This window comes from Somniosus microcephalus, chromosome 17 (assembly GCF_052327205.1).
Source record: "Somniosus microcephalus isolate GS21.2 chromosome 17, FLI_Smic_1.0, whole genome shotgun sequence".
NCBI lineage: Eukaryota > Metazoa > Chordata > Chondrichthyes > Squaliformes > Somniosidae > Somniosus > Somniosus microcephalus.
Window position 1 is genome coordinate 82,726,052 of NC_141003.1, and position 144,179 is coordinate 82,870,230.

A 144,179-nucleotide genomic window follows, 5' to 3' on the forward strand; every position below is an offset into this window, starting at 1 on the left:
CGAAAAAGAGCTCTCCAGCCTAATCCCACTTTCCAGCTCTTGGTCCGTAGCCCTGTAGGTTACGGCACTTCAAGTGCATATCCAAGTACTTTATAAACGTGATGAGGGTTTCTGCCTCTACCAGGCAGTGAGATCCAGACCCCCACCACAAGAATTTCTCCTCAACTCTCCTCTAATCATTTTACCAATTACTTTAAATCTAGGCCCCCTGGTTATTGACCCCTCTGCTAAGGGAAATAGGTCCTTCCTATCCACTCTATCTAGGCCCCTCATAATTTTATACACCTCAATTAAGTCTCCCCTCAGCCTCCTCTGTTCCAAAGAAAACAACCCCAGCCTATCCAATCTTTCCTCATAGCCAAAATTCTCCAGTCCCGGCAACATCCTCGTAAATCTCCTTTGTGCCCTCTCTAGTGCAATCACATCCTTCCTGTAATGTGGTGACCAGGACTGTACGCAGTACTCTAGCTGTGGTCTAACTAGTATTTTATACAGTTCTAGCATAACCTCCCTGCTCTTATATTCTATGCCTCAGCTAATAAAGGAAAGTATCCTGTATGACTTCTGAACCATGGATCATTCCCCGGGGGTAGGTTTGTTGATAACCTCTTTAGGTTAATGTGCACATTTCTTTAAGGCCAGGTCACTAATTCTGCAGCGTTTATACTCTTATACTTCTCAGGCAGTGCACGTATTCCTGATCTGGTTTAAATCTAATTGAAAACAACTGGCAAACATATAAAGGGACACTTTCCTGAATGTCCCTTGTTGTTTCTTGACCAGATCTTAAGCTTGCAAATGGAGACTTGTCTTAAAGTGGATGATAACATAATTAAAATAAATTAGGATGGGGATGGGGCTCGGGTTCTTCAAAGTAACTTCCAGATCTCTAAAATTTACAGTTAAGTGAAGCATTATGGATACTCAGTAGGAAACTATTACATCCAGAATTTATTCCATGATTGAGGAAATGCTGGCAATGTGTGAGTAATAAAACACCAATGAGTTTTTGTTTGTTACACAGAAGCAATTTGAACTGGCAGCGCGATTATGAGTCAATTGAGATACTAATGAGGGAGTGTAAGGGTGTCAAATGTAACCTCGAGCAATTTTCTGTGACAATTTCCACTGTTAATCAATGCCAGTTTTTATATTGAGTTCAAACTGGTCTACGGACTGTATACAAATACTCACAGAGGCACATCCCACTCACTGAACTGCATGGAAAACCTTAGTGTGGCCACATGGCAAAACAAAGTTTTATATCTTTATACAATGAATGGATAGTCGCCCCCTCGTGACACGTTGTCGCACTGTAACCCATGTCTTGCCAGGAGCTGAAAACTATTGCATAGGATTACATAAGATATACAGCACAGAAACAGGCCATTCGGCCCAACCAGTCCATGCCGGTGTTTATGCTCCACTCGAGCCACCTCCCGTCTTTCCTCATCTAAATCTATCAGCATAACCCTGTATTCCCTTCTCCCTCATATGCTTGTCTAGCCTCCCCTTAAATGCATCTATGGAACCCTCTACCTTCCTCTTCGAAAGTGTAGGATTTTATAAAGCCAAATTTGCTAACGTTAATTCCTAATTTGTCTCATCTTCTCTCCTGCTCTTTTCAATCTATGAGCCATGGCCCTTCAACTAGGTTTGTCAAAAAGAAATGCTCTTGGGCCAGATTTTGCTGTAGCAGGTCATTTAACGGCGTCGGCCATTAGTTAGACTTGCCCCCGCACTCTTCAGCTCAAAGCGTACGTTTTGCCCACAAAGTTGCTGAAAGTCCAAGTTGATAACGGCGCAGCAAAGGAAACAGGGCATCTGGGTATCTCCGTGACCAATCAGATTGAAGGATTGGGAAATAAACAGCGGAAGCACGGATGAGGAGGGTGAATTAAAGGGGGCGAATTCAATGTCAAATCAGGTACAGAAAGAGAAATAAAGGCCGGAATTGTCCTTACCTGGGCGGGTCCAGTGCGGGCAGCGTCCGTGGCGGGTCGCGACCCCACTGCTGGCTCCATCCCGCTGCTGAAAATGAACTTACCTTAATGGGGCCTATTAAGCCCCGCCCAGCACGTTACCCAGCCCAATGACACGTTTTCAGCCGGGATCCTTAAAGGGACCCTGGCCACATTGCATTTGACGTTTAATCTAACAAAGTGGTTGTTGAATCTTTACTCTACAATAATTTAATAAATGTTATATATGAGTGACAAAGAAATACTTAACTAATATTATCATTAAGTAATATGATGCCATCTACAAATAATACATAAAATTAAGCAGATTTTAAATGTAATTGTGAAGGGGTGGATTTACAATCTTATGCAAGTTCAGCGGAAGTGCTGTGGAATCCCTGACAAACAGCGTAAGTGGTGCGTACAATGTGTTTCTGGGATTTCTGCAGCTCTGCCGTTGAAGTTAACAATGGACAAGTGAGAGAACCTCTGCAGAAATTCACCCTGATGTCTCAGAATGAAAAATTTAATTAGTTTTGTTCAGGGACTAAAAGCAAATTGAACCAGTGGAATGAGTGATAAGAATGAAATTGTTACAGTTGATGACTTGATTTAATGTGTAACTAGACAATCACAGTATACTGTGAGAAAAATCTGACCAGAAACAACACAAAAATTTAATGGTATATGTCATTTTTTATAGTGCAGATCAATTCACTGCAATTACTGTTGAGTTGGAAGGCAACAGCCGAGAATGGCCAGTGAAAAATGTATTTCCCTCACCATCCAGGGACCCTTCAGCACTCACATCCCTACTGGAGGAGGCGGACCTGTGTGGGAGCGGCAGCGGGACCTGAGAGAAGGCGGAGCGGCCATAAAGGAACGCGGCAGAGGAGGCCCGACACCGGAGTGCTGCGAGTTGGGAAAGAGTCCGAGAGCGGGAGCAGTCAAACAACAACAACTGCGAAACCGCTAAAGTGACGTCACAACCAGGGAAGGAGCTGATTGGTAAGTGGGACCTGGTGAGTATTTCTACAGTCCAGTCGTTGAAGTAAAAGTAAGGTCTCTAGTTTAGAGTAAGTAGTGTTTAAAGGGAAGTAAGGTCCTTAGTGTGTTTAATATTCTTTAATTTAAAGGAAGTAAAGGGAGTAAGTTAAGGGTAGGACATGACAGGGCAGCTTGGCAGCATGGAGTGCTCCTCCTGTGCTATGTGGGATGTCAGGGACACTTTCGATGTCCAGGGCTAACACATGTGCAGGAAGTGTCTCCAGCTGCAGCTACTCAAAATCCGCGTTTCGGAGCTGGAGCTGCGGCTGGAGTCACTGTGGAGAATCCGTGAAGCTGAGATCTTCGTGGATAACATGTTTAACGAGGTGGTCACACCGCAGGTAAAGAGTGCACAGGCAGACAGGGAATGGGTGACCGCCAGACAGAGTAAAAGAACTAGGAAGGTAGTGCAGGAGTCCCCTGGGTCCATTTCCTTCTCCATCAGATTTTCTGTTTTGGATACTGCTGGGGGAGATGGTTTCTCAGGGGAATGCAGCAAGAGCCAAGTCTGTGGCACTACGAGTGGCTCAGCTGCACAGGAGGGGAGGAAAAAGAGTGGGAGAGCAATAGTGATAGGGGATTCTATCGTAAGGGGAATAGATAGACGTGTCTGTGGCTGCAGACGTGACTCCAGGATGGTATGTTGCCTCCCTGGTGCCAGGGTCAAGGATGTCACTGAACGGCTGCAGGGCATTCTGAAGGGGGAGGGCGAACAGTCAGAGGTCGTGGTTCGCATTGGTACCAATGACATAGGTAGAAAGAGGGATGAGGTCCTGCAGCAAGAATTTAGGGAGCTAGGTAGCAGATTAAATAGTAGAACCTCAAAAGTTGTAATCTCTGGATTACTCCCGGTGCCACGTGCTAGTGAGTATAGCAATAGGAGGATAGAGCAGATGAATGCATGGCTAAAGAGTTGGTGCAGGAGGGAGGGTTTTAGTTTCCTGGATCACTGGGTCTGCTTTTCATAGAGTCATAGGGCTGGATTTTCATTGGGCCGTGGAGGCGGGATTGGAGGCGTGTGGGGGTTTAAAATCCCGAAATCGGGGGTCCCGACCCCATCCCGCCCCCAACCCGCCTCCATGCCAGTTTCAAAGGAGGCGGGTACCCGCCCCGCACTGGGACCCGCCTCCCCGAGGCGGGAAGGGGATTAGTGCCAATTAACTGCCTGTTAACAGGTAGTTAACAGGCAGTTTTTAGCCTGTTGAAATGTGGGATTCCCGACGGCTCCAAACCACGCCAAGTTAGCGAGGCGGGCCGTCGGGATGAAGGGCTTGGAGGGGTCGAGATGTCCAGTGTTCAGGTGAGTGATGGGTGCATGAGTGCAGAGGTAAGTGTGTTTGGTCTGTGTAAAGTGTTTAAAGAAGTTCTACTAACCTTTACTTACCTTTACAGCCTTCCTTCCTTCAGGTCTCGGGAGTCCCTCATCTCACCGGCACAGAAAGCAGAATGGCCGCCAGCTGTCAAAATCTGCAGCCTCTGCTTTCTGTTCCGGGGAGATCTCTAAATCATCCTGAGAGGAAGGAATTAACCTGGAGTACACATTGTCAGTGTTTGACAGCTTCAAACAGCTGTGAAACGCTGACATTTCATCTGTCAATAGGTCTTGACAGATGACATTTCAATCTGTGACATCACCTGTTGCCGGGTGGCCCTTAATTGGCCTGCTGAGCCTGCTGGGTGGGCTCAACAAGGTCAATCAAGTCAAAATCGCATGGGTTGGCTAGAACTCGTTGTAGTCCCGCCTCCTAACGACGACTCAATGAAAATCCAGCCCATAGAGACAGCACAGAAAGAGGCAATTCGACCCATCATGTCCACACTGGTCATCAAGCCCTATCTATTCTAATCCCATTTTCCAGCACTTGGTCCGTAGCCTTGTATGCTATGGCATTTCAAGTGCTTATCTAAATGCTTCTTGAATGTTGTGAGGGTTCCTGCCTCTACCACCCTTTCAGGCAGTGAGTTCCAGATTCCAACCACCCTCTAGGTGAAAAAGTTTTTCCTCAAATCCCCCCTAAACCTCCTGCCCCTTACCTTGAAACTATGCCCCCTGGTTATTGGCCCCTCTACTAAGGGGAAAAGATCCTTTCTATCTACCCTATCTATGCCCCTCATAACTTTGTACACCTCAATCAGGTCCCCCCTCAGCCTTCTCTGCTCTAAGGAAAACAACCCCAGCCTGTCCAGTCTCTCTTCATAGCTGAAGCGCTCCAGCCCAGGTAATATCCTGGTGAATCACTTCTGCACTCTCTCCAATGCAATCACATCCTTCCTGTAGTGTGATGACCAGAACTGCACACAGTATTCCAGCTGTGGCCTAACTAGCGTTTTGTACAGCTTCATCATAACCTCCCTGCTCTTATATTCTATGCCTCAGCTAATGAAGGCAAGTATCACATATGTCTTTTTAACCACCTTATCTACCTGTCCTGCTGCCTTCAGGGATCTATGTACATGCACACCAAGGTCTCTCTGATCCTCTGTCCTTCCTAGGGTCCTACCATTCATTGTGTATTCCCTTGCCTTGTTAGTCCTCCCAAACTGCATCACCTCACACTTTTCAGCGTTAAATTCCATTTGCCACTGTTCTGCCCATCTGGCCAACCCGTCGATATCGTCCTGTAGCCTGAGGCTTCCCTCCTCACTATTTACCACTCCACCAATTTCCGTGTCATCTGCGAACTTACTGATCATACCTCCTACATTCATATCTAAATCATTAATGTACACTACAAACAGCAAAGGACACAGCACCGATCCCTGTGGACTTTGTCAAAAGCCTTACTGAAGTCCATGTAGACTACATCAACTGCACTATCCTCCTCCACACACCCTCAAAAAATTCAATCAAATTGGTTGACATGATCTCCCCCTGACAAAGCCATGCTGACTATCTCTGATTAATTCTTGCCTCTCCAAGTGGAGACTAATTCTGTCCCTCAGAATTTTTTCCAATAATTTCCCTACCACTGATGTTAGGCTCAATGGCCTGTATTTCCCTGGTTTATCCCTACTACCCTTCTTGAATAATGGTACTACGTTAGCTGTCCTCCAGTCCTCTGGCACCTCCCCTGTGGTCAGAGAGGATCTGAAAATTTGTGTCAGAGCCCCTGCAATCTCCTCCCTTGCCTCACACAGCAGCCTGGGATACATCTCATCTGGGCCTGGGGATTTATCCACTTTTAAGCGTCTGGGGAAGGTGGGACCTGTACAAGTCAGACAGGTTGCACCTGAACCGGAACAGGACCAACATCCTTGCGGGGAGGTTTGCTAGTACTGTTGGGGGGGGTTTAAACTAACTTGGCAGGGGGATGGGATACGGAGTGGAGCTATAGAAGGGGGTGATGCACAGCCAAATATAGAGGAAAAAACAAGTCAGCCAAGAAGGCAGAGCAAATATGTAACGGCACAAGGGAGTACGGCAAGGCTAGATGGCATTTATTTTAATGCAAGGAGTCTTGCGAGTAAGACAGATGAATTGAAGGTGTTGATGAACACATGGGATGTATGTAAGAAGTCACACAACACCAGGTTATAGTCCAACAGTTTTATTTGAAATCACAAGCTTTTGGAGCGCTGCTCCTTCGTCAGGTGAAGTGGAGAGATGCATAAAGACACAGCTTATATAGTCAGAGAATAATGCCAGATGATTACAGGTAATCTTTCTAACTGCCATTTATCACACCTCGGCAGAGAGATAATCACAGCAATCAAAGGTGTGAATGGTGTCCAAACAGGTTAGTCAGGAAAACGTTACATCAAAGAACAATGAGGTGGGGTCACAAGGGGTCAAATGTTGCAGATGCTGGGGTCTGTATAAAAAACAAAAAACAGACAAAAAAACATTTTTTTTGCTGGAAATCACAGCCGGTCCGGCCGCATCTGTGTAGAGAGAACAGGCCAACGACGACTCGGAGTCTGGTGGGGTTACATGTAGCGTGACATGAACCCAAGATCCCAGTTGAGGCCGTCCTCATGAGTGCGGAACTTGGCTATCAGTTTCTGCTCTACGATTTTGCGTTGTCGTGTGTCTCGAAGGCCGCCTTGGAGAGTGCTTACCCGAAGATCGGAGGCTGAATGTCCTTGACTGCTGAAGTGTTCCCCGACTGGGAGGGAACACTCCTGCCTGGCGATTGTTGCGCGGTGTCCGTTCATCCATTGTCGCAGTGTCTGCATGAGGTTGCCGTGGCAGGGTTGTGTGGTGTCATGGTCGCTGTTCTCTTGAAAGCTGGGTAATTTGCTGCGAACGATGGTCTGTTTGCGGTTAGGCGGCTGTTTGAAGGCGAGTAGTGGAGGCGTGGGGATGGCCTTAGCGAGGTGTTTGTCGTCATTGATGACATGTTGAAGGCTGCGAAGAACATGGCGTAGTTTCTCCGCTCCGGGGAAGTACTGGATGACGAAGGGTACTCTGTTGGTTGTGTCCTGTGTTTGTCTTCTGAGGAGGTCTATGCAATTTTTTGCTGTGGCCCGTTGGAACTGTCGATCGACGAGTCGAGCATCATATCCCGTTCTTACGAGGGCACCTTTCAGCGTCTGTAGGTGTCCATCGCGTTCCTCCTCGTCTGAGCAGATCCTGTGTATTCGCAGGGCTTGTCCATAGGGGATGGCTTCTTTAATGTGGTTAGGGTGGAAGCTGGAGAAGTGGAGCATCCTGAGGTTGTCCGTGAGCTTGTGGTAGGGTGAAGTGCTGAGGTGTCCGTCTTTGATGGAGATTCGTGTGTCCAAGAATGAAACCGATTCTGAGGAGTAGTCCATGGTGAGTTTGATGGTTGTTTTTTTTTGTCTGTTTTTTGTTTTTCATACAGACCCCAGCATCTGCAACATTTGACCCCTTGTGACCCCACCTCATTGTTCTTTGATGTAATGTTTTCCTGTTTGGACACCATTCACACCTTTGATTGCTGTGATTATCTCTCTGCCGAGCTGTGATAAATGGCAGTTAGAAAGATTACCTGTTATCATCTGGCATTATTCTCTGACTATATAAGCTGTGTCTTTATGCATCTCTCCACTTCACCTGACAAAGGAGCAGCGCTCCGAAAGCTTGTGATTTCAAATAAAACTGTTGGACTATAACCTGGTGTTGTGTGACTTCTTACATTTGTCCACCCTGGTCCAACACCGGCAGCTCCACAACATGGGAGTATGATATTGTTGCTATCACAGAGACATGGTTGAGGGAGGGGCAGCTCAATATTCTGAGGTATAGAATCTTCAGGCGAGACGGAGGGGTGTAAAAGAGGAGGGGGTGTTGCAATATTAATCAAGGAGTCAATTACTGCTGTAAGGAGGGATGATATCTTAGCAGGTACCTCTAATGAGGCCATTTGGGTCGAACTTAAAAACAAAAAGGGGGCAAGCACTTTGCTGGGAGTGTACTATAGGCCCCCAAACAGTCAGGGGGAGATAGAGGAACAGATATGTAGGCAAATCTCAGAGATGTGTAGAAATAATAGGGTAATAATAGTAGGGGATTTCAACTTCCCCAATATTAACTGGGATAGTCAGAGTGTGAAAGGCTTAGAGGGTGCAGAATTCTTAAAGTGCATCCAGGAGAGCTTTTTGAGCCAGCATGTAGAAAGTCCTACAAGAGAGGGGGCGGTACTGGACCTAATTCTAGGGAATGTAGCTGGGCAAGTGGTAGAAGTGTCAGTAGGAGAGCATTTTGATGACATAGAAACATAGAAACATAGAAGATAGGAGCAGGAGTAGGCCATTCGGCCCCTCGAGCCTGCTCTGCCATTCAATGAGATCATGGCTGATCATCCAAACTCAGTACCCTGTTCCTGCCTTCTCCCCATATCTCTTGATCCCTTTAGCTTTAAGAAATATATCTAACGGTGACGGTGACCATAATTCGGTGAGATTTAAGGTAGTCATGGAAAAGGACAAAGGTGGACCGGAAATAAAGGTTCTAAATTGGGGGAAGGCCGATTTTAATATGATACACGCACATATTTTATTTGCACCAGTTACTGATACAGAAGTCTGTAGATTTGTGACTAAAGCACCAATAACTTCCCTATTAATGTACTTTTTTAGTTAAGTTTAATTTGTATCTCTTATCCAGGGTTGACCATTGTTTTGTTCCCAAAAGGCCAGCCACTCGGAGCCACCCATTCTTCTGTTTCAATAAGGTTATTTATTCAGGGTCAACAACTTGTCCTGTTTCAATAGCCAGAATTCTTTCATAGCTATTTCATAGTTAGGTTTCTAAATTTCCAAACCCAGTTTGTCATGTCTTATCTCAACGAGGCCAGAATTTTTTCATAAGATAGTGTATTTTTCTAAAAAGGCTATATAGTGTATTTTTCTAAAATGGTTATATAGCATATTCCTTCACACAGTTAACCTGGTCATTGGCTTCCAAAAAGACCAGTGACATTGCTGGAAAACTTACTTGACCAGAAACTTAACTTGACCAGCCACACACATACTGTGGCCACAAGAGCAGGTCAGGGGCTGGGTATTCTGCGGCGAGTGTCTCACCTCCTGACTCCCCAAAGCCTTTCCACCATCTACAAGGCACAAGTCAGGAGTGTGATGGAATACTCTCCACTTGCCTGGATGAGTGCAGCCCCCACAACACTCAAGAAGCTCGACACCATCCAGGACAAAGCAGTCCGCTTGATTGGCACCCCATCTACCACCTTAAACATTCACTCCCTCCATCACCGGCATTCCGTGGCTGCAGTGTGGACCATCTATAAGACGCACAGCAGCAACTCGCCAAGGCTTCTTCAGCAGCACCTCCCAAACCCGCGACCTCTACCACCTAGAAGGACAAGGGCAGCAGGCGCATGGGAACACCATCACCTCCAAGTTCCCCTCCAAATCACACACCATCCTGACTTAGAAATATATCAGCCGTTCCTTCATCGTCGCTGGGTCAAAATCCTGGAACTCCCTCCCTAACAGCGCTGTGGGAGTACCTTCATCACACGGACTGCAGCAGTTCAAGAAGGCGGCTCACCACCATCTTCTCGAGAGCAATTAGGGATGGGCAATAAATGCTGGCCTTGCCAGCGACGCCCACATCCCAGGAACGAATATAAAAAAATGTTTTGCAACTGATGCTCAAACTGCTCCATCAATGCACAAGTAGATAAAGCCCATATACAGCTTCTGCCACTGCAAACCTTCTCAGTTCGTGTCTACGGTGAGGCCTCAATGGGTTGAAGCTGCTTGTTACTATAACCATTATCACGATGTTGAATGTCAGTGCACTGGTGAATGTACTGTGCTTCAGCCAATAAATCAGCAACTCTGCCACCAGTGACTATTCCTACAGTTCACTGCAGACAGTTGTCTGTATGCGGCCCTTGTCAGCACAGTCGTTACCAGAGAGAACTGTCAGCACTGAGGCAGAGAATATATTCTTCAGAACAATTACTGGATGAGCCATGGAACATTCCCATTTCATCTATACATTGTAGAGGTTCTTTCAAAAACATTCAGCATTGTGTGCTTCTAATATTTGTCAACAGGCGTGCCGGCACTTCACCTTTAAGAGGAAGCTGTTGCTTTTCTTTGGCTTATGTGTCCAAGCAATGATGATGCTGGACTTAGTTTAAAGGTGTGGAGATGCCGGTGTTGGACTGGGGTGGACAAATGTAAGAAATCACACAACACCAGGTTATAGTCCAACAGCTTTATTTGAAATCACAAGCTTTCGGAGCGCTGCTCCTTCGTCAGGTGAAGTGGAGAGATGCATAAAAACACAGCTTATATAGTCAGAGAATAATGTCAGATGTTTACAGGCAATCTTTCTAACTGCCATTTATCACACCTTGGCAGACACTTCAGCAGTCGGGGAACACTTCAGCAGTCAAGGACATTCAGCCTCCGATCTTCGGGTAAGCATTCTCCAAGGCGGCCTTCGAGACACACGACAACGCAAAATCATCGAGCAGAAACTGATAGCCAAGTTCCGCACCCATGAGGATGGCCTGAACCGGGATCTTGGGTTCATGTCACGCTACATGTAACCCCACCTGACATAGGGTCATCCAGACTCGAGTCGTCGTTGGCTTGTTCTCTCCACACAGATGCGGCCGGACCTGCTGTGATTTCCAGCAAAAAAAAAGGTTTTTTGTCTTTTTTTGTTTTTCATACAGACCCCAGCATCTGCAACATTTGACCCCTTGTGACCCCACCTCATTGCTCTTTGATGTAATGTTTTCCTGACTGACCTGTTTGGACACCATTTACACCTTTGATTGCTGTGATTATCTCTCTGCCGAGGTGTGATAAATGGCAGTTAGAAAGATTACCTGTAAACATCTGACATTATTCTCTGACTATATAAGCTGTGTCTTTATGCATCTCTCCACTTCACCTGACGAAGGAGCAGCGCTCCGAAAGCTTGTGATTTCAAATAAAGCTGTTGGACTATAACCTGGTGTTGTGTGATTTCTTACTTTAGCTTAAAGGGTCAGATGAGCAAATTGGCAACAACGCCTCCCAAACCCGTGACCTCAACAACAACTACAACTTCTATTTATATAGTGCCTTTAACGTAGTAAAATGTCCCAAGGTGCTTCACAGGAGCGTTTTAAAACAAAATTTGACACAGAGCCACATAAGGAGAAATTAGAAATAACAACAGAAAATGCTGGAAAAACTCAGCAGGCCAGGCAACATCCGTGGAGAGAAATTAGAGTCGACGTTTCGGGTCGAAACCCTTTTTCAAAACTGGAAAGGAAATGAAATAGATCGAAAGGCAGGGCTGGGAGAGAACATTCTATTTCATTTCCTATCCAGTTTTGAAAAAGGGTTAGACCCGAAACGTCGACTCTAATTTCTCTCCACGGATGTTGTCTGGCCTGCTGAGTTTTTTCAGCATTTTCTGTTGTTATTTCGGATTTCCAGCATCTGCAGTATTTTGCTAAGGAGAAATTAGGGCAGATGACCAAATGCTTGGTCAAAGAGGTAGGTTTTAAGGAGCGTCTTAAAGAAGGAGAGAGGTAGAGAGGCGGAGAGGTTTAGGGAGGGAATTCCAGAGTTTAGGGCCTCGGCAGCTGAAGGCACGGCCACCAATGGTTGAGCGATCATAATCAGGGATGCTCAAGAGGGCAGAATTGGAGGAGCGCAGATATGTCGGGGGGGAGTTGTGGGGCTGGAGGAGATTACATAGATAGGGAGGGGCGAGGCCGTGGAGGGATTTGAAAACAAAGGTGAGAATTTTAAAATCGAGGCGTTGTTTAACGGGGAGCCAATGTAGGTCAGTGAGCACAGGGGTGATGGGTGAACGGGACTTGGTGCGAGTTAGGACACCAGCAGCCGAGTTTTGGATGACCTCAAGTTTACGTAGGGTAGAACATGGGAGGCCAGCCAGGAGTGCGATGGGATAGTCAAGTCTTGAGGTAAGAAAGGCATGAATGAGGGTTTCAGTAGCAGATGAGCTGAGGCAAGGGCGGAGACAGGCGATGTTGCGGAGGTGGAAGTAGGCGGTCTTATTTATGGCATGGATATGTGGTTGGAAGCTCACTTCAGGGTCAAATATGATACCAAGGTTGTGAAAATGCTGGATCTGCCTCAGGTAGATGCTAGGGAATGGAGTTTGTGACAGGGACCGAAACTAATGGCTTCGGTCGTCCCAATATTTAACAGGAGGAAATTTACGCTCTACCATCTAGAAGGACAAGGGTAGCAGACACATGGGAACACCACCACCCCGAAGTTCCCCTCCAAGTCACACACCATCCCGACTTTGAAATATATCGCTGTTCCTTCATTGTCACTCTTGGAACTCACTGTGGGGGGAACTTCACCACACGGACTGCAGTGGTTCAAGAAGAAGGCCCACCACCACCTTCTCAAGGGCAATCAGGGATGGGCAATAAATGTCAGCCTTGCCAGTGACACCCAGATCCCGAGAATGAATTAAAATAAAGCTCTCTTTCACTGCCTCATTTACATTATTTGAAATTCAGGGGTTAAAAGAAAACACAAACTTCTTCTTCATTTTAAAATTTCCACTACGTGGGATATTCAGTGAGTGATTTTCCCCCCAGTTTTCCTGAAAGTGTTTTAGTGACTGGATCTGCGGTTAATATTTCTTTGTTGAAACTGTTCAACATGCTTTGTATACTGACTCATCATTGTGGGCAGGACATCATGCTGTCACTAGAGTGGGCCACACCATGGTGGGATACAACAGAGATTCAGTCCCACAGCTCCCTGCTGGGGCAGTTCCTAAATTTCTGAAGCACACCCAGCAGGATGAGAGCATGGAAAAAGTGTCTTCCTTCGGGTGACCATATTTTCTAAGCTGAATCCGGGGACACATAGGGTGGGAGCACGGCAAAGCAGTCAGGACGGAGAATGTAGGCTGCACTGTGTATTGAGGCAACATTTTTTAGCAGCCTATATTTTAACAGTTGCACATCCACACTACAAATGCAAAACAAATGTGCATATAATTACCGTGAATGTGACGTCGCTCTATTGAAGCGCATTCAGTCACCGGTTATAAATAATACAATAACACTGTTCAATCCCTTGACCTGAAACTATGGGGGGAATTTTTCAGTGTGGAGGGGGCGGGGGCGGGGGCTGGGGGGGCGGTCAGTGATGTAAGAAAAAGGAGACTTACCATCAAGTAACTTTAAAGTAAGCTTTAAGTAACTTATAAACACACTATATACAAGAGAGGTCTTTACCATGCCTCTGGTAGAAGCCTCTTACAATACTGAACAGACCAGTATTTATACCAGTCCAACAGGAAGTGACATTTACAGGAAGTGAGGTATGTACACAGTTCATAGTTCATAGTTCACAGGAAGTGATGACATAACTTCCCGGATGTTATCATTTTTATCACATTCTTCCCTCCTGCAGGATTAGGAGGCTGTGGTCTACCTTTTGGTCCGCAGCCGCCGAACAAGGAAGAGTCGCACCCGTTTGGATTCCCGTCGTAGAGGGTCGCTGGTCCGCTTACATGCGGTTGGCCATTGGTCAGAGTCTGTGTGGCCTCGATTGCCCTGTGAAGGGTCGGGGAGATCATGGCTTCGAGTACGAGCCCCAATAGGTTCAAAGTCGGACTGCCTCTGTTCAGAGGGAGGTGCAGAGCTGGTCTGTGGCGGATCAGTACTTTCATGCGCGGTACTGGGAGGGTCGCAACCTTGAGCACGGGGTTCTACCGGCACCAAGCTAGTTGGTGTCCGATCAGGATCCTGGAGAGGGGTACCCGATAGGTCCCAAGAGTTTCCTGGTGAAATGCCATCACCCGATGTCCCACTAGGTCCTGGTGGGCAGGGAGCCAGATCCCGTAATGATACGGTAGATTCTCGGCCGTCGGAATATCGTATGTTTGCATAGGTGGGGTTGGCATCGGTTAGTTCGACCTCATCTACAAGAGGGTCATTTTTAGACGTCCGAACGTATCTTCGGAGTAATACAGGTCCAGGAGTAGTTAGCCATGACGGGAGTGATGTCCCATGAGATGAGCGACGCTGGAATCCAAAGAACCGCTCATGAGGTGTAGTATTTGTGGCTGTAGAAAGCAGGGACCGTATAGAGTGCAATGCATCCGGAAGCACTGTTTCCCATTGCTGGTCTGGTAGGCCCCGAGATCTTAAAGCGAGACGTACGGAATTCCAGATGATACCGTTATACCTCTCTACCTGCCCATTTCCGATGGGATGGTATGGTGTTGTTTTGCTTGTAGCAATTCCCCGTTCTGAGAGGTAGTCCTTGAGTTCCCTTGACATAAAGGATGGACCCCGATCTGAGTGAATATAAGCCGGCATGCCACAGAGAGAAAATACCTGCTCAAGGCAGCAGATTACTGTGGACGCCAGCATATTGGAGCAGGGGAAGGCAAACGGAAAACGTGAATATTCGTCGATCATGGTGAGCAAATATGTGTTCCGAGTTGAAGAGGGCACTGGGCCCTTAAAATCGATGCTAAGTCGTTGCATCGGTTGGGTTGCATGTATGAGTATACCATCTGAGGGGCGGAAGAACTGAGGTTTTAATTCCGCACAAAGCCGGCATTCTGAGCATATTTTCTTTACATCTCCAGTGGAAAAAGGGAGATTCCGTGATCGTACGAAATGTAGCATGTGCGTAACGCCAGGATGACACAAACCATTGTGGACATCCATGAGAGTGGAGGATGACATAGTGGAGCAGAATGCCCGTGTGAGGGTGTCCGGGGCCACATTCTCCTTGCCAGGCCGATAGAGAATGGTATAACCAAAAGAGGCCAGTTCCATCCTCCAAAGTTGTATTTTATTATTCTTAATTTTGGTTCGTTTTCGATTATTGAGCATGAAGGCGACTGATCGTTGGTCCGTGATCAACGTAAAGTGCTGGCGAGCGAGAAAATGGTTCCACTTCCGTACTGCCTCTATGATGGCTGTGGCTTCTTTCTCAACCGGAGGATAATGTAGCTCGGCACCTTGTAAGGTCCTGGACATAAATGCTACAGGACGACCTTCCTGATTCAGAGTAGCCGAGATCGCCACCTCCGAGGCATCACATTCAACCACGAAAGGGAGATTCTCATCAATGGAGTGAAGAGCCGCTTTCTCCAACTGTTTTTTGAGAAGGTTAAAGGCTGCAACAGCCGCTGTTCCCAGTGGAAATGATCTAGCATGCAGCAAGGGTTGGATTTTGTCCGAAAAATGAGGAATCCATTTAGCGTAGTATGCAAACAGACCGAGAGCCCGACGTAAAGAAGCCGGATTCTTAGGTGACGGGAGCTCTTGGAGCGGGCGAAGTCTTTCTGGGTCTGGCTTAATGATACCATTGCCTACGCAGTAGCCAAGGATGTTGATGGTCGGTTGCGACTCAACAGATTTGGATTCATTCAGGGTCAAATTACGGCGATGGAGGGCATCCCGAAATTTTTGGAGGTTGGAGTCGTGTTCCTGTTGATCGTGACCTGCAATGGTAATGTTATCAAGATAGGGAAAAGTGTCCCTTAGGTTTTCCTGCTTAACCAGGCCATCCATTGCCCGTTGAAAGACAGCCACTCCATTAGTAACCCCGAATGGGAGGCGACGAAATTGGTACAGCCGTCCATTAGCCTCAAAGGCTGTGTACTGCTTATCTGAGACCTTCAAGGGTAACTGATGATAGGCACTTTTTAAATCGTAAGTTGAGAACACTTTGTATTCGGCCAGTTTATTAACCATATCATCAATGCGTGGCAATGGGTAGGCGTCCAAGTCGGTATATTGATTGATGGTTTGCGAATAATCGATGCATAGTCGCTGTTTGTGAGGTTTTAGAGGGTTCTTGACAATGACGACTTGAGCCCGCCAGGGCGACGAACATGGTTCAATGATATCCTCTGCTAGAAGTCGAGAGATTTCAGCCGCAATAAAAGATTGGTCTTCCTGATTAAAGCGCCGCGATTTCGTTATTATCGGTTGGCATTGAGGCGGAATACTGGCAAATAATGAGGGTTCATTAAGTGAAGCTGCTGATAATGCACAAAATGGTAATTTAGATGGTATATTAGAAATAGTAAGTCCGGGTTTGGATCCACCAAACTCAATGGTGAGTTTCTTATGCTGTTTTTGGAAGTCCAGCCCTAAGAGGAGATCACTACATAAGTCTTTGAGCACCGAAAGTCGGGTGGAGGGATACATACGACCATGAAGTGTCATATCAACAACACAAAAGCCGGAGATTCTGGTATTAAGTGATGACTGGGCCATCGCAATTGCCTGGTCCGATGGGAAGACATGTAGTTTCAATTTCGCAACAATCTGTTCCTTAATGAAACTATCAGTACTTCCTGAGTCAATTAAGGCATCTAAGGTATGCCCTTTAATTGAAATTTTTGTGGCTGCCTGAGACAGGTTCTGTGGGCAAGCAGCTGTAATTGGTGTCGTTGCACAGAGAGTGGCTAAAACTCTTGGTGTGCTTCTTCGGGAGAGAGCTCGAGAGGAAGCTTGATAGGTCCTAGCTGGAGCATCTTGATAGGCCCTAATTGGGGCAGTTCGGTAGGCCTTAGCTGGATTGGCCCTCGTAGAGGCCCTTGATAGGCAAACTTTAGCAAAGTGTCCTTTTTTCCCGCAATAACTGCAGATTGCATTGCGAGCAGGGCAGGTTTTCCTAGGGTGAAAAGCATCTCCACAAAAGAAGCATTCCTTCCTAGATTGCCAAGAGGCTGCTAAAGTGGGGTCGTCCTCCTCTTCTTCATCAGAATTATCAGAATTAGATTCCCCCATGATAGGGTTCACCTGAGACCGCTTGAATTGTCTGGTTGCAGCTACAGCAGCAGATCGAGATCTGGGCAGCTGATAGAGGTCTGCATTTCTCTTTGCCAAATCCAGTGAACAAGCTAGGTCAAAAGCTTTTTGTAGCTCAAGTGTTTTACTTTCTAGTAGACGCTGGCGTATAAATGGAGAGGCAATCCCGCAGATGAAAGCATCACGAATCATTTCTTGGCGGTACAGTTCAGCTGAGGCTGCCTGAAAGTTACAATCTACGCTGAGCCTGCGAAGTTCTTGCAGGAATTCGTCAATTGATTCCCCTGGCCCTTGTCGGGCTGTGGCCAGTAGATGTCTAGCATAGACCTCATTTGGGGTCTTCGCATACAGTTTCTTAAGTGCCCGAATCACCTCTTCGTAACTATCCCAGTCATCAACATATTCGAACACTTTTGGGGTCACATAATTGACAAGTATCTTCAATTTAGCAGGAGCATCCACTTTACATTCATCCAGAAAATTCTCAAAAGTACGATACCAATGCTTCCATACCCTGCCAGCTGCTGGTGTATTCGGGTCCAAGTCCAGACGAATAGGTCTAAGGATTTTCTCCATGATGGGTGGTTCCCTGGATCCTTAACTTCCGAGTTTGTCTGAAGGTCTAGTATTTGTCAGTGTAAATACTAAGTTACTTAAATTGATGTAAGAAAAAGGAGACTTACCATCAAGTAACTTTAAAGTAAGCTTTAAGTAACTTATAAACACACTATATACAAGAGAGGTCTTTACCATGCCTCTGGTAGAAGCCTCTTACAATACTGAACAGACCAGTATTTATACCAGTCCAACAGGAAGTGACATTTACAGGAAGTGAGGTATGTACACAGTTCATAGTTCATAGTTCACAGGAAGTGATGACATAACTTCCCGGATGTTATCATTTTTATCACAGTCAGCAGGTGCGTTCTGTGGTGGGTCGGGTGGGAAAATTTATTTTTTGACAGCGGGTCGGGAACCCGTTTTCAACCCGCCGCCACACGACTTTCCCAGATGTCGGGTCTGTCAGTGCTGAACAGACCCGACACGCAGTGGCGGGGGAGGCAGTTTAGGTGATTATGACCTTGTTAAGAGCCACTTATAAAGTATTTTGAGCTCATCTTTAAATTTTACCAGGTTGCCCACGGGGTCCACGCTGCTCGGGATCATGTCAGGTCAGCAGGTTAGGAGTTGTGTTACCATGAATCATCTCATTACTTGACAGCTGCAAATGTGCTATAAAAGCTCCCATCTCACAGCTGTTCACTTTCCCAGCTCAGAAGCTGTTGCTTACTACATTTGGAAGATAGGCTGAGCTTTATGCAGGTTGCAAGTGTTTGGAGTAAACTCTCTATCCAGTGTCACCTCATTGGAACAACCTCTCTCACCATTGATAGATCGCTTCTGTCATCTCAACTTCACCTGCCATCTATTACATCAGCTATCTCACCTTGGTCCTGAGAATCCTATTACGTCCGTGAATGATTGAGACACGGACAGCAGGAGTGGAACAAAATAAGCCTTTACTGATGGAAGTCAATAGTGAAACTGAAACAACAGAGGCTCACTAGCGCCTTTTATACAGGGGTGGTCACTGCCGGTACTGCAGTCTGAGACCAGTTATTCTCTTAAAGGTACATACACAACAAATCCCACCACGATCAGCCCCAACACCAGCAGCACCAGGCACACCAGCAGCACCAACAACAACACCAACCTTCTCCACAATCACCTGGTGCTGCACAGGACACAGGGCATCAGCACCCAACCATATTGCTGCCCTGGACGCCAGGGATGGCCTCACCATGGCCAGATTTACTTCACTTGATGCTGCACACCCTGGCTGCCACATGATGTGCCAGGTTGGCACCACCCCACAACAACAACATAAATCATCCCTACAATGCCCAAGCTATTCCTTTCACACTCATCACCATTTTGGGGGGGGGGATGGTACCGTTATGTCTCACCATTCACTGCAACTCACTAAGCCACTTCCAAAGGTGCACACAAATCTGTCCAGGAACGCAAAGTGTTGAAAATAAAGATTTCAATGTTTGACAGCACATTAACAGAAACTTTACATGAACATTGGCTGAAACACCCAAGTGCCTACCTTTGTGTGTTGTTAGTTGGTATGATTGGACTAGGATGAGGGTGAGCGTGGGGGTGGCTAGTGAGATGGGGAAGTGATAATGTAGATAGAGAGGAATGGGTGGAGGGGCAAGGTAAGTTGGTGTGAGTAAGGATGTGCAGGAGTAGGTTAGGGAAGGCAGAATGATGGGGATGTGATGAGTGGCACAGCAAGATGAGGTTGAGTGTGGCTTTGTAGTAACATTTCATGATCTACTGAGTTCATTGAAACATTTGCGCCACTGCAGCCAGGTCCTCCTGACAACATCACTGCTTGTGTCCTCCTGTGCAATGTGCAACCAGGCTGCGTTGGTCTCCTGGGGAGGTCCCTTCTGCCCATTGGAAGGGAAGAGGACGTCCCTGTGTGCTGTGACTCACTCCATAAGCATAAGGAGGGAGTCAGGGGAGAGCCTGGGTGCAGCCGTGCACCTCTTGTGCAGTGCTTCTCAGTTTTTGCAGCACCTCAGTGCTGTAGAACACTGACAGTACAAATGTCAAAATCAATTTGCGCATGGTCCCTTTTTAGGAAACCGGTTGATGACGCGTCATCAAGTGACATCATCAGACCCGCTCCCTTCAATTGTCCGGCGAACGCGCTGGGCGGGCTTAACAAGCCCAATCAGGGTAAAATCATTCTACAGAGCGGGCTGGAGTCAGCAGCGAGATCGGGACCCTCCACAGACCCCGGCCGCTCCGGACCCGCTGAGGTAGGGGAAATCGCAGCCTGTGATTCTGTCTAACGGTACGGTATGCATATATTCCAATGACTACGGCGCCAGTCTATTTGGGGATGAGTTTTGTGAACCGGGGACTCTTCCAGGGACATTGTTTTGCCCGAGGACGGGACACAGTCTCACATCCGGGGACTGTCCCCGGAAAACGGGGAGGCAGGGTCACCCTAGTCTTCCTGGCTATGGGCTGGGGCACAGTGCGTGGTTTGGCGGTGGTGAGGGGGGAGGGGAGCCAGAAAGGAAAGAATCACTAAGAATGCAGTAAGAATGGCTGACAAGGAGCTTGCATTAAATCACTGCTGTGAAGTTGCCTGGAAGATGCAGTCAGGCCGTAGCATTGAAGGCTTGCACGCTGACTAGGGATGTGCATCTGTAGTAGATTGGAGTGTTTGTGTTTGGTGCGAGCATTACTGTACAATTTCTACTGCACATTTTAACAGAAGCAGGAAAAAAACCAGGTGTGACGAGTGCTGACACATGTTTTTTTTAATACAGTAACGCTAATCATACTTACTGGCTGAAAATGTGCAAACAGAGTGTATTCTGGCAACTCTCGGGCAGGAACTGTTCTCACATCAGTACATCACGATAAATAATCAAAATGGGTTCTTGATCTCAGCGGTGCAATTAGGGGGAAGAACACAGAAATGTTTCGCCACCTCAATGTCAGCACAAAGCAATTTTTCTTCCAAATTCTTCATCCTCTCCTCTCCTCGCCTGAAGATGCTAATTCATGCTGGGGGATTGATTTCCACCGGTCATTTAATCAGTAACAAGGGGGCATAAATTTAGTGTCAGTACTAAAAGGAGATTAGAAATTATTTTCGTCCCCAAAAAAAGTCATTAGAATAATGGAATGCATTATCACAAGCGGCTATTGAAGCACAGTCAAATCACAGTATCGAAGAGGGAATTAGCTAAACACTCAAAGAGGAAAATTATTGAAGGGTACAGGAAAAGAGCAGGAAAACGGAATTGGATTAAATGGCTCCGAATTTCCTTGGGATGCCTGTGTTGTGCCCTTCAGTGCACTCGGAGTTTGCGGCGTCAGAGAGTGGGCGCCTAATTTTCGTGAGGCAGGTGGGCACAAGTGCCACCATGGGTGCATCTTCAGTGCCCACCCTCCCCATCTGGCTGGTAACTTGGGTGCCCACCTGCCACTGGGGAGTGGATTTCCCAGGCCGTCCAGGGACACGGGCCATGTCCTCCTCGGCTCCCTGTGTTAATGGGTCAAATCTTTTTTTAACAAAATGGGGTACTTCTTTGGGGTGGGTGGGAGGGGGGTCAAGCTGCTTTCCTGGTTCGGCCCCCTTGATGAAATTTGCTTTCTAAGGGCCGGGTGGAGGTTCAGCCCCTTACAAGACGAGCCCACAACTCCCAGAAACACCAGAGGCACGGCACACCTGGCAGAACCCCCCAAAGAATACCGAGCTCATTATCGTCAATTTGGCATGATGGGCTGAATGGCCATCTACTGTGCTAATGTTTTTATAATTCTAATGGGTTGAATTCCCTTGAAGGTTTGATTAAAATTTTGAGAGGTCAGCTAGGCTAGGACAGTCACCGAGTATTCTGTTTTGAAGGTCCCAGGAGAGAAGTGAAGAGCTTGGTATAGCTGTAGCGGTAACGGGGCACTTGGAAAATCATATTGGGCCTGAATTTGAGGTCAGAAGCTTCCTGCGGGTGGATGCCACCGAACCGCAGTAATAGTACGCGCCTACCTGCTGGTCCTGCATCCACGGAGACTCGCAGTCCTGGGCCTGCGGGCGTAGGCCTGTGTAAAGGCCCGCGTATCCCGGGGGGTGCAGGTGGTTCGCGAGCGTCGCTGGGATCACGTGGGCCGGCCCAACCAATCACAAAGGGGGATTCCCATTATGCTTATGGGTGATTCCACTTATCTACGGAATCCCCATACGCAGGAATAGGCATCACCCAAAAAACACATGTAAACAACACTGAAATAAAAAAAAATCATTACAAGTTTAAAATGAATTAAAAAAACAATTTAATTAAACATTTAGAACAAAATTTTAAAAAATAAATAAATTTTAACATTTTTCAAGGAACAAAAAATAACACAAAGGTTTTTGAAAGTTAAAATGATTTAAAACATTTTATTTTAATATTTATTTTCACCCTTACGCTGGTAAAATGCCCTACGCCTGCTTTGACCAGGCGTAAGAGTTTCACGGGCATTCGCTGGGCAAGAGATGGACAAATAGTAAATAGACCAACTCTCAGCCCGCGGATGTCCATTTCCCGGGGATGCGGAGGATCTGATCGCCAGTTCTGGGTTTTTGCGCATGTGCAGCCTTTGTGTAAACCCAGAACTTGCGAGGCACTTACGGCCGCGTACGGGTCATAGGCCCCGGAAATTCTAGGCCAATATGATTAGGCATCGTCAACATGGAAGGGAAATCGTGATTAACAAATTTATTAGAGGTTTTTGGGGATGTAACTAGCAGGGTAAAGGGGAACCAGTGGATGTAGTATATTTGGATTTCCAAAAGGCATTTGATAAGGTGCCACATAAAAGGTTGCGATGTAAGATAAGGGCTCATGGGGTTGGGGGTAAGGTATTAGCATGAATAGAGGGTTGGTTACTGGACAGAAAACAGAGAATAGGGATAAACGGGTCATTTTCCGGTTGGCAGGCTGTAGCTAGTGGGGTGCCGCAAGGATCAGTGTTGGGGCCTCAGCTATTTACTATCTATATTAATGACTTAGGTGAAGGGACCGAGTGCAATGTATCCAGGTTTGCTGACGATACAAAGCTAGGTGGGAAAGTAAGCTGTGAGGAGGACACAAAAAGCCTGCAAAGGGATATAGACAGGTTAAGTGAGTGGGCAATAAGATGGCAGATGGAATATAATCTGAGGAAACTTTGGTAGGAAGAGTAGAAAAACAGAATTTTTTTAAATGGTGAGGAACTATTAAAAGTTGCTGTTCAGAGAGATTTAGGTGTCCTTGTAAAGGAAATACAGAAAGCTAGCATGCAGGTACAGCAAGCAATTAGGAAGGCAAATGGCATGTTGGCCTTTATTGTAAGGGGGTTAGAGTACAAGGGTAAGGAATTCTTACTACAATTGTACAGGGCTTTGATGAGACCACACCCACAGTACTGTGCACAGTTTTGGTCTCCTTATCTGAGAAAGGACACACATGCCTTAGAGACGGTGCAACGAAGGTTCACTAGATTGATTCCTGGGATGAGAGGGCTGTCCTATGAGGAGAGATTGTGTAGAATGGGCCGATACTCTCTGGAGTTTAGAAGAATGAGAGGTGATCTCATTGAAACATATAAGATTCTGAGGAGGATTGACAGAGTAGATTCTGAGAGGTTGTTCCCCCTGGCTGGAGAGTCTAGAACTAGGGGTCACAGTCTCAGGATAAGGGGTCGGCCATTTAAGACTGACATGAGGAGGAATTTCTTCACTCACAGGGTTGTGAATCTTTGGAATTCTCTACCCCAAAGGGCTATGGAAGCTGAGTCGTTGAGTATATTCAAGGCTGAGATCGATAGATTTTTGGACTCTAGGGGAATCAAGGGATATGGAGATTGAGCGGGAAAGTAGAGTTGAGGTTAAAGATCTTATTGAATGGCGGAGCAGGCTCAAGGGGCCGAATGGCCGACACCTGCTCCTAATTCTTATGTTCTTATGTATTGAATCAAGTTATCGCCCAGTGACCAACATGACATCAACACATTGTAACGCCCCCAAAAGAATCTTACCATTGCTCCACGCTGGCTGCACTCTTGTGTGCTGTTCGGGACTAAAATCATTCAAAATGTGCAGTTGAGATTTTTTTTTCTCCTGGTCTGGTCTGGTCTGGAGCTGTGGAACTTTCAGCATTCCGTCATTAAGAACAGAAAAAATGCCTCGACATCTGTTCACTGTGAATCTCTCAGCGGAGCTGCACTGAGAGGAAGACACAGGGAGGACACTGTTAATCACATCCAGGTGCAGGCTGGCTACAGAGCATACCTGCACGTCTTACACATTCAGCAAGGAGCAGCCCGAGCCCACCAGCCACTTATTCTGGTTAGTGTCGGAATCCTAATTTATTTTCCAGTGAGCGGCTGATGGAGCACGCACAATGGTAAAGGTGAAATGTTACTGGAGCAAGCTTCAATGATAACCTTGCAATATGAAGCACACGGGAATTTCTGCCTATTCAGTACTAACACCGTCATCCATTCGAATAAATTCTTGCTCTTACTTTTTTGTGCGTGAAATCTTTTGGCTTAAAAGTCAGCGATGTTAGTACGGAGGGGAACACAACACTTTCCATCTCAATCACCCAAAGAGCACTCCCAGGGCAGGTCCACCATGGTTCGATCCAGAATAAACCTCCTTTTCTCTTTGCCCCAGTAACAAGCCTCAGCTTCAGCTTCAGAATATTGTGGCTGGGTGGCATTTTTTTCCATTTCCCTCGGTGGCCAATCCTGTGACTTGTCTGAGGGAGATTGCCAATTTAGTGCCAAATTAAGGTAGGGTGACCGCACGTCCCCATTTTCCCGGGGACGTTCCCCGGATGAGGGACTGTGTCCCCGGGCATAGAGTGTCCTCGGTTCAGGATAGCAAAATACTGCGGATGTTGGAAATCCGAAATAACAACAGAAAATGCTGGAAAAACTCAGCAGGCCAGGCAACATCCGTGGAGAGAAAATAGAGTCAACGTTTCGGTCGCCTGTCATTTTAATTCACCGCCCCATTCCCATTCAGACCTCACTGTACTCGGGCTCTTGCATTGTTCCACGGAAGCTCAGCGTAAGCTCGAGGAACAGCACCTCATCTTCCGATTAGGCACTTTACAGCCTTCCGGACTCAATATCGAGTTCAACAATTTCAGATCATAACCTCGGCCCCTATTACATTTTTACTTATTTTTTATCCACACCTTTGTTTTGGCCCTTTTCCCCCTCCCCTTTTTTTCTCTCCCACATGGCAGCTGTCTCCCATTCTGCCAGTACATTTCACACCTAATCTAGAGCCGTCTTTTGTCTCCACTACTCCTATCACCATCTCGTCTCGTTTTGAATACCTCTTATTGTCTCTTCACTTCTCTTTTGTTCTCTCCCAGCCTGGCCTTCAGTCTTGACAAAGGGTTTGACCCGAAACATTGACTATTTTCTCTCCACGGATGTTGCCTGGCCTGCTGAGTTTTTCCAGCATTTTCTGTTGTCCTCGGTTCAGGAAGCGGGTCCCCGAATACGCGCGGGTTCAAATCAGGAGCCATGTGACCCCCCGAGCTGCCCTGCGGCCGGTCAATGAAGTGGGCGGGGCTGCGCGGTGGGGCGGCTATCCGATTGGTGGGAGGGCTGTCAATCACCTGTTTTCAACCAGTAGAAGGGGCGGACTCGCTCAGGGACTTTAATTTATGCAGAGTACGCGTGCTCCGCCTCCCCACCACCGCCCCACCAACCCCAGGCCGTGTGGATGCCCCGGGAGCCGGATCAATGTGTGCTCCGCGGCCTCGGGTGGCGCGGGTGAGCGTCGGGCTGTGAGGAGGGGGAAGCAGCCGGTGATTGCGGCCGACAGACGCTGTGAGCAGAGGTCGCACTATTCAGGCGGAAAGTTCTGCCGCTGCTTTTTGCAGACTCAGTGTGTATCGAAATAACAAAAAATGTTTGCCTCGCTGCCCTGCGCAACCTACATTCTCCACCCTGACCGCTTTGTGGTGCTTCCCTTGCTGTGTGTCCCCGGATTTAGTTTGGAAAATACGGCCACCCTAAATTAAGGGGCAGTTTCGTGTTGTAGTTCCCCCGTTCACTAGGAACTGGGTTGAGGCTGTCAGAACTCATTTCATGGTGAACCCTTACAGATAACAGACGAAGGAGACTGTTGTCTCATCAGCCTGGGCGGCATATGAAGCCAGGCTGAAAGGTCAATGGTGAACATTCTCCCTGCTTGTCCTGAAACAAATGATCATTCTCTCCCACAACTTACATAAGGATAGTTTTACTTTTTCCGCGAATCACTCAATTTGCCTCAGCAAATGAACGGCAGCTTATCGGGATTTGGCAAAGTCGATTCAGGAAGGAGGGGAGAAGAGCAGGCTAGCAACACAAAGGAAAAATATGTTTCCTGCCTGATATTTATTTCCACTGAATACGGCGCGAATGAATCATAGGTTTCTTGTGGTATGGAGGATGCAGTCCACATACGGTGTGGAGCGAATGTTCTACGAGATGGCAGAAGGGTCGGTAGCCAGAGTCACACACCGTCCTGACTTAGGAATACATCGGCCGTTCCTTCATCGTCGCTGGGTCAAAATCCTGGAGCTCCCTCCCTAACAGCACTGTGGGAGCACCTTCACCACACGGACTGCAGCGGTTCAAGAAGGCGGCTCGCCACCACCTTCTCGAGGCCAGTTAGGGATGAGCAATAAATGCTGGGCCTTGCCAGCGACGCCCACATCCCATGAAAGAATTTTTAAAAATACAGATTTAAGGTAATTGGCAAAAGAACCAGAGGGGACATGGGGGGAAAAAATAAACGCAACGAGTTTTTATGACCTGGAATGCACTGCCTGATAGGGTGGTGGAAGCAGATTCAATAGTAAATTTCAAAAGGAAATTGGATAAATATGTAAAGAGGGAAAAAGTTGCTGGGCTATGGGGAAAGAGCAGGGGGGAGTGGGAGTAATTGGACAGCTCTTGCAAAGAGCCAGCACGGGCCCGATGGGCCGAATGGCCTCCTTCTGTGCTGTATTATTCTACAATTCTATATTCCATGCTGCAGCAAGACCCATGTGATGAAGCCGCCTCCTTGGAAATAGGAGTGAGTCAGCTCACCCGGGAGGCTGGAATTTAAAATGTGGCACTTTGCATGCTGAGTCATTCGAACAAATTGAAGCCTTCGAGCAAGTGTTTATTTAAGAAGAAAAAAAAGGTCAGAAAAATCCGAGATTGCACCAAAAGTCCTGGGGGTGAGGTGAGCGAATTAAAACATGCTCGCACTGGCCTCAAGTACAGGCGAGGCAACTCGAGGAAACGATTAAGAGATAAGCTGAGGCATGAAATATGGGCAGCTGCCTTGCCTCCTTTCCTGTAAAGCTGGTGCCTTCAGCTTCTTCGACCGTTGCTTCTGCTGTGTCGTAATGATCAATTACGCTGCACTGCTCGGGAAAAAGGGGGAGACGACGATCAAGAGACAAAGACATCTCTCGCCAGGTGAAGCATCTTCAGATCTCGATAGGCGACCAGCTCACCCCGAGGTTACTGAACAGCAGGAATGGCGACGCGCCGGGCTGTTAGCACTGTGGCTGCATTGGCTTTATTTAGAGTGTCAGCCGTGACTCAGTGGGTAGCACCCTCGAGGTTGTGGGTTCAAGTCCCCACTCCAGGGACTTGAGCACATAAAGCTAGGCTGACACTCCCAGTGCAGTGCTGAGGGAGTGCTGCACTGTCAGAGGTGCCGTCTTTCGGATGAGATGTTAAACCGAGGCCCCGTCTGCTCTCTCAGGTGGACATAAAAGATCCCTTGGCACTATTGCAAAGAAGAGCAGAGGAGTTATCCCCGGTGTCCTGGCCAATATTTATCACTAAAACTGATTATCTGGTTATTATCACATTGCTATTTGTGGGAGCTTGCTGTGCGCAAATTGGCTGCCGCATTTCCCACAATACAACAATGACTACACTTCAAAAATACTTCATTGGCTGTAAAGTGCTTTGAGACGTTCCGAGGTCATGAAAGGCGCTATAGAAATGCAAGTCTTTCTTCCTTTAGATCTAGCTAACATCATAGTTCTTGCACCACACAGAGTTAGGCCTTGATACATATAAAGTGCCTTTAAAGAGCAGAAACGTATTGCAATATATAACATGTAAACTCTTAAGTGTCCCTCGGTTACGTGTATATTTTTCCCGTATAGAAAGCTGGTCCATGTATAATAATATTTGCCTCTCTCTGTATATGAAGGTGTTGACTCGCGTGGGATATAGTTCCATTGGAGCTAATAGCACCCCAATCCCCCCCAACACAACGCCTCAACCACGTCGACATTCTTAGTTGTGAAGAAATGCTTAAAAAATTGGAGCTTGTTCACATAGTATTTACAGCACAGAAACAAACCATTCAGACCAACAGGTCCAAGCCAGTGTTTATGCTCTACACAAGCCTCCTTCCACCCCTCTTCATCTCACCCCATCAACATTTCCTTCTCTTCCTTTCTCCTTCATGTGTTTACCCAGCTTCGCCTTAAATGCATCTATGCTAATCGCCTCAACCACTCCCTGTGGTAGCGAGTTCCACATTCTCACCGCTCTCTGGGTAAAGAAGTTTCTCCTGAATTCCCTATTGGATTTATTAGTGACTATCTTATATTTATGGCCCCCAGGTCTGGTCTCCCTCCCTCAAGTGGATACATCTACGTCTACCCTATCAAACATTTTCACTGGGACAGAGAAAATTAAGGGGGGGGGGGGTTACATAGAGATTATCAAAATGATGAATGATTTAAAAAAAACATTGTCTTCACTGGTTGGTAAATCAGTAACAAGCGACGTAGAATCGGACGGGGGGAGATTTTGCGGCCTCCTGCCCAGTAGAAACACTGTCGACCCCACCATCCCCAGGGCCTGTCACTGGACAGCCAGAACAGCTGCCTGGGTCAGGTCATGAAACCAATTAACATGCAAATCAGGTTCCTAGGATGAACATAGGACCCCGATTGCCATATTAGGGCAGTGCTGGGTGCAGCCTGGGGCTCACGCGCTCCGCACAGTGTCAGCGGAGCCCAGGTGGTCAGTTTTACTTTTACCGCAGGGTGCATCACATCGAGCTCTGCCCTAGTGTTACCCAATGAGCACGTGCGTCCACCTTCCAGCAGATCACCCGGAAATCAGAAGCAGGAACTCGACCTGATTCATTCTTCTCCATCTAGCCAAGAGGTACTGAAAGCAACAGCAGTGGCTCTCGGCTGCGATCGAGTGACTCAACACAGGCTGGGGGTGGAACCTGGAACTTCTGTGGTCTGTATAAGCTTACATAGAATTACATAGGATTACATTGGATATTCAGCACAGAAACAGGACATTCAGCCCAACCAGCCCATGCTCCACTCGAGTCCCCTCCCATCTTTCCTCATCAGCGTAACCCTCTACTCCCTTCTCCCTCATATGCTTATCCAGCCTCCCCTTAAATGCATCTATACTATTCGCTTCAACCACTCCCTGTGACAGCGAGTTCCACATTCTCACCACTCTCTGGGTAAAGAAGTTTCTTCTGAATTCCCTATTTGATTTCTTGGTGACTATCTTATATTGATGGCCTCTAGTTTTGCTCTTCCCCACAAGTGGAAACACTCTCTTTGTGTCTAGTCTATCAAAATCTTTCATAATTTTAAAGACCTCTATTAGGTCACCCCTCAGCCTTCTCTTTTCAAGGGAAAAGAGACCCAGCCTGTTCATCCTTTCCCGATAGGTATACCCTCGCATTTCTGGTATCATCCTTGTAAATCTTCTCTGCACCCTCTCCAGTGCCTCGACATCCTTTTTATAATATGGTGATCAGAATTGTACACAGTACTCCAGGCGTGGTTTAACCAAGGTTCTATACAAGTTTAGCGTATCTTTTCTACTTTTCAATTCTATCTCCCTAGAAATGAACCCTAGAGCCTGGTTTGCTGGCTACACTCTGGGAAGTGCACCTGCTATTTGAGCTAGTTGGGGAATCTCAGGAGGAATATTTTTGTGCTCATCTAACATGTTTACCATTTCTGATCTGTAAGACGGGCCGTGTTTGTAAAAGAATGAAAGAAAGACTTGCATTTCGATAGCGCCTTTCACCACCTCAGGACGTCCGAAAGCGCTCTACAGCCAATGAAGTACTTTTTGAAGTGGAGTCACTGTTGTAATGTAGGAAATGCGGCAGCCAATTTGCGCACAGCAAGCTCCCACAAACAACAATGTGTTAATGACCAGATAATCTGTTTTAGTGATGTTGATTGAGGGATAAATATTGGCCCCAGGACACCGGGGAGAACTCCCCTGCTCTTCTTCAAAATAGTGCCGTGGGATCTTTTACGTCCACCTGAGAGAGCAGAAGTATTGAAGTTTCATATCCTCTATATAGGATAAAGGAGAATATTTTATATTTACTCGTTGCTTTTGGTGTCCCTTTGTTACTGATCCTTTGCTGTAACACTGCTGATTACTGGAGGCATGGGAATGTACATTGTGTGTAAAAATCCCCCTGTGGTGGTGTCGTGAAGTCTGCCCTGATCACATCATGGTGTGATCTCATTGTAGGCTTGCACCCACATCCCTGGAAACTCTCACATGTGTGGGGGTAGATTTATACCAGCCTTTCTCTGCCAGCACTCTTAACAACACTTGTGAGTCACTCAAAGGCCAGTTGACCTGGCACCGCAGTGGAGCTGAGGTAGGCTTTTTCCTGACTCACTCGGCTCTGCCTCACCCTTGGCACTTCTGTTTGGGCATTATGTTGATAACCGGGTGGATCGGCAAATCTCGGAGTGCCAGCCTGGCAGCACGCTCCCAGCACTGGCCCTAGGCCTGAGAGCTCCCCACCCCCGTTCCCTACCTGGCCCCGGCCCCGCAGCTTTTGGCAATGGGACCCTTCCAAAATTCGGGGTGCCCCCTTGTCTCACTGAATCAGAACTACAAGAAGGAGTTCTCTAAAAAATACCCGCTCCTAGGCTGTCTTCAAGGAGCATTTTGAAATGTTTAACACAGCAACATAGGAGAAACAAAAGCCAAGGGAGAATTTTACGCATGGAAAACTGTGGCTTAGTGGGCAGCACTCTCGCCTCTGAGTCAGAAGGTCGAGGGTTCAAATCCCCCTCCAGAGACTTGAGTGCAGAAATCTAGGCTGACGCTCCCAGTGCAGTGCTGAGGGAGTGCTGCACTGTCGGAGGTGCCGTTTTTGGATGAGATGTTAAACCGAGGCCCCGTCTGCTCTCAGGCGGATGTAAAAAATTCCATGGCACTATTTCGAAGAAGAGCAGGGGCGTTCTCCCTGGAGTCCTGGGGCCAATATTTATTCCCCAACCAACATCACTAAAACAGATTATCTGGACATTATCACATTGCTGTTTGTGGGAGCTTGCTGTGTGCAAATTGGCTGCCACGTTTCCTACATTACAACAGTGACCACACTTCGAAAAGTACTTCATTGGCTGTAAAGCGCTTTGGGATGTCCGGTGGTCGTGAAAGGCGCTATAGAAATGCAAGTCTTTCTTTTCTTTTTTCTTTATGATTTCCCAATAGGCGCTCAGTACGGGTGAGGCTCCTTGAGGGGGGTGTGCAGTCAGAAAATCGGTTCTTAAGTGTACAGAAAGCTCCCTCTGCAATGGTTCAGCTTTAAGTATTTTCCTCTCCACACCAGTTGATGCGCTGAACCTTTCAAGCAGTCAAGAGCTGCATAATTCCACATTTATTTTTGTACTGCTGCATGAATAATATTTATTCCTGATTCAGTGGGAGAGATTTATGGATAATTAGTTATACACTTAATCAAAATACACTATATGAATATTAAAGCCAGAATTACAGCAGTAGCAACAGTATTTTCTGTTAGTGCATTGGTTGAAAGGTACACCGTAGAGATAATACGACTAGGAGCAGATAACTGACCCAGCAAAGGCTTATAAATGACCTCCACTATTTGCTGTGTTAACATGCACAGAATACTGAGTGACACAGGCTTTCAAAACACTCATCCATCAACGTAATAACTTCCATATAATGTAATGAAAATGCACATCCGTCAATATAATTTCAATATATATCTCAAAATTTCCATCCATCAGTATTATCATTTTAATATTATACTCGTGGATCTCCCAAGGTGTTGCTCACAAGTGACTATATTTTGTAAAATAAATAAATTAAAAGAAAATGCCGCCTTTATATAGAGCTTCATCATGTTACTAAAATATTCCAAAGCACTTCACAGAGTGAATTACTTATTTTTAAGTGCAGTGATTGTTGTTCTGGAGGCAAACTGCAGGTAGGTGAATAAAGAAATAAATTTCTGTCACTCAAATATTAATAAATAAATGTGTGCTTGTAACTAAAACAACTGGCACTTATATAAATGTTGGCACCCTCGCCTCTGAGTCAGAAGGTCGTGGGTTCAAGTCCCACTCCAGAGACTTGAGCACAAAAATCTAGGCTGATACTCCAGTGCGGTGCTGAGGGAGTGCTGCACTGTCAGAGGTGCCGTCTTTCAGATGAGACATTAAACCGAGGCCCCGCCTGCTCTCTCAGGTGGATGTAAAAGATCGCAGGGCACTATTTCGAAGAAGAGCGGGGGAGTTATCCCCGGCGTCCTGGACAATATTTATCCCTCAATCAACATCACTAAAACAGATTATCTGGTCATTATCACATTGCTGTTTGTGGGAGCTTGCTGTGCACAAATTGGCTGCTGCGTTTCCTGCATTACAACAGTGACTACGCTTCAAAAAGTACTTCATTGGCTGTACAGCGCTTCGGGACGTCCGGTGGTCGTGAAAGGCGCTATCGAAATGCAAGTCTTTCTTTTTTTTTATAATAACATTAATGTAGTAAAAATGTCCCAAGTAGCGTCACAGGAGAGTAATCAGATAAAAAATTGACACCGAGTCAAAGAAGGAGGCATTAGGACAGGTGACCAAATGCTTGGGCAAAGAGATCGTTTTTAAGCAGTATCGTAAAGAAGGAGGGAGGTGTGGAGAGGTGAGAAGGTTTGGGGAGGGAACTCCAGAGCCTAGGGCCTAGATGCCTGAAAGCACTGCCGCTAATGGTGGGGCGAAGGAAGTGGGGGAATCACAATAGGCCTGAGTTGGAGGAACTTCGAGTTCTCGGAGAGTTGTGGAGCTGGAGGAGGTTACAGAGATAGGGAGGGGTGAGGCCATGGAGGGATTTAAACACTTTATTTAATGTGCTACAGTTAATTTTTTTTAAAAATTGCACTCAGAACATGCTGCAGGTACATAAGCAACTGAATGTGAGCACATTGGGCTCGAATTTCCAAGCCCCGAGGAGGCGGGTTTGGAGGCGGGAGTGGTGGGAAAATTGCAGAATCGGGGGGCAGGAGCCCATCCCGCCCCCAACCCGCCTCCGTGCCAATGTCCCGGGAGGCGGATACCCGACCTGTGTTGGGAGCCGCCTCCCCGAGGCGGGAAGGGGATTAGTGCCAATTAACTGCCTGTTAACAGGTAGTTAACAGGCAGTTTTTTGCCTAATCCCTATTTTTAGCCCTGAAGTGTGAGCTGTCCGACGGCTCCGAACCACTCCAAGTTAGCGAGGCGGACCGTGAGTCTGCAGGGGTTGGAGGGGTCGAGATGTCCGGTGTGCAGGTGAGTGATGGGTGCATGTGTGCAGAGGTAAGTGTGTGAGGTAAGTGTAAAGTGTTTTGATACTTACCTTTACTTTCTCCTGCAGGCTTCCTTCCTTCAGTTCTCGGGAGTCCCTCAGCTCACCGGCACAGAAAGCAGAATGGCCGCTGAACTGTCAAAATCTGCAGCCTCTGCTTTCTGGTCTGGAGAGATCTCTAACTGAGTCTGAGTAGAAGGACTCAAGTTAGAAGACAGATTGTCAGTGTTTGACAGCTTCACAGAGCTGTCAAACACTGATTTTTCATCTGTCAAAAGCTCTTGACAGATGAAATGTCAATCGCTGACGTCACCAGTAACCAGGTGTCCATTATACAATAGCAAAATACTGCGGATGCTGGAAATCTGAAATAACAACAGAAAATGCTGGAAATACTCAGCAGGCCAGGCAGCATCTGTGGAGAGAGAAACAGAGTTAACGTTTCAGGTCTGGGATCCTTCATCAGAACTGGAAAAAGCTGGAAATGTAACAGATATTAAGCAGGTGCAGAGACGGGGGGGGGGGGGTTTAGGAGGGGAAGAAGGAATTGAAAGAACATGCTGTGAAAATGTTGCAAATGGGAATGGCAAAATCATACAGCATGAAAAATGGGGGCAGAGATTATTATCTGAAATTGTTGAACTCAATGTTGAGTCCGGCAGGCTGTAAAGTGCCTAATCGAAAGATGAGGTGCTGTTCCTCGAGCTTACGTTGAGTTTCATTGGAACAATGTAATAGGCCGAGGACAGAGAGATCAGAGTGGGAGTGAAGTGGAGAATTAAAGTGACAGGCGACCGGAAGCTCAGGGTCACCCCCACGGACTGAACGGAGGTGTTCCGCAAAGCGGTCGCCCAATCTGCGTTTGGTCTCCCCAGTGTAGAGGAGACCGCATCATGAGCAGCGAATACAGTATATTAAATTGCAAGAAGTACAAGTAAATCTCTGTTTCACCTGGAAGGGGTGTTTGGGGCCCTGGACAGTGGAAAGGGAGGAGGTGAAAGGGCAGGTGTTACATCTCCTGCGCTTGCACGGGAAGGTGCCAGGTGAAGGAGAAGGGCTGTTGGGGGTGATTGAGGAGCGGACCAGGGTGTCGCGGAGGGAGCGGTCTCTTCGGAATGCTGAAAGGGGAGGTGAGGGGAAGATGTGTTTGGTGGTGGGATCACGTTGGAGGTAGCGGAAATGGCGGAGGATAATCCGTTGAATGTGGAGGCCGGTGGGGTGAAAGGTGAGGACAAGGGGAACCCTATTGTGGTTCTGGGAGGGAGGGGAAGGGGTGAGAGCAGAAGTGCGGGAAATAGAACGGACACGGTCAAGGGCCGTGTCAACCACAGTAGAGCGGAATCCTCGGTTGAGGAAAAAGGAAGACATGTTGGAAGCACTGGTATGGAAGGTGGCATCGTCAGAACAGACGCAGCGGAGACAGAGAAACTGGGAGAATGGAATAGAGTCCTTACAGGAAGCGGGGTGGAAGGAAGTGCAGTCCAGGTAGCTGTGGGAGTCAGTGGGCTTGTAGTGGATGTTTGTCGAAAGCCGATCGCCAGAAATGGAGATGGAGAAGTCAAGGAAGGGAAGGGAAGAGTCGGAGATGGACCATGTGAAGGTGAGGGAAGGGTGGAAATTGGAAGTAAAGTGAATGAACTTATCTAGTTCAGGGCGAGAGCAGGAAACGGAGCCTATACAAGTCGTCGATGTACCAGAAAAAGAGGTGAGGGAGGGGACCTGAGTAGGACTGGAACAAAGAGTGTTCCACATATCCCATGAACAGGCAGGCATAGCTAGGACCCATGCGGGTTCCCATAGCAACACCTTTAATTTGGAGGAAGTGAGTGGAGTCAAAGGAGAAGTTGTTCAATGTGAGAACAAGTTCAGCCAGGCGGAGGAAGGTGGTGGTGGATGGGGACTGGTTGGGCCTCTGTTCAAGGAAGAAACGGAGCGCCTGAAAGCCGTCCTGGTGGGGGATGGAGGTGTAGAGGGATTGGACGTCCATAGTGAAAAGGAGACGGTTGGGGCCAGGAAACTGGAAACTGTTAAAGTGACGGAGGGCGTCGGAAGAGTCGCAAATGTAGGTGGGAAGAGACTGGACAAGGGGAGAAAAAATAGAGTCGAGATAGGAAGAGGTAAGTTCTGTGGGGCAAGAAAGGCTGAAACGATGGGTCTACCAGGGCAGTCCTGTTTGTGGATCTTGGGAAGGAGGTAGAAGCGGGCTGTGCGGGGTTGGGGAACTATGAGGTTGGCGGCCATGAAGGGAAGATCTCCAGCGGAGATGAGGTCAGTGACACACTTGGAAACAATGGCTTGATGTTTGCTAGTGGGGTCATGGTCCAGGTGGAGGTAGGAGGAGGTGTTGGAGAGTTGGCGTTCAGCTTCCGCACGGTAGAGGTCAGTTCGCCAAACAACAACAGCACCACCCTTATCAGCAGGTTTAATGACAATGTCAGGGTTGGATTGGAAAGAACGGAGTGCTGCAAGTTCAGAGGGAGGTAGGTTGGAGTGAGAGAGGGGAGCAGAGAAATGGAGACGGCCGATGTCACGTCGGCAGTTAGCAATGAAAAGATCTAGAGCGGGCAAGAGGCCAGAGGGAGGCGTCCAATTAGAACGAGAATTTAGAAAGCGGGAGAAAGGATCAGCCGTGTGGCGGGAAGACTCCTGGCCAGAGAAGTGGGCACGGAGACGAAGGCGACGGAAGAGCTCAGCATCGTGCCGAGCTCGAAATTCATTCAGATGGGGGCGTAAGGGGATGAAGCTCAGGCCTTTGCTGAGGACTGATCGTTCAGGGTCAGAGAGGGGAAGGTCAGAGGGGATAGTGAAAACATGGCAGTGGGTGAGATTGGAAGAAGGGATGGGATCAGAGGAAAGTAACAGGGAAGAAGGTTCTGGAGGGATGTTAGTGTCCAAGAGTTGATGAAGCTTTTTCCAGTTCTGATGAAGGGTCCCAGACCTGAAACGTTAGCTCTGTTTCTCTCTCCACAGATGCTGCCTGGCCTGCTGAGTATTTCCAGCATTTTCTGTTGTTATACCAGGTGTCCCTTCATTGGCCTGCTGAGCTTGCTTGGCAGGCTTAACAAGGTCAATCAAGGGAAAATAGCGTGGGTTGGCCACAAGTCGATGGAGGCGGGACTACAACCCAAAAAGTGGGAGTCCCGCCTCCAAAAGCTCCCCATTGACAAAATTGAGCCCCATGTATTGAAGTTATAGAAATAAAGTCTTGTAGTTAACCTGCTAGAGTTATATATAAAATTTGGTCTCTGACATGCCACTAATTGTATAATAATTGATAATGGAGCCGATGACTGTGAGAAATTAATACAATATAAATAAATATTAGAAATACATGTAATAATTCCATAACTATAAAGAAATATACATATAAATCTGCATTCAAATCAAGTTGTTGCCACGTTTCTTGCTCAAAACCGTGAGACTACTTGCCTTCCCTTCCTGCTGCAAGCAGATTTCTGCAGCACAAGTTGGCTAACTATTGTTTCTTTGCGTAGTAATCTTGTCGTCCACTCTTCCCAAATTTCAAGTCTTGAAGGTGGGCCTCAGCTCTTCATTTAGGATTCTCAGCCTGTGAGTACTTGTGTAACACGGCATTAACTAGCTAAAAAACAGCAATGACAATAGCCACGACATCAGAACTGGAGTGGATCCGAGTGGTTCGTTACACATAGTATTGGTTTCCCCTAACCACTATTTCAACATTACAGCAGTGGGCTACACCTCAAAAGTACTTCATTGGCTGTAAAGCACTTTGGGACATCCTGAGGTGGTGAAAGGCGCTATGGAAATGCAAGTCTTTCTTTCTTCATTTTCTCAATTTCTCTTCTGCTTGATTGGCTGCCCCCTTACTCCAAACTGCACAGCTCCTTGCCTCCCACAGTCTTCCCTTCTTGATTTATCAATCTTTACCTCTACTCTCCTCAATCTTGATGTCCTTGATGATAATCTGCACTGTGAGCCTTAGAACCTTCACTTAAGGTCCTCAACCTGTGAGTCACAGTGCAACATGACCGTAATTAGCTGAAAACACCCTTGACGTCAAAGCTGGAGTGGATCAGAGTGATTGGTTAATAGTGTCAGACCTCACCATTCTCTAACCATAAATAATACCGGATGGCTGTGATCTCAGAGCTCAGGTCATGGGCATTTAACTAAAGTAGTCTCAACAAAATGCCTTGATTGGATTAATACTACCAAGTAATTCACTGACAGACAGTCTCACTGTGATCAAATCAAGACCCATTGCATCATTTTCGAATATAATTGATTCTTTCCGAGGATCCCAAAACTAGGAAAGGTCTGGTTTAATCATCAATACTTAATAATATAAATATGAAATAACTTGCTCTGATTTGAAGTAAAAGCAGAATAATGCTGGAAATGCACAGAGGGTGTATCTACATACGGACAATGACAGACAGGCAAAGACCCTCTGGTCCGTCGAGCCCATCTCACACAATCGCGATACCTTGTGTATCACAATATCTACACTCCACCTCACCCGAAACCATGTGATCTCCTGGGAGAGGCAAAAAAAAAACCCAGATAAAAAACCCAGACCAAATTGGGGGAAAAAATCTGGGAAATTCCTCTCCGACCCATCTCGGCGATCGAAACTAGTCGAGGAGACCACTCCGGCCCTGAATTCCCCGCAGTATCTACCTTCCATAAGAGGTGATCTCCGCCCCAGCCAGAAACAGGTCGCGCTCACACTTGAAGGAAAGGGGTAGGCTACCGTTTCGGGTGGGAGCTTTCATCAGAGTTGACTTGAAGCAATGCCCCACTCCAATGTTAACCTGCTTTCTCTTTCAGTTGCTGACTGACTTTCTACTTTTATTTCACCTCATTTCTATTTTTACTTCAGATTTTCAGCATTGGTTGATCTTTCGATTTATGATAGCTCCAACTTGATACCTTTATAGGTTTGCAGAATTTATGCTGACGAATGTGTCGATACCACAAAAAATGCCGCAGTCAGTAGAAACTGAGAAGCTTGAGTGCATTTTTTGGGGTTAATGCTAAAAAAAAGCAAGTCTTGCATAGAATGTGGAACTCGCTGCCACAGGGAGTGGTTGAAGCGAAAAGTATAGGTGCATTTAAAGGGAGGCTAGAGAAGCATATGAGGGAGAAGAGAATAGAGGGTTATGCTGATAGAGTTAGATGAAGAAAGACGGGAGGAGGCTCGAGTGGAGCATAAACGCCGGCATGGACTGGTTGGGCCGAATGGCCTGTTTCTGTGCCGTATATCCTATGTAATCCTATGTAATATAGCGCTTTTCACAATCGCAGGATGTCCCAAAGCGCTTTACAGCCAATTAAGTACTTTTTGAAGGGTAGTCACTGATGTAATGTAGGAAACACGGCAGCCAATTTACGCACAGCAAGCCCCCACAAACAGCAATGTGATAAATGACCAGGTCTTCTGTTTCAGTGATGTTGATTGAGGGATAAATATTGGCCCCAGGACACCGGGGATAACTCCCCTGCTCTTCTTCAAAATAGTGCTGTGGGATCTTTTACATCCACCTGAGAGAGCAGATGGGGCCTCGGTTTAACGTCTCATCTGAATGACGGCATCTCCGACAGTGCAGCACTCCACAGGAGTGTCAGCCTAGATTTTGTGCTCAAAGTCTCATGGAGTGGGACTTGAACCCACAACCTTCTGATGCAGAAGTGAGAGTGTGCGGCCCACTGAGACACAGCCACTGAAATGTGTAAATGTGTTAAGTAGTTTAGTAATTTACCAGCTAACCAATGAAATCCAACGAATGTGTTTCTTATTTGCTCTTTTAAATCAATAACAGCAGTATTGATACGGCTTCGGGCCTGTGCTGAAATTGTTCAGGGGGGTGTGCCTATGGAGGGAGAGTGTATACTCTGCAAGAGGCAGATGGCAACTACTTGAGGTAGAATTTCCTGTGTATTTGCACCCAGAGACACACGTGATCGGGGCTTAAAGTAAACACCCGGTGTAAAAGGTCCAGGAAACCTGGACACAAGTGTGTTACACACATAATTATGCCACGCTCAACTTTCCTCGATCTTTTACGCCCGATTCCTGTGCCTGAATGCATCGCAGCTCATTATAATGTCTCCTCCCTCAGGCTAAAGAGCCATACCCGCACAATTCCTGCAATTGCGCTGGTTCAAAGCAGGCGTAAAATTAAGTTCAAAATTTTAGACGCAGCGGGGAACAAAGTCACTTTTACTGTTGTTTTATTGTGATGCTTTGAGTGATTTTCTTTTTATCCTCAGGGAGTCCAGTCTCTGGCCCCGATTGTTTACATTAATTTCTGCTTCTTTACACCCATTTTTACGTTTCGGCATACGCCACTGAGATTGGCAGGAAATTTGGGCGTGAATAGACCTTGACAAAATGGCTTCACTAATGGGTGTAAATTTGAGTTTAAATTTCCAATTTCACCCCCACTGGAAATTCCATCCCCCTTTATCTGGATTTTTTTTCAATAATTTGCTCTGGAGACATTTAAGCAAGTTGAAATTCAGCATTGCCGCACGTGCCCAGCTCTTTGCTAGCCAGAAAAAAATCCGGGCATGCTGCGACTATGTGTTTATATGAGAAATAATGATCCATGTACTACCGTGTGAATTTTCAGGTGAATTTTCAGGTGAATCTTTCTAATATTAAGGGAGGCGGAACAAGGCAGTTTTAAAACAGGATGAATGACAAAAATAACAGCAGAAAATGCTGGAAACACTCAGCAGGTCAGGCAGCATCGAGGAGAGAGAAACAGAGCCAACGTTTCAGGTCCGGGACCCTTCGTCAGAACTCATTGCTATTGTGAATGACATAAAAGTGAGTTGGTGTTTGGCCTTGATATATTCTGATTCAGAAATATTCAATCCATATCGGACAAACTGAAGACTTTTCAGCGCGCACCTGGATCTCCCTGCATGCCAGTCACATGGCTCACCGAAGAAAGGTGTAAAGAAAAGGTCTGTGCTGTTTTTTGTGATTTTCAGACATGTGATAAGACTTGTCAATTTACCAAAAAAAAACACCACAGCGGCACAGCCCACCAGTACAGGGGCTTGAATGAGTTACTCTGGCTCACCCATTCACTGGTTCGATCTTAAGGAAAACCCTGAGACTCATTTTGCAACTTGATTGCACTGTCTAACAGGGTCAAGAGGAATTTAGAGCATCTTGAGTAAATCTGCTGTCCTCACCACGAGTGGTGACCTGACAGACGCGATTGCCCGCCCGTTATAGTCCGAATTTCATTCCACAGAAATCAATCAGGAGGGTCCTATAACGGGTGGCCTATCAATTATATCAATGTATCTTCTCCGTGTATTAACACATTTTACAAGAGTACAATTCGTCTTCGAGTTAACCCTTAGCGACATAAACCCAGACCGAAGAAAAGCAAACATGCATTGATAGATCCATTTCAGGGGACGCTAAAGCACATGAGGGAGAAAGGAAGAGGAGGATATGCTTATAGTGTTAGATGAAGAGGGGTGGGAGGAGGCTCGTGTGGAGCATAAATGGACAAGGGCAGCAGGCGCATGGGAACACCACCACCTCTAAGTTCCCCTCCAAGTCACACACCGTCCCGACTTGGAAATATATCGGCCGTTCCTTCATCGTCGCTGGGTCAAAATCCTGGAACTCCCTCCCTAACAGCACTGTGGGAGCACCTTCACCACACGGACTGCAGCGGTTCAAGAAGGTGGCTCACCACCACCTTCTCAAGGGCAATTAGGGATGGGCAATAAATGCTGGCCTTGCCAGCGACGCCCACATCCTAAGAATGAATAAAAAATATGTAGGTTTACAATTTTTCTTGCTCATTCTCACTCACAGGTCTTTATTCCATTGCTGTACACTGGGTCAGCCTCTCCTCATTTATTTTCATATACTTTGTTCCATCTCTGTCCTCCTCCATTGTGTTTCGTTAGAGCGGTAGCTGCTTGAACCCTGTAAGGTCGATTCCAGCGAGGCAGCACCTGCAGGGAGTGCAGGCCAGGAAATCGTGGGCCTGCTGGCTGTGATTTCTCAATCCAGGCTACCTGCGAGCACTGCTTTTCACTGGCTGCGACAAAACCCCAGCATCAGTCCTTTTTTCTTTCTGGCTGTCATAAATGTGTTTTGACAGATTGTGGGTTTTAAAAATGTATTTCTTCCCTTCTTTTCTGCTGAAGGTAATGTCTCCTGGTGATGTATGGTTCCTCGGGCATTGACTGTGCAGCCAGGCCTGATCCTGATCCTGTCCCAACATCCACACATGGGCATGTTCCAGCAGGAGTCACTGGACATCCATCACAATCAAAAAACCCCGGTTTATTTTTATTATTTCTTTTTTTTACTTTCCCTTCTCCAGCCCACAGGCACTGAAGCCAGTTGTGCTACTCCAGCAGAAATGAGATAAATCAGTGCAGGTTGGGGTTTGAAACCGGGTGAACTTCGAAGGGTCATTTCTTTGGCTTGCAAGCTCCAGGCATTGGAATCTCACGTGCTGAGAGCCTATCCCGGCACGCAGCTCCCGATTTTATCATCTATTAAAACGAATGAATGGAAAGTCACGGGCTGCATGGACAGACACGATCTCCCATTATGCGCTCCTGGTGGGTCAGGCTCCTTGTCAGGAACTTGGAAGCGGAAGAAATACGCAGTGGTCTGTATGGCCAGGTCTGCCTAAATGTCAGCTGTGGCTCAGTGGGCAGCACCCTTGCCTTTGAGTCAGAAGGTTGTGGGTTCAAGTCCCACTCCAGAGACTTGAGCACAAAAATCTATGCTGACACTCCCAGTGCAGTGCTGAGGGAGTGCTGCACTGTCAGAGGTGCCGTCTTTCAGATGAGATGTTAAACCGAGGCCCCGTCTGCTCTCTCAGGTGGACGTAAAAGATCCCATGGCACTATTTCAAAGAAGAGCAGGGGAGTTATCCCCGGTGTCCTGGGGCCAATATTTATCCCTCAACCAATACCTGAAACAGATGATCTGGTCATTATCACATTGCTGTTTGTGGGAGCTTGCTGTGCGCAAATTGGCTGCTGCGTTTCCCACATTACAACAGTGACCACACTCCAAAGGTACCTTGTTGGCTGTGAAGTGCTTTGGGACGTCCTGTGATCGTGAAAGGTGCTATATAAATGCAAGCCTTTCTTTCTGGGCGTTACCACATGCAATGTCTTCATTCACTCGGCCATCAGGGAAGTTTGGGCCGGCTGCTGTTTAGCCGTTGCCCTCACACATCACTTTCTTTGAATCATGAAAAGAATGTTTTCCTTCCATACAATACTCACCAAAAGACTCCATCGTTTTCTTAAAAAAAGTAAGCATTTGACGGTATAATTAGAGAAATGCTCGCAATCAAAGAGCAGCTCATAATTGTGTTTTTATTTAGAGTTGGCCTCTTGTACACTTGCCTCTAAGATGCAGCAAGCCCCCAGCAGTTGTCACAGGATTAGCTTGAGGAAGTAGCTCAAAAATTATCTTTAATGCTTTTCGCTGTGTAGAATGCCACGGGATGTCAAGTGCAAAATATGTTCAATTAATATTTGTATCATGATTTTGCAGAGCCAATTGAAATGCCTCACTTTATTACTGGATAAACCAGGGGTGCATTTTCCATGCCTTAATATTACCACATCATAGTGATCTCACACAGCCCCACGTACATTTCCACAACCCCTTTGGCTATTTAGCCTGCCCTTGTGTAGTATAAGTCCCGAGCTTATCTAAAATTAACAATTATTTGTGCATCAAAACCTGCCAAACCACTCCCTGCCATCAGTTCAAATGAGTCAGCCTGACCTCAGCATTGTTACTCTCTCTCTTTCTGTTTTTACGTGACCAGGAGCAGATTAATCGAGTCCTCAGGTGAACAGTTCCTCTCAGCCTTATTGATAGCGGCTAAAGAGTATTGTAAATTTGGGAGCAATGTATTAATGAAGTGTAAATTATTTTTTTATTGCTGCTCCCAGGATTGTCCTGATGTCTAAAAAGTTCGCTACAGCACTAGGGAAAATTTTTGCACCCCACCCCCCACGGCCCCCACCCCACCTCCCACTTGTAAGAGACAAATACGTTTAAACCATGCCGAGAATTGTTACTAACAAATGCATTAATGGCCCCGAATTTGCAGTCAGCGGCGAAGCAAAGGCTTTCGCCACTGGCACCGAAGAAAGCTGCCCCGCAGAGATCTGGCGACATCCTGACGTCGCGGTCAGTTTCAGCGGGGTCATAGCGGCGGACGCTGTTAGCTCGTCATTATTACCCATCGCAAATCCCAGCCCAATGTGTTTACATGAAAATCCTCTGTCTGCCATCTTAGTGAAACTGTTAACACATTTTATTTGAAGTCAAAGCTTTATGCGGATTTGACAATTTGGTTCCTTCAGAAGCTCGCCTATTTAAAGGTCTCGGTATTAACGCTGCCGGAATTTACAATTATTTTGATGTATCTGTGATGTTCTTCAGTTTTTGCTGTTATTCCCATCCGTACAATAAGTTCCTCATTCCCACAGCTAGTAATTACATTGATCTGTCTATATTCTTTTTTATAGTTTCTCACTGAAGTGCAATGTAACCGTTTGGCTAGTTAATCGTTCAATGGTAGACACCTGATGTGCTGCAACACCTCCTGCACTCACTCCCCATAAAAGTGTGCTTGGCCACTCGAAGTTCTCAACGTGCTCATTGCAGACAGCCAACTCAACGAGTGCTCGACGTCTGTGCACAAACTGAGAGAAAGGCTCATTAAATAAAATTCATGTAAGATGATCTTCTTTTTGTTTATCCATTCTCAGGATGTGGGCGTCGCTGGCAAGGTCAGCATTTATTGCCCATCCCTAATTACCCTTGAGAAGGTGGTGGTGAGCCGCCTTCTTGAACCGCTGCAGTCCGTGTGGTGAAGGTGCTCCCACAGTGCTGTTAGGGAGGGAGTTCCAGGATTTTGACCCAGCGACGATGAAGGAACAGCCGATATATTTCCAAGTCAGGATGGTGTGTGACTTGGAGGTGGAACTTGGAGGTGGTGGTGTTCCCATGCGCCTGCTGCCCTTGTCCTTCTAGGTGGAAGAGGTCGCGGGTTAGGGAGGTGCTGCCGAAGAAGCCTTGGTGAGTTGCTGCAGTGCATCTTGTCGATGGTACACACTGCAGCCACAGTACGCCGGTGGTGGAGGGAGTGAATGTTTAAGGTGGTGGATGGGGTGCCAATCAAACGGGCTGCTTTGTCCTAGATGGTGTTGAGCTTCTTGAGTGTTGTTGGAGCTGCACTCATCCAGGCAAGTGGAGAGTATTCCATCACACTCCTGACTTGTGCCTTGTAGATGGTGTCAGCTATTATGCCGCTGTGGTCAAGTAGCCCCTTGACCCTCACTATTTAGGCTCACAGATGAGGACTGGCCACCTGGCTGAGGCACTGGAGGGAGGCTGGCACTGGCGGTACCATACATCAGTAAGAATCAATGGGGGGATCTCTACGAAGATCGACGGGAACCCTGGAGTGGTGGCCTTTTTCACTTGTTGATGCAGCTTCTTCGGGGCTTTGACTGGAGTTACAGTAGGAGATCCAGAGAACCCCTCACAGAAGGAGGTGGGAAAATTGGAGGAAGAGGAAAAGCATCAGAAAGTAATCAAACAAAACAGTCATCATTTTGAAAAGCCTCGCATCATAAATTTTGTTTTTACTCGTTCATGGGATGTGGGCGTCGCTGGCAAGGCCGGCATTTATTGCCCATCCCTAGTTGCCCCTTGAAAAGGTGGTGGTGAGCCGCCTTCTTGCACCGCTGCAGTCCGTGTGGTGAAGGTGCTCCCACAGTGCTGTTAGGGAGGGAGTTCCAGGATTTTGACCCAGCGTCGATGAAGGAACGGCTGATATATGTCCAAGTCAGGATGGTGTGTGAGTTGGAGGGGAAATTGGAGGAAGCGTGCCACAACAAATCCTTAGTAATATTTGCCCATTAATTGAGGACAATCTGAATGCTTATAACATCCAAGTCAAGCAGGTGATTAAGTTACGAGTTAGAGATTGCATCCAGGGGTGCCCCTCATAAGGTTGTGGTGTGGAGATGCCGGAGTTGGACTGGGGTGGACAAATGTAAGAAGTCACACAACACCAGGTTATAGTCCAACAGCTTTATTTGAAATCACAAGCTTTCGGAGCGCTGCTCCTTCGTCAGGTGAAGTGGAGAAATGCATAAAGACACAGCTTATATAGTCAGAGAATAATGTCAGATGTTTACAGGTAATCTTGCCAACTGCCATTTATCACACCTGGCAGAGAGATAGCCACAGCAATCAAAGGTGTGAATGGTGTCCAAACAGGTCAGTCAGGAAAACATTACATCAAAGAACAATGAGGTGGGGTCACCAGGGGTCAAATATTGCAGATGCTGGGGTCTGTATGAAAAACAAAAAAAACAGACAAAAAACTTTTTTTTTTGCTGGAAATCACAGCAGGTCCGGCCGCATCTGTGTAGAGAGAACAAGCCAATGTTGACTCGAGTCTGGATGACCCTGCGTCAGGTGGGGTTACATGTAGCGTGACATGAACCCAAGATCTCGGTTGAGGCCGTCCTCATGAGTGCGGAACTTGGCTATCAGTTTCTGCTCGACGATTTTGCGTTGTCGTGTGTCTCGAAGGCCGCCTTGGAGAATGCTTACCCAAAGATCGGAGGCTGAATGATAACATCAACGAGTTCCATCCCACCATCAAACTCACCATGGACTACTCCTCAGAATCGGTTTCATTCTTGGACACACGAATCTCCATCAAAGACGGACACCTCAGCACTTCACTCTACCGCAAGCCCACGGACAACCTCACGATGCTTCACTTCTCCAGCTTCCACCCTAACCACATTAAAGAAGCCATCCCCTATGGACAAGCCCTGCGAATACATAGGATCTGCTCAGATGAGGAGGAACGCGATGGACGCCTACAGACACTGAAAGACGCCCATGTTAGAACGGGATATGACGCTCAACTCGTCGATCGACAGTTCCAACGGGCCACAGCGAAAAATCGCACCGACCTCTTCAGAAGACAAACACGGGACACAACCAACAGAGTACCCTTTGTCGTCCAGTACTTCCCCGGAGCGGAGAAACTACGCCATGTTCTTCGCAGCCTTCAACATGTCATTGATGACGACGAACACCTCGCTAAGGCCATCCCCGCGCCTCCACTACTCGCTTTCAAACAGCCACCTAACCTCAAACAGACCATCGTTCGCAGCAAATTACCCAGCTTTCAGGAGAACAGCGACCACGACACCACACAACCCTGCCACAGCAACCTCTGCAAGACATGCCAGATCATCAACACAGATACCATCATCACACGTGAGGATACCACCCACCAGGTACATGGTACATACTCATGTGACTCGGCCAACGTTGTCTACCTCATACGTTGCAGGAAAGGATGCCCCGGAGCATGGTACATCGGCGAGACCATGCAGACACTGTGACAACGGATGAACGGACACCGCGCAACAATCACCAGGCAGGAGTGTTCCCTCCCAGTTGGGGAACACTTCAGCAGTCAAGGACATTCAGCCTCCGATCTTCGGGTAAGCATTCTCCAAGGCGGCCTTCGAGACACACGACAACGCAAAATCGTCGAGCAGAAACTGATAGCCAAGTTCCGCACCCATGAGGACGGCCTCAACCGAGATCTTGGGTTCATGTCACGCTACATGTAACCCCACCTGACGCAGGGTCATCCAGACTCAAGTCGACATTGGCTTGTTCTCTCTACACAGATGCGGCCGGACCTGCTGTGATTTCCAGCAACAACAAAAAAGTTTTTTGTCTGTTTTTCTGTTTTTCATACAGACCCCAGCATCTGCAATATTTGACCCCTGGTGACCCCACCTCATTGTTCTTTGATGTAATGTTTTCCTGACTGACCTGTTTGGACACCATTCACACCTTTGATTGCTGTGATTATCTCTCTGCCAGGTGTGATAAATGGCAGTTGGCAAGATTACCTGTAAACAGCTGACATTATTCTCTGACTATATAAGCCGTGTCTTTATGCATTTCTCCACTTCACCTGACGAAGGAGCAGCTCTCCGAAAGCTTGTGATTTCAAATAAAGCTGTTGGACTATAACCTGGTGTTGTGTGACTTCCCTCATAAGGTTCATCTCTGAGTAATGCTCATGTGTTATATGAGAAGCTTTGGTTGGTTCTGGATCCGGGTTATTCCTTTTATCTCTATACCTTTCAACATTTGTAGCAACCTACTCAAAATACTGCCATTTAACCAAAGACAGACTTAAAAGTCACTTATTATCCTCTTCCTTAAAAGGAGATGCAACTTTATTCTTTTGAAATGTGTTCTGGTGACATCTGCTTTGAAGGTAGTTTTCAACCTTCGATCCTTTGTGGCACCATCACAGCTAACATCTGTTTCCTGCCACCCGTACATCTGCAGAGATTGCCAGGTATCTTGCACTGCAGATGTCCAAGTTTCAATTCGGAGACTTTTTTTTTTAAGAAAAGCAGTCTGAATATTTTAAGTCCTGAAGGTGAAGCATGCAATAAAAGGACATTTCAAAGACATCAGATAGAAAAAAATAAAGGTAGAAAAATCTTTATGCTTTACGTTGACTGGGTGTTTATTCTTAAAAGGTGCGTCAATAGAACCGATTCTTGCACTGGCCCTGCTTGGAATAAACTTTGATGGTGAAGGTTGAGTTACTGGTTCAATACTTCTTCGTTATGACAGGTTCTGAATTGTCTGAGTTTAATATTATTTCTATTTATTTGAGGCCACTTTCCGAATAGAGTTTCACAGACAAGTCTGTATGCTGTTCAGATTTCAATGGAAATGATAACGAGCACTTTCTATAACGGGGGGTTTGTATAACGGGGGGGTTTCTATAATGGGGGGTTTCTATAACGGGGGGGTTTCTATAACGGGTGGTTTCTATAACGTGGGGGTTTCCATAACGGACGGTTTCTATAACGGAGGGTTTCTATAACGGGTGGTTTCTATAGCGGGGGGTTTCTGTAACGGGGGGTTTCTATAATGGGGGGGTTTCTATAACGGGGGGTTTCTATAACGGGGGGGTTTCTATAACGGGGGTGTTTTTATAATGGACGGTTTCTATAACGGGGGGGTTTCTTTAATGGGGGTTTCTATAACGGGGGGTTTCTATAATGGGGGGTTTCTATAACGGGGTGTTTTTATAACGGACGGCTTCTATAACGGGGGGGTTTCTTTATTGGGGGTTTCTATAACGGGGGTTTCTATAACGGGGGTTCTATAATGGGGGGTTTCTATAACGGGGGTGTTTTTATAACGGGGTCTCATAAATCGCAACTTTTACAAGAAGTAACTCAGGAAGTACTACTGAACGGCCAGCTGAGGGCGCCGTCCGAGGAGTATAAATACTCGGGCGTGGGCCCACCTTGACCAGAGACAATCTGGAAACAGGAAGCTAGTGACTACTAACTAGACCTCTATGTTTTGTTACAAGTCGATTAAAGCATTGCTTTATGTACAACCAAGTGCGTAGTGAGTCATTATTATGTCAGGGGGTGTTTCTATAACGGGGGGTTTCTAAAATGGGGGGTTTCTATAACGGACGGTTTCTATAAAGGGGGCTTTCTATAATGGGGGGGTTTCTATAACGGGGGTTTCTATAATGGGGCGGTTTCTATTATAACGGACGGTTTCTATAAAGGGGGGCTTTCTATAACGGGGGTTTCTATAACGGGGGGATTTCTATAACGGGGGGTTTCTATAACGGGGGTGTTTCTGTAACGGGGGGTTTCTATAAGGGGGGGTTTCTATAAAGGGGGGATTTCTATAACGGGGGGGTTTCTATAATGGGGGTTCCTATAACGGGGGGGTTTCTATAACGGGGGTTTCTATAACGGGGGATTTCTATAACGGGTGGTTTCTATAACGGGGGGTTTCTATAACGGGGGTTTCCATAACGGGGGGTTTCTATAATGGGGGGATTTCTATAACGGGGGGTTTCTATAATGGGGGGTTTCTATAATGGGGGGTTTCTATAATGGGAGGTTTCTATAACGGGGGGTTTCTATAACGGGAGGTTTCTATAATGGGGGGTTTCTATAACGGGGGGTTTCTATAACGGGGGGTTTCTATAACGGGAGGTTTCTATAACGGGGTGTTTCTATAAGGGGGGGTTTCTATAATGGGGGGGTTTCTATAAGGGGGGTTTTCTATAACGGGGGGGTTTCTATAACGGGGGGTTTCTATAACGGGGGTTTCTATAACAGGGGTTTTCTATAAGGGGGGTTTCTATAAGGGGGGGTTTCTATAAAGGGGAGTTTCTATAACGGGGGTTTCTATAGTGGGGGTTTCTATAATGGGGGTTTCTATAACGGGGGGTTTCTATAACGGGGGTTTCTATAACGGGGGGATTCTATAATGGGGGGGTTTCTATAACGGGGGTGTTTCTATAACGGGTGGTCTCTATAATGGGGGGGTCTCTATAACGGGCGGTTTCTATAACGGGGCGGTTTCTTAACGGGCGGTTTCTATAACGGGCGGGTCTCTATAACAGGGGTTTCTATAATGGGGGGTTTCTATAACGGGAGGTTTCTGACGTAATAATGACTCACTACGCACTTGGTTGTACATAAAGCAAGGCTTTAATCGACTTGTAACAAAACATGGAGGTCTAGTTAGTAGTCACTAGCTTCCTGTTTCCAGATTATCTCTGGCCAAGTTGGGCCCACGCCCGACTATTTATACTCCTTGGACGGCGCCCTCAGCTGGCCGTTCAGTAGTACTTCCTGAGTTACTTCTTGTAGAAGTTGTGATTTATGACATTCTTCCTCCCTAAAAGGTTTGGAAGTCCAGTCTTCCTTTAACGGACTAGGCGGATCAAAAATAGCCGTAGTCGTTTAGCTTTCTGCTTGTGACCGGAAGGCACGTCTCCCCGGACCGTGTCCTGGTCCCTGGGTCGCATGGCCCGTACCGGTATGTCAGTAGGGTCCACGTCGTCTTGATCGTCCTGTGGCGGCCTGGGAATATCATGACTCCGGGTGCGGGTCCCCACAGGTGCAGAGCTAGCATCATCCTGGTCGTAGCCGGAGATTGTCTGGTGTCCTGATTTCGGGTGGCCATCCTATGGGGAGCGTTCGGCTCCCTGAGTTGATCCGGTAGCACTGCCGGCAGATCCCTCGATGTCCCAGGTAGGGCGTCATCTTCATCGGGTAGCGGAGTGTTGACATCATCATCGTGGGATCCATCATCATTCGGGCCCGTGTGACTGGTTGGGCAGGGAGCCAGATCTCTGAGCGAGACGGTGGACTCCCGGCCATCGGGGTACCGCACGTACGCATGCGTGGGGTTTACCTCCATTAACTCCACCTCATCAACGAGAGGGTTGTTCTTGGCAGACCGGACGAATCTCTGGAGTAGCACAGGGCCTGGAGCCACCAACCATGATGGTAGACATGTCCCATGTGTAGAGCGATGCCGGAACTTGAAGAATCGCTCATGACGTGTGACATTATTGGATGTGGAGAGAAGAGACCTGATAGAGTGTAACATGTCGGGGAGCATAGTTTCCCACTGCTGGTCTGGTAGGTTGCGTGACCTCAGTGCCAAGCGGACAGCCTTCCAGATGATGGCATTGTATCGTTCAACCTGTCCATTGCCGATTGGGTGATATGGTGTCGTCTTACTCGAGGCAATTCCCCGTTGGAAGAGATAACTTTTAAGTTCACTCGACATAAAGGAGGGACCCCAATCCGTGTGGATAAAATTGGCCGTCCCGCAAAGGGAAAAGACCTGATCAAGGCATTTAATTACCGTAGAGGTAAGCATATTAGGACAGGGGAAGGCAAAGGGAAAGTGTGAATACTCGTCTACCATTGTAAGTAGGTAGGTGTTCCGCGTCGACAAAGGCAATGGCCCTTTAAAGTCTATGCTGAGCCTCTGCATAGGCTGCATTGCATGTATGAGTAAGTCATCTGATGGGCGGAAGAATTGTGGTTTCAATTCTGCACAAATCCTACAGGAGGAGCATGTTTTCTTTACGTCTTCCATTGAGAATGGTAGATTTTTGGAGCGCACAAAGTGCAACTTACGGGTAACGCCAGGATGACATAAGTCCATATGCAGCTCCGCCAGAGTCGACGTTGACATTGAAGAGCAAAATGCCCGTATGAAGGTATCTGGGGCCACATTCTGTTTGCCGGGTCGGTAACGGATAGCATATCAAAAGGCAGCCAGCTCCATCCTCCAGAGTTGAATTTTATTATTTTTGATTTTCTTGCGCTTCCGGCTATCCAACATGAAGGCCACGGAGCACTGGTCAGTTATGAGCGTGAAATGACGCCGAGCAAGAAAATGACTCCATTGGAGTACAGCCTCGATGATGGCTGTAGCCTCCTTCTCGACGGCGGGGGGGGGCGCGGTAATGGAGCTCGCTACCCTGTAAGGTTCTGGATAGCCGAGATCGCCACCTCCGATGCATCGCATTCGACCACAAAAGGAAGGTTTTCGTCAATGGAGCGAAGCGTGGCTTTCTCCAGCTGTCGTTTGAGGAGGTTGAAGGCAGAAATAGCCGTTGCTTCCAATGGAAAAGACTTCGCATGAAGCAGGGGCTGTATTTTATCGGAGAAGTGAGGTATCCACTTTGCGTAATAAGCAAACATGCCAACTGCCCGACGAAGAGAGCCGAGATTTGTAGGGGGAGAGAGCTCCTGAAGTGGATGAAGTCGCTCTGGGTCCGGTTTAATAACACCGTTGCCCACCCAGTAGCTGAGAATGTTCACTGATGGCACCGATTTCACCGATTTGGATTCGTTTAACGTTAAGTGGCGACGACGGAGAACGTCAAAAAATCTCTGAAGATTGGCGTCATGCTCCTTTTGATCATGGCCGGCAATAGTGATATTGTCTAAATACGGAAAGGTGTCAGTCAAGTTCTCTTGCCGGACTAGGCCATCCATTGCCCATTGGAAGACGGCCACCCCATTGGTGACCCCAAATGGAAGGCGACGAAACTGATAAAGCCGACCATTGGCCTCAAAGGCCGTATACTTTTTGTCAGAGTCTTTCAGCGGTACCTGATGGTACGTGCTCTTTAAATTGAAGGTTGAAAATACCTTGTATTTGGCAAGGTTATTGACTATGTCATCTATGCGTGGTAGCGGGTAGGCATCCAGATCGGTATATTGATTAATAGTCTGCGAATAATCAATACACAGACATTTCTTATGTTGTTTTAAAGGGTTTTTCACAATGACGACTTGAGCCCGCCAGGGAGATGAACACGGCTCGATAATACCGTCAGCTAAAAGGCGAGAGATTTCTGCCTCGATAAATGCTCGGTCGTCTTGGCTAAAGCGCCGCGATTTGGTGGCTACGGGTTTACAGCGGGGGGGGGGGGAGATTGGCAAACAGGGAGGGCTCACCGAGTAAGGCCGCCGAGAGCGCACAAAACGGCACCTTAGAAATGGTAAGCTCCGGCTTCGACCCTCCAAACTCAAAAGTGAGTCTTTTGTGCTGCTCCTGGAAGTCCTGTCCCAGAAGCACATCGCTACATAAGTTTTCGAGTACTCCGAGCCAAGTGGAGGGATACGTGTGACCATTGAGGATGAGGTTGACAAGACAGAAGCCAGAAGAATTGGTGGTCAGAGTCGTCAGAGCCATTGCAATCTCCCTGTCCGAGGGATAAACGCGCAGTTTTAACCTGCTGACAGCCCGCTTACTAATGAAGCTGTCAGAGCTGCAGGATTCGATTAGCGTGCTTAGAGTGTGCCCATTTACTGAAACCTTCGTGGCTGCATGGGACAAACTTTGGGGAAAAACAGCTGTGATGGGAGGAGGGGTCATTTTTCCTTTGTAGCTGTAGCCTTAGCAGTGGTTCTTGAGGGAGGAGCAGCTCCATAGATAGCAGCTGTGAAGTTAACAGGAGCTCTCGATCGGTATACTTTAGAGGAGCCACCTTTCTTGTTAGCAAAGGCCCGTGACTGGCATACCTTGGAAAAGTGTCCTTGCTGCAATAATTGCAGGTCACATTACGAGCCGGGCAAAATTTTCTGTAATGGAACGTACCTCCACAAAAGAAACACTTGCTTCCTGATTGCCAGGAGGCTGGTAGGGCGGGGTCGTCATCAGCAAAGGCCTCTAGGGTAGGGTCGTCGTCCGTTAGAGTAGAGTCATCATCAGCGGGGGCATCCACCCGAGACCTATCGAAAGCCTTATTAAAGGTGATAGCCGCCGCCCGTGCCCGTGGTGGGAGATAAGTGTCGGCATTCTTCTTGGCCAAGTCTAGGGAACACGCCTGGTCATAAGCAGCCCGTAAATTGAGAGTTTTATTTTCCAGCCGGCACTGACGTATAAAAGGGGACGCAATCCCATTGATAAAGGAATCGCGGATTAGTTCCTCTTGATACTGTCCAGCTGTAACCGCTTTAAGGTTACAATCTTTGCTGAGTCTGTGAAGTTTCTGGAGGAATTCATCGAGTGATTCCCCAGGCTGCTGCCGAGTTGTGGCCAGTAGGTGTCGAGCAAAGATTTCATTCGGGGACTTGACATATAGCTGCTGTAAAATTTGGATAGCAGCGTCATAGTCTATGCAGTCCTCAATATAATCATACACATGAGGGGATACATAGTTAATAAGCATTCGTAACTTATTAGGGGCATCCGCCCCACATTCTTCAAGAAAGTTGCTAAAGGTACGAAACTAATGCTTCCATACCTTCGCTGCCACAGGTGCATTCGGGTCCAGGTCGAGACGAGCGGGTCTAAGTAGTTTATCCATGATGGATCAGTTTCTTGCCCAAGTCCCTTTCTGCGGTTTGAGTTGCAGCTGGTTGTTCCGAATCACCCAAGGCGTGGAGACGATAACAAGTCGATTAAATTGACATAATAAAGACTCACTATTCACTTGGTTGTACATAAAGCAAGGCTTTAATTGACTTGTAACAAAACATGGAGGTCTAGTTAGTAGTCACTAGCTTCCTGTTTCAGATTGTCTCTGGCCAAGTTGGGCCCACGCCCAAGTATTTATACTCTGTGGATGGCGCCCTCAGCTGGCTGTTCAGTAGTACTTCCTGAGTTACTTCTTGTAGAAGTTGCGATTTATGACAGTTTCTATAATGGGGGTTTCTTTAACGGGGGGGGGGGGTTTCTATAACGGTGGGGTTTCTATAACGGGGGAGTTTCTATAACGGGGGGTTTCTTTAACGGGGGGTTTCTATAACGGGGGAGTTTCTATAACGAGCGGTTTCTATAACGGGTGTTTCTATAACGGGGGTTTCTATAACGCGGGGTTTCTATAACGAGGGAGTTTCTAAAACGGGGGTGTTTCTATAATGGGGAGTTTCTTTAATGGGGTGCTTCTATAATGGGGGGATTTCTATAATGGGGGTTTCTATAACGGGGAGCTTCTTTAATGGGGGGTTTCTATAACGGGGGGTTTCTATAACGGGGGGTTTCTGTAACGGGAGTTTCTATAACGGGGGAGTTTCTATAACGGGGGTTTCTATAACGGGGGTGTTTCTATAACGGGGGGGTTTCTATAACGGGGGGTTTCTATAACGGGAGTTTCTATAATGGGGGGGTTTCTATAACGGGGGTTTCTATAACGGGGGGTTTCTATAACGGGGGTGTTTCTATAATGGGGGTGTTTCTATAACGGGGGTGTTTCTATAACGGGGGAGTTTCTATAACGGGGGAGTTTCTATAATGGGGGGTTTCTATAACGTGGGGTTTCTATAACGGGGGAGTTTCTATAACGGGGGGTTTCTATAACGGGGAGTTTCTATAACGGGGGGTTTCTATAACGGGGGGTTTCTATAAGGGGGAGTTTCTATAATGGGGAGTTTCTATAACGGGGGAGTTTCTATAACGGGGGTTTCAATAACGGGGGAGTTTCTATAACGGGGGTTTCTATAACGGGGGGGTTTCTATAACGGGGAGTTTCTACAACGGGGGGGTTTCTGTAACGGGGGGGTTTCTATAACGGGGGCTTTCTATAATGGGGGGTTTCTATAACGGGGGTTTCTATAATGGGGGTTTCTATAACGGGGGGTTTCCATAACGGGGGTGTTTCTATAACGGGGGTGTTTCTATAACGGGGGAGTTTCAATAATGGGGGGTTTCTATAACAGGGGGGTTTCTATAACGGGGGGGTTTCTATAACGGGGGGTTTCTATAACGGGGGAGTTTCTATAACGGGGGGTTTCTATAACGGGGGTTTCGATAACGGGGTGTTTCTATAACGGGGGTGTTTCTATAACGGGGGAGTTTCTATAACGGGGGGTTTCTATAACGGGGGGTTTCTATAACGGGGGGGTTTCTATAACGGGGGGTTTCTATAACGGGGGAGTTTCTATATCGGGGGGTTTCTATAACGGGGGTGTTTCTATAACGGGGGGGTTTCTATAACGGGGGAGTTTCTATGTCGGGGGGGTTTCTATAACGGGGGTTTTCTATAACGGGGGTTTCTATAACGGGGGTGTTTCTATAACGGGGGGTTTTTTATAACGGGGGGTTTCTATAACGGGGGGTTTCTATAACGGGGTGTTTCTATAACGGGGGGTTTCTATAACAGGGGGGTTTCTATAACGGGGGGTTTCTATAACGGGGGAGTTTCTATATCGGGGGTTTCTATAACGGGGGGGCTTCTATAACGGGGGAGTTTCTATAACGGGGGGTTTCTATAACGGGGGGTTTCTATAACGGGGGAGTTTCTACAACGGGGGGTTTCTATAACGGGGGGTTTCTATAACGGGGGAGTTTCTATAACAGGGGTTTCTATAACGGGGGTTTCTATAACGGGGGAGTTTCTATAACGGGGGGTTTCTATAACGGGGGAGTTTCTATAACGGGGGGTTTCTATAACGGGGGTTTCTATAACGGGGTAGTTCCTATAACGGGGGGGTTTCTATAACGGGGGTTTCTATAACGGGGGAATTTCTATAACGGGGGGGTTTCTATAACGGGGGGTTTCTATAACGGGGGTTTCTATAACGGGGGGGTTTCTATAATGGGGGGGTTTCTATAACGGGGGGTTTCTATAACGGGGGGTTTCTATCACGGGGGTGTTTCTATAACGGGTGGTTTCTATAACGGGGGAGTTGCTATAACGGGGGGGTTTCTATAACGGGGGGGTTTCTATAACGGGGAGTTTCTATAACGGGGGGTTTCTATAACGGGGTGTTTCTATAACTGGTGGTTTCTATAACGGGGGTGTTTCTATAACGGGGGGTTTCTATAACGGGGGGTTTCTATAACGGGAGTTTCTATAACGGGGGGTTTCTATAACGGGGGGTTTCTATAACGGGGGGTTTCTATAACGGGGGTGTTTCTATAACGGGGGGTTTCTATAACAGGGGGTTTCTTTTACGGGGGGGTTTATATAACGGGGGGTTTCTATAACGGGGGAGTTGCTATAACGGGGGGGTTTATATAAAAGGGGGTTTCTATAACGGGGGGTTTCTACAACGGGGGTTTCTATAATGGGGGGTTTTATAATGGGGGTGTTTCTATAACGGGGTGTTTCTATAACGGGGGGTTTCTATAACGGGGGGTTTCTATAATGGGGGGGTTTCTATAACGGGGGGGTTTCTAAAACGGGGGGTTTCTATAATGGGGGGTTTCTATAACGGGGGGTTTCTATAACGGGGGGTTTCTATAAAGGGGGAGTTTCTATAACGGGGGGTTTCTATAACGGGGGTGTTTCTATAACGGGGGGTTTCTATAACGGGGGTGTTTCTATAACGGGGGTTTTCTATAACGGGGGAGTTTCTATAACGGGGGGTTTCTATGACGGGGGTTTCTATAACGGGGGGTTTCTATAACGGGGGTGTTTCTATAACGGGGGTTTCTATAACGGGGAGTTTCTATAACGGGGGAGTTTCTATAACGGGGGGTTTCTATAACGGGGGGTTTCTATAACGGGGGAGTTTTTATAACGGGGGGTTTCTATAACGGTGGGTTTCTATAACGGGGGAGTTTCTATAACGGGGGGTTTCTATAACGGGGGGGTTTCTATAACGGGGGTGTTTCTGTAACGGGGGGGTTTCTATAACGGGGGAGTTTCTATAACGGGGGGTTTCTATAACGGGGGGGTTTCTATAACGGGGGGTTTCTATAACGGGGGAGTTTATATAACGGGGGGTTTCTATAACGGGGAGTTTCTCTAACGGGGGAGTTTCTATAACGGGGAGTTTCTATAACGGGGGGTTTCTATAACGGGGGAGTTTCTATAACGGGGGGTTTCTATAACGGGTGGGTTTCTATAACGGGGATTTCTATAACGGGGGGGTTTCTATAACGGGGGTTTCTATAACGGGGGGTTTCTATAACGGGGGTTTCTATAACGGGGGTTTCTATAACGGGGGGGTTTCTATAACGGGGGTTTCTATAACGGGGGGTTTCTATAACGGGGGTTTCTATAATGGGGGGTTTCTATAACGGGGAGTTTCTATAACGGGGAGTTTCTATAACGGGGGGGTTTCTATAACGGGGGAGTTTCTATAACGGGGAGTTTCTATAACGGGGGGGTTTCTATAACGGGGAGTTTCTATAACAGGGGAGTTTCTATAACAGGGGGTTTCTATAGCGGGGGGTTTCTATAACGGGGGGGTTTCTATAACGGGGGGTTTCTATAACGGGGGGTTTCTATAACGGGTGGGTTTCTATAACGGGGATTTCTATAACGGGGGGGTTTCTATAACGGGGGTTTCTATAACGGGGGGTTTCTATAACGGGGGTTTCTATAACGGGGGTTTCTATAACGGGGGGGTTTCTATAACGGGGGGTTTCTATAACGGGGGGGTTTCTATAACGGGGGTGTTTCGATAACGGGGGATTTCTATAACGGGGGTGTTTCTATAACGGGGGTTTTCTATAACGGGGGTTTCTATAACGGGGGTGTTTCTATAACGGGGGGGTTTTTATAACGGGGGGTTTCTATAACGGGGGGTTTCTATAACGGGGTGTTTCTATAACGGGGGGTTTCTATAACAGGGGGGTTTCTACAACGGGGGGTTTCTATAACGGGGGAGTTTCTATATCGGGGGTTTCTATAACGGGGGGGCTTCTATAACGGGGGAGTTTCTATAACGGGGGGTTTCTATAACGGGGGGTTTCTATAACGGGGGAGTTTCTACAACGGGGGGTTTCTATAACGGGGGGTTTCTATAACGGGGGAGTTTCTATAACAGGGGTTTCTATAACGGGGGTTTCTATAACGGGGGAGTTTCTATAACGGGGGGTTTCTATAACGGGGGAGTTTCTATAACGGGGGGTTTCTATAACGGGGGTTTCTATAACGGGGTAGTTCCTATAACGGGGGGGTTTCTATAACGGGGGTTTCTATAACGGGGGAATTTCTATAACGGGGGGGTTTCTATAACGGGGGGTTTCTATAACGGGGGTTTCTATAACGGGGGGGTTTCTATAATGGGGGGGTTTCTATAACGGGGGGTTTCTATAACGGGGGGTTTCTATCACGGGGGTGTTTCTATAACGGGTGGTTTCTATAACGGGGGAGTTGCTATAACGGGGGGGTTTCTATAACGGGGGGGTTTCTATAACGGGGAGTTTCTATAACGGGGGGTTTCTATAACGGGGTGTTTCTATAACTGGTGGTTTCTATAACGGGGGTGTTTCTATAACGGGGGGTTTCTATAACGGGGGGTTTCTATAACGGGAGTTTCTATAACGGGGGGTTTCTATAACGGGGGGTTTCTATAACGGGGGGTTTCTATAACGGGGGTTCCTATAACGGGGGGTTTCTATAACGGGGGTGTTTCTATAACGGGGGGTTTCTATAACAGGGGGTTTCTTTTACGGGGGGGTTTATATAACGGGGGGTTTCTATAACGGGGGAGTTGCTATAACGGGGGGGTTTATATAATAGGGGGTTTCTATAACGGGGGGTTTCTACAACGGGGGTTTCTATAATGGGGGGTTTTATAATGGGGGTGTTTCTATAACGGGGTGTTTCTATAACGGGGGGTTTCTATAACGGGGGGTTTCTATAATGGGGGGGTTTCTATAACGGGGGGGTTTCTAAAACGGGGGGTTTCTATAATGGGGGGGTTTCTATAACGGGGGGTTTCTATGACGGGGGGTTTCTATAAAGGGGGAGTTTCTATAACGGGGGGTTTCTATAACGGGGGTGTTTCTATAACGGGGGGTTTCTATAACGGGGGTGTTTCTATAACGGGGGTTTTCTATAACGGGGGAGTTTCTATAACGGGGGGTTTCTATGACGGGGGTTTCTATAACGGGGGGTTTCTATAACGGGGGTGTTTCTATAACGGGGGTTTCTATAACGGGGAGTTTCTATAACGGGGGAGTTTCTATAACGGGGGGTTTCTATAACGGGGGGTTTCTATAACGGGGGAGTTTTTATAACGGGGGGTTTCTATAACGGTGGGTTTCTATAACGGGGGAGTTTCTATAACGGGGGGTTTCTATAACGGGGGGGTTTCTATAACGGGGGTGTTTCTGTAACGGGGGGGTTTCTATAACGGGGGAGTTTCTATAACGGGGGGTTTCTATAACGGGGGGGTTTCTATAACGGGGGGTTTCTATAACGGGGGAGTTTATATAACGGGGGGTTTCTATAACGGGGAGTTTCTCTAACGGGGGAGTTTCTATAACGGGGAGTTTCTATAACGGGGGGTTTCTATAACGGGGGAGTTTCTATAACGGGGGGTTTCTATAACGGGTGGGTTTCTATAACGGGGATTTCTATAACGGGGGGGTTTCTATAACGGGGGTTTCTATAACGGGGGGTTTCTATAACGGGGGTTTCTATAACGGGGGTTTCTATAACGGGGGGGTTTCTATAACGGGGGTTTCTATAACGGGGGGTTTCTATAACGGGGGTTTCTATAATGGGGGGTTTCTATAACGGGGAGTTTCTATAACGGGGAGTTTCTATAACGGGGGGGTTTCTATAACGGGGGAGTTTCTATAACGGGGAGTTTCTATAACGGGGGGGTTTCTATAACGGGGAGTTTCTATAACAGGGGAGTTTCTATAACAGGGGGTTTCTATAGCGGGGGGTTTCTATAACGGGGGGGTTTCTATAATGGGGGGTTTCTATAACGGGGGGTTTCTATAACGGGTGGGTTTCTATAACGGGGATTTCTATAACGGGGGGGTTTCTATAACGGGGGTTTCTATAACGGGGGGTTTCTATAACGGGGGTTTCTATAACGGGGGTTTCTATAACGGGGGGTTTCTATAACGGGGGGTTTCTATAACGGGGGGGTTTCTATAACGGGGGTGTTTCGATAACGGGGGATTTCTATAACGGGGGTTTCTATAACGGGGGAGTTTCTGTAACGGGGGTGTTTCTATAACGGGGGTTTTCTATAACGGGGGAGTTTCTATAACGGGGGGTTTATATAACGGGGGTTTCTATAACGGGGGTTTCTATAACGGGGGGTTTCTATAACGGGGGTGTTTCTATAACGGGGGTTTCTATAACGGGGGAGTTTCTATAACGGGGGAGTTTCTATAACGGGGGGTTTCTATAACGGGGGGGTTTCTATAACGGGGGAGTTTCTATAACGGGGGGTTTCTATAACGGGGGGTTTCTATAACGGGGGGTATCTATAACGGGGGAGTTCCTATAACGGGGGGTTTCTATACCGGGGGTTTTCTATAACGGGGGTGTTTCTATAACGGAGGGTTTCTATAACGGGGGAGTTTCTATAACAGGGGGTTTCTATAACGGGGGGCTTCTATAACGGGGGGGTTTCTATAACGGGGGGTTTCTAAAACGGTGGGTTTCTATAACGGGGAGTTTCTATAACAGGGGGTTTCTATAACGGGGGAGTTTCTATAACGGGGATTTCTATAACGGGGGGTTTCTATAACGGGGAGTTTCTATAATGGGGGTTTCTGTAACGGGGGGGTTTCTATAACGGGGGGTTTCTATAACAGGGGGTTTCTATAACGGGGGAGTTTCTATAACGGGGGTGTTTCTATAACGGGGATTTCTATAAAGGGGGTGTTTCTATAACGGGGAGTTTCTAGTTTCTATAACGGGGGAGTTTCTATAACGGGGGGTTTCTATAACGGGGGGTTTCTATAACGGGGGGTTTCTATAACGGGGGAGTTTCTATAACGGGGGTGTTTCTATAACGGGGAGTTTCTATAACGGGGGGTTTCTATAACGGGGGAGTTTCTATAACGGGGGAGTTTCTATAACGGGGGGAGTTTCTATAACGGGGGGTTTCTATAACGGGGGGTTTCTATAACGGGGGAGTTTCTATAACGGGGGAGTTTCTAAAACGGGGGAGTTTCTATAACGGGGGGGTTTCTATAACGGGGGTGTTTCTATAACGGGGGGTTTCTATAACGGGGGGTTTCTATAACGGGGGTTTCTATAACGGGGGAGTTTCTATAACGGGGGGTTTCTATAACGGGGGTTTCTATAACGGGGGTTTCTATAACGGGGGAGTTTCTGTAACGGGGGTGTTTCTATAACGGGGGTTTTCTATAACGGGGGAGTTTCTATAACGGGGGGTTTATATAACGGAGGTTTCTATAACGGGGGTTTCTATAACGGGGGGTTTCTATAACGGGGGTGTTTCTATAACGGGGGTTTCTATAACGGGGGAGTTTCTATAACGGGGGAGTTTCTATAACGGGGGGTTTCTATAACGGGGGGGTTTCTATAACGGGGGAGTTTCTATAACGGGGGGTTTCTATAACGGGGGCTTTCTATAACGGGGGGTATCTATAACGGGGGAGTTCCTATAACGGGGGGTTTCTATACCGGGGGTTTTCTATAACGGGGGTGTTTCTATAACGGAGGGTTTCTATAACGGGGGAGTTTCTATAACAGGGGGTTTCTATAACGGGGGGCTTCTATAACGGGGGGGTTTCTATAACGGGGGGTTTCTAAAACGGTGGGTTTCTATAACGGGGAGTTTCTATAACAGGGGGTTTCTATAACGGGGGAGTTTCTATAACGGGGATTTCTATAACGGGGGGTTTCTATAACGGGGAGTTTCTATAATGGGGGTTTCTGTAACGGGGGGGTTTCTATAACGGGGGGTTTCTATAACAGGGGGTTTCTATAACGGGGGAGTTTCTATAACGGGGGTGTTTCTATAACGGGGATTTCTATAAAGGGGGTGTTTCTATAACGGGGAGTTTCTAGTTTCTATAACGGGGGAGTTTCTATAACGGGGGGTTTCTATAACGGGGGGTTTCTATAACGGGGGGTTTCTATAACGGGGGAGTTTCTATAACGGGGGTGTTTCTATAACGGGGAGTTTCTATAACGGGGGGTTTCTATAACGGGGGAGTTTCTATAACGGGGGAGTTTCTATAACGGGGGGAGTTTCTATAACGGGGGGTTTCTATAACGGGGGGTTTCTATAACGGGGGAGTTTCTATAACGGGGGAGTTTCTATAACGGGGGAGTTTCTATAACGGGGGGGTTTCTATAACGGGGGTGTTTCTATAACGGGGGGTTTCTATAACGGGGGGTTTCTATAACGGGGGTTTCTATAACGGGGGAGTTTCTATAACGGGGGGTTTCTATAACGGGGGTTTCTATAACGGGGGTTTCTATAACGGGGGGTTTCTATAACGGGGAGTTTCTATAATGGGGGAGTTTCTATAACGGGGGTTTCTATAACGGGGGGTTTCTATCACGGGGGTGTTTCTATAACGGGGGGTTTCTATAATGGGGGTTTCTATAACGGGGGTTTCTATAACGGGGGGTTTCTATAACGGTGGGTTTCTATAAAGGGGGGTTTCTATAACGGGGGTTTCTATAACGGGGGGTTTCTATAACGGGGGTTTCTATAACGTGGGGTTTCTATAACGGGGGTTTCTATAACGGGGGTTCCTATAACGTGGGGTTTCTATAACGGGGGGTTTCTATAACGGGGGGTTTCTATAATGGGGGTTTCTATAACGGGTGGTTTCTATAACGGGGCGTTTCGATAATGGGGGGGTTTCTATAACGGGGGTTTCTATAACGGGGGTTTCTATAACGGGGGTGTTTCTATAACGGGGGGGTTTCTATAACGGGTGGTTTCTATAACGGGGAGGTTTCTATAACGGGGGTTTCTATAACGGGGGGTTTCTATAACAGGGGTTTCTATAATGGTGGCGGTTTCTATAACGGGAGTTTCTATAACGGGGGGGTTTCTATAACGGGGGAGTTTCTATAACGGGAGTTTCTATAACGGGGGGGTTTCTATAACGGGGGGGGTTTCTATAACGGGGGGTTTCTATAACGGGGGTTTCTATAACGGGGGGTTTCTATAACGGGGGAGTTTCTATAACGGGGGGTTTCTATAACGGGGGGTTTCTATAACGGGGGTTTCTATAATGGGGGTTCCTATAACGGGGGGTTTCTACAACGGGGGTTTCTATAACGGGGGGTTTCTATAACGGGGGGGTTTCTATAACAGGGGAGTTTCTATAACGGGGGTTTCTATAACGGGGGGTTTCTATAATGGGGGGGTTTCTATAACGGGGGGGTTTCTAAAACAGGGGGTTTCTATAAAGAGGGGGTTTCTATAACGGGGGGTTTCTATAATGGGGGGTTTCTTTAAAGGGGGAGTTTCTATAACGGGGGGTTTCTATAACGGGGGTGTTTCTATAACGGGGGGTTTCTATAACGGGGGTGTTTCTATAACGGGCGTTTTCTATAACGGGGGAGTTTCTATAACGGGGGGTTTCTATGACGGGGTTTTCTATAATGGGGGGTTTCTATAACGGGGGTGTTTCTATAACGGGGGTTTCTATAACGGGGAGTTTCTATAACGGGGGAGTTTCTATAACGGGGGGTTTCTATAACGGGGGTTTCTATAACGGGGGGTTTCTATAACGGGGGAGTTTCTATAACGGGGGCTTTCTATAACGGGGGTTTCTATAACGGGGGAGTTTCTATAACGGGGGGTTTCTATAACGGGGGGGTTTCTATAACGGGGGTGTTTCTGTAACGGGGGGGTTTCTATAACGGGGGAGTTTCTATAACGGGGGGTTTCTATAACGGGGGCGTTTCTATAACGGGGGGTTTCTATAACGGGGGAGTTTATATAACGGGGGGTTTCTATAACGGGGAGTTTCTCTAACGGGGGTTTCTATAACGGGGGGTTCCTATAACGGGGGGTTTATATAACGGGGGTTTCTATAACGGGGGGTTTCTATAACGGGGGAGTTTCTATAACGGGGAGTTTCTATAACGGGGGTTTCTATAACGGGGGGTTTCTATAACGGGTGGGTTTCTATAACGGGGATTGCTATAACGGGGGGGTTTCTATAACGGGGGGTTTCTATAACGGGGGTTTCTATAACGGGGGTTTCTATAACGGGGGGGTTTCTATAACGGGGGTTTTCTATAACGTGGCGGTTTCTATAACGGGGGTGTTTCGATAACGGGGGTTTCTATAACGGGGGTTTCTATAACGGGGGGTTTCTATAACGGGGGTGTTTCTATAACGGGGGTTTCTATAACGGGGGGTTTCTATAACGGGGGAGTTTCTATAATGGGGGGTTTCTATAACGGGGGGCTTCTATAACGGGGGGTTTCTATAACGGGGAGTTTCTATAACGGGGGAGTTTCTATAACGGGGGGTTTCTGCAACGGGGGGTTTCTATAACGGGGGGTTTCTATAACGGGGAGTTTCTATAACAGGGGGTTTCTATAACGGGGGAGTTTCTATAACGGGGGAGTTTCTATAACGGGGGTTTCTATAACAGGGGGTTTCTATAACGGGGGAGTTTCTATAACGGGGGGGTTTCTATAACGGGGAGTTTCTATAATGGGGGTTTCTATAACGGGGGGGTTTCTATAACGGGGGGTTTCTATAACAGGGGTTTTCTATAACGGGGGAGTTTCTATAATGGGGGTGTTTCTATAACGGGGATTTCTATAAAGGGGGTGTTTCTATAACGGGGAGTTTCTAGTTTCTATAACGGGGGAGTTTCTATAACGGAGGGTTTCTATAACGGGGGAGTTTCTATAACGGGGGGTTTCTATAACGGGGGATTTCTATAACGGGGGGTTTCTATAACGGGGGAGTTTCTATAACGGGGGTTTCTTTAACGGGGGTGTTTCTATAACGGGGGAGTTTCTATAACGGGGGGGAGTTTCTATAACGGGGGGTTTCTATAACGGGGGGTTTCTATAACGGGGGGGTTTCTATAACGGGGGAGTTTCTATAACGGGGGAGTTTCTATAACGGGGGGGTTTCTATAACGGGGGGGTTTCTATAACGGGGGGGTTTCTATAACGGGGAGTTTCTATAACGGGGGGTTTCTATAACGGGGGGTTTCTATAACGGGGGTTTCTATAACGGGGGAGTTTCTATAACGGGGGGTTTCTATAGGGGGGTTCTATAACGGGGGTTTCTATAACAGGGGGTTTCTATAACGGTGGGTTTCTATAAAGGGGGGTTTCTATAACGGGGGGTTTCTATAACGGGGGCTTTCTATAACGGGGGTTTCTATAACGTGGGGTTTCTATAACGGGGGTTTCTATAACGGGGGTTCCTATAACGGGGGGTTTCTATAACGGGGGGTTTCTATAACGGGGGGTTTCTATAACGGGGGTTTCTATAACGGGGGGTTTCTATAACGGGGTTTTCTATAACGGGGGGGTTTCTATAACGGGGGTTTCTATAACGGGGGGTTTCTATAACGGGGGGTTTCTATAATGGGGGGGTTTCTATAACGGGGGGGTTTCTAAAACGGGGGGTTTCTATAAAGAGGGGGTTTCTATAACGGGGGGTTTCTATAATGGGGGGTTTCTTTAAAGGGGGAGTTTCTATAACGGGGGGTTTCTATAACGGGGGTGTTTCTATAACGGGGGGTTTCTATAACGGGGGTGTTTCTATAACGGGCTTTTTCTATAACGGGGGAGTTTCTATAACGGGGGGTTTCTATGACGGGGTTTTCTATAACGGGGGGTTTCTATAACGGGGGTGTTTCTATAACGGGGGTTTCTATAACGGGGAGTTTCTATAACGGGGGAGTTTCTATAACGGGGGGTTTCTATAACGGGGGTTTCTATAACGGGGGGTTTCTATAACGGGGGAGTTTCTATAATGGGGGATTTCTATAACGGGGGGTTTCTATAACGGGGGAGTTTCTATAACGGGGGGTTTCTATAACGGGGGGGTTTCTATAACGGGGGTGTTTCTGTAACGGGGGGGTTTCTATAACGGGGGAGTTTCTATAACGGGGGGTTTCTATAACGGGGGCGTTTCTATAACGGGGGGTTTCTATAACGGGGGAGTTTATATAACGGGGGGTTTCTATAACGGGGAGTTTCTCTAACGGGGGTTTCTATAACGGGGGGTTCCTATAACGGGGGGTTTCTATAACGGGGGTTTCTATAACGGGGGAGTTTCTATAACGGGGGGTTTCTATAACGGGGGAGTTTCTATAACGGGGAGTTTCTATAACGGGGGTTTCTATAACGGGGGGTTTCTATAACGGGTGGGTTTCTATAACGGGGATTGCTATAACGGGGGGGTTTCTATAACGGGGGGTTTCTATAACGGGGGTTTCTATAACGGGGGTTTCTATAACGGGGGGGGTTTCTATAACGGGGGGTTTCTATAACGTGGCGGTTTCTATAACGGGGGTGTTTCGATAACGGGGGTTTCTATAATGGGGGTTTCTATAACGGGGTTTTCTATAACGGGGGTGTTTCTATAACGGGGGTTTCTATAACGGGGGAGTTTCTATAACGGGGGGTTTCTATAACGGGGGGCTTCTATAACGGGGGGTTTCTATAACGGGGAGTTTCTATAACGGGGGGGTTTCTATAACGGGGGGGTTTCTGCAACGGTGGGTTTCTATAACAGGGGGTTTCTATAACGGGGGAGTTTCTATAACGGGGGAGTTTCTATAACGGGGGTTTCTATAACAGGGGGTTTCTATAACGGGGGAGTTTCTATAACGGGGGGATTTCTATAACGGGGAGTTTCTATAATGGGGGTTTCTATAACGGGGGGGTTTCTATAACGGGGGGTTTCTATAACAGGGGTTTTCTATAACGGGGGAGTTTCTATAACGGGGGTGTTTCTATAACGGGGATTTCTATAAAGGGGGTGTTTCTATAACGGGGAGTTTCTAGTTTCTATAACGGGGGAGTTTCTATAACGGAGGGTTTCTATAACGGGGGAGTTTCTATAACGGGGGGTTTCTATAACGGGGGATTTCTATAACGGGGGGTTTCTATAACGGGGGAGTTTCTATAACGGGGGTTTCTTTAACGGGGGTGTTTCTATAACGGGGGAGTTTCTATAACGGGGGGGAGTTTCTATAACAGGGGGTTTCTATAACGGGGGGTTTCTATAACGGGGGGGTTTCTATAACGGGGGAGTTTCTATAACGGGGAGTTTCTATAACGGGGGGGTTTCTATAACGGGGGGGTTTCTATAACGGGGGGGTTTCTATAACGGGGAGTTTCTATAACGGGGGGTTTCTATAACGGGGGTTTCTATAACGGGGGAGTTTCTATAACGGGGGGTTTCTATAGGGGGGTTCTATAACGGGGGTTTCTATAACAGGGGGTTTCTATAACGGTGGGTTTCTATAAAGGGGGGTTTCTATAACGGGGGGTTTCTATAACGGGGGCTTTCTATAACGGGGGTTTCTATAACGTGGGGTTTCTATAACGGGGGTTTCTATAACGGGGGTTCCTATAACGGGGGGTTTCTATAACGGGGGGTTTCTACAACGGGGGGTTTCTATAACGGGGGTTTCTATAACGGGGGGTTTCTATAACGGGGTTTTCTATAACGGGGGGGTTTCTATAACGGGGGTTTCTATAACGGGGGGTTTCTATAACGGGGGGTTTCTATAACAGGGGTTTCTATAATGGTGGCGGTTTCTATAACGGGAGTTTCTATAACGGGGGGGTTTCTATAACGGGGGAGTTTCTATAACGGGAGTTTCTATAACGGGGGGGTTTCTATAACGGGGGGGTTTCTATAACGGGGGGTTTCTATAACGGGGGTTTCTATAACGGGGGGTTTCTATAACGGGGGAGTTTCTATAACGGGGGGTTTCTATAACGGGGGGTTTCTATAACGGGGGTTTCTATAATGGGGGTTCCTATAACGGGGGGTCTCTATAACGGGGGTGTTTCTATAACGGGGGGTTTCTATAACGGGGGTGTTTCTATAACAGGGGGTTTCTATAACGGGGGGGTTTCTATAACGGGGGGTTTCTATAACGGGGGAGTTGCTATAACGGGGGGGTTTCTATAACGGGGGGTTTCTATAACGGGGGGTTTCTACAACGGGGGTTTCTATAACGGGGGATTTCTATAACGGGGGGCTTTCTATAACAGGGGAGTTTCTATAACGGGGGGTTTCTATAACGGGGGGTTTCTATAATGGGGGGGTTTCTATAACTGGGGGGTTTCTAAAACGGGGGGTTTCTATAAAGAGGGGGTTTCTATAACGGGGGGTTTCTATAATGGGGGGTTTCTTTAAAGGGGGAGTTTCTATAACGGGGGGTTTCTATAACGGGGGTGTTTCTATAACGGGGGGTTTCTATAACGGGGGTGTTTCTATAACGGGCGTTTTCTATAACGGGGGAGTTTCTATAACGGGGGGTTTCTATGACGGGGGTTTCTATAACGGGGGGTTTCTATAACGGGGGTGTTTCTATAACGGGGGTTTCTATAACGGGGAGTTTCTATAACGGGGGAGTTTCTATAACGGGGGGTTTCTATAACGGGGGTTTCTATAACGGGGGGTTTCTATAACGGGGGAGTTTCTATAACGGGGGGTTTCTATAACGGGGGGTTTCTATAACGGGGGAGTTTCTATAACGGGGGGTATCTATAACGGGGGGGTTTCTATAACGGGGGTGTTTCTGTAACGGGGGGGTTTCTATAACGGGGGAGTTTCTATAACGGGGGGTTTCTATAACGGGGGCGTTTCTATAACGGGGGGTTTCTATAACGGGGGAGTTTATATAACGGGGGGTTTCTATAACGGGGAGTTTCTCTAACGGGGGTTTCTATAACGGGGGGTTCCTATAACGGGGGGTTTCTATAACGGGGGTTTCTATAACGGGGGAGTTTCTATAACGGGGGGTTTCTATAACGGGGGAGTTTCTATAACGGGGAGTTTCTATAACGGGGGTTTCTATAACGGGGGGTTTCTATAACGGGTGGGTTTCTATAACGGGGATTGCTATAACGGGGGGGTTTCTATAACGGGGGGTTTCTATAACGGGGGTTTCTATAACGGGGGTTTCTATAACGGGGGGGTTTCTATAACGGGGGGTTTCTATAACGTGGCGGTTTCTATAACGGGGGTGTTTCGATAACGGGGGTTTCTATAACGGGGCGTTTCTATAACGGGGGTGTTTCTATAACGGGGGTTTCTATAACGGGGGGTTTCTATAACGGGCGAGTTTCTATAACGGGGGATTTCTATAACGGGGGGCTTCTATAACGGGGGGTTTCTATAACGGGGAGTTTCTATAACGGGGGGGTTTCTATAACGGGGGGGTTTCTACAACGGGGGGTTTCTATAACGGGGGGTTTCTATTACGGGGAATTTCTATAACAGGGGGTTTCTATAACGGGGGAGTTTCTATAACGGGGGAGTTTCTATAACGGGGGTTTCTATAACAGGGGGTTTCTATAACGGGGGAGTTTCTATAACGGGGGGGTTTCTATAACGGGGAGTTTCGATAATGGGGGTTTCTATAACGGGGGGGTTTCTATAACGGGCGGTTTCTATAACAGGGGTTTTCTATAACGGGGGAGTTTCTATAACGGGGGTGTTTCTATAACGGGGATTTCTATAAAGGGGGTGTTTCTATAACGGGGAGTTTCTAGTTTCTATAACGGGGGAGTTTCTATAACGGGGGGTTTCTATAACGGGGGAGTTTCTATAACGGGGGGTTTCTATAACGGGGGGTTTCTATAACGGGGGGTTTCTATAACGGGGGAGTTTCTATAACGGGGGTTTCTTTAACGGGGGAGTTTCTATAACGGGGGAGTTTCTATAACGGGGGGGAGTTTCTATAACGGGGGGTTTCTATAACGGGGGGTTTCTATAACGGGGGGGTTTCTATAACGGGGGAGTTTCTATAACGGGGGAGTTTCTATAACGGGGGGGTTTCTATAACGGGGGGGTTTCTATAACGGGGGGGTTTCTATAACGGGGAGTTTCTATAACGGGGGGTTTCTATAACGGGGGGTTTCTATAACGGGGGTTTCTATAACGGGGGAGTTTCTATAACGGGGGGTTTCTATAGGGGGGTTCTATAACGTGGGGTTTCTATAACGGGGGTTTCTATAACGGGGGTTCCTATAACGGGGGGTTTCTATAACGGGGGGTTTCTATAACGGGGGGTTTCTATAACGGGGGTTTCTATAACGGGGGGTTTCTATAACGGGGTTTTCTATAACGGGGGGGTTTCTATAACGGGGGTTTCTATAACGGGGGTTTCTATAACGGGGGGTTTCTATAACGGGGGTGTTTCTATAACGGGGGATTTCTATAACGGGTGGTTTCTATAACGGGGGGGTTTCTATAACGGGGGTTTCTATAACGGGGGGTTTCTATAACGGGTGGTTTCTATAACATGGGTTTCTATAATGGGGGGGTTTCTATAACGGGGGGGTTTCTAAAACGGGGGAGTTTCTATAACGGGAGTTTCTATAACGTGGGGTTTCTATAACGGGGGTTTCTATAACTGGGGTTTCTATAACGGGGGTTCCTATAACGGGGAGTTTCTATAACGGGGGGGAGTTTCTATAACAGGGGGTTTCTATAACGGGGGGTTTCTATAACGGGGGGGTTTCTATAACGGGGGAGTTTCTATAACGGGGAGTTTCTATAACGGGGGGGTTTCTATAACGGGGGGGTTTCTATAACGGGGGGGTTTCTATAACGGGGAGTTTCTATAACGGGGGGTTTCTATAACGGGGGTTTCTATAACGGGGGAGTTTCTATAACGGGGGGTTTCTATAGGGGGGTTCTATAACGGGGGTTTCTATAACAGGGGGTTTCTATAACGGTGGGTTTCTATAAAGGGGGGTTTCTATAACGGGGGGTTTCTATAACGGGGGCTTTCTATAACGGGGGTTTCTATAACGTGGGGTTTCTATAACGGGGGTTTCTATAACGGGGGTTCCTATAACGGGGGGTTTCTATAACGGGGGGTTTCTACAACGGGGGGTTTCTATAACGGGGGTTTCTATAACGGGGGGTTTCTATAACGGGGTTTTCTATAACGGGGGGGTTTCTATAACGGGGGTTTCTATAACGGGGGGTTTCTATAACGGGGGGTTTCTATAACAGGGGTTTCTATAATGGTGGCGGTTTCTATAACGGGAGTTTCTATAACGGGGGGGTTTCTATAACGGGGGAGTTTCTATAACGGGAGTTTCTATAACGGGGGGGTTTCTATAACGGGGGGGTTTCTATAACGGGGGGTTTCTATAACGGGGGTTTCTATAACGGGGGGTTTCTATAACGGGGGAGTTTCTATAACGGGGGGTTTCTATAACGGGGGGTTTCTATAACGGGGGTTTCTATAATGGGGGTTCCTATAACGGGGGGTCTCTATAACGGGGGTGTTTCTATAACGGGGGGTTTCTATAACGGGGGTGTTTCTATAACAGGGGGTTTCTATAACGGGGGGGTTTCTATAACGGGGGGTTTCTATAACGGGGGGTTTCTACAACGGGGGTTTCTATAACGGGGGATTTCTATAACGGGGGGCTTTCTATAACAGGGGAGTTTCTATAACGGGGGGTTTCTATAACGGGGGGTTTCTATAATGGGGGGGTTTCTATAACTGGGGGGTTTCTAAAACGGGGGGTTTCTATAAAGAGGGGGTTTCTATAACGGGGGGTTTCTATAATGGGGGGTTTCTTTAAAGGGGGAGTTTCTATAACGGGGGGTTTCTATAACGGGGGTGTTTCTATAACGGGGGGTTTCTATAACGGGGGTGTTTCTATAACGGGCGTTTTCTATAACGGGGGAGTTTCTATAACGGGGGGTTTCTATGACGGGGGTTTCTATAACGGGGGGTTTCTATAACGGGGGTGTTTCTATAACGGGGGTTTCTATAACGGGGAGTTTCTATAACGGGGGAGTTTCTATAACGGGGGGTTTCTATAACGGGGGTTTCTATAACGGGGGGTTTCTATAACGGGGGAGTTTCTATAACGGGGGGTTTCTATAACGGGGGGTTTCTATAACGGGGGTGTTTCTATAACGGGGGGTATCTATAACGGGGGGGTTTCTATAACGGGGGTGTTTCTGTAACGGGGGGGTTTCTATAACGGGGGAGTTTCTATAACGGGGGGTTTCTATAACGGGGGCGTTTCTATAACGGGGGGTTTCTATAACGGGGGAGTTTATATAACGGGGGGTTTCTATAACGGGGAGTTTCTCTAACGGGGGTTTCTATAACGGGGGGTTCCTATAACGGGGGGTTTCTATAACGGGGGTTTCTATAACGGGGGAGTTTCTATAACGGGGGGTTTCTATAACGGGGGAGTTTCTATAACGGGGAGTTTCTATAACGGGGGTTTCTATAACGGGGGGTTTCTATAACGGGTGGGTTTCTATAACGGGGATTGCTATAACGGGGGGGTTTCTATAACGGGGGGTTTCTATAACGGGGGTTTCTATAACGGGGGTTTCTATAACGGGGGGGTTTCTATAACGGGGGGTTTCTATAACGTGGCGGTTTCTATAACGGGGGTGTTTCGATAACGGGGGTTTCTATAACGGGGCGTTTCTATAACGGGGGTGTTTCTATAACGGGGGTTTCTATAACGGGGGGTTTCTATAACGGGGGAGTTTCTATAACGGGGGATTTCTATAACGGGGGGCTTCTATAACGGGGGGTTTCTATAACGGGGAGTTTCTATAACGGGGGGGTTTCTATAACGGGGGGGTTTCTACAACGGGGGGTTTCTATAACGGGGGGTTTCTATAACGGGGAGTTTCTATAACAGGGGGTTTCTATAACGGGGGAGTTTCTATAACGGGGGAGTTTCTATAACGGGGGTTTCTATAACAGGGGGTTTCTATAACGGGGGAGTTTCTATAACGGGGGGGTTTCTATAACGGGGAGTTTCGATAATGGGGGTTTCTATAACGGGGGGGTTTCTATAACGGGCGGTTTCTATAACAGGGGTTTTCTATAACGGGGGAGTTTCTATAACGGGGGTGTTTCTATAACGGGGATTTCTATAAAGGGGGTGTTTCTATAACGGGGAGTTTCTAGTTTCTATAACGGGGGAGTTTCTATAACGGGGGGTTTCTATAACGGGGGAGTTTCTATAACGGGGGGTTTCTATAACGGGGGGTTTCTATAACGGGGGGTTTCTATAACGGGGGAGTTTCTATAACGGGGGTTTCTTTAACGGGGGAGTTTCTATAACGGGGGAGTTTCTATAACGGGGGGGAGTTTCTATAACGGGGGGTTTCTATAACGGGGGGTTTCTATAACGGGGGGGTTTCTATAACGGGGGAGTTTCTATAACGGGGGAGTTTCTATAACGGGGGGGTTTCTATAACGGGGGGGTTTCTATAACGGGGGGGTTTCTATAACGGGGGGTTTCTATAAAGGGGGGTTTCTATAACGGGGGTTTCTATAACGGGGGAGTTTCTATAACGGGGGGTTTCTATAGGGGGGTTCTATAACGTGGGGTTTCTATAACGGGGGTTTCTATAACGGGGGTTCCTATAACGGGGGGTTTCTATAACGGGGGGTTTCTATAACGGGGGGTTTCTATAACGGGGGTTTCTATAACGGGGGGTTTCTATAACGGGGTTTTCTATAACGGGGGGGTTTCTATAACGGGGGTTTCTATAACGGGGGTTTCTATAACGGGGGGTTTCTATAACGGGGGTGTTTCTATAACGGGGGATTTCTATAACGGGTGGTTTCTATAACGGGGGGGTTTCTATAACGGGGGTTTCTATAACGGGGGGTTTCTATAACGGGTGGTTTCTATAACATGGGTTTCTATAATGGGGGGGTTTCTATAACGGGAGTTTCTATAACGGGGGGGTTTCTAAAACGGGGGAGTTTCTATAACGGGAGTTTCTATAACGGGGGAGTTTCTATAACGGGGGGTTTCTATAACGGGGGGGTTTCTATAACGGGGGGGTTTCTATAACGGGGAATTTCTATAACGGGGGAGTTTCTATAACGGGGGAGTTTCTATAACGGGGGGGTTTCTATAACGGGGGAGTTTCTATAACGGGGGGTTTCTATAACGGGGAGTTTCTATAACGGGGGAGTTTCTATAACGGGGGTTTCTATAACGGGGGGGTTTCTATAACGGGGGGTTTCTGTAACAGGGGAGTTTCTATAACAGGGGGTTTCTATAACGGGGGAGTTTCTATAACGGGGGAGTTTCTATAACGGGGGGTTTCTATAACGGGGGTGTTTCTATAACGGGGGATTTTCTTTAACGGGGGGGTTTCTATAACCGGGGGTTTCTATAACGGGGGAGTTTCTATAACGGGGGGGTTTCTATAATGGGGGGTTTGTATAACGGGGGTGTTTCTATAACGGGGGGGTTTCTATAACGGGGGAGTTTCTATAACGGGGGCTTTCTATAACGGGGGTGTTTCTATAACAGGGGAGTTTCTATAACGGGGAGTTTTTATAACGGGGGAGTTTCGATAAGGGGGGTTTCTATAATGGGAGTTTCTCTAACGGGGGAGTTTCTATAACAGGGGGGTTTCTATAACGGGGGGTTTCTATAACAGGGGAGTTTCTATAACAGGGGGGTTTCTATAACGGGGAGTTTCTATAACGGGGTGGTTTCTATAACGGGGGAGTTTCTATAACGGGGGGTTTCTATAACGGGGTGTTTCTATAACGGGGGGTTTCTATAATGGGGGGGTTTCTATAATGGGGGGGTTTCTATAACAGGGGTGTTTCTATAACGGGGAGTTTCTATAACGGGGGGTTTCTATAACGGGGGGTTTCTATAACGGGGGTGTTTCTATAACGGGGAGTTTCTATAACGGGGGAGTTTCTATAACGGGGGGTTTCTATAACAGGGGAGTTTCTATAACGGGGGTTTCTATAACAGGGGAGTTTCTATAACGGGGGTGTTTCTATAACGGGGAGTTTCTCGAACGGGGGGTTTCTATAACGGGGAGTTTCTATAACGGGGGGGTTTCTATAACGGGGGAGTTTCTATAACGGGGGAGTTTCTATAACGGGGGTTTCTATAACGGGGGAGTTTCTATAACGGGGGGTTTTTATAACGGGGGAGTTTCTGTAACGGGGGGTTTCTATAACGGGGGGGTTTCTATAATGGGGAGTTTCTATAACGGGTGGTTTCTATAACGGGGGGTTTCTATAACAGGGGAGTTTCTATAACGGGGGAGTTTCTATAACGGGGAGTTTCTATAACGGGGGGTTTCTATAACGGGGTGTTTCTATAACGGGGGTTTCTATAACGGGGAGTTTCTATAACGGGGAGTTTCTATAACGGGGGGTTTCTATAACGGGGGTTTCTATAACGGGGGGTTTCTATAACGGGGGAGTTTCTATAACGGGGGGTTTCTATAACGGGGGGTTTCTATAACGGGGGAGTTTCTATAACGGGGGGTTTCTATAACGGGGGGGTTTCTATAACGGGGGTGTTTCTGTAACGGGGGGGTTTCTATAACGGGGGAGTTTCTATAACGGGGGGTTTCTATAACGGGGGCGTTTCTATAACGGGGGGTTTCTATAACGGGGGAGTTTATATAACGGGGGGTTTCTATAACGGGGAGTTTCTCTAACGGGGGTTTCTATAACGGGGGGTTCCTATAACGGGGGGTTTCTATAACGGGGGTTTCTATAACGGGGGAGTTTCTATAACGGGGGGTTTCTATAACGGGGGAGTTTCTATAACGGGGAGTTTCTATAACGGGGGTTTCTATAACGGGGGGTTTCTATAACGGGTGGGTTTCTATAACGGGGATTGCTATAACGGGGGGGTTTCTATAACGGGGGGTTTCTATAACGGGGGTTTCTATAACGGGGGTTTCTATAACGGGGGGGGTTTCTGTAACGGGGGGTTTCTATAACGTGGCGGTTTCTATAACGGGGGTGTTTCGATAACGGGGGTTTCTATAACGGGGGTTTCTATAACGGGGGGTTTCTATAACGGGGGTGTTTCTATAACGGGGGTTTCTATAACGGGGGAGTTTCTATAACGGGGGGTTTCTATAACGGGGGGCTTCTATAACGGGGGGGTTTCTATAACGGGGGGGTTTCTGCAACGGTGGGTTTCTATAACAGGGGGTTTCTATAACGGGGGAGTTTCTATAACGGGGGAGTTTGTATAACGGGGGTTTCTATAACAGGGGGTTTCTATAACGGGGGAGTTTCTATAACGGGGGGGTTTCTATAACGGGGAGTTTCTATAATGGGGGTTTCTATAACGGGGCGGTTTCTATAACGGGGGGTTTCTATAACAGGGGTTTTCTATAACGGGGGAGTTTCTATAACGGGGGTGTTTCTATAACGGGGATTTCTATAAAGGGGGTGTTTCTATAACGGGGAGTTTCTAGTTTCTATAACGGGGGAGTTTCTATAACGGAGGGTTTCTACAACGGGGGAGTTTCTATAACGGGGGGTTTCTATAACGGGGGATTTCTATAACGGGGGGTTTCTATAACGGGGGAGTTTCTATAACGGGGGTTTCTTTAACGGGGGTGTTTCTATAACGGGAGAGTTTCTATAACGGGGGGGAGTTTCTATAACGGGGGGTTTCTATAACGGGGGGTTTCTATAACGGGGGGGTTTCTATAACGGGGGAGTTTCTATAACGGGGGAGTTTCTATAACGGGGGGGTTTCTATAACGGGGGGGTTTCTATAACGGGGGGGTTTCTATAACGGGGAGTTTCTATCACGGGGGGTTTCTATAACGGGGGGTTTCTATAACGGGGGTTTCTATAACGGGGGAGTTTCTATAACGGGGGGTTTCTATAGGGGGGTTCTATAACGGGGGTTTCTATAACAGGGGGTTTCTATAACGGTGGGTTTCTATAAAGGGGGGTTTCTATAACGGGGGGTTTCTATAACGGGGGCTTTCTATAACGGGGGTTTCTATAACGTGGGGTTTCTATAACGGGGGTTTCTATAACGGGGGTTCCTATAACGGGGGGTTTCTATAACGGGGGGTTTCTACAACGGGGGGTTTCTATAACGGGGGTTTCTATAACGGGGGGTTTCTATAACGGGGTTTTCTATAACGGGGGGGTTTCTATAACGGGGGTTTCTATAACGGGGGGTTTCTATAACGGGGGGTTTCTATAACAGGGGTTTCTATAATGGTGGCGGTTTCTATAACGGGAGTTTCTCTAACGGGGGGTTTCTATAACGGGGGAGTTTCTATAACGGGAGTTTCTATAACGGGGGGGTTTCTATAACGGGGGGGTTTCTATAACGGGGGGTTTCTATAACGGGGGTTTCTATAACGGGGGGTTTCTATAACGGGGGAGTTTCTATAACGGGGGGTTTCTATAACGGGGGGTTTCTATAACGGGGGTTTCTATAATGGGGGTTCCTATAACGGGGGGTCTCTATAACGGGGGTGTTTCTATAACGGGGGGTTTCTATAACGGGGGTGTTTCTATAACAGGGGGTTTCTATAACGGGGGGGTTTCTATAACGGGGGGTTTCTATAACGGGGGAGTTGCTATAACGGGGGGGTTTCTATAACGGGGGGTTTCTATAACGGGGGGTTTCTACAACGGGGGTTTCTATAACGGGGGATTTCTATAACGGGGGGCTTTCTATAACAGGGGAGTTTCTATAACGGGGGGTTTCTATAACGGGGGGTTTCTATAATGGGGGGGTTTCTATAACTGGGGGGTTTCTAAAACGGGGGGTTTCTATAAAGAGGGGGTTTCTATAACGGGGGGTTTCTATAATGGGGGGTTTCTTTAAAGGGGGAGTTTCTATAACGGGGGGTTTCTATAACGGGGGTGTTTCTATAACGGGGGGTTTCTATAACGGGGGTGTTTCTATAACGGGCGTTTTCTATAACGGGGGAGTTTCTATAACGGGGGGTTTCTATAACGGGGGAGTTTCTATAACGGGGGGTTTCTATAACGGGGGGTTTCTATAACGGGGGGTTTCTATAACGGGGGAGTTTCTATAATGGGGGTTTCTTTAACGGGGGAGTTTCTATAACGGGGGAGTTTCTATAACGGGGGGGAGTTTCTATAACGGGGGGTTTCTATAACGGGGGGTTTCTATAACGGGGGGGTTTCTATAACGGGGGAGTTTCTATAACGGGGGAGTTTCTATAACGGGGGGGTTTCTATAACGGGGGGGTTTCTATAACGGGGGGGTTTCTATAACGGGGAGTTTCTATAACGGGGGGTTTCTATAACGGGGGGTTTCTATAACGGGGGTTTCTATAACGGGGGAGTTTCTATAACGGGGGGTTTCTATAGGGGGGTTCTATAACGTGGGGTTTCTATAACGGGGGTTTCTATAACGGGGGTTCCTATAACGGGGGGTTTCTATAACGGGGGGTTTCTATAACGGGGGGTTTCTATAACGGGGGTTTCTATAACGGGGGGTTTCTATAACGGGGTTTTCTATAACGGGGGGGTTTCTATAACGGGGGTTTCTATAACGGGGGTTTCTATAACGGGGGGTTTCTATAACGGGGGTGTTTCTATAACGGGGGATTTCTATAACGGGTGGTTTCTATAACGGGGGGGTTTCTATAACGGGGGTTTCTATAACGGGGGGTTTCTATAACGGGTGGTTTCTATAACATGGGTTTCTATAATGGGGGGGTTTCTATAACGGGAGTTTCTATAACGGGGGGGTTTCTAAAACGGGGGAGTTTCTATAACGGGAGTTTCTATAACGGGGGAGTTTCTATAACGGGGGGTTTCTATAACGGGGGGGTTTCTATAACGGGGGGTTTTCTATAACGGGGAATTTCTATAACGGGGGAGTTTCTATAACGGGGGAGTTTCTATAACGGGGGGGTTTCTATAACGGGGGAGTTTCTATAACGGGGGGTTTCTATAACGGGGAGTTTCTATAACGGGGGAGTTTCTATAACGGGGGTTTCTATAACGGGGGGGTTTCTATAATGGGGGGTTTCTGTAACAGGGGAGTTTGTAGAAGTGCCTTACTTCTTAGCTCTGGGTAATGACTCAATACACACTTGGATTCGTCAGACGGACAGGCCTTTTATTTTACTTCACTTGCAAGGGGAATCAGCACCTCCACTCAAGGGGTGAGGCTACTATTCCAATGATACAGTGTAAACGTTCTATATTTATACAGTGTAACAAACAAGTTTGATTGAAATCCCTTTGTTCCTCTATCAGGATACATTTTAGATTAATCATCAGGTAGAAATAACATATTGACAGAAGGATCCTGGACACATAAGTCAACCGTTAATCTATAACAGGGCATGAATCGTGTAACCGGAGGTCCTCTTTAATCATATATAAGGGAGGCAAGCTTTGCTTTCGGTCACAAGTTATCAGGTCATTGGTACATCAAAGAAACTCATTATTCCACTTCTACATTCTCATTAGGTGGGCAGGCATCTGTTCTTGGCTGTAGTTCGAGTACGTGCAATAGCTCTAGTTACACATCGACACTTGCCCAGTGTCAAGTCTGAAAACTTTTACCCAGCAAGCACTTGAAATTAACCCCTTATATCATGTAGATTTCCTCATTCCCCCCTTTTGTCCTTTCTAAGGACAATCTATCTCGCTAAGTTTAAGAAACTCTACATCAAAGGTCTCACCCTTAATATCCTCATATTCAGACATCATTGGTACTGGAGGAGTTGACGCTAATAAGGAAAGGACTTTTGTACACAATAATTTTAAACAACCAATCAATAAACTAATTAAAATTATTATCATCACAATTGCGATAAAAGCTTCCAAAATTTGCTTTCCCAATGCTCCTCCCCATCCTGAAATCCAATCCCACATTGACCATGGTTCAGGTTGACGTAGTTTGTTTTAGTCAAAGTGTAGTTACATTTGCACTCACTCCATCCAACCATCAATCCTTCTCCATTGTCGTTTACAAGACAGACTTCTCCTTTTGTTTTATTTATGGTTCCCATTGACGTAACTAATAGACTCTCTGGATTCCTTCGATTATCATATAGGGGATGAAACCACCCTTCAAATTTTATAAGGTTGTATCCTGCATTTTTCCATTCATTTTCCAACTGATCTGGGTTTAAACTATTTTGGGTCTGAAATGTACTGGCTGCCTCCTTATTCCAGGTGGTATTAGACTGTAATAACCACCCTACCATCTCTTCTATCTCGAAGGGAATGGGCCTTAGAGGTATTCCACCCTCTGCATGCACAGGGATGTGGCTGCATATCCAGCGTTTGGCAAGGTTCTGTTTTTTAGCATACAGATAGCTCATGTATACAAAGGTATTAACTTGATGATAGTTATGCTTATTTAACAGTCTTCTACTTCTCCCTCCTTGTTTCCTAGCGGTCCTATTAATTTTTCTTTTCTGAGTAATTGATGTTGAAACGAGGGGTTGTGTAAAAGGATTATCACAAAACATTAACTTAGCTGTCAGGGCCAGTCCTCCTCTTGAATTACCATTGCAGAAAACCCCTCCGTTCGCAGTTTTGTCACTTGGTAATACAGTATCAGGGCATGTGACCCACAGCTTATCAAGCCTCTGTCCACTATCTTCTTCTACTATCTTACCCTGTCTTACCCTAAGATTTAGGGGTTGATACGGGGGTACCTGCATAGTATGGTCCTGAAGCTGAACTTTCATGGTCTCATTATAGCATATAACATAAAAGAGATTTTTGGTTAAAAGTACACATTCTTCTATACATGGTTTGCCTTTCAGAGGATCTGGGTAAATCCATATGGCAGTTTCAATTATCGTTAACAAAAGGAACAATCTCATCAGAGTCCAAATCCAGTTCATCTTGGTAGTGTATTGTCTTCAACTGATGCCTTCTTACAATGGGACGCGTGTATCCATGTTGGTCGCTCCTTTACTTTTACAGCGGTGTTTGTGGTCAGGAGTACTTGGAAGGGTCCCTCAAATCTGGGTTGAAGGCCATTCTTTCGTTTGAAGATTTTTATGTAAACGTTATCTCCTGGCTCGAAAGTATGGCACTTTCCTTCAGCGGGATCGACCTGGGCTTCCTTCACCTGTTGATGGAAACTAGAAATGCATTTGGTTAGTGCAATGCAATAACTCAACATATCTTCCTCCATTTTATGAATGTCCATTTGTTTAGCTGTTAAAGGTGCCGAAAAAGGCAATCTTTGTGGTCTTCCCATGACGATCTCGTGAGGCGACAATCCTGTAATTCTGTTGGTAGCAGACCGCATTGTCATTAAAGCTATGGGTAACAAATCAACCCATTTAAGTCCAGTTTCTTTACACAGTTTTGCAAGCTTGTTTTTCAGCATCCCGTTATATCTTTCCACTAGTCCAGCCGACTGTGGATGATAACTACAATGAAGGTGCTGGTTAATCTGTAAAGCTTTGCATAGTTCCTTAATCACTGTTCCCGTAAAATGGGACCCATTGTCACTTGACAGTTTTGCTGGTATCCCAAAGCGCGGTACAATGTCCTTCAATAAACATTTAGCAACAGTAGTGGCGTCACTCTTTCTACAAGGAAACGCTTCAATCCATCTTGAAAACATATCAACAATAACTAATACATATTTAAAGCTCATACACACAGGTAGTTCAATAAAATCCATTTGCAAGTGTACAAAAGGACCCATGGGGTTTGGATGGGATGCGGGCTGTACCTTCTTTATTTTTTTTCCTGCATTCATTGTCTGGCAGATAATACAATTTTCACATATTTGTTTTGCCAACTTTGAGATTCCTGGTGCATACCAGGTCTTGAGGATATAGTCCGCCATCCCCCTTTTGCCCGCATGGGTGAATTTATGAACACATCGGGCAATTGGTGATAGTAATGATTTGGGTGCCACCATGCGGCCGTCATGATGAACCCATAAGCCGTCAGTGTTTTTTAAAACAATGATTAACAACCCATTCCTTTACTTCATCAGAACTGGCCCTATACACACAGGTAGTTCACTTGATGGGTCAGCACATCATCTAAGGACGGGGGCTGCGGTATCTCTGGCTTTTCCCTAACAGGGAAGGCTGAAACTTGTCGTTCAGTACTTGATATAGCTACTGACTTAGCAGCGCTATCTGCAGCAGCGTTTCCAAGCGCAACCTTGTCCAAATGCCCCATGTGCGCTTGGCACTTAATAATTGCAATCTGTTTACGTCTCTGAATAGCTAGTAAAAGATTTTGCACTTCTTGTGCATTTTTAATCTGGGTTCCCGAGGAAGTCAGGTAACCGCGAATTTTCCAAATTTGTCATGCTCATGTCTGGTTATTTCTGAATAGTTCAATATCCATTGTCTACAATAGCCAGTCATTCCTAGAAAATGCTTCATTTCTCTTTTAGTTTTTGGCAACGATGTGTTGCAAACGACCTTTATTCTATCCGGCGTTAACTCCCTGTTTTAACAATGATTCCATCACTGGCTCAATTCCTTTTTCTGCTTTCTCTGACAATGGATACTGTGACCTTTTGGGTAATGGTGCAGCTGGATTAATTGTAACTTTATAGGGCTGTGCAGTCTAATAGTTAGGAGGTATTTTAAATTAAAAAACGGCTGATAATCTTGTCCTGTTTTGTCATAGCAGGCCGTGCAGTGCAATTTTGGATGCCATTTCCCTAGTTTCAGGGATTCCTGGTATTGTTTTATGGAGCTTGTAATGAATCCCCACGCTCCTAACAGACTGACAAGTTTGGGACTCAAACTTGGGTCGGCAATTTCCCATGCGTAAAGAACAGGGGGCTAGATTTTCAGTTGCTTGCGCCAGCAGTTAGCGCCTTAAGAGAAGTGATTTTCGGGCGCTATGCGTGTAGCGCCTGGGCGCAGCGCAGTTTGCGCCCCGCCCCAAATTAAGTTGCCCGTTAGCGCCGGCGCAAAGTTTAGCGGCCGCCCGGATGCGCGCGCAGAAAATGACGTCACATCCTCGTGCAACGCCCTTTGGCCGCCCCGAATCCAAACTTCAGTCGGACCGCCCCATTGTGCGCCTGGCGTCCAGAGCGTTTGTAAAATGGAACGCAACACACCCTGGGGAGCGCAAATTAAAGGGCACTCGTACAAAAGGCACTCTGCATGTGTTGTGTGGAAGTAAGCTGTGTGTTGTTCTGAACGGTCTATTTATGTTTCCGGGCACCAATCATTCCTCCTCCTCCTCCTCCTCCTCCTCCTCCTCCTCCCAGACTTTGCATTTGAAAAAAATACATGCACCCTTCCCCTTTAAGAGCTCACTGGCACCAGAGTGTCTGCCGTGCGCTGCGCCCGAGCTCGGGTGTTGCGCTCTCCACCGCCGGCTTAGCGCCTAAAGATACTAGTGGAACGCCTCTTTTAGCGCTCCACCAACCTCTTAGGGCGAAGCCACTGAATTTCCGGCAACGGGGCGCTACTTTGGGGCGGGCGATAACTTCGGGCGGGCGCTAAGCTTAGCGCCCCAAAACTGTCTATACTGAAAATCTAGCCCAGGGTGTTTTATTTCTGTTACTGGGTACGCATATGCCTTATCTACTTGGATTTCTACTGTTACTCTGATGCGGAGCAAATGATTGTAGCATTCATTTTGCACAGCAAGTCTCTTCCACATAAATTCATAGAGACATCTCCTGATAACAGAAAGGAGTGTTCTTCCTCAAATTCTTCTACTTTTACTGTGAGGGGAGTCAATTGATTCAAGCATTGTAGTATTCCAGCCAATCCAGCTATCGGAGTCTTTTTCCCATTAATAGGCATTCCTTCAGAATATCCTTTCCCTAACACCGAAAAGGTTGCTCCTGTATCTACTAAAATGACATAGGTCTCCCAGCTATTTGCATTTTAATTTCAAGTTCGCTGTGTGAATTTAAAGAAACAACGGGCATTTGGTGGTCTGTGGCGCCTGGGGCTGCTGGTGTCAGTCAGTAATTCTGATCTCTATTTCTCCTAAATCCCTGTCCGTTTGTAGGGTAACCTCCTGACTGGTCCGAAAAGGGTTATGGACAGTGAAATTAGGACCTTTATTCTCTAACGGAGGTCCATTATTGGAGGTTTTGTTCTGACGATTTTTCACAGGGCATTGGTTTGCCCAATGTCCGGGTTGTCCGCAATTGTAACAATTACCAGATCGTCCATACCCTCTTACTCTACCACGTCTTCCTCTATATTCCCCTCTATTCATCCTTCTATAGTTACCTTGTTATCCTACCATAATAGAGGAGAAAAGGTGTTTCTTCAGGGTAATTTTTTTTTCTGACTCAACAAACATAGAGGCAGTCTTTTTATCTGGCTGTTCTCTATTTCTCTCTTGTCCGTTAAACATTTCTCGAGGCAAGTAATTCTTTCTATGTTAAATGACTATCTGAGGGAAAGGGTCTAGTCTTATTTACAGTCCATTTGAACCAATTTGGTAGGTGATCAATGGATGATTGACCAGTTCTTTAACATAAAGGCTGCTGGCGTGCCTTTCTCGGGTGGCTTACTGGCGCTAGCACTCATTTTAGCAGTTTAAATGGTTCACTTAAAACAATCTAAACTCCCGTGACAATCCATGATCTGCGTTGTACGCCCCTACAGATCAGATTAATAAACTATACATACATATAAAACTCGAGGGTTCTCAACCCTCGTGGAAGGTATTTCTAACTGGGGAAAATACTGAATCCACAATAGCTTAGTGGATCATGTAAAAGACATCACTATTTTCTCAACCATACATTCCGCCGCGGGACTCACTTCCCCGGCTTGGGTCTTTTCCAACCCCTTCTGCAGTTTTTTTTTTCAGCTTAAATATTTTAGTTAAAACATACAACAATTCCGTAACACTCTATGATCTGCGTGGGACGCCCCTACAGATCAGACATGACTAAACATTAATACATATAACAATAAACAATAAACAATACACTTGTTAAACAACAACCAAAGTGTTACTAAATCCCCAACCTATGCAGCCTTACTGGACAAAGCTGCAAAGTTGATTGATAATAACAAGTAGTTAAATACTCACTCTCATAAACATTAAACATTGACACTGTGTTTCAGACAACCGCCCACTCTTCTCTCTTTTTTTTACCCTATTCCCTTTAGCCAAATCTTTAGCAAAAAGGGCCTTCAATTTGTCCCAGCTAACTTCAAGCTCTTCTCTCCTTCTACCCTACTCCCTTTAGCCAAATCTTTAGCAAAAAGGGCCTTCAATTTGTCCCAGCTAACTTCAAGCTGGAACCTTGCTAGTTCAATTTCCAGTAAATCGCTAGCTCCTTAGTTAATCAATTCCTGACTTAACCTTCTCTCTCAGCAAGCTGGAACCTTGCTAGTTCAATTTCCAATAAATCGCTAGCTCCTTAGTTAATCAAATTCCTGACTTAACCTTCTCTCTCTGGTACCTTTATTTCAGCGCTTCCTACAGTCCTTTTCTGCACGATCCTGTTCGCGGGGCGTCAGCGCCTCATGGCTGGTCCTCTGTTCCGTTTCTGAAAGGGAAGCAGTCACAACGGCAGTTTAACCCCCGAACCTTGTGAGTCAATTACCCGATGGCAGTGCTGTCCAATGGAATAAACAGACTGTGCGCAGCTATGCTTATGGCAGGGAAAGTCCCAAAAATGTGGCAAAACACCACCTTCGGCCGATGGGATTTTCCCAACCGAGCAACGTACTCGGCGTCTGTTAACTCACCAATTGGTACAGCAAGCCATCTCGGTGGAACCTCCAAATTGTAGAAGTGCCTTACTTCTTAGCTCTGGGTAATGACTCAATACACACTTGGATTCGTCAGACGGACAGGCCTTTTATTTTACTTCTCTTGCAAGGGGAATCAGCACCTCCACTCAAGGGGTGAGGCTACTATTCCAATGATACAGTGTAAACGTTCTATATTTATACAGTGTAACAAACAAGTTTGATTGAAATCCCTTTGTTCCTCTATCAGGATACATTTTAGATTAATCATCAGGTAGAAATAACATATTGACAGAAGGATCCTGGACACATAAGTCAACCGTTAATCTATAACAGGGCATGAATCGTGTAACCGGAGGTCCTCTTTAATCATATATAAGGGAGGCAAGCTTTGCTTTCGGTCACAAGTTATCAGGTCATTGGTACATCAAAGAAACTCATTATTCCACTTCTACATTCTCATTAGGTGGGCAGGCATCTGTTCTTGGCTGTAGTTCGAGTACGTGCAATAGCTCTAGTTACACATCGACACTTGCCCAGTGTCAAGTCTGAAAACTTTTACCCAGCAAGCACTTGAAATTAACCCCTTATATCATGTAGATTTCCTCAAGTTTCTATAACAGGGGGTTTCTATAACGGGGGAGTTTCTATAACGGGGGAGTTTCTATAACGGGGGGTTTCTATAACGGGGGTGTTTCTATAACGGGGGATTTTCTTTAACGGGGGGGTTTCTATAACCGGGGGTTTCTATAACGGGGCAGTTTCTATAACGGGGGGGTTTCTATAATGGGGGGTTTGTATAACGGGGGTGTTTCTATAACGGGGGGGTTTCTATAACGGGGGAGTTTCTATAACGGGGGCTTTCTATAACGGGGGTGTTTCTATAACAGGGGAGTTTCTATAACGGGGAGTTTTTATAACGGGGGAGTTTCGATAAGGGGGGTTTCTATAATGGGAGTTTCTCTAACGGGGGAGTTTCTATAACAGGGGGGTTTCTATAACGGGGGGTTTCTATAACAGGGGAGTTTCTATAACAGGGGGGTTTCTATAACGGGGAGTTTCTATAACGGGGTGGTTTCTATAACGGGGGAGTTTCTATAACGGGGGGTTTCTATAACGGGGTGTTTCTATAACGGGGGGTTTCTATAATGGGGGGGTTTCTATAATGGGGGGGTTTCTATAACGGGGGTGTTTCTATAACGGGGAGTTTCTATAACGGGGGGTTTCTATAACGGGGGGTTTCTATAACGGGGGTGTTTCTATAACGGGGAGTTTCTATAACGGGGGAGTTTCTATAACGGGGGGTTTCTATAACAGGGGAGTTTCTATAACGGGGGTTTCTATAACAGGGGAGTTTCTATAACGGGGGTGTTTCTATAACGGGGAGTTTCTCGAACGGGGGGTTTCTATAACGGGGAGTTTCTATAACGGGGGGGTTTCTATAACGGGGGAGTTTCTATAACGGGGGAGTTTCTATAACGGGGGTTTCTATAACGGGGGAGTTTCTATAACGGGGGGTTTCTATAACGGGGGAGTTTCTGTAACGGGGGGTTTCTATAACGGGGGGGTTTCTATAATGGGGAGTTTCTATAACGGGGGGTTTCTATAACGGGGGGTTTCTATAACAGGGGAGTTTCTATAACGGGGGAGTTTCTATAACGGGGAGTTTCTATAACGGGGGGTTTCTATAACGGGGGTGTTTCTATAACGGGGGTTTCTATAACGGGGAGTTTCTATAACGGGGAGTTTCTATAACGGGGGGTTTCTATAACGGGGGTTTCTATAACGGGGGGTTTCTATAACGGGGGAGTTTCTATAACGGGGGTTTCTATAACGGGGGGTTTCTATAACGGGGGAGTTTCTATAACGGGGGGTTTCTATAACGGGGGGGTTTCTATAACGGGGGTGTTTCTGTAACGGGGGGTTTCTATAACGGGGGAGTTTCTATAACGGGGGGTTTCTATAACGGGGGCGTTTCTATAACGGGGGGTTTCTATAACGGGGGAGTTTATATAACGGGGGGTTTCTATAACGGGGAGTTTCTCTAACGGGGGTTTCTATAACGGGGGGTTCCTATAACGGGGGGTTTCTATAACGGGGGTTTCTATAACGGGGGAGTTTCTATAACGGGGGGTTTCTATAACGGGGGAGTTTCTATAACGGGGAGTTTCTATAACGGGGGTTTCTATAACGGGGGGTTTCTATAACGGGTGGGTTTCTATAACGGGGATTGCTATAACGGGGGGGTTTCTATAACGGGGGGTTTCTATAACGGGGGTTTCTATAACGGGGGTTTCTATAACGGGGGGGGTTTCTGTAACGGGGGGTTTCTATAACGTGGCGGTTTCTATAACGGGGGTGTTTCGATAACGGGGGTTTCTATAACGGGGGTTTCTATAACGGGGGGTTTCTATAACGGGGGTGTTTCTATAACGGGGGTTTCTATAACGGGGGAGTTTCTATAACGGGGGGTTTCTATAACGGGGGGCTTCTATAACGGGGGGTTTCTATAACGGGGAGTTTCTATAACGGGGGGGTTTCTATAACGGGGGGGTTTCTGCAACGGTGGGTTTCTATAACAGGGGGTTTCTATAACGGGGGAGTTTCTATAACGGGGGAGTTTCTATAACGGGGGTTTCTATAACAGGGGGTTTCTATAACGGGGGAGTTTCTATAACGGGGGGGTTTCTATAACGGGGAGTTTCTATAATGGGGGTTTCTATAACGGGGGGGTTTCTATAACGGGGGGTTTCTATAACAGGGGTTTTCTATAACGGGGGAGTTTCTATAACGGGGGTGTTTCTATAACGGGGATTTCTATAAAGGGGGTGTTTCTATAACGGGGAGTTTCTAGTTTCTATAACGGGGGAGTTTCTATAACGGAGGGTTTCTACAACGGGGGAGTTTCTATAACGGGGGGTTTCTATAACGGGGGATTTCTATAACGGGGGGTTTCTATAACGGGGGAGTTTCTATAACGGGGGTTTCTTTAACGGGGGTGTTTCTATAACGGGAGAGTTTCTATAACGGGGGGGAGTTTCTATAACGGGGGGTTTCTATAACGGGGGGTTTCTATAACGGGGGGGTTTCTATAACGGGGGAGTTTCTATAACGGGGGAGTTTCTATAACGGGGGGGTTTCTATAACGGGGGGGTTTCTATAACGGGGGGGTTTCTATAACGGGGAGTTTCTATCACGGGGGGTTTCTATAACGGGGGGTTTCTATAACGGGGGTTTCTATAACGGGGGAGTTTCTATAACGGGGGGTTTCTATAGGGGGGTTCTATAACGGGGGTTTCTATAACAGGGGGTTTCTATAACGGTGGGTTTCTATAAAGGGGGGTTTCTATAACGGGGGGTTTCTATAACGGGGGCTTTCTATAACGGGGGTTTCTATAACGTGGGGTTTCTATAACGGGGGTTTCTATAACGGGGGTTCCTATAACGGGGGGTTTCTATAACGGGGGGTTTCTACAACGGGGGGTTTCTATAACGGGGGTTTCTATAACGGGGGGTTTCTATAACGGGGTTTTCTATAACGGGGGGGTTTCTATAACGGGGGTTTCTATAACGGGGGGTTTCTATAACGGGGGGTTTCTATAACAGGGGTTTCTATAATGGTGGCGGTTTCTATAACGGGAGTTTCTATAACGGGGGGTTTCTATAACGGGGGAGTTTCTATAACGGGAGTTTCTATAACGGGGGGGTTTCTATAACGGGGGGGTTTCTATAACGGGGGGTTTCTATAACGGGGGTTTCTATAACGGGGGGTTTCTATAACGGGGGAGTTTCTATAACGGGGGGTTTCTATAACGGGGGGTTTCTATAACGGGGGTTTCTATAATGGGGGTTCCTATAACGGGGGGTCTCTATAACGGGGGTGTTTCTATAACGGGGGGTTTCTATAACGGGGGTGTTTCTATAACAGGGGGTTTCTATAACGGGGGGGTTTCTATAACGGGGGGTTTCTATAACGGGGGAGTTGCTATAACGGGGGGGTTTCTATAACGGGGGGTTTCTATAACGGGGGGTTTCTACAACGGGGGTTTCTATAACGGGGGATTTCTATAACGGGGGGCTTTCTATAACAGGGGAGTTTCTATAACGGGGGGTTTCTATAACGGGGGGTTTCTATAATGGGGGGGTTTCTATAACTGGGGGGTTTCTAAAACGGGGGGTTTCTATAAAGAGGGGGTTTCTATAACGGGGGGTTTCTATAATGGGGGGTTTCTTTAAAGGGGGAGTTTCTATAACGGGGGGTTTCTATAACGGGGGTGTTTCTATAACGGGGGGTTTCTATAACGGGGGCGTTTCTATAACGGGCGTTTTCTATAACGGGGGAGTTTCTATAACGGGGGGTTTCTATGACGGGGGTTTCTATAACGGGGGGTTTCTATAACGGGGGTGTTTCTATAACGGGGGTTTCTATAACGGGGAGTTTCTATAACGGGGGAGTTTCTATAACGGGGGGTTTCTATAACGGGGGTTTCTATAACGGGGGGTTTCTATAACGGGGGAGTTTCTATAACGGGGGGTTTCTATAACGGGGGGTTTCTATAACGGGGGAGTTTCTATAACGGGGGGTATCTATAACGGGGGGGTTTCTATAACGGGGGTGTTTCTGTAACGGGGGGGTTTCTATAACGGGGGAGTTTCTATAACGGGGGGTTTCTATAACGGGGGCGTTTCTATAACGGGGGGTTTCTATAACGGGGGAGTTTATATAACGGGGGGTTTCTATAACGGGGAGTTTCTCTAACGGGGGTTTCTATAACGGGGGGTTCCTATAACGGGGGGTTTCTATAACGGGGGTTTCTATAACGGGGGAGTTTCTATAACGGGGGGTTTCTATAACGGGGGAGTTTCTATAACGGGGAGTTTCTATAACGGGGGTTTCTATAACGGGGGGTTTCTATAACGGGTGGGTTTCTATAACGGGGATTGCTATAACGGGGGGGTTTCTATAACGGGGGGTTTCTATAACGGGGGTTTCTATAACGGGGGTTTCTATAACGGGGGGTTTCTATAACGGGGGGTTTCTATAACGTGGCGGTTTCTATAACGGGGGTGTTTCGATAACGGGGGTTTCTATAACGGGGGTTTCTATAACGGGGCGTTTCTATAACGGGGGTGTTTCTATAACGGGGGTTTATATAACGGGGGGTTTCTATAACGGGGGAGTTTCTATAACGGGGGATTTCTATAACGGGGGGCTTCTATAACGGGGGGTTTCTATAACGGGGAGTTTCTATAACGGGGGGGTTTCTATAACGGGGGGGTTTCTACAACGGGGGGTTTCTATAACGGGGGGTTTCTATAACGGGGAGTTTCTATAACAGGGGGTTTCTATAACGGGGGAGTTTCTATAACGGGGGAGTTTCTATAACGGGGGTTTCTATAACAGGGGGTTTCTATAACGGGGGAGTTTCTATAACGGGGGGGTTTCTGTAACGGGGAGTTTCGATAATGGGGGTTTCTATAACGGGGGGGTTTCTATAACGGGCGGTTTCTATAACAGGTGTTTTCTATAACGGGGGAGTTTCTATAACGGGGGTGTTTCTATAACGGGGATTTCTATAAAGGGGGTGTTTCTACAACGGGGAGTTTCTAGTTTCTATAACGGGGGAGTTTCTATAACGGGGGGTTTCTATAACGGGGGAGTTTCTATAACGGGGGGTTTCTATAACGGGGTGTTTCTATAACGGGGGGTTTCTATAACGGGGGAGTTTCTATAACGGGGGTTTCTTTAACGGGGGAGTTTCTATAACGGGGGAGTTTCTATAACGGGGGGGAGTTTCTATAACGGGGGGTTTCTATAACGGGGGGTTTCTATAACGGGGGGGTTTCTATAACGGGGGAGTTTCTATAACGGGGGAGTTTCTATAACGGGGGGGTTTCTATAACGGGGGGTTTCTATAACGGGGGGGTTTCTATAACGGGGGAGTTTCTATAACGGGGGAGTTTCTATAACGGGGGGGTTTCTATAACGGGGGGGTTTCTATAACGGGGGGGTTTCTATCACGGGGAGTTTCTATAACGGGGGGTTTCTATAACGGGGGGTTTCTATAACGGGGGTTTCTATAACGGGGGAGTTTCTATAACGGGGGGTTTCTATAGGGGGGTTCTATAACGTGGGGTTTCTATAACGGGGGTTTCTATAACGGGGGTTCCTATAACGGGGGGTTTCTATAATGGGGGGTTTCTATAACGGGGGGTTTCTATAACGGGGGTTTCTATAACGGGGTTTTCTATAACGGGGGGGTTTCTATAACGGGGGTTTCTATAACGGGGGTTTCTATAACGGGGGGTTTCTATAACGGGGTGTTTCTATAACGGGGGATTTCTATAACGGGTGGTTTCTATAACGGGGGGGTTTCTATAACGGGGGTTTCTATAACGGGGGGTTTCTATAACGGGTGGTTTCTATAACATGGGTTTCTATAATGGGGGGGTTTCTATAACGGGAGTTTCTATAACGGGGGGGTTTCTAAAACGGGGGAGTTTCTATAACGGGATTTTCTATAACGGGGGAGTTTCTATAACGGGGGGTTTCTATAACGGGGGGGTTTCTATAACGGGGGGGTTTCTATAACGGGGAATTTCTATAACGGGGGAGTTTCTATAACGGGGGAGTTTCTATAACGGGGGGGTTTCTATAACGGGGGAGTTTCTATAACGGGGGGTTTCTATAACGGGGAGTTTCTATAACGGGGGAGTTTCTATAACGGGGGTTTCTATAACGTGGGGGTTTCTATAACGGGGGGTTTCTGTAACAGGGGAGTTTCTATAACAGGGGGTTTCTATAACGGGGGAGTTTCTATAACGGGGGAGTTTCTATAACGGGGGGTTTCTATAACGGGGGTGTTTCTATAACGGGGGATTTTCTTTAACGGGGGGGTTTCTATAACCGGGGGTTTCTATAACGGGGGAGTTTCTATAACGGGGGGGTTTCTATAATGGGGGGTTTGTATAACGGGGGTGTTTCTATAACGGGGGGGTTTCTATAACGGGGGAGTTTCTATAACGGGGGCTTTCTATAACGGGGGGTTTCTATAACGGGGGTGTTTCTATAACAGGGGAGTTTCTATAACGGGGAGTTTTTATAACGGGGGAGTTTCGATAAGGGGGGTTTCTATAATGGGAGTTTCTCTAACGGGGGAGTTTCTATAACAGGGGGGTTTCTATAACGGGGGGTTTCTATAACAGGGGAGTTTCTATAACAGGGGGGTTTCTATAACGGGGAGTTTCTATAACGGGGTGGTTTCTATAACGGGGGAGTTTCTATAACGGGGGGTTTCTATAACGGGGTGTTTCTATAACGGGGGGTTTCTATAATGGGGGGTTTCTATAATGGGGGGGTTTCTATAACGGGGGTGTTTCTATAACGGGGAGTTTCTATAACGGGGGGTTTCTATAACGGGGGGTTTCTATAACGGGGGTGTTTCTATAACGGGGAGTTTCTATAACGGGGGAGTTTCTATAACGGGGGGTTTCTATAACAGGGGAGTTTCTATAACGGGGGTTTCTATAACAGGGGAGTTTCTATAACGGGGGTGTTTCTATAACGGGGAGTTTCTCGAACGGGGGGTTTCTATAACGGGGAGTTTCTATAACGGGGGGGTTTCTATAACGGGGGAGTTTCTATAACGGGGGAGTTTCTATAACGGGGGTTTCTATAACGGGGGAGTTTCTATAACGGGGGGTTTCTATAACGGGGGAGTTTCTGTAACGGGGGGTTTCTATAACGGGGGGGTTTCTATAACGGGGAGTTTCTATAACGGGGGATTTCTATAACGGGGGGGTTTCTATAACAGGGGAGTTTCTATAACGGGGGAGTTTCTATAACGGGGAGTTTCTATAACGGGGGAGTTTCTATAACGGGGGGTTTCTATAACGGGGGGGTTTCTATAACGGGGGGTTTCTATAACGGGGGGGTTTCTATAACGGGGGAGTTTCTATAACGGGGGAGTTTCTATAACGGGGGAGTTTCTATAACGGGGTGGTTTCTATAACGGGGGAGTTTCTATAACGGGGAGTTTCTATAACGGGGAGTTTCTATAACGGGGGTTTCTATAACGGGGGAGTTTCTATAACGGGGAGTTTCTATAACGGGGGTTTCTATAACGGGGGGGTTTCTATAACGGGGGGTTTTATAACGGGGGAGTTTCTATAACGGGGGAGTTTCTATAACGGGGGGGATTTCTATAACGGGGGTGTTTCTATAACGGGGGGGTTTCTATAACGGGGGGGTTTCTATAACGGGGGAGTTTCTATAATGGGGGGTTTCTATAACGGGGGTTTTCTATAACGGGGGTGTTTCTATAACGGGGGTGTTTCTATAACGGGGGGGTTTCTATAACGGAGGAGTTTCTATAACGGGGGAGTTTCTATAACGGGGAGTTTCTATAACGGGGGGTTTCTATAACGGGGGGGTTTCTATAACGGGGGAGTTTCTATAACGGGGGAGTTTCTATAACGGGGGTTTCTATAACGGGGGTGTTTCTATAACGGGGGTGTTTCTATAACGGGGAGTTTCTATAACGGGGGAGTTTCTATAACGGGGGAGTTTCTATAACGGGGGCTTTCTATAACGGGTGGGTTTCTATAACGGGGGAGTTTGTATAACGGGGGGTTTCTATAACGGGGGGTTTCTATAACGGGGGTTTCTATAACGGGGGGTTTCTATAACGGGGGAGTTTCTATAACGGGGGGTTTCTATAACGGGGGGTTTCTATAACGGGGGTTTCTATAATGGGGGTTCCTATAACGGGGGGTCTCTATAACGGGGGTGTTTCTATAACGGGGGGTTTCTATAACGGGGGTGTTTCTATAACAGGGGGTTTCTATAACGGGGGGGTTTCTATAACGGGGGGTTTCTATAACGGGGGAGTTGCTATAACGGGGGGGTTTCTATAACGGGGGGTTTCTATAACGGGGGGTTTCTACAACGGGGGTTTCTATAACGGGGGATTTCTATAACGGGGGGCTTTCTATAACAGGGGAGTTTCTATAACGGGGGGTTTCTATAACGGGGGGTTTCTATAATGGGGGGGTTTCTATAACTGGGGGGTTTCTAAAACGGGGGGTTTCTATAAAGAGGGGGTTTCTATAACGGCGGTTTTCTATAATGGGGGGTTTCCTTAAAGGGGGAGTTTCTATAACGGGGGGTTTCTATAACGGGGGTGTTTCTATAACGGGGGGTTTCTATAACGGGGGTGTTTCTATAACGGGCGTTTTCTATAACGGGGGAGTTTCTATAACGGGGGGTTTCTATGACGGGGGTTTCTATAACGGGGGGTTTCTATAACGGGGGTGTTTCTATAACGGGGGTTTCTATAACGGGGAGTTTCTATAACGGGGGAGTTTCTATAACGGGGGGTTTCTATAACGGGGGTTTCTATAACGGGGGGTTTCTATAACGGGGGAGTTTCTATAACGGGGGGTTTCTATAACGGGGGGTTTCTATAACGGGGGAGTTTCTATAACGGGGGTATCTATAACGGGGGGGTTTCTATAACGGGGGTGTTTCTGTAACGGGGGGGTTTCTATAACGGGGGAGTTTCTATAACGGGGGGTTTCTATAACGGGGGCGTTTCTATAACGGGGGGTTTCTATAACGGGGGAGTTTATATAACGGGGGGTTTCTATAATGGGAGTTTCTCTAACGGGGGTTTCTATAACGGGGGTTCCTATAACGGGGGTTTCTATAACGGGGGTTTCTATAACGGGGGAGTTTCTATAACGGGGGGTTTCTATAACGGGGGAGTTTCTATAACGGGGAGTTTCTATAACGGGGGTTTCTATAACGGGGGGTTTCTATAACGGGTGGGTTTCTATAACGGGGATTGCTATAACGGGGGGGTTTCTATAACGGGGGTTTCTATAACGGGGGTTTCTATAACGGGGGTTTCTATAACGGGGGGTTTCTATAACGGGGGGTTTCTATAACGTGGCGGTTTCTATAACGGGGGTGTTTCGATAACGGGGGTTTCTATAACGGGGTTTCTATAACGGGGCGTTTCTATAACGGGGGTGTTTCTATAACGGGGGTTTCTATAACGGGGGTTTTCTATAACGGGGGAGTTTCTATAACGGGGATTTCTATAATGGGGGCTTCTATAACGGGGGGTTTCTATAACGGGGAGTTTCTATAACGGGGGGGTTTCTATAACGGGGGGTTTCTACAACGGGGGGTTTCTATAACGGGGGTTTCTATAACGGGGAGTTTCTATAACAGGGGGTTTCTATAACGGGGGAGTTTCTATAACGGGGGAGTTTCTATAACGGGGGTTTCTATAACAGGGGGTTTCTATAACGGGGGAGTTTCTATAACGGGGCGGTTTGTATAACGGGGAGTTTCGATAATGGGGGTTTCTATAACGGGGGGTTTCTATAACGGGCGGTTTCTATAACAGGGGTTTTCTATAACGGGGGAGTTTCTATAACGGGGGTGTTTCTATAACGGGGATTTCTATAAAGGGGGTGTTTCTACAAACGGGGAGTTTCTAGTTTCTATAACGGGGGAGTTTCTATAACGGGGGGTTTCTATAACGGGGGAGTTTCTATAACGGGGGGTTTCTATAACGGGGGGTTTCTATAACGGGGGGTTTCTATAACGGGGGAGTTTCTATAACGGGGGTTTCTTTAACGGGGAGTTTCTATAACGGGGGAGTTTCTATAACGGGGGGGAGTTTCTATAACGGGGGTTTCTATAACGGGGGGTTTCTATAACGGGGGGGTTTCTATAACGGGGGAGTTTCTATAACGGGGGAGTTTCTATAACGGGGGGGTTTCTATAACGGGGGGGTTTCTATAACGGGGGGGTTTCTATAACGGGGAGTTTCTATAACGGGGGGTTTCTATAACGGGGGGTTTCTATAACGGGGGTTTCTATAACGGGGGAGTTTCTATAACGGGGGGTTTCTATAGGGGGGTTCTATAACGTGGGGTTTCTATAACGGGGTTTCTATAACGGGGGTTCCTATAACGGGGGGTTTCTATAACGGGGGGTTTCTATAACGGGGGTTTCTATAACGGGGGTTTCTATAACGGGGGGTTTCTATAACGGGGTTTTCTATAACGGGGGGGTTTCTATAACGGGGGTTTCTATAACGGGGGTTTCTATAACGGGGGGTTTCTATACGGGGGTGTTTCTATAACGGGGGATTTCTATAACGGGTGGTTTCTATAACGGGGGGGTTTCTATAACGGGGGTTTCTATAACGGGGGGTTTCTATAACGGGTGGTTTCTATAACATGGGTTTCTATAATGGGGGGGTTTCTATAACGGGAGTTTCTATAACGGGGGGGTTTCTAAAACGGGGGAGTTTCTATAACGGGAGTTTCTATAACGGGGGAGTTTCTATAACGGGGGGTTTCTATAACGGGGGGGTTTCTATACGGGGGGGTTTCTATAACGGGGAATTTCTATAACGGGGGAGTTTCTATAACGGGGGAGTTTCTACAACGGGGGGGTTTCTATAACGGGGGAGTTTCTATAACGGGGGGTTTCTATAACGGGGAGTTTCTATAACGGGGGAGTTTCTATAACGGGGGTTTCTATAACGGGGGGGTTTCTATAACGGGGGGTTTCTGTAACAGGGGAGTTTCTATAACGGGGTTTCTATAACGGGGGAGTTTCTATAACGGGGGAGTTTCTATAACGGGGGGTTTCTATAACGGGGGTGTTTCTATAACGGGGGATTTTCTTTAACGGGGGGTTTCTATAACCGGGGGTTTCTATAACGGGGGAGTTTCTATAACGGGGGGGTTTCTATAATGGGGGGTTTGTATAACGGGGGTGTTTCTATAACGGGGGGGTTTCTATAACGGGGAGTTTCTATAACGGGGGCTTTCTATAACGGGGGGTTTCTATAACGGGGGTGTTTCTATAACAGGGGAGTTTCTATAACGGGAGTTTTTTATAACGGGGGAGTTTCGATAAGGGGGTTTCTATAATGGAGTTTCTCTAACGGGGGAGTTTCTATAACAGGGGGTTTCTATAACGGGGGGTTTCTATAACAGGGGAGTTTCTATAACAGGGGGGTTTCTATAACGGGAGTTTCTATAACGGGGTGGTTTCTATAACGGGGGAGTTTCTATAACGGGGGGTTTCTATAACGGGGTGTTTCTATAACGGGGGGTTTCTATAATGGGGGGGTTTCTATAATGGGGGGGTTTCTATAACGGGGTGTTTCTATAACGGGGAGTTTCTATAACGGGGGGTTTCTATAACGGGGGGTTTCTATAACGGGGGTGTTTCTATAACGGGGAGTTTCTATAACGGGGAGTTTCTAAACGGGGGTTTCTATAACAGGGGAGTTTCTATAACGGGGGTTTCTATAACAGGGGAGTTTCTATAACGGGGGTGTTTCTATAACGGGGAGTTTCTCGAACGGGGGGTTTCTATAACGGGGAGCTTCTATAACGGGGGGTTTCTATAACGGGGGAGTTTCTATAACGGGGGAGTTTCTATAACGGGGTTTCTATAACGGGGGAGTTTCTATAACGGGGGGTTTTCTATAACGGGGGAGTTTCTGTAACGGGGGGTTTCTATATCGGGGGGTTTCTATAACGGGGAGTTTCTATAACGGGGGGTTTCTATAACGGGGGGGTTTCTATAACAGGGGAGTTTCTATAACGGGGGAGTTTCTATAACGGGGAGTTTCTATAACGGGGGAGTTTCTATAACGGGGGGTTTCTTTAACGGGGGGGTTTCTATAACGGGGGGTTTCTATAACGGGGGGTTTCTATAACGGGGGAGTTTCTATAACGGGGGAGTTTCTATAACGGGGGAGTTTCTATAACGGGGTGGTTTCTATAACGGGGGAGTTTCTATAACGGGGAGTTTCTATAACGGGAGTTTCTATAACGGGGGTTTCTATAACGGGGGAGTTTCTATAACGGGGAGTTTCTATAACGGGGGTTTCTATAACGGGGGGTTTCTATAACGGGGGGTTTTATAACGGGGGAGTTTCTATAACGGGGGAGTTTCTATAACGGGGGGGATTTCTATAACGGGGGTGTTTCTATAACGGGGGGGTTTCTATAACGGGGGGGTTTCTATAACGGGGGAGTTTCTATAATGGGGGGTTTCTATAACGGGGGTTTTCTATAACGGGGGTGTTTCTATAACGGGGGTGTTTCTATAACGGGGGGGTTTCTATAACGGGGGAGTTTCTATAACGGGGGAGTTTCTATAACGGGGAGTTTCTATAACGGGGGGTTTCTATAACGGGGGGGTTTCTATAACGGGGGAGTTTCTATAACGGGGAGTTTCTATAACGGGGGTTTCTATAACGGGGGTGTTTCTATAACGGGGTGTTTCTATAACGGGGAGTTTCTATAACGGGGGAGTTTCTATAACGGGGGAGTTTCTATAACGGGGGCTTTCTATAACGGGTGGGTTTCTATAACGGGGGAGTTTGTATAACGGGGGGTTTCTATAACGGGGGGGTTTCTATAACGGGGGAGTTTCTATAACGGGGGGTTTCTATAACGGGGGGTTTCTATAACGGGGGGTTTCTATAACGGGGGAGTTTCTATAACGGGTGGTTTCTACAACGGGGGGGTCTCTATAACGGGGTTGTTTCTATAACGGGGGTGTTTCTATAACGGGGGAGTTTCTATAATGGGGGGTTTCCATAACGGGGGGGTTTCTATAACGGGGGGTTTCTATAACGGGGGGTTTCTATAACGGGGAGTTTCTATAACGGGGGTTTCTATAACGGGGGGTTTCTATAACGGGGAGTTTCTATAACGGGGAGTTTCTATAACGGGGGGTTCCTATAACGGGGGAGTTTCTATAACAAGGAGTTTCTATAACGGGGGGTTTCTATAACGGGGGGGTTTCTATAACGGGGGTTTCTATAACGGGGGGTTTCTATAACGGGGGGTTTCTATAACGGGGGGTTTCCATAACGGGGGTTTCTATAACGGGGATATCTATAACGGGGGTGTTTCTATAACGGGGGGGTTGCTATGACGGAGGGTTTTTATAACGGGGGGGTTTCTATAACGGGGGTGTTTCTGTAACGGGGGATTTCTATAACGGGGGTTTCTATAACGGGGGAGTTTCTATAACGGGGGGGTTTCGATAACGGGGGGTTTCTATAACGGGGGTTTTCTATAACGGGGAGTTTCTATAACGGGGGGAGTTTCTATAACGGGGAGTTTCTATAACGGGGGGGTTTCTATAATGGGGGGTTTCTATAACGGGGGTTTCTATAACGGGGGAGTTTCTATAACGGGGAGTTTCTATAACGGGGGTTTCTATAACGGGGGGGTTTCTATAACGGGGGGTTTTATAACGGGGGAGTTTCTATAACGGGGAGTTTCTATAACGGGGGGGATTTCTATAACGGGGGTGTTTCTATAACGGGGGGGTTTCTATAACGGGGGGGTTTCTATAACGGGGGAGTTTCTATATTTCTATAACGGGGGTGTTTCTATAACGGGGGTGTTTCTATAACGGGGGGGGGTTTCTATAACGGGGGAGTTTCTATAACGGGGGAGTTTCTATAACGGGGAGTTTCTATAACGGGGGGTTTCTATAACGGGGGGGTTTCTATAACGGGGGAGTTTCTATAACGGGGGAGTTTCTATAACGGGGGGTTTCTATAACGGGGGAGTTTCTATAACGGGGAGTTTCTATAACGGGGGTTTCTATAACGGGGGGTTTCTATAACGGGGGGTTTTATAACGGGGGAGTTTCTATAACGGGGGAGTTTCTATAACGGGGGGGATTTCTATAACGGGGGTGTTTCTATAACGGGGGGGGTTTCTATAACGGGGGGGGTTTCTATAACGGGGGAGTTTCTATAATGGGGGGTTTCTATAACGGGGGTTTTCTATAACGGGGGTGTTTCTATAGACGGGGGTGTTTCTATAACGGGGGGGTTTCTATAACGGGGGAGTTTCTATAACGGGGGAGTTTCTATAACGGGGAGTTTCTATAACGGGGGGTTTCTATAACGGGGGGGTTTCTATAACGGGGGAGTTTCTATAACGGGGGAGTTTCTATAACGGGGGTTTCTATAACGGGGGTGTTTCTATAACGGGGTGTTTCTATAACGGGGAGTTTCTATAACGGGGGAGTTTCTATAACGGGGGAGTTTCTATAACGGGGGCTTTCTATAACGGGTGGGTTTCTATAACGGGGGAGTTTGTATAACGGGGGGTTTTCTATAACGGGGGGTTTCCATAACGGGGGTTTCTATAACGGGGATATCTATAACGGGGGTGTTTCTATAACGGGGGGGTTGCTATGACGGAGGGTTTTTATAACGGGGGGGTTTCTATAACGGGGGTGTTTCTGTAACGGGGGATTTCTATAACGGGGGTTTCTATAACGGGGGAGTTTCTATAACGGGGGGGTTTCGATAACGGGGGGTTTCTATAACGGGGGTTTTCTATAACGGGGAGTTTCTATAACGGGGGGAGTTTCTATAACGGGGAGTTTCTATAACGGGGGGGGTTTCTATAATGGGGGGTTTCTATAACGGGGGTTTCTATAACGGGGAGGTTTCTATAACGGGGAGTTTCTATAACGGGGGTTTCTATAACGGGGGGGTTTCTATAACGGGGGGTTTTATAACGGGGGAGTTTCTATAACGGGGGAGTTTCTATAACGGGGGGGATTTCTATAACGGGGGTGTTTCCTATAACGGGGGGGTTTCTATAACGGGGGGGTTTCTATAACGGGGGAGTTTCTATAATGGGGGGTTTCTATAACGGGGGTTTTCTATAACGGGGGTGTTTCTATAACGGGGGTGTTTCTATAACGGGGGGGGTTTCTATAACGGGGGAGTTTCTATAACGGGGGAGTTTCTATAACGGGGAGTTTCTATAACGGGGGGTTTCTATAACGGGGGGGGTTTCTATAACGGGGGAGTTTCTATAACGGGGGAGTTTCTATAACGGGGGTTTCTATAACGGGGGTGTTTCTATAACGGGGTGTTTCTATAACGGGGAGTTTCTATAACGGGGGAGTTTCTATAACGGGGGAGTTTCTATAACGGGGGCTTTCTATAACGGGTGGGTTTCTATAACGGGGGAGTTTGTATAACGGGGGGTTTCTATAACGGGGGGGTTTCTATAACGGGGGAGTTTCTATAACGGGGGGTTTTCTATAACGGGGGGTTTCTATAACGGGGGGTTTCTATAACGGGGGAGTTTCTATAACGGGTGGTTTCTACAACGGGGGGGTCTCTATAACGGGGTTGTTTCTATAACGGGGGTGTTTCTATAACGGGGGAGTTTCTATAATGGGGGGTTTCCATAACGGGGGGGTTTCTATAACGGGGGGTTTCTATAACGGGGGGTTCTATAACGGGGAGTTTCTATAACGGGGGTTTCTATAACGGGGGGTTTCTATAACGGGGAGTTTCTATAACGGGGAGTTTCTATAACGGGGGGGTTCCTATAACGGGGGAGTTTCTATAACAAGGAGTTTCTATAACGGGGGGTTTCTATAACGGGGGGGTTTCTATAACGGGGGTTTCTATAACGGGGGGTTTCTATAACGGGGGGTTTCTATAACGGGGGGTTTCCATAACGGGGGTTTCTATAACGGGGATATCTATAACGGGGGTGTTTCTATAACGGGGGGGGGTTGCTATGACGGAGGGTTTTTATAACGGGGGGGTTTCTATAACGGGGGTGTTTCTGTAACGGGGGATTTCTATAACGGGGGTTTCTATAACGGGGGAGTTTCTATAACGGGGGGGTTTCGATAACGGGGGGTTTCTATAACGGGGGTTTTCTATAACGGGGAGTTTCTATAACGGGGGGGAGTTTCTATAACGGGGAGTTTCTATAACGGGGGGGTTTCTATAATGGGGGGTTTCTATAACGGAGGAGTTTCTATAACGGGGGGGTTTTCTATAACGGGGGGTTTCTATAACAGGGGAGTTTCTATAACGGGGGAGTTTCTATAACGGGGGTTTCTATAACGGGGGAGTTTCTATAACGGGGGGTATCTATAACGGGGGAGTTCCTATAACGGGGGGTTTCTATACCGGGGTTTTTCTATAACGGGGGTGTTTCTATAACGGGTGGTTTCTATAATGGGGGAGTTTCTATAACAGGGGGTTTCTATAACGGGGGGCTTCTATAACGGGGGGGGTTTTCTATAACGGGGGGTTTCTATAACGGTGGGTTTCTATAACGGGGAGTTTCTATAACAGGGGGTTTCTATAACGGGGGAGTTTCTATAACGGGGATTTCTATAACGGGGGGTTTCTATAACGGGGAGTTTCTATAATGGGGGTTTCTATAACGGGGGGGTTTCTATAACGGGGGGTTTCTATAACAGGGGGTTTCTATAACAGGGGAGTTTCTATAACGGGGGTGTTTCTATAACGGGGATTTCTATAAAGGGGGTGTTTCTATAACGGGGAGTTTCTAGTTTCTATAACGGGGGAGTTTCTATAACGGGGCAGTTTCTATAACGGGGGGGGAGTTTCTATAACGGGGGGTTTCTATAACGGGGGGTTTCTATAACGGGGGGGTTTCTATAACGGGGGAGTTTCTATAACGGGGGCGTTTCTATAACGGGGGTTTCTATAACGGGGGGGTTTCTATAACGGGGGTGTTTCTATAACGGGGGTTTCTATAACGGGGGGGTTTCTATAACGGGGGTTTCTATAACGGGGGAGTTTCTATAACGGGGAGTTTCTATAACGGGGTGTTTCTATAATGGGGGTTTCTATAACGGGGGTTTCTATAACGGGGGGTTTCTATAACGGTGGGTTTCTATAAAGGGGGGTTTCTATAACGGGGGGTTTCTATAACGGGGGGTTTCTATAACGGGGGTTTCTATAACGGGGGGTTTCTATAACGGGTGGTTTCTATAACATGGGTTTCTATAATGGGGGGGTTTCTATAACGGGAGTTTCTATAACGGGGGGGTTTCTAAAACTGGGGAGTTTCTATAACGGGAGTTTCTATAACGGGGGAGTTTCTATAACGGGGGTTTCTATAACGGGGGGGTTTCTATAACGGGGGGGGTTTCTATAACGGGGAATTTCTATAACGGGGGAGTTTCTATAACGGGGGAGTTTCTATAACGGGGGGGTTTCTATGACGGGGGAGTTTCTATAACGGGGGGTTTCTATAACGGGGAGTTTCTATAACGGGGGAGTTTCTATAACGGGGGTTTCTATAACGGGGGGGTTTCTATAACGGGGGGTTTCTGTAACAGGGGAGTTTCTATAACAGGGGGTTTCTATAACGGGGGGTTTCTATAACGGGGGTGTTTCTATAACGGGGGATTTTCTTTAACGGGGGGGTTTCTATAACCGGGGGTTTCTATAACGGGGGAGTTTCTATAACGGGGGGGTTTCTATAATGGGGGGTTTGTATAATGGGGGTGTTTCTATAACGGGGGGGTTTCTATAACGGGGGAGTTTCTATAACGGGGGCTTTCTATAACGGGGGGTTTCTATAACGGGGGGGTTTCTATAACAGGGGAGTTTCTATAACGGGGAGTTTTTATAACGGGGGAGTTTCGATAAGGGGGGTTTCTATAATGGGAGTTTCTCTAACGGGGGAGTTTCTATAACAGGGGGGTTTCTATAACGGGGGGTTTCTATAACAGGGGAGTTTCTATAACAGGGGGGTTTCTATAACGGGGAGTTTCTATAACGGGGTGGTTTCTATAACGGGGGAGTTTCTATAACGGGGGGTTTCTATAACGGGGTGTTTCTATAACGGGGGGTTTCTATAATGGGGGGGTTTCTATAATGGGGGGGTTTCTATAACGGGGGTGTTTCTATAACGGGGAGTTTCTATAACGGGGGGTTTCTATAACGGGGGGTTTCTATAACGGGGGTGTTTCTATAACGGGGAGTTTCTATAACGGGGGAGTTTCTATAACGGGGGGTTTCTATAACAGGGGAGTTTCTATAACGGGGGTTTCTATAACGGGGAGTTTCTATAACGGGGGTGTTTCTATAACGGGGAGTTTCTCGAACGGGGGGTTTCTATAACGGGGAGTTTCTATAACGGGGGGGTTTCTATAACGGGGGAGTTTCTATAACGGGGGAGTTTCTATAACGGGGGTTTCTATAACGGGGGAGTTTCTATAACGGGGGGTTTCTATAACGGGGGAGTTTCTATAACGTTTCTATAACGGGGGGTTTCTATAACGGGGGGGTTTCTATAACAGGGGAGTTTCTATAACGGGGGAGTTTCTATAACGGGGAGTTTCTATAACGGGGGGGTTTCTATAACGGGGGGTTTCTATAACGGGGGGTTTCCATAACGGGGGTTTCTATAACGGGGATATCTATAACGGGGGTGTTTCTATAACGGGGGGGTTTCTATGACGGAGGGTTTTTATAACGGGGGGGTTTCTATAACGGGGGTGTTTCTGTAACGGGGGATTTCTATAACGGGGGTTTCTATAACGGGGGAGTTTCTATAACGGGGGGGTTTCGATAACGGGGGGTTTCTATAACGGGGGTTTTCTATAACGGGGAGTTTCTATAACGGGGGGAGTTTCTATAACGGGGAGTTTCTATAACGGGGGGGTTTCTATAATGGGGGGTTTCTATAACGGAGGAGTTTCTATAACGGGGGGTTTTCTATAACGGGGGGTTTCTATAACAGGGGAGTTTCTATAACGGGGGAGTTTCTATAACGGGGGTTTCTATAACGGGGGAGTTTCTATAACGGGGGGTATCTATAACGGGGGAGTTCCTATAACGGGGGGTTTCTATACCGGGGTTTTTCTATAACGGGGGTGTTTCTATAACGGGTGGTTTCTATAATGGGGGAGTTTCTATAACAGGGGGTTTCTATAACGGGGGGCTTCTATAACGGGGGGGTTTCTATAACGGGGGGTTTCTATAACGGTGGGTTTCTATAACGGGGAGTTTCTATAACAGGGGGTTTCTATAACAGGGGGTTTCTATAACAGGGGAGTTTCTATAACGGGGGTGTTTCTATAACGGGGATTTCTATAAAGGGGGTGTTTCTATAACGGGGAGTTTCTAGTTTCTATAACGGGGGAGTTTCTATAACGGGGCAGTTTCTATAACGGGGGGGAGTTTCTATAACGGGGGGTTTCTATAACGGGGGGTTTCTATAACGGGGGGGTTTCTATAACGGGGGAGTTTCTATAACGGGGGAGTTTCTATAACGGGGGTTTCTATAACGGGGGGGTTTCTATAACGGGGGTGTTTCTATAACGGGGGTTTCTATAACGGGGGGTTTCTATAACGGGGGTTTCTATAACGGGGGAGTTTCTATAACGGGGAGTTTCTATAACGGGGTGTTTCTATAATGGGGGTTTCTATAACGGGGGTTTCTATAACGGGGGGTTTCTATAACGGTGGGTTTCTATAAAGGGGGGTTTCTATAACGGGGGGTTTCTATAACGGGGGGTTTCTATAACGGGGGTTTCTATAACGGGGGGTTTCTATAACGGGTGGTTTCTATAACATGGGTTTCTATAATGGGGGGGTTTCTATAACGGGAGTTTCTATAACGGGGGGGTTTCTAAAACTGGGGAGTTTCTATAACGGGAGTTTCTATAACGGGGGAGTTTCTATAACGGGGGTTTCTATAACGGGGGGGTTTCTATAACGGGGGGGTTTCTATAACGGGGAATTTCTATAACGGGGGAGTTTCTATAACGGGGGAGTTTCTATAACGGGGGGGTTTCTATGACGGGGGAGTTTCTATAACGGGGGGTTTCTATAACGGGGAGTTTCTATAACGGGGGAGTTTCTATAACGGGGGTTTCTATAACGGGGGGGTTTCTATAACGGGGGGTTTCTGTAACAGGGGAGTTTCTATAACAGGGGGTTTCTATAACGGGGGGTTTCTATAACGGGGGTGTTTCTATAACGGGGGATTTTCTTTAACGGGGGGGTTTCTATAACCGGGGGTTTCTATAACGGGGGAGTTTCTATAACGGGGGGGTTTCTATAATGGGGGGTTTGTATAACGGGGGTGTTTCTATAACGGGGGGGTTTCTATAACGGGGGAGTTTCTATAACGGGGGCTTTCTATAACGGGGAGTTTTTATAACGGGGGAGTTTCGATAAGGGGGGTTTCTATAATGGGAGTTTCTCTAACGGGGGAGTTTCTATAACAGGGGGGTTTCTATAACGGGGGGTTTCTATAACAGGGGAGTTTCTATAACAGGGGGGTTTCTATAACGGGGAGTTTCTATAACGGGGTGGTTTCTATAACGGGGGAGTTTCTATAACGGGGGGTTTCTATAACGGGGTGTTTCTATAACGGGGGGTTTCTATAATGGGGGGGTTTCTATAATGGGGGGGTTTCTATAACGGGGGTGTTTCTATAACGGGGAGTTTCTATAACGGGGGGTTTCTATAACGGGGGGTTTCTATAACGGGGGTGTTTCTATAACGGGGAGTTTCTATAACGGGGGAGTTTCTATAACGGGGGGTTTCTATAACAGGGGAGTTTCTATAACGGGGGTTTCTATAACGGGGAGTTTCTATAACGGGGGTGTTTCTATAACGGGGAGTTTCTCGAACGGGGGGTTTCTATAACGGGGAGTTTCTATAACGGGGGGGTTTCTATAACGGGGGAGTTTCTATAACGGGGGAGTTTCTATAACGGGGGTTTCTATAACGGGGGGAGTTTCTATAACGGGGGGTTTCTATAACGGGGGAGTTTCTATAACGTTTCTATAACGGGGGGTTTCTATAACGGGGGGGTTTCTATAACAGGGGAGTTTCTATAACGGGGGAGTTTCTATAACGGGGAGTTTCTATAACGGGGGGTTTCTATAACGGGGGGGTTTCTATAACGGGGGGTTTCTATAACGGGGGGGTTTCTATAACGGGGGAGTTTCTATAACGGGGGAGTTTCTATAACGGGGGAGTTTCTATAACGGGGAGTTTCTATAACGGGGAGTTTCTATAACGGGGGTTTCTATAACGGGGGAGTTTCTATAACGGGGAGTTTCTATAACGGGGGTTTCTATAACGGGGGGGTTTCTATAACGGGGGGTTTTATAACGGGGGAGTTTCTATAACGGGGGAGTTTCTATAACGGGGGGGATTTCTATAACGGGGGTGTTTCTATAACGGGGGGGTTTCTATAACGGGGGGGTTTCTATAACGGGGGAGTTTCTATAATGGGGGGTTTCTATAACGGGGGTTTTCTATAACGGGGGTGTTTCTATAACGGGGGTGTTTCTATAACGGGGGGGTTTCTATAACGGAGGAGTTTCTATAACGGGGGAGTTTCTATAACGGGGAGTTTCTATAACGGGGAGTTTCTATAACGGGGGAGTTTCTATAACGGGGGGTTTCTATAACAGGGGAGTTTCTATAACGGGGGTTTCTATAACGGGGAGTTTCTATAACGGGGGTGTTTCTATAACGGGGAGTTTCTCGAACGGGGGGTTTCTATAACGGGGAGTTTCTATAACGGGGGGGTTTCTATAACGGGGGAGTTTCTATAACGGGGGGAGTTTCTATAACGGGGGTTTCTATAACGGGGGAGTTTCTATAACGGGGGGTTTCTATAACGGGGGAGTTTCTATAACGTTTCTATAACGGGGGGTTTCTATAACGGGGGGGTTTCTATAACAGGGGAGTTTCTATAACGGGGGAGTTTCTATAACGGGGAGTTTCTATAACGGGGGGAGTTTCTATAACGGGGGGTTTCTATAACGGGGGGGGTTTCTATAACGGGGGGTTTCTATAACGGGGGGGTTTCTATAACGGGGGAGTTTCTATAACGGGGGAGTTTCTATAACGGGGGAGTTTCTATAACGGGGGAGTTTCTATAACGGGGAGTTTCTATAACGGGGGTTTCTATAACGAGGGAGTTTCTATAACGGGGAGTTTCTATAACGGGGGTTTCTATAACGGGGGGGTTTCTATAACGGGGGGTTTTATAACGGGGGAGTTTCTATAACGGGGGAGTTTCTATAACGGGGGGGATTTCTATAACGGGGGTGTTTCTATAACGGGGGGGTTTCTATAACGGGGGGGTTTCTATAACGGGGGAGTTTCTATAATGGGGGGTTTCTATAACGGGGGTTTTCTATAACGGGGGTGTTTCTATAACGGGGGTGTTTCTATAACGGGGGGGTTTCTATAACGGGGGAGTTTCTATAACGGGGGAGTTTCTATAACGGGGAGTTTCTATAACGGGGGGTTTCTATAACGGGGGGGTTTCTATAACGGGGGAGTTTCTATAACGGGGGAGTTTCTATAACGGGGGTTTCTATAACGGGGGTGTTTCTATAACGGGGGTGTTTCTATAACGGGGAGTTTCTATAACGGGGGAGTTTCTATAACGGGGGAGTTTCTATAACGGGGGCTTTCTATAACGGGGGGGTTTCTATAACGGGGGAGTTTGTATAACGGGGGGTTTCTATAACGGGGGGGTTTCTATAACGGGGGAGTTTCTATAACGGGGGGTTTCTATAACGGGGGGTTTCTATAACGGGGGAGTTTCTATAACGGGTGGTTTCTACAACGGGGGGGTCTCTATAATGGGGGTGTTTCTATAACGGGGGAGTTTCTATAATGGGGGGTTTCCATAACGGGGGGGTTTCTATAACGGGGGGTTTCTATAACGGGGGAGTTTATATAACGGGGGGTTTCTATAACGGGGAGTTTCTATAACGGGGGTTTCTATAACGTGGGGTTTCTATAACGGGGGGTTTCTATAACGGGGAGTTTCTATAACGGGGGGTTCCTATAACGGGGGAGTTTCTATAACAAGGAGTTTCTATAACGGGGGGTTTCTATAACGGGGGGGTTTCTATAACGGGGGTTTCTATAACGGGGGGGTTTCTATAACGGGGGGTTTCTATAACGGGGGGTTTCCATAACGGGGGTTTCTATAACGGGGATATCTATAACGGGGGTGTTTCTATAACGGGGGGGTTTCTATTACGGAGGGTTTTTATAACGGGGGGGTTTCTATAACGGGGGTGTTTCTGTAACGGGGGATTTTTATAACGGGGGTTTCTATAACGGGGGAGTTTCTATAACGGGGGGGTTTCGATAACGGGGGGTTTCTATAACGGGGGTTTTCTATAACGGGGAGTTTCTATAACGGGGGGAGTTTCTATAACGGGGAGTTTCTATAACGGGGGGGTTTCTATAATGGGGGGTTTCTATAACGGAGGAGTTTCTATAACGGGGGGTTTTCTATAACGGGGGGTTTCTATAACAGGGGAGTTTCTATAACGGGGGAGTTTCTATAACGGGGGTTTCTATAACGGGGGAGTTTCTATAACGGGGGGTATCTATAACGGGGGAGTTCCTATAACGGGGGGTTTCTATACCGGGGTTTTTCTATAACGGGGGTGTTTCTATAACGGGGGGTTTCTATAACGGGGGAGTTTCTATAACAGGGGGTTTCTATAACGGGGAGCTTCTATAACGGGGGGGTTTCTATAACGGGGGGTTTCTATAACGGTGGGTTTCTATAACGGGGAGTTTCTATAACAGGGGGTTTCTATAACGGGGGAGTTTCTATAACGGGGATTTCTATAACGGGGGGTTTCTATAACGGGGAGTTTCTATAATGGGGGGCTTCTATAACGGGGGGGTTTCTATAACGGGGGGTTTCTATAACAGGGGGTTTCTATAACAGGGGAGTTTCTATAACGGGGGTGTTTCTATAACGGGGATTTCTATAAAGGGGGTGTTTCTATAACGGGGAGTTTCTAGTTTCTATAACGGGGGAGTTTCTATAACGGGGCAGTTTCTATAACGGGGGGGGAGTTTCTATAACGGGGGGTTTCTATAACGGGGGGGTTTCTATAACGGGGGAGTTTCTATAACGGGGGAGTTTCTATAACGGGGGTTTCTATAACGGGGGGGTTTCTATAACGGGGGTGTTTCTATAACGGGGGTTTCTATAACGGGGGGGTTTCTATAACGGGGGTTTCTACAACGGGGGAGTTTCTATAACGGGGAGTTTCTATAACGGGGGGTTTCTATAATGGGGGTTTCTATAACGGGGGTTTCTATAACGGGGCGTTTCTATAACGGTGGGTTTCTATAAAGGGGGGTTTCTATAACGGGGGGTTTCTATAACGGGGGGTTTCTATAACGGGGGTTTCTATAACGTGGGGTTTCTATAACGGGGGTTTCTATAACGGGGGTTCCTATAACGGGGGGTTTCTATAACGGGGGGTTTCTATAACGGGGGGTTTCTATAATGGGGGTTTCTATAACGGGTGGTTTCTATAACGGGGGGTTTCTATAATGGGGGGCTTTCTATAATGGGGGTTTCTATAACGGGGGTTTCTATAACGGGGGTGTTTCTATAACGGGGGTGTTTCTATAACGGGGGGGTTTCTATAACGGGTGGTTTCTATAACGGGGAGGTTTCTATAACGGGGGGTTTCTATAACGGGGGGTTTCTATAACAGCGGTTTCTATAATGGGGGGGGTTTCTATAACGGGAGTTTCTATAACGGGGGGGTTTCTATAACGGGGGAGTTTCTATAACGGGAGTTTCTATAACGGGGGGGTTTCTATAACGGGGGGGTTTCTATAACGGGGGTTTCTATAACGGGGGGTTTCTATAACGGGGGAGTTTCTATAACGGGGGTTTTCTGTAACGGGGGGTTTCTATAACGGGGGTTTCTATAATGGGGGTTCCTATAACGGGGGGTCTCTATAACGGGGGTGTTTCTATAACGGGGGGTTTCTATAACGGGGGTGTTTCTATAACAGGGGGTATCTATAACGGGGGGGTTTCTATAACGGGGGGTTTCTATAACGGTGGGTTTCTATAAAGGGGGGTTTCTATAACGGGGGGTTTCTATAACGGGGGGTTTCTATAACGGGGGTTTCTATAACGGGGGGTTTCTATAACGGGTGGTTTCTATAACATGGGTTTCTATAATGGGGGGGTTTCTATAACGGGAGTTTCTATAACGGGGGGGTTTCTAAAACTGGGGAGTTTCTATAACGGGAGTTTCTATAACGGGGGAGTTTCTATAACGGGGGGTTTCTATAACGGGGGGGTTTCTATAACGGGGGGTTCCTATAACGGGGAATTTCTATAACGGGGGAGTTTCTATAACGGGGGAGTTTCTATAACGGGGGGGTTTCTATAACGGGGGAGTTTCTATAACGGGGGGTTTCTATAACGGGGAGTTTCTATAACGGGGGAGTTTCTATAACGGGGGTTTCTATAACGGGGGGGTTTCTATAACGGGGGGTTTCTGTAACAGGGGAGTTTCTATAACAGGGGGTTTCTATAACGGGGGGTTTCTATAACGGGGGTGTTTCTATAACGGGGGATTTTCTTTAACGGGGGGGTTTCTATAACCGGGGGTTTCTATAACGGGGGAGTTTCTATAACGGGGGGGTTTCTATAATGGGGGGTTTGTATAACGGGGGTGTTTCTATAACGGGGGGGTTTCTATAACGGGGGAGTTTCTATAACGGGGGCTTTCTATAACGGGGGGTTTCTATAACGGGGGGGTTTCTATAACAGGGGAGTTTCTATAACGGGGAGTTTTTATAACGGGGGAGTTTCGATAAGGGGGGTTTCTATAATGGGAGTTTCTCTAACGGGGGAGTTTCTATAACAGGGGGGTTTCTATAACGGGGGGTTTCTATAACAGGGGAGTTTCTATAACAGGGGGGTTTCTATAACGGGGAGTTTCTATAACGGGGTGGTTTCTATAACGGGGGAGTTTCTATAACGGGGGGTTTCTATAACGGGGGGTTTCTATAACGGGGGTGTTTCTATAACGGGGAGTTTCTATAACGGGGGAGTTTCTATAACGGGGGGTTTCTATAACAGGGGAGTTTCTATAACGGGGGTTTCTATAACAGGGGAGTTTCTATAACGGGGGTGTTTCTATAACGGGGAGTTTCTCGAACGGGGGGTTTCTATAACGGGGAGTTTCTATAACGGGGGGGTTTCTATAACGGGGGAGTTTCTATAACGGGGGAGTTTCTATAACGGGGGTTTCTATAACGGGGGAGTTTCTATAACGGGGGGTTTCTATAACGGGGGAGTTTCTATAACGGGGGGTTTCTATAACGGGGGGGTTTCTATAACGGGGAGTTTCTATAACGGGGGGTTTCTATAACGGGGGGTTTCTATAACAGGGGAGTTTCTATAACGGGGGAGTTTCTATAACGGGGAGTTTCTATAACGGGAGTTTCTCTAACGGGGGAGTTTCTATAACAGGGGGGTTTCTATAACGGGGGGTTTCTATAACAGGGGAGTTTCTATAACAGGGGGGTTTCTATAACGGGGAGTTTCTATAACGGGGTGGTTTCTATAACGGGGGAGTTTCGAAAACGGGGGGTTTCTATAACGGGGGGTTTCTATAACGGGGGGTTTCTATAATGGGGGGTTTCTATAATGGGGGGGTTTCTATAACGGGGGTGTTTCGATAACGGGGAGTTTCTATAACGGGGGGTTTGTATAACGGGGGGTTTCTATAACGGGGGTGTTTCTATAACGGGGAGTTTCTATAACGGGGGAGATTCTATAACGGGGGGTTTCTATAACAGGGGAGTTTCTATAATGGGGGTTTCTATAACAGAGGAGTTTCTATAACGGGGGGTTTCTATAACGGGGAGTTTCTATAACGGGGGGGTTTCTATAACGGGGGAGTTTCTATAACGGGGGAGTTTCTATAACGGGGGTTTCTATAACGGGGGAGTTTCTATAACGGGGGGTTTCTATAACGGGGGAGTTTCTATAACGGGGGGTTTCTATAACGGGGGGTTTTCTATAACGGGGAGTTTCTATAACGGGGGGTTTCTATAACGGGGGGGTTTCTATAACAGGGGAGTTTCTATAACGGGGGAGTTTCTATAACGGGGAGTTTCTATAACGGGGGAGTTTCTATAACGGGGGTTTCTATAACGGGGGAGTTTCTATAACGGGGGGTTTCTATAACGGAGGGGTTTCTATAACGGGGGAGTTTCTATAACGGGGGAGTTTCTATAACGGGGGAGTTTCTATAACGGGGGGGTTTCTATAACGGGGGAGTTTCTATAACGGGGGGTTTCTATAACGGGGAGTTTCTATAACGGGGGAGTTTCTATAACGGGGGTTTCTTTAACGGGGGGGTTTCTATAACGGGGTGTTTTATAACGGGGGAGTTTCTATAACGGGGGAGTTTCTATAACGGGGGGGATTTCTATAACGGGGGTGTTTCTATAACGGGGGGGTTTCTATAACGGGGGGGTTTCTATAACGGGGGAGTTTCTATAATGGGGGGTTTCTATAACGGGGGTTTTCTATAACGGGGGTGTTTCTATAACGGGGGTGTTTCTATAACGGGTGGGTTTCTATAACGGGGGAGTTTCTATAACGGGGGAGTTTCTATAACGGGGAGTTTCTATAACGGGGGGTTTCTATAACGGGGGGGTTTCTATAACGGGGGAGTTTCTATAACGGGGGAGTTTCTATAACGGGGGTTTCTATAACGGGGGTGTTTCTATAACGGGGGTGTTTCTATAACGGGGAGTTTCTATAACGGGGGAGTTTCTATAACGGGGGAGTTTCTATAACGGGGGCTTTCTATAACGGGGGGGGTTTCTATAACGGGGGAGTTTCTATAACGGGGCGTTTCTATAACGGGGGGGTTTCTATAACGGGGGAGTTTCTATAACGGGGGGTTTCTATAACGGGGGGTTTCTATAACGGGGGAGTTTCTATAACGGGTGGTTTCTACAACGGGGGGTTTTCTATAACGGGGTTGTTTCTATAACGGGGGTGTTTCTATAACGGGGGAGTTTCTATAATGGGGGGTTTCTATAACGGGGGGATTTCTATAACGGGGGGTTTCTATAACGGGGGAGTTTATATAACGGGGGGTTTCTATAACGGGGAGTTTCTATAACGGGGATTTCTATAACGGGGGGTTTCTATAACGGGGGGTTTCTATAACGGGGAGTTTCTATAACGGGGGAGTTTCTATAACGGGGGGTTCCTATAACGGCGGAGTTTCTATAACAAGGAGTTTCTATCACGGGGGGTTTCTATAACGGGGGGGTTTCTATAACGGGGGTTTCTATAACGGGGGGGTTTCTATAACGGGGGGTTTCTATAACGGGGGGTTTCTATAACGGGGGTTTCTATAACGGGGATATCTATAACGGGGGTGTTTCTATAACGGGGGGGTTTCTATAACGGGGGTTTTTTATAACGGGGGGGTTTCTATAACGGGGATGTTTCTGTAACGGGGGATTTCTATAACGGGGGTTTCTATAACGGGGGAGTTTCTATAACGGGGGGGTTTCGATAACGGGGGGTTTCTATAACGGGGGGTTTCTATAACGGGGAGTTTCTATAACGGGGGGAGTTTCTATAACGGGGAGTTTCTATAACGGGGGGGTTTCTATAATGGGGGGTTTCTATAACGGAGGAGTTTCTATAACGGGGGGTTTTCTATAACGGGGGTTTCTATAACAGGGGAGTTTCTATAACGGGGGAGTTTCTATAACGGGGGTTTCTATAACGGGGGAGTTTCTATAACGGGGGGTATCTATAACGGGGGAGTTCCTATAACGGGGGGTTTCTATACCGGGGGTTTTCTCTAACGGGGGTGTTTCTATAATGGGGGGTTTCTATAACGGGGGAGTTTCTATAACAGGGGGTTTCTATAACGGGGGGCTTCTATAACGGGGGGGTTTCTATAACGGGGGTTTCTATAACGGTGGGTTTCTATAACGGGGAGTTTCTATAACAGGGGGTTTCTATAACGGGGGAGTTTCTATAACGGGGATTTCTATAACGGGGCGTTTCTATAACGGGGAGTTTCTATAATGGGGGTTTCTATAACGGGGGGTTTCTATAACGGGGGGTTTCTATAACAGGGGGTTTCTATAACGGGGGAGTTTCTATAACGGGGGTGTTTCTATAACGGGGATTTCTATAAAGGGGGTGTTTCTATAACAGGGAGTTTCTAGTTTCTATAACGGGGGAGTTTGTATAACGGGGGGTTTCTATAACGGGGGAGTTTCTATAACGGGGAGTTTCTATAACGGGGGGTTTCTATAACGGGGGGGTTTCTATAACGGGGAGTTTCTATAACGGGGGGTTTCTATAACGGGGGGGTTTCTATAACAGGGGAGTTTCTATAACGGGGGAGTTTCTATAACGGGGAGTTTCTATAACGGGGGAGTTTCTATAACGGGGGGTTTCTATAACGGGGGGGTTTCTATAACGGGGGGTTTCTATAACGGAGGGGTTTCTATAACGGGGGAGTTTCTATAACGGGGGAGTTTCTATAACGGGGGAGTTTCTATAACGGGGGGGTTTCTATAACGGGGTAGTTTCTATAACGGGGGGTTTCTATAACGGGGAGTTTCTATAACGGGGGAGTTTCTATAACGGGGGTTTCTATAACGGGGGGTTTCTATAACGGGGGGTTTTATAACGGGGGAGTTTCTATAACGGGGGAGTTTCTATAACGGGGGGGATTTCTATAACGGGGGTGTTTCTATAACGGGGGGGTTTCTATAACGGGGGGGTTTCTATAACGGTGGAGTTTCTATAATGGGGGGTTTCTATAACGGGGGTTTTCTATAACGGGGGTGTTTCTATAACGGGGGTGTTTCTATAACGGGGGGGTTTCTATAACGGGGGAGTTTCTATAACGGGGGAGTTTCTATAACGGGGAGTTTCTATAACGGGGGGTTTCTATAACGGGGGGGTTTCTATAACGGGGGAGTTTCTATAACGGGGGTTTCTATAACGGGGGTGTTTCTATAACGGGGGTGTTTCTATAACGGGGAGTTTCTATAACGGGGGAGTTTCTATAACGGGGGAGTTTCTATAACGGGGGCTTTCTATAACGGGGGGTTTCTATAACGGGGGAGTTTCTATAACGGGGCGTTTCTATAACGGGGGGGTTTCTATAACGGGGGAGTTTCTATAACGGGGGGTTTCTATAACGGGGGAGTTTCTATAACGGGTGGTTTCTACAACGGGGGGGTTTCTATAACGGGGTTGTTTCTATAACGGGGGTGTTTCTATAACGGGGGAGTTTCTATAATGGGGGGTTTCTATAACGGGGGGGTTTCTATAACGGGGGGTTTCTATAACGGGGGAGTTTATATAACGGGGGGTTTCTATAACGGGGAGTTTCTATAACGGGGGTTTCTATAACGGGGGGTTTCTATAACGGGGGTTTCTATAACGGGGAGTTTCTATAACGGGGGAGTTTCTATAACGGGGGGTTCCTATAACGGCGGAGTTTCTATAACAAGGAGTTTCTATAACGGGGATTTCTATAACGGGGGGGTTTCTATAACGGGGGTTTCTATAACGGGGGGGTTTCTATAACGGGGGGTTTCTATAACGGGGGGTTTCTATAACGGGGTTTTCTATAACGGGGATATCTATAACGGGGGGGTTTCTATAACAGGGGAGTTTCTATAACGGGGAGTTTTTATAACGGGGGAGTTTCTATAACGGGGGGTTTCTATAACGGGAGTTTCTCTAACGGGGGAGTTTCTATAACAGGGGGGTTTCTATAACGGGGGGTTTCTATAACAGGGGAGTTTCTATAACAGGGGGGTTTCTATAACGGGGAGTTTCTATAACGGGGTGGTTTCTATAACGGGGGAGTTTCGAAAACGGGGGGTTTCTATAACGGGGGGTTTCTATAACGGGGGGTTTCTATAATGGGGGGTTTCTATAATGGGGGGGTTTCTATAACGGGGGTGTTTCGATAACGGGGAGTTTCTATAACGGTGGGTTTGTATAACGGGGGAGTTTCTATAACGGGGGGTTTCTATAACAGGGGAGTTTCTATAATGGGGGTTTCTATAACAGGGGAGTTTCTATAACGGGGGGTTTCTATAACGGGGTGTTTCTATAACGGGGGGGTTTCTATAACGGGGGAGTTTCTATAACGGGGGAGTTTCTATAACGGGGGTTTCTATAACGGGGGAGTTTCTATAACGGGGGGTTTCTATAACGGGGGAGTTTCTATAACGGGGGTTTCTATAACGGGGGGGTTTCTATAACGGGGAGTTTCTATAACGGGGGGTTTCTATAACGGGGGGGTTTCTATAACAGGGGAGTTTCTATAACGGGGGAGTTTCTATAACGGGGAGTTTCTATAACGGGGGAGTTTCTATAACGGGGGGTTTCTATAACGGGGGAGTTTCTATAACGGGGGGTTTCTATAACGGAGGGGTTTCTATAACGGGGGAGTTTCTATAACGGGGGAGTTTCTATAACGGGGGAGTTTCTATAACGGGGGGGTTTCTATAACGGGGGAGTTTCTATAACGGGGGGTTTCTATAACGGGGAGTTTCTATAACGGGGGAGTTTCTATAACGGGGGTTTCTTTAACGGGGGGGTTTCTATAACGGGGAGTTTCTATAACGGGGTGGTTTCTATAACGGGGGAGTTTCGAAAACGGGGGGTTTCTATAACGGGGGGTTTCTATAACGGGGGGTTTCTATAATGGGGGGTTTCTATAATGGGGGGGTTTCTATAACGGGGGTGTTTCGATAACGGGGAGTTTCTATAACGGGGGGTTTGTATAACGGGGGGTTTCTATAACGGGGGTGTTTCTATAACGGGGAGTTTCTATAACGGGGGAGATTCTATAACGGGGGGTTTCTATAACAGGGGAGTTTCTATAATGGGGGTTTCTATAACAGGGGAGTTTCTATAACGGGGGGTTTCTATAACGGGGAGTTTCTATAACGGGGGGGTTTCTATAACGGGGGAGTTTCTATAACGGGGGAGTTTCTATAACGGGGGTTTCTATAACGGGGGAGTTTCTATAACGGGGGGTTTCTATAACGGGGGAGTTTCTATAACGGGGGGTTTCTATAACGGGGGGTTTTCTATAACGGGGAGTTTCTATAACGGGGGGTTTCTATAACGGGGGGGTTTCTATAACAGGGGAGTTTCTATAACGGGGGAGTTTCTATAACGGGGAGTTTCTATAACGGGGGAGTTTCTATAACGGGGGTTTCTATAACGGGGGAGTTTCTATAACGGGGGGTTTCTATAACGGAGGGGTTTCTATAACGGGGGAGTTTCTATAACGGGGGAGTTTCTATAACGGGGGAGTTTCTATAACGGGGGGGTTTCTATAACGGGGGAGTTTCTATAACGGGGGGTTTCTATAACGGGGAGTTTCTATAACGGGGGAGTTTCTATAACGGGGGTTTCTTTAACGGGGGGGTTTCTATAACGGGGTGTTTTATAACGGGGGAGTTTCTATAACGGGGGAGTTTCTATAACGGGGGGGATTTCTATAACGGGGGTGTTTCTATAACGGGGGGGTTTCTATAACGGGGGGGTTTCTATAACGGGGGAGTTTCTATAATGGGGGGTTTCTATAACGGGGGTTTTCTATAACGGGGGTGTTTCTATAACGGGGGTGTTTCTATAACGGGTGGGTTTCTATAACGGGGGAGTTTCTATAACGGGGGAGTTTCTATAACGGGGAGTTTCTATAACGGGGGGTTTCTATAACGGGGGGGTTTCTATAACGGGGGAGTTTCTATAACGGGGGAGTTTCTATAACGGGGGTTTCTATAACGGGGGTGTTTCTATAACGGGGGTGTTTCTATAACGGGGAGTTTCTATAACGGGGGAGTTTCTATAACGGGGGAGTTTCTATAACGGGGGCTTTCTATAACGGGGGGGGTTTCTATAACGGGGGAGTTTCTATAACGGGGCGTTTCTATAACGGGGGGGTTTCTATAACGGGGGAGTTTCTATAACGGGGGGTTTCTATAACGGGGGGTTTCTATAACGGGGGAGTTTCTATAACGGGTGGTTTCTACAACGGGGGGTTTTCTATAACGGGGTTGTTTCTATAACGGGGGTGTTTCTATAACGGGGGAGTTTCTATAATGGGGGGTTTCTATAACGGGGGGATTTCTATAACGGGGGGTTTCTATAACGGGGGAGTTTATATAACGGGGGGTTTCTATAACGGGGAGTTTCTATAACGGGGGTTTCTATAACGGGGGGTTTCTATAACGGGGGGTTTCTATAACGGGGAGTTTCTATAACGGGGGAGTTTCTATAACGGGGGGTTCCTATAACGGCGGAGTTTCTATAACAAGGAGTTTCTATCACGGGGGGTTTCTATAACGGGGGGGTTTCTATAACGGGGGTTTCTATAACGGGGGGGTTTCTATAACGGGGGGTTTCTATAACGGGGGGTTTCTATAACGGGGGTTTCTATAACGGGGATATCTATAACGGGGGTGTTTCTATAACGGGGGGGTTTCTATAACGGGGGTTTTTTATAACGGGGGGGTTTCTATAACGGGGATGTTTCTGTAACGGGGGATTTCTATAACGGGGGTTTCTATAACGGGGGAGTTTCTATAACGGGGGGGTTTCGATAACGGGGGGTTTCTATAACGGGGGGTTTCTATAACGGGGAGTTTCTATAACGGGGGGAGTTTCTATAACGGGGAGTTTCTATAACGGGGGGGTTTCTATAATGGGGGGTTTCTATAACGGAGGAGTTTCTATAACGGGGGGTTTTCTATAACGGGGGTTTCTATAACAGGGGAGTTTCTATAACGGGGGAGTTTCTATAACGGGGGTTTCTATAACGGGGGAGTTTCTATAACGGGGGGTATCTATAACGGGGGAGTTCCTATAACGGGGGGTTTCTATACCGGGGGTTTTCTCTAACGGGGGTGTTTCTATAATGGGGGGTTTCTATAACGGGGGAGTTTCTATAACAGGGGGTTTCTATAACGGGGGGCTTCTATAACGGGGGGGTTTCTATAACGGGGGTTTGTATAACGGTGGGTTTCTATAACGGGGAGTTTCTATAACAGGGGGTTTCTATAACGGGGGAGTTTCTATAACGGGGATTTCTATAACGGGGCGTTTCTATAACGGGGAGTTTCTATAATGGGGGTTTCTATAACGGGGGGGTTCTATAACGGGGGGTTTCTATAACAGGGGGTTTCTATAACGGGGGAGTTTCTATAACGGGGGTGTTTCTATAACGGGGATTTCTATAAAGGGGGTGTTTCTATAACAGGGAGTTTCTAGTTTCTATAACGGGGGAGTTTGTATAACGGGGGGTTTCTATAACGGGGGAGTTTCTATAACGGGGGGTTTCTATAACGGGGGGTTTCTATAACGGGGGGGTTTCTATAACGGGGAGTTTCTATAACGGGGGGTTTCTATAACGGGGGGGTTTCTATAACAGGGGAGTTTCTATAACGGGGGAGTTTCTATAACGGGGAGTTTCTATAACGGGGGAGTTTCTATAACGGGGGGTTTCTATAACGGGGGGGTTTCTATAACGGGGGGTTTCTATAACGGAGGGGTTTCTATAACGGGGGAGTTTCTATAACGGGGGAGTTTCTATAACGGGGGAGTTTCTATAACGGGGGGGTTTCTATAACGGGGTAGTTTCTATAACGGGGGGTTTCTATAACGGGGAGTTTCTATAACGGGGGAGTTTCTATAACGGGGGTTTCTATAACGGGGGGTTTCTATAACGGGGGGTTTTATAACGGGGGAGTTTCTATAACGGGGGAGTTTCTATAACGGGGGGGATTTCTATAACGGGGGTGTTTCTATAACGGGGGGGTTTCTATAACGGGGGGGTTTCTATAACGGTGGAGTTTCTATAATGGGGGGTTTCTATAACGGGGGTTTTCTATAACGGGGGTGTTTCTATAACGGGGGTGTTTCTATAACGGGGGGGTTTCTATAACGGGGGAGTTTCTATAACGGGGGAGTTTCTATAACGGGGAGTTTCTATAACGGGGGGTTTCTATAACGGGGGGGTTTCTATAACGGGGGAGTTTCTATAACGGGGGTTTCTATAACGGGGGTGTTTCTATAACGGGGGTGTTTCTATAACGGGGAGTTTCTATAACGGGGGAGTTTCTATAACGGGGGAGTTTCTATAACGGGGGCTTTCTATAACGGGGGGTTTCTATAACGGGGGAGTTTCTATAACGGGGCGTTTCTATAACGGGGGGGTTTCTATAACGGGGGAGTTTCTATAACGGGGGGTTTCTATAACGGGGGGTTTCTATAACGGGGGAGTTTCTATAACGGGTGGTTTCTACAACGGGGGGGTTTCTATAACGGGGTTGTTTCTATAACGGGGGTGTTTCTATAACGGGGGAGTTTCTATAATGGGGGGTTTCTATAACGGGTGGGTTTCTATAACGGGGGGTTTCTATAACGGGGGAGTTTATATAACGGGGGGTTTCTATAACGGGGAGTTTCTATAACGGGGGTTTCTATAACGGGGGGTTTCTATAACGGGGGTTTCTATAACGGGGAGTTTCTATAACGGGGGAGTTTCTATAACGGGGGGTTCCTATAACGGCGGAGTTTCTATAACAAGGAGTTTCTATAATGGGGGGTTTCTATAACGGGGGGGTTTCTATAACGGGGGTTTCTATAACGGGGGGGTTTCTATAACGGGGGGTTTCTATAACGGGGGGTTTCTATAACGGGGTTTTCTATAACGGGGATATCTATAACGGGGGGGTTTCTATAACAGGGGAGTTTCTATAACGGGGAGTTTTTATAACGGGGGAGTTTCTATAACGGGGGGTTTCTATAACGGGAGTTTCTCTAACGGGGGAGTTTCTATAACAGGGGGGTTTCTATAACGGGGGGTTTCTATAACAGGGGAGTTTCTATAACGGGGGTTTCTATAACGGGGAGTTTCTATAACGGGGTGGTTTCTATAACGGGGGAGTTTCGAAAACGGGGGGTTTCTATAACGGGGGGTTTCTATAACGGGGGGTTTCTATAATGGGGGGTTTCTATAATGGGGGGGTTTCTATAACGGGGGTGTTTCGATAACGGGGAGTTTCTATAACGGTGGGTTTGTATAACGGGGGAGTTTCTATAACGGGGGGTTTCTATAACAGGGGAGTTTCTATAATGGGGGTTTCTATAACAGGGGAGTTTCTATAACGGGGGGTTTCTATAACGGGGTGTTTCTATAACGGGGGGGTTTCTATAACGGGGGAGTTTCTATAACGGGGGAGTTTCTATAACGGGGGTTTCTTTAACGGGGGAGTTTCTATAACGGGGGGTTTCTATAACGGGGGAGTTTCTATAACGGGGGTTTCTATAACGGGGGGGTTTCTATAACGGGGAGTTTCTATAACGGGGGGTTTCTATAACGGGGGGGTTTCTATAACAGGGGAGTTTCTATAACGGGGGAGTTTCTATAACGGGGAGTTTCTATAACGGGGGAGTTTCTATAACGGGGGGTTTCTATAACGGGGGAGTTTCTATAACGGGGGGTTTCTATAACGGAGGGGTTTCTATAACGGGGGAGTTTCTATAACGGGGGAGTTTCTATAACGGGGGAGTTTCTATAACGGGGGGGTTTCTATAACGGGGGAGTTTCTATAACGGGGGGTTTCTATAACGGGGAGTTTCTATAACGGGGGAGTTTCTATAACGGGGGTTTCTTTAACGGGGGGATTTCTATAACGGGGGGTTTTATAACGGGGGAGTTTCTATAACGGGGGAGTTTCTATAACGGGGGGGATTTCTATAACGGGGGTGTTTCTATAACGGGGGGGTTTCTATAACGGGGGGGTTTCTATAACGGGGGAGTTTCTATAATGGGGGGTTTCTATAACGGGGGTTTTCTATAACGGGGGTGTTTCTATAACGGGGGTGTTTCTATAACGGGGGGGTTTCTATAACGGGGGAGTTTCTATAACGGGGGAGTTTCTATAACGGGGAGTTTCTATAACGGGGGGTTTCTATAACGGGGGGGTTTCTATAACGGGGGAGTTTCTATAACGGGGGAGTTTCTATAACGGGGGTTTCTATAACGGGGGTGTTTCTATAACGGGGGTGTTTCTATAACGGGGAGTTTCTATAACGGGGGAGTTTCTATAACGGGGGAGTTTCTATAACGGGGGCTTTCTATAACGGGGGGGTTTCTATAACGGGGGAGTTTCTACAACGGGGCGTTTCTATAACGGGGGGGTTTCTATAACGGGGGAGTTTCTATAACGGGGGGTTTCTATAACGGGGGGTTTCTATAACGGGGGAGTTTCTATAACGGGTGGTTTCTACAACGGGGGGGTTTCTATAACGGGGTTGTTTCTATAACGGGGGTGTTTCTATAACGGGGGAGTTTCTATAATGGGGGGTTTCTATAACGGGGGGGTTTCTATAACGGGGGGTTTCTATAACGGGGGAGTTTATATAACGGGGGGTTTCTATAACGGGGAGTTTCTATAACGGGGGTTTCTATAACGGGGGGTTTCTATAACGGGGGGTTTCTATAACGGGGAGTTTCTATAACGGGGGAGTTTCTATAACGGGGGGTTCCTATAACGGCGGAGTTTCTATAACAAGGAGTTTCTATCACGGGGGGTTTCTATAACGGGGGGGTTTCTATAACGGGGGTTTCTATAACGGGGGGGTTTCTATAACGGGGGTTTCTATAATGGGGATATCTATAACGGGGGTGTTTCTATAACGGGGGGGTTTCTATAACGGGGGGTTTTTATAACGGGTGGGTTTCTATAACGGGGATGTTTCTGTAACGGGGGATTTCTATAACGGGGGTTTCTATAACGGGGGAGTTTCTATAACGGGGGGGTTTCGATAACGGGGGGTTTCTATAACGGGGGGTTTCTATAACGGGGAGTTTCTATAACGGGGGGAGTTTCTATAACGGGGAGTTTCTATAACGGGGGGGTTTCTATAATGGGGGGTTTCTATAACGGAGGAGTTTCTATAACGGGGGGTTTTCTATAACGGGGGTTTCTATAACAGGGGAGTTTCTATAACGGGGGAGTTTCTATAACGGGGGTTTCTATAACGGGGGAGTTTCTATAACGGGGGGTATCTATAACGGGGGAGTTCCTATAACGGGGGGTTTCTATACCGGGGGTTTTCTCTAACGGGGGTGTTTCTAGAATGGGGGGTTTCTATAACGGGGGAGTTTCTATAACAGGGGGTTTCTATAACGGGGGGCTTCTATAACGGGGTGGTTTCTATAACGGGGGTTTGTATAACGGTGGGTTTCTATAACGGGGAGTTTCTATAACAGGGGGTTTCTATAACGGGGGAGTTTCTATAACGGGGATTTCTATAACGGGGCGTTTCTATAACGGGGAGTTTCTATAATGGGGGTTTCTATAACGGGGGGTTTCTATAACGGGGGGTTTCTATAACAGGGGGTTTCTATAACGGGGGAGTTTCTATAACGGGGGTGTTTCTATAACGGGGATTTCTATAAAGGGGGTGTTTCTATAACAGGGAGTTTCTAGTTTCTATAACGGGGGAGTTTGTATAACGGGGGGTTTCTATAACGGGGGAGTTTCTATAACGGGGGGTTTCTATAACGGGGGAGTTTCTATAACGGGGGGTTTCTATAACGGGGGGGTTTCTATAACGGGGAGTTTCTATAACGGGGGGTTTCTATAACGGGGGGGTTTCTATAACAGGGGAGTTTCTATAACGGGGGAGTTTCTATAACGGGGAGTTTCTATAACGGGGGAGTTTCTATAACGGGGGGTTTCTATAACGGGGGGGGTTTCTATAACGGGGGGTTTCTATAACGGAGGGGTTTCTATAACGGGGGAGTTTCTATAACGGGGGAGTTTCTATAACGGGGGAGTTTCTATAACGGGGGGGTTTCTATAACGGGGGAGTTTCTATAACGGGGGGTTTCTATAAAGGGGAGTTTCTATAACGGGGGAGTTTCTATAACGGGGGTTTCTATAATGGGGGGTTTCTATAACGGGGGGTTTTATAACGGGGGAGTTTCTATAACGGGGGAGTTTCTATAACGGGGGGGATTTCTATAACGGGGGTGTTTCTATAACGGGGGGGTTTCTATAACGGGGGGGTTTCTATAACGGGGGAGTTTCTATAATGGGGGGTTTCTATAACGGGGGTTTTCTATAACGGGGGTGTTTCTATAACGGGGGTGTTTCTATAACGGGGGGGTTTCTATAACGGGGGAGTTTCTATAACGGGGGAGTTTCTATAACGGGGAGTTTCTATAACGGGGGGGTTTCTATAACGGGGGAGTTTCTATAACGGGGGTTTCTATAACGGGGGTGTTTCTATAACGGGGGTGTTTCTATAACGGGGAGTTTCTATAACGGGGGAGTTTCTATAACGGGGGAGTTTCTATAACGGGGGCTTTCTATAACGGGGGGGTTTCTATAACGGGGGAGTTTCTATAACGGGGCGTTTCTATAACGGGGGGGTTTCTATAACGGGGGAGTTTCTATAACGGGGGGTTTCTATAACGGGGGGTTTCTATAACGGGGGAGTTTCTATAACGGGTGGTTTCTACAACGGGGGGGTTTCTATAACGGGGTTGTTTCTATAACGGGGGTGTTTCTATAACGGGGGAGTTTCTATAATGGGGGGTTTCTATAACGGGGGGGTTTCTATAACGGGGGGTTTCTATAACGGGGGAGTTTATATAACGGGGGGTTTCTATAACGGGGAGTTTCTATAACGGGGGTTTCTATAACGGGGGTTTCTATAACGGGGAGTTTCTATAACGGGGGAGTTTCTATAACGGGGGGTTCCTATAACGGCGGAGTTTCTATAACAAGGAGTTTCTATAACGGGGGGTTTCTATAACGGGGGGGTTTCTATAACGGGAGTTTCTATAACGGGGGGGTTTCTATAACGGGGGGTTTCTATAACGGGGGGTTTCTATAACGGGGTTTTCTATAACGGGGATATCTATAACGGGGGTGTTTCTATAACGGGGGGGTTTCTATAACGGGGGGTTTTTATAACGGGGGGGTTTCTATAACGGGGATGTTTCTGTAACGGGGGATTTCTATAACGGGGGTTTCTATAACGGGGGAGTTTCTATAACGGGGGGGTTTCGATAACGGGGGGTTTCTATAACGGGGGGTTTCTATAACGGGGGGTTTCTATAACGGGGAGTTTCTATAACGGGGGGAGTTTCTATAACGGGGAGTTTCTATAACGGGGGGGTTTCTATAATGGGGGGTTTCTATAACGGAGGAGTTTCTATAACGGGGGGTTTTCTATAACGGGGGTTTCTATAACAGGGGAGTTTCTATAACGGGGGAGTTTCTATAACGGGGGTTTCTATAACGGGGGAGTTTCTATAACGGGGGGTATCTATAACGGGGGAGTTCCTATAACGGGGGGTTTCTATACCGGGGGTTTTCTATAACGGGGGTGTTTCTATAACGGGGGGTTTCTATAACGGGGGTTTCTATAACGGGGGAGTTTCTATAACGGGGGGTTTCTATAACGGGGGTTTCTATAACGGGGGTTTCTATAACGGGGGTTTCTATAACGGGGAGTTTCTATAACGGGGGAGTTTCTATAACGGGGGTTTCTATAACGGGGTGTTTCTATAACGGGGGTTTCTATAACGGGGGAGTTTCTATAACGGGGGGTTTCTATAATGGGGGTTTCTATAACGGGGGTTTCTATAACGGGGGGTTTCTATAACGGTGGGTTTCTATAACGGGGGGTTTCTATAACGGGGGGTTTCTATAACGGGGGTTTCTATAACGTGGAGTTTCTATAACGGGGGTTTCTATAACGGGGGTTCCTATAACGGGGGGTTTCTATAACGGGGGGTTTCTATAACGGGGGGTTTCTATCATGGGGGTTTCTATAACGGGTGGTTTCTATAACGGGGGGTTTCTATAATGGGGGGGTTTCTATAACGGGGGTTTCTATAACGGGGGTTTCTATAACGGGGGGTTTCTATAACGGGGGTGTTTCTATAACGGGGGGGTTTCTATAACGGGTGGTTTCTATAACGGGGAGGTTTCTATAACGGGGGTTTCTATAACGGGGGGTTTCTACAACGGGTGGTTTCTATAACAGGGGTTTCTATAATGGGGGGGTTTCTATAACGGGAGTTTCTATAACGGGGGGGTTTCCATAACGGGGGAGTTTCTATAACGGGAGTTTCTATAACGGGGGGGTTTCTATAACGGGGGGGTTTCTATAACGGGGGGTTTCTATAACGGGGGTTTCTATAATGGGGGGTTTCTATAACGGGGGAGTTTCTATAACGGGGGGTTTCTATAACGGGGGGTTTCTATAACGGGGGTTTCTATAATGGGGGTTCCTATAACGGGGGGTCTCTGTAACGGGGGTGTTTCTATAACGGGGGGTTTCTATAACGGGGGTGTTTCTATAACAGGGGGTTTCTATAACGGGGGGGTTTCTATAACGGGGGGTTTCTATAACGGGGGAGTTGCTATAACGGGGGGGTTTCTATAACGGGGGGTTTCTATAACGGGGGGTTTCTACAACGGGGGTTTCTATAACGGGGGGTTTCTATAACGGGGGGGTTTCTATAACAGGGGAGTTTCTATAACGGGGGGTTTCTATAACGGGGGGTTTCTATAATGGGGGGGTTTCTATAACGGGGGGTTTCTAAAACGGGGGGTTTCTATAATGGGGGGGTTTCTATAATGGGGGGTTTCTTTAAAGGGGGAGTTTCTATTACGGGATGTTTCTATAACGGGGGTGTTTCTATAACGGGGGTTTCTATAACGGGGGTGTTTCTATAACGGGTGTTTTCTATAACGGGGGAGTTTCTATAACGGGGGGTTTCTATGACGGGGGTTTCTATAACGGGGGGTTTCTATAACGGGGGTGTTTCTATAACGGGGGTTTCTATAACGGGGAGTTTCTGTAACGGGGGAGTTTCTATAACGGGGGGTTTCTATAACGGGGGTTTCTATAACGGGGGGTTTCTATAACGGGGGAGTTTCTATAACGGGGGGTTTCTATAACAGGGGGTTTCTATAACGGGGGAGTTTCTATAACGGGGGATTTCTATAACGGGGGGTTTCTATAACGGGGGTGTTTCTGTAACGGGGGGGTTTCTATAACGGGGGAGTTTCTATAACGGGGGGTTTCTATAACGGGGGCGTTTCTATAACGGGGGGTTTCTATAACGGGGGAGTTTATATAACGGGGGGTTTCTATAACGGGGAGTTTCTCTAACGGGGATTTCTATAACGGGGGGTTCCTATAACGGGGGGTTTCTATAACGGGGGTTTCTATAACGGGGGAGTTTCTATAACGGGGGGTTTCTATAACGGGGGAGTTTCTATAACGGGGAGTTTCTATAACGGGGGTTTCTATAACGGGAATTGCTATAACGGGGGGGTTTCTATAACGGGGGGTTTCTATAACGGGGGTTTCTATAACGGGGGTTTCTATAACGGGGGTGTTTCTATAACGGGGGGTTTCTATAACGGGGGGGTTTCTATAACGGGGGTGTTTCGATAACGGGGGTTTCTATAACGGGGGTTTCTATAACGGGGGGTTTCTATAACGGGGGTGTTTCTATAACGGGGGTTTCTATAACGGGGGGTTTCTATAACGGGGGAGTTTCTATAACGGGTGGTTTCTATAACGGGGGCTTCTATAACGGGGGGTTTCTATAACGGGGAGTTTCTATAACGGGGGAGTTTCTATCACGGGGGGGTTTCTACAACGGGGGGTTTCTATAACGGGGGGTTTCTATAACGGGGAGTTTCTATAACAGGGGGTTTCTATAACGGGGGAGTTTCTATAACGGGGGAGTTTCTATAACGGGGGTTTCTATAACAGGGGGTTTCTATAACGGGGGAGTTTCTATAACGGGGGGGTTTCTATAACGGGGAGTTTCTATAATGGGGGTTTCTATAACGGGGGGGTTTCTATAACGGGGGGTTTCTATAACAGGGGGTTTCTATAACGGGGGAGTTTCTATAACGGGGGTGTTTCTATAACGGGGATTTCTATAAAGGGGGTGTTTCTATAACGGGGAGTTTCTAGTTTCTATAACGGGGGAGTTTCTATAACGGGGGGTTTCTATAACGGGGGAGTTTCTATAACGGGGGGTTTCTATAACGGGGGGTTTCTATAACGGGGGGTTTCTATAACGGGGGAGTTTCTATAACGGGGGAGTTTCTATAACGGGGGGTTTCTATAACGGGGGAGTTTCTATAACGGGGGAGTTTCTATAACGGGGGGTTTCTATAACGGGGGGTTTCTATAACCGGGGGGTTTCTATAACGGGGGAGTTTCTATAACGGGGGAGTTTCTATAACGGGGGGGTTTCTATAACGGGGGTGTTTCTATAACGGGGGGGTTTCTATAACTGGGGGTTTCTATAACGGGGAGTTTCTATAACGGGGGGTTTCTATAACGGGGGGTTTCTATAACGGGGGTTTCTATAACGGGGGAGTTTCTATAACGGGGGGTTTCTATAGGGGGGTTCTATAACGGGGGTTTCTATAACAGGGGGTTTCTATAACGGTGGGTTTCTATAAAGGGGGGTTTCTATAACGGGGGGTTGCTATAACGGGGGCTTTCTATAACGGGGGTTTCTATAACGTGGGGTTTCTATAACGGGGGTTTCTATAACGGGGGTTCCTATAACGGGGGGTTTCTATAACGGGGGGTTTCTATAACGGGGGGTTTCTATAACGGGGGTTTCTATAACGGGGGGTTTCTATAACGGGGGGTTTCTATAACGGGGGTGTTTCTATAACGGGGGTTTCTATAACGGGGGTTTCTATAACGGGGGGTTTCTATAACGGGGGTGTTTCTATAACGGGGGATTTCTATAACGGGTGGTTTCTATAACGGGGGGGTTTCTATAACGGGGGTTTCTATAACGGGGGGTTTCTATAACGGGTGGTTTCTATACCAGGGGTTTCTATAATGGGGGGGTTTCTATAACGGGAGTTTCTATAACGGGGGGGTTTCTAAAACGGGGGAGTTTCTATAACGGGAGTTTCTATAACGGGGGAGTTTCTATAACGGGGGGGTTTCTATAACGGGGCGGTTTCTATAACGGGGGAGTTTCTATAACGGGGGAGTTTCTATAACGGGGGGGTTTCTATAACGGGGGAGTTTCTATAACGGGGGGTTTCTATCACGGGGAGTTTCTATAACGGGGGAGTTTCTATAACGGGGGTTTCTATAACGGGGGCGTTTCTATAACGGGGGGTTTCTATAACAGGGGAGTTTCTATAACAGGGGGTTTCTATAACGGGGGAGTTTCTATAACGGGGGAGTTTCTATAATGGGGGGTTTCTATAACGGGGGTGTTTCTATAATGGGGGATTTTCTTTAACGGGGGGGTTTCTATAACCGGGGGTTTCTATAAAGGGGGAGTTTCTATAACGGGGGGGTTTCTATAACGGGGGGTTTGTACAACGGGGGTGTTTCTATAACGGGGGGGTTTCTATAACGGGGGAGTTTCTATAACGGGGGCTTTCTATAACGGGGGGTTTCTATAACGGGGGGATTTCTATAACAGGGGAGTTTCTATAACGGGGAGTTTTTATAACGGGGGAGTTTCTATAACGGGGGGTTTCTATAACGGGAGTTTCTCTAACGGGGGAGTTTCTATAACGGGTGGTTTCTATAACGGGGGGTTTCTATAAGAGGGGAGTTTCTATAACAGGGGGGTTTCTATAACGGGGAGTTTCTATAACGGGGTGGTTTCTATAACGGGGGAGTTTCTATAACGGGGGGTTTCTGTAACGGGGGTTTCTATAACGGGGGGTTTCTATAACGGGGGGTTTCTATAATGGGGGGGTTTCTATAATGGGGGGGTTTCTATAACGGGGGTGTTTCTATAACGGGGAGTTTCTATAACGGGGGGTTTCTATAACGGGGGGTTTCTATAACGGGGGTGTTTCTATAACGGGGAGTTTCTATAACGGGGGAGTTTCTATAACGGGGGGTTTCTATAACAGGGGAGTTTCTATAACGGGGGTTTCTATAACAGGGGAGTTTCTATAACGGGGGTGTTTCTATAACGGGGAGTTTCTATAACGGGGGGTTTCTATAACGGGGAGTTTCTATAACGGGGGGGTTTCTATAACGGGGGTGTTTCTATAACGGGGGAGTTTCTATAATGGGGGTTTCTCTAACGGGGGTGTTTCTATAACGGGGAGTTTCTATAACGGGGAGTTTCTATAACGGGGGTGTTTCTCTAACGGGGGAGTTTCTATAACGGGGGAGTTTCTATAACGGGGGTGTTTCTCTAACGGGGGTGTTTCTATAACGGGGGGTTTCTATAACGGGGTTTCTATAACGGGGGGTTTCTATAACGGGGGTTTCTATAACGGGGGGTTTCTATAACGGGGGGTTCTATAACGGGGGAGTTTCTATAACGGGGGGTTTCTATAACGGGGGGTTCTATAACGGGGGGTTTGTATTACGGGGGTGTTTCTATAACGGGGGGTTTCTATAACGGGGGCTTTGTATAACGGGGGTTTCTATAACGGGGGAGTTTCTATAACGGGGGGTTTCTATAACGGGGGGTTTCTATAACGGGGGAGTTTCTATAACAGGGGGTTTCTATAACGGGCGGTTTCTATAACGGGGGTTTCTATAACGGGGTTTCTATAACTGGGAGCTTCTATAACGGGGGTTTCTATAACGGGGGTTTCTATAACAGGGGGTTTCTATAACGGGGAGCTTCTATAACGGGGGTTTCTATAACGGGGGAGTTTCTATAACGGGGGGTTTCTATAACTGGGGTTTCTATAACGGGGGGTTTCTATAACGGGGGGGTTTCTATAACGGGCGGTTTCTATAACGGGGGGGTTTCTATAACGGGGGAGTTTCTATAACGGGGGTTTTCTAAAGCGGGGGAGTTTCTATAACGGGGGAGTTTCTATAACGGGGGGGTTTCTACAACGGGGGTGTTTCTATAACGGGGGTCTTCTATAATGGGGGTGTTTCTATAACGGGGGGGTTTCTATAACGGGGGGTTTCTATAACGGGGGGTTTCTATAACGGGCGAGTTTCTATAACGGGGGGGTTTCTATAAGGGGGGTGTTTCTATAACGGGGGGTTTCTATAATGGGGGGGTTTCTATAACGGGGGGGTTTCTATAACGGGGAGTTTCTATAACGGGGGGTTTCTATAACGGGGGGTTTCTGTAACGGGGGAGTTTCTATAATGGGGGAGTTTCTATAACGGGGGAGTTTCGATAATGGGGGGCTTTCTATAACGGGGAGTTTCTATAACGGGGGGTTTCTATAACGGGGGAGTTTCTATAACGGGGGAGTTTCTATAACGGGGGAGTTTCTATAACGGGGGGGTTTCTATAACGGGGGAGTTTCTATAACGGGGGTTTTCTATAACGGGGGGGTTTCTAAAACGGGGGAGTTTCTATAACGCGGGACTTTCTATAACGGGGGAGTTTCTATAACGGGGGAGTTTCTATAACGGGAGGGTTTCTATAAAGCGGGGTTTCTATAACGGGGAGTTTCTACAACGGGGTGTTTCTATAACGGGGGGTTTCTATAACGGGGGGGTTTCTATAACGGGGGAGTTTCTATAACGGGGGAGTTTCTATAACGGGAGTTTCTATAACAGGGGTGTTTCTATAACGGGGGGTTTCTATAACGGGGGGATTTCTATAACGGGGGAGTTTCTATAACGGGGGGTTTCTATAACGGGGGGGTTTCTATAACGGGGGAGTTTCTATAACGGGGGGATTCTATAACGGGGGGGTTTCTATAATGGGGGGTTTCTATAACGGGGGAGTTTCTATAACGGGGGTGTTTCTACAACCGGGGGGTTTCTATAACGGGGGGGTTTCTATAACGGGGGGATTTCTCTAACGGGGGAGTTTCTATAACGGGGATGTTTCTATAACGGAGGGTTTCTATAACGGGGGGGTTTCTATAACGGGGGAGTTTCTATAACGGGGGTGTTTCTATAACGGGGGGTTTCTATAACGGGGGGGTTTCTATAACGGGGGAGTTTCTATAACGGGGGGGTTTCTATAACGGGGGGGTTTCTATAACGGGGGGGTTTCTATAACGGGGGTTTCTATAACGCGGGGTTTCTATAACGGGGGGTTTCTATAACGGGGGTGTTTCTATAACGGGGCATTTCTATAACGGGGGTGTTTCTATAACGGAGAGTTTCTATAACGGGGGGTTTCTATAACGGGGGTGTTTCGATAACGGGGAGTTTCTACAATGGGGGTGTTTCGATAACGGGGGGGTTTCTTTAATGGGGGGGTTTCTATAACGGGGGGGTTTCTATAACGGGGAGTTTCTATAACGGGGAGTTTCTATAACGGGGGGTTTCTATAACGGGGGGGTTTCTATAACGGGGCATTTCTATAACGGGGGGGTTTCTATAACGGGGAGTTTCTATAACGGGGGGTTTCCATAACGGGGAGTTTCTATAATGGGGGTGTTTCTATAACGGGGGGGTTTCATTAATGAGGGGGTTTCTATAACGGGGGGGTTTCTATAACGGGGGAGTTTCGATAACGGGGGTTTCTATAACGGGGGGTTTCTATAACAGGGGTGTTTGTAGAACGGGGAGTTTCTATAACGGGGGGTTTCTTTAACGGGGGAGTTTCTATAATGGGGGAGTTTCTATAACGGGGGAGTTTCTATAATGGGGGTGTTTCTATAACGGGGGTGTTTCTATCACGGGGATTTCTATAATGGGGGGTTTTCTATAACGGGGGGGTTTGTATAACGGGGAGTTTCTATAACGGGTGGTTTTTATAATGGGGGGTTTCTATAACGGGGGAGTTTCTATAATGGGGGTTTCTATAACGGGGGAGTTTCTATAACGGGGGGGTTTCTATAACGGGGGAGTTTCTATAACGGGGAGTTTCTATAACGGGGGGTGTTTCTATCACGGGGGATTTCTATAACGGGGGAGTTTCTATAACGGGGAGTTTCTATAACGGGGGTTTCCTTAACGGGGGAGTTTCTATAACGGGGAGTTTCTATAACGGGGGTGTTTCTATAACGGGGGATTTCTATAACGGGGGGGTTTCTATAACGGGGGAGTTTCTATAACGGGGGGTTTCTATAACGGGGGAGTTTCTATAACGGGGAGTTTCTATAACGGGGGAGTTTCTACAACGGGGGGTTTCTATAACGGGGAGTTTCTATAACGGGGGGTTTCTGTAATGGGGGAGTTTCTATAACGGGGGGATTCTATAACGGGGAGTTTGTATAACGGGGGGTTTCTATAACGGGGAGTTTCTATAACGGGGGAGTTTCTATAACGGGGGGTTTCTATAACGGGGGTTTCTATAACGGGGAGTTTCTATAACGGGGGTTTTTCTATAACGGGGGAGTTTCTTTCACGGGGGAGTTTCTAAGACGGGGGGGCTTCTATAACGGGGGGTTTCTATCACGGGGGAGTTCCAATAACAGGGGAGTTTCTATAACGGGGGTGTTTCTATAACGGGGGGGGTTTCTATAACGGGGGTGTTTCTATAACGGAGGTGTTTCTATAACGGGGGGTTTCTATAACGGGGGTGTTTCTATAATGGGGGGGCTTCTATAACGGGGGATTTCTCTAATGGGGGGGCTTCTATAACGGGGGTTTCTATAACGGGGGAGTTTCTATAACGGGGGGTTTCTATAACGGGGTAGTTTCTATAACGGGGGGTTTCTATAACGGGGAGTTTATATAACGGGGAGTTTCTATAACGGGGGTTTCTATAACGGGGAGTTTCTATAACGGGGAGTTTCTATAACGGGGAGTTTCTGTAACGGGGAGGTTTCTATAACGGGGGCGTTCCTATAACGGGGGGGTTTCTATAACGGGGGAGTTTCTATAACGGGGGGGTTTCTATTACGGGGGGTTTCTATTACGGGGGTTTCTATAACGGGAGTTTCTATAACGGGGGTTTCTATAACGGGGAGTTTCTATAACGGGGAGTTTCTATCACGGGGTGTTTCTATAACGGGGGAGTTTCTATAACGGGGGGGTTTCTATAACGGGGGGCTTTCTATAACGGGGGGGTTTCTATAACGGGGGCTTTCTATAACGGGGGTTTCTATAATGGGAGTTTCTATAACGGGGGTTTCTATAACGGGGGGTTTCTATAACGGGGGGTTTCTATAACGGGGGAGATTATATTATGGGGTGGTTTCTATAACGGGGGAGTTTCTATAACGGGGAGTTTCTATAATGGGGGAGTTTCTTTAACGGGGGGGTTTCTATAACGGGGGGTTTCTATAATGGGGGTTTCTATAAAGGGGGTTTCTATAACGGGGGGTTTCTATAACGGGGGTGTTTCTATAACGGGGGGTTTCTATAACGGGGGGTTTCTATAAGGGGGGTTTTCTATAACGGGGGGTTTCTATAACGGGGGGTTTCTATAACGGGGGAGTTTCTATAACGGGGGGTTTCTATAACGGGGGGGTTTCTATAACGGGGGGTTTCTATAACGGGGGGGTTTCTATAACGGGGGGGTTTCTCTAACGGGCGGTTTCTATAACGGGGGGGTTTCTATAACGGGGGAGTTTCTATAACGGGGGTTTCTATAACGGGGGGTTTCTATAACGGGGGGTTTCTATAACGGGGGGGTTTCTATAACGGGGGAGTTTCTATAACGGGGGTTTTCTATAAAGGGGGGGTTTCTATAACGGGGGTTTTCTATAACGGGGGAGTTTCTATAACGGGGGGTTTTCTATAACGGGGGTTTCTATAACGGGGGAGTTTCTATAAGGGAGGGTTTCTACAATGGTGGTTTCTATAACGGGGGAGTTTCTATAACGGGGGGGTTTCTATAACGGGGGAGTTTCTATAACGGGGAGTTTCTATAACGGGGGAGTTTCTATAACGGGGGGGTTTCTATAACGGGGGAGTTTCTATAACGGGGGTTTCTATAACGGGGGATTTCTATAACGGGGTTTTCTATAACGGGGAGTTTCTATAACGGGGGTTTCTATAACGGGGGGGTTTCTATAACGGGCGGTTTCTATAACGGGGTGTTTCTATAACGGGGGTTTCTATAACGGGGGGTTTTCTATAACGGGGGGGTTTCCATAACGGGGGTGTTTCTATAACGGGGAGTTTCTATAACGGGGGGGGTTTCTATAACGGGGGGGGTTTCCATAACGGGGGTGTTTCTATAACGGGGAGTTTCTATAACGGAGGGGTTTCTATAACGGGGGGGTTTCCATAACGGGGGTGTTTCTATAACGGGTGGTTTCTATAACGGGGGATTTCTATAACGGGGGGTTTCTATAACGGGGGGTTTCTATAACGGGGGAGTTTCTATAACGGGGGGGTTTCTATAACGGGGGGATTTCTATAACGGGGGGGTTTCTATAATGGGGGGGTTTCTATAACGGGGGGTTTCTATAACGCGGGAGTTTCTATAACGGGGGTTTTCTATAACGGGGGATTTCTATAACGGGGGGTTTCTATAAGGGGGGGTTTCTACAACGGGGGAGTTTCTATAACGGGGGGGTTTCTATAACAGGGGGATTTCTATAACGGGGGGTTTCTATAACGGGGGGGTTTCTATAACGGGGGGTTTCTATAACGGGGGAGTTTCTATAACGGGGGTGTTTCTATAACGGGGGGTTTCTATAACGGGGGTGTTTCCATAACGGGGGTGATTATATAATGGGGGGGTTTCTATAATGGGGGGGTTTCTATAACGGGGGAGTTTCTATAACGGGGGGGTTTCTATAATGGGGGTGTTTCTATAACGGGGGTTTCTATAACGGGGGGGTTTCTATAACGGGGGGGTTTCTATAACGGGGGTTTCTATAACGGGGGGGTTTCTATAACGGGGGTTTCTATAACGGGGGAGTTTCTGTAACGGGGGTGTTTCTATAACGGGGGAGTTTCTATAACGGGGGGGTTTCTATAACGGGGGAGTTTCTATAACGGGGGAGTTTAATAACGGGGGGTTTCTATAACGGGGTGTTTCTATAACGGGGGGTTTCTATAAAGGGGGTGTTTCTATAACGGGGAGTTTCTATAACGGGGGAGTTTCTATAATGGGGGGTTTCTATAACGGGGGAGTTTCTATAACGGGGGGTTTCTAGAACGGGGGGGTTTCTATAACGGGGGGGTTTCTATAACGGGGGGGTTTCTATAACGGGGGGTTTCTGTAACGGGGGTTTCTATAACGGTGGTTTCTATAAAGGGGGGGTTTCTATAATGGGGGGTTTCTATACCGGGGGTTTCTATAACGGGGGGTTTCTATAACGGGGGAGTTTCTATTACGGGGGTTTCTATAACGGGGGTGTTTCTATAACGGGGGAGTTTCTACAACGGGGGTTTCTATAACGGGGGAGTTTCTGTAATGAGGGGGTTTCTATAACGGGGGAGTTTCTATAACGGGGGTTTTTCTACAACGGGGGGTTTCTATAACGGGGGGTTTCCTATAACGGGAGTTTCTATAAGGGGGGGGTTTCTATAACGGGGGGTTTCTTTAACGGGGGTTTCTATAACGGGGGAGTTTCTATAACGGGGTGTTTCTATAACGGGGGGTTTCTTTCACGGGGAGTTTCTATAACGGGGGTGTTTCTATAACGGGGGTTTCTATAATGGGGAGTTTCTATAACGGGGTGTTTCTATAACGGGGAGTTTCTATAACGGGGGTGTTTCTATAACGGGGAGTTTCTATAACGGGGTGTTTCTATAACGGGGGGTTTCTTTCCCGGGGAGTTTCTATAACGGGGGGTTTCTATAACGTTGAGTTTCTATAACGGGGACTTTCTATAACGGGGGGTTTCTATAACGGGGGGTTTCTATAACGGGGCTGTTTCTATAACGGGGCTGTTTCTATAACGGGGGTTTTCTATAACGGGGTGTTTCTATAACGGTGGAGTTTATATAACGGGGGGGTTTCTATAATGGGGGGTTTCTATAACGAGGAGTTTCTATAATGGGGGGTTTCTGTAACGGGGGGGTTTCTATAACGGGGGGTTTCTATAACGGGGAGTTTGTATAAAGGGGGGTTTCTATAACGGGGGGTTTCTATAACGGGGGTGTTTCTATAACGGGGGGTTTCTATAATGGGGGGTTTCTATAACGGGGGTATCTATAACGGGGGGGTTTCTATAACGGGGGTTTCTATAAAGGGGGGTTTCTATAACGGGGGAGTTTCTATAACGGGGAATTTCAATAACGGGGGGTTTCTATAATGGGGGAGTTTCTATAACGGGGGTGTTTCTTTAACGGGGGGTTTCTATAACGGGGTGTTTCTATAACGGGGGGTTTCTGTAACGGGGGGGTTTCTATAACGGGGGGTTTCTATCACGGGGGGTTTCTATAACGGGGGAGTTTCTATTACGGGGGTGTTTCTATAACGGGGAGTTTCTATAACGGGGGGTTTCTATAACGGGGGTTTCTATAACGGGGGGTTTCTATAACGGGGGTTTCTATAACGGGGGTGTTTCTCTAACGGGGGAGTTTCTATAACGGGGGTGTTTCTCTAACGGGGGTGTTTCTATAACGGGGGGATTTCTATAACGGGGAGTTTCTATAACGGGGGTGTTTCTCTAACGGGGGAGTTTCTATAACGGGGGTGTTTCTCTAACGGGGGAGTTTATATAACGGGGGTGTTTCTCTAACGGGGGTGTTTCCACAACGGGGAGTTTCTATAACGGGGAGTTTCTATAACGGGGGTGTTTCTCTAACGGGGGAGTTTCTATAACGGGGGAGTTTCTATAACAGGGGTGTTTCTCTAACGGGGGTGTTTCTATAACGGGGGGTTTCTATAACGGGGTTTCTATAATGGGGGGTTTCTATAACGGGGGTTTCTATAACGGGGGGTTTCTATAACGGGGGGTTTCTATAACGGGGGGTTTCTATAACGGGGGGTTTGTATTCCGGGGGTGTTTCTATAACGGGGGGTTTCTATAACGGGGGGTTTGTATAACGGGGGTTTCTATAACGGGGGAGTTTCTATAACGGGGGGTTTCTATAACGGGGGGTTTCTATAACGGGGGAGTTTCTATAACAGGGGGTTTCTATAACGGGCGGTTTCTATAACGGGGGTTTCTATAACGGGGTTTCTATAACTGGGAGCTTCTATAACGGGGGTTTCTATAACGGGGGTTTCTATAACAGGGGGTTTCTATAACGGGGAGCTTCTATAAAGGGGGTTTCTATAACGGGGGAGTTTCTATAACGGGGGGTTTCTATAACGGGGGTTTCTATAACGGGGGGGGTTTCTATAACGGGGGGGTTTCTATAACGGGCGGTTTCTATAACGGGGGGGTTTCTATAACGGGGGAGTTTCTATAACGGGGGGGTTTCTATACCGGGGGTTTTCTAAAGCGGGGGAGTTTCTATAACGGGGGAGTTTCTATAACGGGGGGGTTTCTATAACGGGGGGGTTTCGATAACGGGGGTCTTCTATAATGGGGGGGTTTCTATAACGGGGGGGTTTCTATAACGGGGGCTTTCTATAACGGGGGGTTTCTATAACGGGCGAGTTTCTATAACGGGGGAGTTTCTATAACGGGGGGGTTTCTATAAGGGGGGTGTTTCTATAACGGGGGGTTTCTATAATGGGGGGGTTTCTATAACGGGGGGGTTTCTATAACGGGGGGGTTTCTATAACGGGGGGGTTTCTATAACGGGGGGTTTCTGTAACGGGGGTTTCTATAACGGTGGTTTCTATAACGGGGGGGTTTCTATAATGGGGGGTTTCTATAACGGGGGTTTCTATAACGGGGGGTTTCTATAACGGGGGAGTTTCTATTACGGGGGTTTCTATAACGGGGGTGTTTCTATAACGGGGGAGTTTCTATAACGGGGGTTTCTATAACGGGGGAGTTTCTGTAATGAGGGGGTTTCTATAACGGGGGAGTTTCTATAACGGGGGTTTTTCTATAACGGGGGGTTTCTATAACGGGGGGTTTCCTATAACGGGGAGTTTCTATAAGGGGGGGGTTTCTATAACGGGGGGTTTCTTTAACGGGGGTTTCTATAACGGGGGAGTTTCTATAACGGGGTGTTTCTATAACGGGGGGTTTCTTTCACGGGGAGTTTCTATAACGGGGGTGTTTCTATAACGGGGGTTTCTATAATGGGGAGTTTCTATAACGGGGTGTTTCTATAACGGGGAGTTTCTATAACGGGGGTGTTTCTATAACGGGGAGTTTCTATAACGGGGTGTTTCTATAACGGGGGGTTTCTTTCCCGGGGAGTTTCTATAACGGGGGGTTTCTATAACGTTGAGTTTCTATAACGGGGAGTTTCTATAACGGGGGGTTTCTATAACGGGGGGTTTCTATAACGGGGCTGTTTCTATAACGGGGGTTTTCTATAACGGGGTGTTTCTATAACGGTGGAGTTTATATAACGGGGGGGTTTCTATAATGGGGGGTTTCTATAACGAGGAGTTTCTATAATGGGGGGTTTCTGTAACGGGGGGGTTTCTATAACGGGGGGTTTCTATAACGGGGAGTTTGTATAAAGGGGGGTTTCTATAACGGGGGGTTTCTATAACGGGGGTGTTTCTATAACGGGGGGTTTCTATCATGGGGGGTTTCTATAACGGGGGTATCTATAACGGGGGGGTTTCTATAACGGGGGTTTCTATAAAGGGGGGTTTCTATAACGGGGGAGTTTCTATAACGGGGAATTTCAATAACGGGGGGTTGCTATAACGGGGGAGTTTCTATAACGGGGGTGTTTCTTTAACGGGGGGTTTCTATAACGGGGGGTTTCTATAACGGGGGGTTTCTGTAACGGGGGGGTTTCTATAACGGGGGGTTTCTATCACGGGGGGTTTCTATAACGGGGGAGTTTCTATTACGGGGGTGTTTCTATAACGGGGAGTTTCTATAACGGGGGGTTTCTATAACGGGGGTTTCTATAACGGGGGGTTTCTATAACGGGGGTTTCTATAACGGGGGTGTTTCTCTAACGGGGGAGTTTCTATAACGGGGGTGTTTCTCTAACGGGGGTGTTTCTATAACGGGGGGATTTCTATAACGGGGAGTTTCTATAACGGGGGTGTTTCTCTAACGGGGGAGTTTCTATAACGGGGGTGTTTCTCTAACGGGGGAGTTTATATAACGGGGGTGTTTCTCTAACGGGGGTGTTTCCATAACGGGGAGTTTCTATAACGGGGAGTTTCTATAACGGGGGTGTTTCTCTAACGGGGGAGTTTCTATAACGGGGGAGTTTCTATAACAGGGGTGTTTCTCTAACGGGGGTGTTTCTATAACGGGGGGTTTCTATAACGGGGTTTCTATAATGGGGGGTTTCTATAACGGGGGTTTCTATAACGGGGGGTTTCTATAACGGGGGGTTCTATAACGGGGGAGTTTCTATAACGGGGGGTTTCTATAACGGGGGGTTTCTATAACGGGGGGTTTGTATTCCGGGGGTGTTTCTATAACGGGGGGTTTCTATAACGGGGGGTTTGTATAACGGGGGTTTCTATAACGGGGGAGTTTCTATAACGGGGGGTTTCTATAACGGGGGGTTTCTATAACGGGGGAGTTTCTATAACAGGGGGTTTCTATAACGGGCGGTTTCTATAACGGGGGTTTCTATAACGGGGTTTCTATAACTGGGAGCTTCTATAACGGGGGTTTCTATAACGGGGGTTTCTATAACAGGGGGTTTCTATAACGGGGAGCTTCTATAACGGGGGTTTCTATAACGGGGGAGTTTCTATAACGGGGGGTTTCTATAACGGGGGTTTCTATAACGGGGGGGGTTTCTATAACGGGGGGGTTTCTATAACGGGCGGTTTCTATAACGGGGGGGTTTCTATAACGGGGGAGTTTCTATAACGGGGGGGTTTCTATACCGGGGGTTTTCTAAAGCGGGGGAGTTTCTATAACGGGGGAGTTTCTATAACGGGGGGGTTTCTATAACGGGGGGGTTTCGATAACGGGGGTCTTCTATAATGGGGGGGTTTCTATAACGGGGGGGTTTCTATAACGGGGGCTTTCTATAACGGGGGGTTTCTATAACGGGCGAGTTTCTATAACGGGGGAGTTTCTATAACGGGGGGGTTTCTATAAGGGGGGTGTTTCTATAACGGGGGGTTTCTATAATGGGGGGGTTTCTATAACGGGGGGGTTTCTATAACGGGGAGTTTCTATAACGGGGGGTTTCTATAACGGGGGGTTTCTGTAACGGGGGAGTTTCTATAATGGGGGAGTTTCTATAACGGGGGAGTTTCTATAATGGGGGGCTTTCTATAACGGGGAGTTTCTATAACGGGGGCTTTCTATAACGGGGAGTTTCTATAACGGGGGAGTTTCTATAACGGGGGGGTTTCTATAACGGGGGAGTTTCTATAACGGGGGGTTTTCTATAACGGGGGTTTTCTATAACGGGGGGGTTTCTAAAACGGGGGAGTTTCTATAACGCGGGACTTTCTATAACGGGGGAGTTTCTATAACGGGGGAGTTTCTATAAAGGGGGGTTTCTATAACGGGGAGTTTCTACAACGGGGAGTTTCTATAACGGGGGGTTTCTATAACGGGGGGTTTCTATAACGGGGGGGTTTCTATAACGGGGGAGTTTCTATAACGGGGGAGTTTCTATAACGGGAGTTTCTATAACAGGGGTGTTTCTATAACGGGGGGTTTCTATAACGGGGGGATTTCTATAACGGGGGAGTTTCTATAACGGGGGGGTTTCTATAACGGGGGGGTTTCTATAACGGGGGAGTTTCTATAACGGGGGGATTCTATAATGGGGGTGTTTCTATAATGGGGGGTTTCTATAACGGGGGAGTTTCTATAACGGGGGTGTTTCTATAACCGGGGGGTTTCTATAACGGGGGTGTTTCTATAACGGGGGGATTTCTCTAACGGGGGAGTTTCTATAACGGGGATGTTTCTATAACGGAGGGTTTCTATAACGGGGGGGTTTCTATAACGGGGGAGTTTCTATAACGGGGGGCTTTCTATAACGGGGGGGTTTCTATAACGGGGGGGTTTCTATAACGGGGGTTTCTATAACGCGGGGTTTCTATAACGGGGGGTTTCTATAACGGGGGTGTTTCTATAACGGGGCATTTCTATAACGGGGGGGTTTCTATAACAGAGAGTTTCTATAACGGGGGGTTTCGATAACGGGGGTGTTTCGATAACGGGGAGTTTCTATAATGGGGGTGTTTCGATAACGGGGGGGTTTCTTTAATGGCGGGGTTTCTATAACGGGGGGGTTTCTATAACGGGGGAGTTTCTATAACGGGGGGATTTCTATAACGGGGGGGTTTCTATAACGGGGGGCTTTCTATAACGGGGGGTTTCTATAACGGGGGGGTTTCTATAACGGGGGTTTCTATAACGCGGGGTTTCTATAACGGGGGGTTTCTAAATCGGGGGAGTTTCTATAACGGGGTGTT